Source organism: Camellia sinensis, chromosome 6, assembly GCF_055761805.1.
Source record: "Camellia sinensis isolate YWXY chromosome 6, ASM5576180v1, whole genome shotgun sequence".
Classification (NCBI taxonomy): Eukaryota; Viridiplantae; Streptophyta; class Magnoliopsida; order Ericales; family Theaceae; genus Camellia; species Camellia sinensis.
The window spans coordinates 163,360,052-163,504,230 of record NC_138966.1 but is presented as its reverse complement, the minus strand read 5'-3'; the positions used below and the strand labels follow the sequence as shown (position 1 = coordinate 163,504,230).

The 144,179-nt window shown below is 37.8% G+C and overlaps 6 protein-coding genes and 3 long non-coding RNA genes across 9 annotated transcripts in view; 5 read left to right on the top strand and 4 right to left on the bottom strand.

The window, feature by feature from the left end:
• Positions 1–22,964: 22,964 nt before the first annotated feature.
• On the bottom strand, positions 22,965–23,474 carry LOC145793772 (uncharacterized). Its single transcript, XM_082876643.1, has one exon. It carries the CDS (start codon positions 23,472–23,474, stop codon positions 22,965–22,967), a length of 510 nt encoding a protein of 169 aa, XP_082732769.1.
• An 18,343-nt stretch (positions 23,475–41,817) lies between these two features.
• LOC145792454 (uncharacterized) lies at positions 41,818–42,278 on the top strand. Its single transcript, XR_014331854.1, has 3 exons — positions 41,818–41,908; positions 41,997–42,074; positions 42,219–42,278. It is a non-coding gene; the product is annotated as an uncharacterized LOC145792454 (long non-coding RNA).
• Positions 42,279–64,668: 22,390 nt separating this feature from the next.
• On the top strand, positions 64,669–68,401 carry LOC145793008 (uncharacterized). Its single transcript, XR_014333430.1, has 2 exons — positions 64,669–67,070; positions 68,197–68,401. It is a non-coding gene; the product is annotated as an uncharacterized LOC145793008 (long non-coding RNA).
• Positions 68,402–68,643: 242 nt separating this feature from the next.
• On the top strand, positions 68,644–93,581 carry LOC114292074 (uncharacterized). Its single transcript, XM_082875255.1, has 3 exons — positions 68,644–68,997; positions 90,685–92,619; positions 93,029–93,581. The coding sequence occupies exons 2-3, from the start codon at positions 90,735–90,737 to the stop codon at positions 93,337–93,339; spliced, it is 2,196 nt and encodes a 731-aa protein (XP_082731381.1). The 5' UTR covers positions 68,644–68,997; positions 90,685–90,734; the 3' UTR covers positions 93,340–93,581.
• LOC145793771 (uncharacterized) lies at positions 78,273–79,827 on the top strand. The gene is made up of 3 exons (XM_082876642.1): positions 78,273–78,647; positions 78,756–78,884; positions 79,276–79,827. Exons 1-3 carry the CDS (start codon positions 78,273–78,275, stop codon positions 79,825–79,827), a joined length of 1,056 nt encoding a protein of 351 aa, XP_082732768.1.
• Positions 93,582–98,399: 4,818 nt separating the features above from the next.
• LOC114265635 (protein NLP6) lies at positions 98,400–101,558 on the bottom strand. Its single transcript, XM_082876641.1, has 3 exons — positions 101,173–101,558; positions 99,068–99,956; positions 98,400–98,912 (listed from the first exon to the last, which is right to left on the bottom strand). The coding sequence occupies exons 1-3, from the start codon at positions 101,410–101,412 to the stop codon at positions 98,437–98,439; spliced, it is 1,605 nt and encodes a 534-aa protein (XP_082732767.1). The 5' UTR covers positions 101,413–101,558; the 3' UTR covers positions 98,400–98,436.
• Positions 101,559–125,756: 24,198 nt separating this feature from the next.
• LOC145793007 (uncharacterized) lies at positions 125,757–142,463 on the bottom strand. The gene is made up of 2 exons (XR_014333429.1): positions 141,554–142,463; positions 125,757–126,080 (listed from the first exon to the last, which is right to left on the bottom strand). It is a non-coding gene; the product is annotated as an uncharacterized LOC145793007 (long non-coding RNA).
• On the bottom strand, positions 135,354–139,192 carry LOC114258917 (uncharacterized). The gene is made up of 2 exons (XM_028198924.2): positions 136,419–139,192; positions 135,354–136,323 (listed from the first exon to the last, which is right to left on the bottom strand). Exon 2 carries the CDS (start codon positions 135,915–135,917, stop codon positions 135,489–135,491), a length of 429 nt encoding a protein of 142 aa, XP_028054725.2. The 5' UTR covers positions 135,918–136,323; positions 136,419–139,192; the 3' UTR covers positions 135,354–135,488.
• A 1,334-nt stretch (positions 142,464–143,797) lies between the features above and the next one.
• LOC114283342 (uncharacterized) overlaps positions 143,798–144,179 on the top strand; it is a 3,567-nt gene continuing 3,185 nt past the window's right edge. Inside the window, exon 1 of the mRNA XM_028226153.2 lies at positions 143,798–144,164. Within this exon, the coding sequence (XP_028081954.2) occupies positions 143,798–144,164 (367 nt within the window). The remainder of the gene's footprint in view (positions 144,165–144,179) is intronic.

The window sequence follows — 144,179 nt, the reverse complement described above, 5'->3', positions numbered from 1 at the left end:
TCTGGCGATTCTTCGTTGATAACCCTAAACATGGTACAGTGCTTTCAGTCTTCTTTCATCAAACAGCATGAGTTCTTCGAACCTGCTCTACTGCCAATCTGCCTCAGCTATCTAATACTCAGCCAGTACTCTCAATGACGGAACCTCAAGTCCAATAGGTAGAACAGCCTCTATTCTGTAGACCAAGGAATACGGAGTCGCTCTAGTAGAAGTTCTAATTGAAGTCCGGTAGCCCCACAGAGCAAATGGCAACTTATCTGGCCAGTCCTGGTAGGTTTCCACCATCTTCTGCAAAATGTGTTTAATATTCTTGTTGGTGGCCTCAACTGCTCTGTTGGTCTGTGGCCGGTATGTAGGTGACTTGTGAAAAGCTACGTTGTACTTGTCCAACAAGTCGATCACCTTATTCTTGAAGTGGGAACCATTATCTGAAATGATCTCGTTCGGGACCCTATAGCGACAGATGATGTTGTTCCTGATGAACTTTGCAACATGTGAAGCTTTCAATACCGCATAAGATTGGGCCTCAACCCACTTTGTAAAATAGTCTATCGCTACCAGAATGAACTCATGCCCATTGGACCCTTTTGGAGTGACAGCTCCGATCACGTCAATCCCCCAAACTGAAAACGGCCACGGCGAAGTCATGTTGTACGGCTTAGATGGTGGAATGTTCATGCGGTTTGCATGGATCTGACATTTGTGGCATCGCCGGACAAAGCCAACACAATCCTCCTCCATGGTGGACCAGTAATAACCTTGTCTGAGGATCTTTCAGGCTAGCATCACTCCATTCACGTGCGCTCCGCACTCTCCTCCATAGATGGCCTCCATCAGGCGCTTCGATTCTTCAGCATCAACACACAGCTTATGTATTCCCAGATGACCTCTCTTGTACAGTTTACCCCCGCAGATGATGAACTGAAGAACCATTCTTCTAATTTCCCTTTTATCTTTGGCATTTGCCCTTGGTGGATACGTCTCTTTTTCCAAAAAGTTCCAAACGTCGTAATACCAGGGGTTCTCATCTTGAACCTCTTCTATGATAGCAATCAGCTCGTAGGCCGGTACAAACTTCTGGTCAATGATGATCGGACGCATCCGGACTCCAAAAGGGATGTCTATCATAGAAGATAGAGCTGCTAATGAGTCTGCAAACCTGTTGTTCTCTCTTAACAGATGAGTGAAGTTCAGCTTCTCAAACCGAGGAATGAGCAAGTCCAAGGTCTAGTGGTAAATTCTCATCTTTTCTTCTTTGACTTTCCAATCTCCTTTAGCCTGAGATACAATAAGGTTCGAGTCCCCAATGATATCCAACCATTTTGCCCCTAGTTCTAGGGCAGCTTCTAAACCAGCAATACATGACTCATATTTTGCATCATTGTTCGATACTTTGAAACGGAGTTTGAATGCTAGAGGGATGCGGGAATTGTTGGGCGCTATCAGCAACACTCTTATCCGATACCCGTATTGGTTTGATGCTCCGTCAAAGTACATCGTCCAAAATTCTTCTTCGATGTGCAGAATGGCCTCATCTGGGAATAGGTACTCAACTGCTTCATCCCCTTCAATTGGGTGATCGGCAAGGAACTCCACTACCGCTCTCCCCTTTATTGATTTACGCGTCACATATTTCAGATAGAATTCAGAAAGCAGGAGCAACCAACGAGCTAGCCTACCCGTAAGTGCTGGTTTCTCGAAGAGATAATTGATAGGATCTAATCTTGAAACCAACATTACAGAGTGGGCTAACAAGTAGTGCCGCAGCTTCTTAGTAGCCCATACCAAGGCCAGACAAGCCTTCTCCAACGGAGTGTATCGGGTCTCGTATTCCAGCATTTTCTTACTCAGATAGTAAATGGCCCTCTCCACTTTGTCCTCAGACTCTTGTGCAAGCATGCAGCCCATCATAGTTTTAGTCACTGAAAGATACAAAATCAACGGTTTCCCCGGCTCAGGTGGTGACAACACAGGTGGGTTCTGTAAGTACTACTTAATCTGTTCAAAAGCAGCTTGGCATCAGCCGTCCCATTGGAACTTTGTTCCTTTCTTCAGGAGACCAAAGAGTGGTTCACAAGTCCAGGTTAATTTTGAGATAAACCGTCTTATGAATTGCACTTTACCCAGAAAACCTCGCACCTCCTTTTCAGTCCTTGGTGGTGGCATTTCTAAGATGGCCTTGATTTTGGAAGGGTCGACTTCGATGCCCCTTTGTGTGATCAAGAACCCCAACATTTTTCCTACCGTAACACCAAACGTACATTTCTGAGGATTCAACCGCAACCGGAATTCTCTGATCCTTTGGAAGAACTTTTGCAAGGCGGTGTAGTGGCCCTCTCTTTCCTTGGACTTGGCAATCATGTTGTCCACGTACACCTCAACCTCTTTGTGGATCATGTCGTGTAATATCGTGGTCGTAGCCCGTTGATATGTAGCTCCAGCATTCTTCAGCCCAAATGGCATTACCCTATAACAATAGGTCCCCCACGGGGTAGTAAAAGCAGTCTTCTCCCGGTCTTCGGGTGCCATTACAATCTGATTGTAGCCTGAGAAGCCATCCATGAATGAGAGCAATGCATGCCCCATAGTAAAATCCACTAACTCGTCGATATGCGGTAGAGGAAAGTTGTCCTTCGGACTAGCTTTGTTTAGATCCCTGAAGTCCACGTATACTCGAATTCTGCCATCCTTCTGCGGCACTGGAACTATATTGGCCAACCAAGTTGGGTATTCAGATACCAGCAAGAACCCTGCGTCAATTTTCTTGGTGACCTCTTCTTTGATCTTGATAGCCCAATCTGGGCGGATCCTTCTGAGCTTCTGCTTGATAGGTCGAGCCTCTAGGTCGAGAGGGATTTGGTGCTGTACAATCTCAGGATCGATTCCAGGCATGTCTTCATAGGACCACACGAAAACATCTTTGAAATCTTTTAATAAAGCGACCAAGCGCTCGCGTTCCTCCGAAGACAACGTGGACCCAATCTGGACCAGCTGCGGGTTCTTCTCAGTACTAACATTAATTTGGGTGATTTCATCAACCAGCGGTTTTACAAACCTCTCCTGCTCTTGTTCAAGCAAATATTTCAAAACCGGAGGAATTTCTTCCTCGTCGTCTTCATCAAAATTGAAAGTCCTGATTAATACAATAAATCAAAGGCACAGAAAAGTACTCAGAAGCCACAGCTATTCCATTCTCATTAATCACTTCATCCAGTCCGTTTGATTCTTCTGCTACAACAGACTCAAAAGAGAAAGAAAAAGACGACCTAGACAAGACTATGGCATCTAGGTTATCACCCCCAAGAATACCGGACTTAGACTCAGACGAGCTGGAATCTAATTCTGACCCTACAGACTCGGTGGAATCAAATTCCGGCTCACTACCTGACCCGGTGCTACTCGATAAGAATCCCTCCTCATACTGCCAGACGAGGGAGGGTGCGACGGATGCATTCAAAATGTTTGAAGGTGGGCTCGCAGCCATTTCATTCCCAATCATAGACACTGAGAGATCATCCCCCAAGCACTCATGTACGATCGGAGGATCTGATAGTAGATAGGCCAGTGCTACCCCTATTTCAAACTCGGTGTTCTCAGAATCCATTTCCTTACACTGCTCAACCTCAGCTGATGGACCTATCTACTCCTTGGCGACATCATCCTCGGATAACTGCAAGTCGAAGAAGATTTCAAATCCTAGCATGCGCCTCTTTTCTGCATTCAACCATGGCTCTGGGAAGCCGCAGAATGGAAAGTCTTCTCCCTCCCGGACAAAGCGTCCGTTCAGGGTACCCTGAATGGGCCGATGCATCAAATCAAAGCGTTTCCCGGTCTGCTTGGCTCTGGCTCTTTCAGCCATTTCTTTACCTTTCCTTACCCAGTCCTCTTTGGTAGGCAAATAGCCTAAGCCAAAAGAATGCGGGTTGTGCGGCACTTCGACCGATACTGCAATGTCTTTCCGGCCACTTCTTCCTAGTACCATCTGGGGGATGTACTGGTTGTTCATGAGGTACACTGACTGTGCACTGACATACAATCCCTCATCAATAGCTAAGATGTTTTGAACGACCTGGGCCTCGGCTAAGGTGAATCCTAATAGGAATACGTCCTCCGTGCCATGCTCGATTTCCAAAACCGGCGTGGACACCTCTGGTGGTTGGTGAATTGAAGAATTCTTGAAAACTATAGCTATCCCTTTCCCGTGGGGGTATTTCAACATCTGATGTATGGTGAAAGAGACCGCCCTCACCTGGTGCAGCCACAGCCGCCCTAGGAGTAGATTGAAGGTTGCAGGAACGCCAAAGACATGAAACTCAACATCGTGTTGTCCTGGACCAACCTGGATCTGAATCTGCACAGTCCCCTTCACTTCTCTGCTTGTATTGTCATATGCCCTTATCACCTAGATGGTTGGCACAAAGTTTGCGGGCTTCAACCCGATTGCATATGTTGTCCTTAACGGGCACACATTGATGGCGGATCCTGTGTCGACAAAAACCACCGGTATCCATTTGTTCCTACACTCCACGGAGATGTAGAGTGGTTTATTATGATCCGAGCCCTCAGGCGATAGTTCCTTGTCAGAAAAGGTCAACGTCGGGGAAGCTCCTCCCGGAAAGACCAGCCCTACCAGCTGTGGTATCTATTGAGAGTTTGGCTTTGTCCATTGCCGAAAGGACAGCCTGTCTATGAACTCGTGAAGCCATAAGCAGTCCCCAGATGGAGATATCTGCCTGTATCTTCTTCAGCTATTTCAGCACAGCCTCTTCTTCGAGTAACTTCTCTTTCTGTTTCTCCACTTCCTTGTCCTTCCCGAACGCTTCTGGTTGATCTAAGTGCGGAGGCTTAAAATACCGCCCACTCCTAGTCATGTGCTCTACTTCTTCCACATACCAGGTATCATCTGGTTGGCTGTTTCCCCAGTCTTCACCTGTGTGGACAAGACATAGGTCGTCATCTTCCCACCACATGCCATCGGCAACCGACAGGTACCTGTCCGACTCCGTTACAACTATTCTTGTACCCACAATACCTTCAGTTCCCGTGCTCACAACATGTTATGTCCCCTCAAGGGCTTTGGCTTTCCTGACTCTTTTAGAATCCTCAGTCCTTTCTCGCTCGAACTGTTTCAGTACGGCTTGTTGTTCAACATCCTCTGTACCTAGAATATTTTGACCCTGAGCAAAATTCTTATGACTGGTGCTCTTCGGTGGTGCAAATTGATTCCCAGCCCTTCCAGCCACTGTTGATGCCTCCGTGTCTAACGGACCTTGTTCTAACTGAGGTTGTTCAACAACATCTGGTTGGTCGTCAAGCCACCCAGTAGACTCTGCTGATTCATCGAACCAATTGACTGCCACGTCCCCTGAATCTTGCTCTTCAAAGAACTGCAGATTTGCAATGTCTTCTTCCAGATCCGCTAGGTCATCTAGCCCTTGATCAGGTCCGTCCTCTCATGCTACACAAATCTCTGCCCCTACTAGCAATTCCACACTTGGCCTAGCCTGGCCTACTGATGTGATGTAACCGCTCAGGTTGTACTTGAAACTCGCAGACCCCTCAAGTTCTGACTGCTCATCCTCATCTGTTCTCACAGTTAACCCAGTTCCATCTCTGATAGTTACCACCACCGTTTCTACTTGGGTTTAGGAGATGTCCAACACGCACAAGTCAGTGCTGTTAGGAATGAACACCTCCGACTTGGGTAGGTGAGAAGGGGTGATATATCTACTGGGGTCGTATGACACAACCCCAGTTTGGATGAAATTGATGCGTTTGGGAGGTGGAGCTTGGTTATATGGTGGGAGAGGGTTGGTTGTGACATTTGGTTTTTCCGGGGGCATGATCACCCTGTTGTCGATGAGATCCTGAATCTCATGACGTAATTGAAAGCACTAGTCAGTGTCATGACCATGCTGTTGGTAAAAGGCGCAGTACTTGGCCGGGTTATGGGAAGCAAGGAGTCTGTCTGGTATTGGTCGCGGCTCTAGGGGCTTTAAGTGCCCTTTCTTGATTAAAACCCCCAGAGCTTTGGACGGGGGCATGTATAGTGGGGTGAAGGTTCTTTGGCTTCGGGAGGAGTACTTGGTTGTTTGTGAGCTACTTTCGGATGCACCGGTGAATGGTGTAGCTACAAGGGTTCTTGGGGTATTGATGGTGGTAACCATACTCACATCTGAAGATCTTCCAGCTGCAGCACTGCTTGTGCTTGCATTTGTACTGCGGTTGAATGCCCTCTTGGGCTGCTCTCGGTCTTGGTCAATTAGACCCTATTTCATAGCATCCTCGATCTGCACCCCTATCTCATGTAGGTCTGCAAAGGTAGGGAGGGAGAGAATGATCATCTTCTGCATAAGCTTGGGCTGGAGGTTGCGCACAACCATCCGTATTTGATCTTTGTCAACTGGCCTGATGGTCATCATTGAGGCCTTGGCCCTCCACCGGGTTACAAAATCGGAGAAACTCTCCTTCGGCTCCTGCCTGGTTGTCTCAAGATCACGCGTCGTAATCTCGATCTGTGTATTGTATGAGTATTGAGCTATGAAGGCCTTAGCCATCTCCTCTTAACTCCTCTTGACGGAATCTTCCAATTTTGCATACCAAATAGCCGCTACACCTGACATGGTTCGGCCAAACAAGGAAAGCTTCTGTAATCTGGTGAGGCCATTGGCCTTAGTATGTCTGAAAACAGTCACAAATGCATCATAGGGTCCCCCGACCTGTCAAAGCAGCCAATATGTGGCATCTTAAAACGGTTCGGCAGCGTCACGGCCGAGTCGGTGTACCCATCCTCAATATCTGGAATGGAATGAGCCCCTTGAGACTTCTTGAACAGCTTTTCAAGCTTGCTTACTTTCAGTGTTGTGGGGTCCATCTCGAACTCAAAGGGAGAATCTGGCAGGTTGGTGGGTGTTTTGGACAGCTGGGGTAAAACTGGGGGCGGAGCCGGCCCGATTAGAATGTCCATATCATCCTGGACGTTAGTTGTCTCCTCGAGTATAGGAACTCTTGGTGGGGGAGGAACCTGGTGTGAAGCAGACGCTCCAATTTGCTGCTGTAACCTAGTGATTAACTCTGCCTGTTGGGCCACAACCCCGGCCTGTTGTTTGGCAAATTCTGCTTGACGGGCAGCGTCCTGCTGCATAGTTTTCATGCTTTCTTGGAGGTGACGCACCATCTCCTCTAAGCTTTGCCATATTGTACGGATCTATCTGAATAACCGGTATATCTGTCCCTGTAATAGAAACTGAGACCTCGACCTGACTGTTCACTAATGGGGTAGACCACTGATCTAGCGACTGCTGTACAGATACACTGTGCCTTGTCGACCTCCGTCTGGCAATCGGGGGTAAGGAGTAGAACACTGGTTGTCTGTCTATCATATCCCTAGATCGATTAAGTCTGCGACCTCTAGTCCAGAGTGCTTGGGAAATATTTGCCTGGTCAGAATCAATGGTGCTAAACTACCTTGCAAAAAGATAAATAAAGCATAATAAATAAATGACCAAAAAAACGGACAGCATAACAGCTTAAATAAATACAACACACAGTTGGCACACGCAAGCTAAAAGAACTGTCCTCAACCACTGATCACTGTTCCCAAATCACTGCCCCAAATCTGAATCTGATACCCGCAAATATGACTGATTCTCAAAATACTGATACTGATGCCCGCAGGCCTGATACCCAGACTTACAAACTGATACATGCATTCTTGTAGAGGCCAACTCTAAAAGCACATAGTAAGCAAATGAGAGCCAAAACAACCTTATGTTGGGGTAGGGTTTCCCTTTCCTATTTTGTCAGGAGCTAGGGTTTCACTATGCACACAGCGGTTTCAAACAACCTACGATCGGGTAAGTAACCTGTCCAAGCTTGGAATAGTCACTATGGATTCCAATATGCACTAGGTCGAATGGTCAAAAAGGGTGCCCCGGTAAAACTGGGGTTTGTGTTCCCGTCATGGCAGAGCCCGCAACCGGTCAGCCTTATGGCACGCTTCTCAAAGCGAGCCTCCAACAAACCGTTCAGGAATAGCATACGATAAACATGGTGTCCTAGGCGCACCAATGCAAAGAGACACATAAGTGTAATCAAAACACGATATCCTAAGTGCAAGACAAGCTCTCTAACTCCCCAGCAGAGTCGCCAGAGACTGTGGATGCGCCCTTGGGCCTTGCTACCACAGTTCGGACTCAAATGTCACGGTTCTGAATCTAATCCCGCAAAGTGCAATGCGAGACCGATAAATCACCAAAGGGTCCAAATCCGACAAATCGTTTTGGAAAACTGATTTTTTAGAAAGAAGTACCAAACATAGACTACTTTGCCAGATACAGAGTCGCCACCTAAACATTTTATTTTGGGGGGAATTTAGGAAACCCTGACTCGTGCCTAAGGCCACGTGTCCGTCATCACCAAAGTTGCCTCGGCTCGGGAACTTGGGTACAATTAGGGAAGGTCAGCTATGAGCACCCCCGCTCGCCCGATCAAAGATCGGCCTGTACTAAGCATGATATCTTGTTTTTGAAAACACATGTGTTCTTATTCCGATTAATTAGCTAGAATTACTAAGTGATGCGCACAACACACAAGCATAGACTAGATCGTCTAATTTGGAATAAAGCATCGCATATCCGTTTGTTTGAAAATAGTTTAAAGTTTGCTACTCGTAAGTAGGCTAAAATGCAAATTTCAATGAATTGTTCCAATTCAAGTAATCCAACCTTCACCCACAAGTATTCAGGCAGTTATATCACATAAGCAATTAGCCTCATGGCAAGCATGCTTTCATGTTAACACTCACATATATGCAAGATGCTAAAGCATAAACACTTACAGTGTACTCAAAGCCAAAACATAAACTAGTTAGTAATCAATGCATGATCCTAGTTCATGTTTAAAATGTCTAATACAACACATACAAGATGCAATTAGGAATAGGCTCGGCTTATTCTAAAATGGCATATGAGGTGCAACAATTGATACATGTATTCAAATTGGAATTGAAATACAATGCAGTTAGTATGATGCGCCGAGCCCGGTGCATGCAAGATAGATGAATGTATGCAAACATGCAAAGCATAAGGATGCTAGACAGATGAATGGATGCAAACATGCAAAGCATAAGTATGCTAATTAAAACATGACCTAAAACTAACCAACAAAAGCAGGTAAGTAAAAGGGAGAAAGAAATGAAGGTTGGAAGACATGCACACACGCACGCACACTTATTACAAAATTGGCCCTCTCGACAGAGGGTCCGAATAAGTAATACATGCCAACTAATTAACTAACTAATAAGCTAATTAATTATTACAAAACTGAATTAAATAACTAGCTGCAACTAATTATTACAAAACTTAATTAATTAACAAATTAATTAATTACAAAATGAAGAACAACAAATAAAGCAGCTCCAGCTCTGTTCACAGAAGCAGAAGGGTATACATGCTCGCATTCGGTTTCTTGCCTCAAAACGCTCTCCGGTTGCTCTTTAGAGGCTCTGTCTGCAGGGTGTCCTCAAGGAATTCCTGCTGAACCTTACCAAAAACCTGCTGGGGAGTGCATTAGTGGCCTGCCGACCATGGGGAGCCACTACCGACCAAAAATAAAGGGGTGCCGGCCAACAACAAGGCACTGCCGGCCATCTACAGGGCACTGCCAACCACTGATGTGCTGGGACACCAAGCTGCAGTAGAGCACAAAACAGAGAAAATGGAGGGTCTCCCAAGGGTATGTACACACTATGCCATCCCATATCATCTCGAAACATCAAGGGAGAGGCATAATCAGATCCAAGACCATCAATCACACATCTCGATGCATGATGGCCAAAGATCCAACTTGTGCAAATCAATATGAGATGAATGCACAAATAAACACATAAATGCCTAAAACTCTATTATGAATCATCAAGAGCGTCGTCAACGGAGAATTGAGACACGTTTCATCACTTGAAGTATGAAACGCCCCTCGTTCCTCATGCTCGGATTAACACTTAATCCAAACAACAATGCAACACAAGCATGGCAAACATGCAATATGACTTAAGCATGCAAACATGCAATGCAATAACTCAAGCATGCAACAAGTATATGAGCATGATGCAATGCAACTGACATGCAATAGGCATACAATCCTAAACATGCAAACATGCATAGCATGCAACAACATGCAAAATAAGGCAAGCATACAACAATATGCAAGACAAGCATGCAACAACATGCAAGGGATGGACTTAAGCCAAAATAGAAAGCTCTCGAATAGGCACAAATCAGTGGCCAAAAGTGATGAATTGATAGTATAAAAAGCATAAAAAAGGTAAGGCAAACATGCATGCCAATTGGCTCAATAATTAAGGCACAAAGATGCAACTCTTAAGCACACTTAAAGAGTGACAAGCATGGATATGTGACAACAAGGTAAGCTCTGAAATCTCATGCAAATTGATGCCAAATCAACTAAACAATGCAAGCATAGCATGTTAGAATGCTCAAAGCTAGAAACTAGCAAAGGGACTTAAGTCATGGCCATTCAAGGCAAGCCCCAAAGGGCTAAGGAAATCCAAAACAGTCCCAAGGCAGGTCCAAACAAGACCAAAAACAAGCTCGAAGCTAACCAACATAGGCTAGAACACAAGGCCAAAAACATGGAGCATACAAGGCTACAAAAGAGGCAATGCACTACACCTATTAAAACCAAAAATGGCATGACTTGGAAAACATAAAACAGAGTTACATCATGGTATAACAAGACCAAAAATGCACTGATATGATGAGCCAAAGGCTTAGGCTTAATGGCATGCACAATGATCCATTCATGAGGCATAAAGAGCCAAACCCCCAAGGCATTCAAAACATGTCAAATGCAAGTGTATGGCTACATTTCATGGACTGAAATCACATTTAGAATGATGGCAAAGCATTGAAATAGGTCAAGTAACACATGCTAGTGGACTTGATACATAAAGCTAACAAGCTAGAATGTACTATAACTATACAAAGCAAGTCATGCATGACTAAAATGACCAAAATCAGACCCTAAACATGGTAAAACATGAACAAAGTCTTCCTGAAGTTAAGCCAAAAGTATGCTAGAATGGCATGTTAAAGCATGAGACATACTAGGCTAATTCATGAAAATGCTCTACAAGTGCATGGAGCATGCAAGGACTAACCAAACCAAACCAAAATAGAGGTATGTCATGGCAAAACATCACCAAAAACCTACTGAAATGGAAACAAAACAAGCTAAAATGACATGTCAAAGCATGAAGCATATAAAGCTAGTTTAAGTGATTTACACTACAAGTGTATGGAGCATGCAAAAAATGACCAAACCAGCAAAAGATAGAGTCATGACATGCCAAATGATGACCAAATACACGCTAAAATGGACTCAACATAAGCTAGGATGACATGCTAAAGCAAGAAGCATATAAAGCTAGTTTATGAGATTTACACTACAAGTGCATTGCACATGCATGGAATGACAAAACTAACCCCAAACAGATCTAAGGCATGGTAAAACATCACCAAAAACATGCTGAAATGGACTCAACATAAGCTAGGCAAACATGCTACTTTGATGAGCCACAAATGGGATTACACTACACATACAAGATGCATGCAAAAAGTGACCAAACCAGCCATGGAAAGACTTAAGGCAGATCCTAAAAGTAACAAAAAAGTGCCTGAGCTAGGCCTTAAAAGCATAGAGATGCAAGCTCCTTCGGAAGGCCAAAAATGCAAGCAAACAAAAACAAAAAGAGAGGGACTCACTCCCTCTGATTTGAGGCCTCAAAACCACATGCCTACCATTGAAAATCCATTGGATTTCAGTGGTTAGAAGGCCAAACCAAGGCTAGTTCGGAGGCATTAAGGCATGGCTCAAAACAAGGCCAAACAAGGCATACAAGAGGGTTGAAGACCCTTAACAGCAAAAAGACCTCAAACAACAACCAAAAGAACTTAAATACAAGACTTTTTTTAGTTGAAAGCAAGGCCTAAAACAATATGCAAGGATGGCCAAAATGAGGTACAAAAAAGTGCTAAAAAGGGGAAGAAACTCACCCTTGAAGATTAACTTCGAAACCAGCAACTTCAGGGGGTAAAACCTCACTTTCAGAGCTCAAGTAACCCTCCCAAGAACCTCAGTCCAATGGTGGTGGTGTATCTCTAAGTGTTGTAGTGTAAAAGTGCAAGGAAAATGAACTTCAAGGCACAAATCAACCACAATATAGAGAGAGAGAGAGAGAGAGAGAGAGCGATATTTCTTCTTTAAATGCTGAACCTCAGCTAAGGAGAGAGGCTCTCTCCTTATATAGAAAGAAACAATGCAAAGCTTCTTCAAGAAGCTTGGCAATAGCTTCATCCCTCCATACACGTGTATGGAGGGAGATAGAAGGATTCCAACTGGCTCAAAAGATTTGGAGTGAAACCTGCTGAGACAAGGATTCTGCCAGCCATCAGGGATGGCCGGCAGTGGCTCATTGATGGCCGGTAGGCTCAATCAATGGCCAGCAGCAACAAAGTGAAGGCCGGCAGGGCCAAAAGGTGGCCGGCAGTGCACTAAGAAACATACTCTGAAAAGACCAAGCCATGGTCCAAGAATGGGGAAGAAAGGATACAGGGTCTGGAAAGTTTGAACCTGTGACGTTCAATCAATGGCCGGCAGACTCAATCAATGGCCGGCAGCAACAAAGTGAAGGCCGGCAGGGCCAAAAGGTGGCCGGCAGTGCACTAAGAAACACACTCTGAAAAGACCAAGCCATGGTCCAAGAATGGGGCAGAAAGGATACAAGGTCTGGAAAGTTTGAACCTGTGACGTTCTGCCGCCGTGAAAGTCAAATACCCGATGAGCAATCGAACTTGTGGCTGGATGTACCTGCAAGCACAACCGAGTCTTGAGGATGGTCAAAAATAGGGTGTCTACACCAGGAGGGGTCGAGGGGCAGCGGCCCCGAAGCAAAATGCAAAATTGCATTCGAAGTTGCATGTCCGCCCTTGCTCGCTCGAGCGAAGGAGTTCTCGCTCGAGCGAAGGCTGCGTCTGGCAAAAAACCTGAGAAGGATAAATGTACGCTCTAGCAAAGGTTGTGTGGCTAGAGCGAAACCACTTATGGAAAAACATGCGATATTAGTCCTCGCTCGAGCGAGAGAGTCTTTGCTCGACCGAGCTTCGCAGTCCTAGATTTCTATAAGTACGTGTTTCTGTCAGATTTTAGGATTACTGCTCCAGATCTTCTTTTTGTATATTAAGATTTATATCTGGGGATATTTTGCTGGTTTTCTTTGATGTTTAATTGAGTATTCAACTCATGGGTTAAGAAGAATACATCAAAGGTTCGTTTGTCCATTCTATACAAAAGAGAGAAAGTTGTTCTTCGGTGGATTCTTAAGAATTTGAGCCTGAAGCTTTGGTGGATTCTGGAGTGGCTCATCGTCAAGACAATTCCGAGGTGAAGACGGGGTTGGAAGAGACACATAGGGGTTGGTTCAATTTGGGCGTGGATTCGTTAGGTAATTGAGAGTATACTTGTGTAATTCCTTTATGTCTTTTCAGTAGATTGTTTTGTGGTTTTTGCCCGTGGTTTTTTTTATCACAATTGGAGGTGTCCAATTGTGATTTTTCCACGTAAAATCGTTATGTCGATTTGTCTTGATTGTTTGATTGGGATTGTTGTTTACTGCTTAAAATTGATACATAATCACAAATCAACATCTAGGGGTTTTCTAGTTTTTTCAGAGTAAACAAATATAACTTGATATTGTATTACAATTTTTTTAGGGCGATGAAGATATTTGGGTAAATTTTATATGGCATTAATAATAACCTTAATTTTGTCTTCAATTCATTAGCTTATTTTATGTATTGCTTTCATGATAGTTGCATGATGCAAATGAAACGGGAAATGATGGATCCTTAGACAATGCCAAATGCAAATTGTTAAATTGGGATGGAACAAAGATGGTGATTGCGGAAGGCACAATTGCATCAAAAGATTCTAAAGTATTGATACATCACGTGCCTCTTGGCCCTAGGTGTTGGAAAGTATGTGTTAACCATGTCATAGTCAAGGCGCCATTGTTTTGCCCTAATCGTGAGATGTTTATGCTTGAGGATGCTATTGGAAGCAATGTTGCTTGGCCAACACATTTCATTAGCTTTGACTTTGAGTAGAAATCCTAACATCTATGGATAGTTTTTGAGAACTTTGATGAATAGATTTCTATAATCTTTGAATAGTTTTGGATAATGTTTACAAACTTATATATGTACAGTTTTGGATGGTTTTTAACTTTTTGGATAATTTAGAACTTAAGGATAGTCCTTTTGGATGGTTTTAAACTCGCGGTTAGTTTTTGGAAGTTTAGAATGTATATATTGACAATATTTGAATGTCCATAATTTATGGATATAGTTTATTTTTTATGCTTGAAACAATATTTTGGTGATTGATTGATATTTTGTGAAGCTTGTTTATAATGTTAGATTGTACAACACATGTCAAAATAGAACTTGCTGAATTAAAAAAAAATAAATAAATAACGCACATTATACTGCAAGCAAATTAAGCCATTATATGAAATATTCCACAGTATTCCACGAACGTTGTGGTATGCTCTACTTATCTACGGTAGGCTGAGCAAGTCATTGTATTACATATTTTATGGCACACAATTAGCGTTATTATTTATCCCACCAAATAACGGCATGCAAAAGTAGTCGTAGAAAACGTAAAAACGACGCACAAGATCTACTGTTAAATAGTTTTTAATGACGTAACTTTAGCATGTTGTTGAAAGTGAATGATTTTTCATTATTGATCATAATATGACATGACGCTGCACGTCATAGAATAGTATCCACGGCGTGTATTTGACATCGTAAAAATCTTTTTTTGTTGCAGTGCTCCAAAAATCTCCAAAAATAACTTTGATTAAAATTCTAAGGTATAAGGTATGTATGGTTTGATAAAATTTACAACTCCTCTCTTTTGTAAAATTACAAGCTCTCACCCTAATACTGTCAAATTAAATTCCAAATTTCTATTCTACACAATCTATGAGAGGGGGAGAGAACCGAATGCAGAGAAGGAAGGAGAAAAAAGAATGGTGAGCGGCTTCCCTCACTCGGCTCGGTTTATAGAGGAAATGAAAAAAAAAAAAAAAGATTAAAAAAAGATGAAATGATGGGAAGGCATGATTAGTGGGTTGTTTTTTTTTTTTTTTTTAAAAAAAAAATGAAAAATATTAGAAATTTCAAAAGTTTTATTAAATTTTTTATCAAAAATCTCACATGAGTATTGAATCTACACCATATCGGTTACACCTCATATGAGATATTTGGTAAAAATTTTAATAAAATTTTGGGATCTCTAGTATTAGTATTACTCAGTGGTGTTTTGAAAAGATGGTAAAAATTTGAGTTTTTAATTTTTTTTTTAACTTTTTTATGTAAAAAAGTAAAAAGGTAATGTAATTTAAAAAAATCAAAAAAATTAAAAAAAAAAAAAAAGTGAAAAAGCTAATTTTTCTAAATTGCCCCTAAAGAAATTAAAAAGATGGGAAGAGCAAAGAGTTGGTTGGCAGCGATGTGGGTTGTCGGCCACATACGTAAAATATATATATATATATATATATATATTTTGCTTGTCTTTTTTCCACCAAAAGTGGATGGAGAAAGTGAGGAAAAAATGATCAAATTATTTTTAAAAAAAAGGAATGAACAACAATGAGATAGATATAAAAGAGATAAAATAAATATAAATAAATAATTTAAATTAGATTCTCATTTAAAAATTTCACTATTAAATTATTATAATAAATCACCAATATCATTTATTAAAACTTTAATATCTAAAAAATACGAAATTTCACAATCCCTTAAATTAATTTCGTCCCGAAATTCCAATTCTTAATATTTCCAAAATTTGATAACGACTAAATATTCAAATAACACGTTTTCACTGTGCATTCTAATATAAAAATGTTTTTTTATTTTTTTACCTCAAATATCAATCCTTTTTTTTTCCACCTCAAATATCAATCCTTTTTTTAACCTGAAAAATATCGACCACCCAATATATCTCATGTAAGATCTAATCCTTACATTTTGATACCATTATGTAACACCCACTTTCAGGTAGTTACTGCACTAAATCAACCTCAAAATATACAAATTTTGCCCCAAAAAATAATAATTACACAAGTATCTCCAAAATATATTATATATAATTGTTTTCAAAATTTTATATAACCAAAATCTAACTCAAATAATTCTTTATAATTTCAATTTCGATCTCTGCTAAAATTTGTTCTGCACTTGAAAAATAAATTAATTCAGAAAGTATATAATACAACGAGAATAACAAAGTTCGAATAGACAATAAATCATCATGGATCCAACAATTTACAACATTGTACAATGATACGATAATTAAGCAATTTACCAAATTGCACAACAATTTAACCCGATATATGACAATTTATCCAGGACCAAATACTCGGCCCTACTCAATACCTGACTAGTGACCAGCCTCACCCACTCACCCAAACACAATCACTTATCCGAGCTATTGGTACAGAGCATATTGGCAGGGTCCACTCGATCCATGTACGGAGTATTTTCGCATCATTCAATCAGACAAATCACTATTTCTAACACAAAATGACTTCACAAAATTTTACCAAATCACTAGATTAATCAACGAATCAACAACAAATAACTTTACAGAATTTATCAATGATCACAATAATCAAGAAGATTACAAATTGAAAATGATTTAAATAGAAAACTCTTTGCAAAGAGATTTAAATGAAACATATTATATATTACCCGAATTAATATCAAAATAATTATCTTCGTCACCATCACTTTGATAATCTGAAATTACTTCAAAAATAACTCTGATTGAAATTTTAAGGCATAAGATATCTATGATTTGATAAAATCTAGAACTCTCTTCTTTTATAAAATTACAAACCCTCACTCTAAATACTTCCAAACTAAATTTTAAATTTCTATTCTACACAGTCTATGAGAGGGGGAGAGAACGAAATGCAGAGAATGAATGAAGGAGAAGAAGGAAATGTGAGTCCCTCGGATTGGTTTGCAGAGGAAATGAAGAAAAGAAAAAGATTAGAAAAAGATGAAATGATGGGAATGCATGACTAGTGGGTTGGTTTTTTAAAAAAAAAACACATTAGAAAGATGGGAAAAGCAAAGAGATGCTTGGCAGCCCATGTGCGTTGTCGGCCACATATGTAACATATAGGGGTAATTACATTTTATTAATGTGATTTCACGTGTTTTTATATTATTTTTTTAACATGGATAAATATACTTATAAATTTTTTGTACTTTTGACTGAAGTGTAAAAGTGACGGGATGTGACGAAATTATTAAAAAGACAAGAATATCATTTATTTTTTTTCTTTAATTTTCTTATGAATGTCATTTTATTTCTATTTTTCTCACAAATGAACTTTCTCTATGAACTCCCTCTCGGTGTGTGTATATATATATATATTATATAGATATGAAACCCATCTCTCTCTCTATATATATATAAATATGAAATGCATCTAACCCACGACCCACAAACCCATCTCCCACGAACCCATCTATCTCTCTCTTTCTCTCTCTCCCCTGTGTATATATATATATATATATGAAATGCATCCAAACCTTCTCTTCCATGTATATATATGAAATGCTTCCAACTCACAACCCACAAACTCCTCTCTCTTTTTCTCTCTCTCTCTCTCTCTCTCCATGTGTATACATATATATGAAATGTATCTGACCTATGCATCCAACCCATGAAATGCATCCAAACCATCTCCTCCATGTATATATATGAAATGCATCCAATCCACAAGAAAAATTTTACAAAAATATTTCACGAAAGTTTTTACGATTGATTTCGAGAAATATCAAAAAAATAATATTATTTATAACTAGTGTATCATGAACAATATAAAAAAATACAGATATAAGTCTTAAAATAAATTATATAATGATAAATTATTTTTTTAGACAAAATTTGATTAAAAATTCAATATAATAGTAATACCACGTCATCATTAGCATGTGATATCACCAACTAATAGTAAATAAACACATAGAGAATGAAACTCACATGTCAAATGTAACCAATAATCTAATAAATTTCATATCTTTATAGTGAGATTACTTATACTTGCATGTCAATAATAATGACATCACCATTACATTCAAAAAAAATTTATAAAATTTTCATTGATAATAAAGTTTATAATAGTCTCTTCATTTTCAATCAAAATAACCATAATTATTTTCATAATTTTTAAAATGTCTTTGACATTTCACTCTAATAATATTTTTGTAATTTTTTTTATTTAAAATATTTTCTTTATATTTGCAAAAAAAAAAAAAAAAAAAAAAGCCCAAAACCCAGGAGGGGCACGTGACCCCTGGTCCTCACTTCCCTCCGCCACTGCCCACAACCCACAAACCCATATCTCTCTCTCACTCTCTCTCTCTCTCTCTATATATATATATATATATATATGAAATGCATCCAAACCCATCTCATTTATGTGTGTATATATGAAATGCATCAAACCCATCTCCTTCATGTATATATATGAAATGCATCTCTGAATCAATATTTCGTAGGCATATATATATATATATATATATATATAAGAAAGTGGAAGGGTAAATTGGTCGCTCAAAATTTCAAATTTGGTGCCAAAACCCTTAATTTTAGTGCAGACACGCTTCTTTGGCACGTCTGCCCCCACACTGTTAAGTCTATTAGATTCTGTCACTTTTGCACTTCAGTCAAAATCACAAGAAATTTATGAGTACATTTATCAATGTCAGGAAGGTAATGTGAAAAAAAGTGAAACCATAGGAGAATAAAATATAATTATCCCTAATATATATATATATATATATATATTTGTTTTCTTTTCTTTTTTCCAAGAGGATGGGAAAAGTGGGGGAAAATGATCAAATTATTTGTAAAAAAGGAATGAACAACAATGAGGTATATATAAAAAAGATAAAATAAATATAAATAAATAATTTAAATTAGATTCTCTTCTAAAAATTTTACTACTAAATTATTATAATAAATTACTAATATCACTCATTAAAATATTAATATCTCAAAAATACAAGTTTTCATAAAATAAAATAAAATAAAAAACTGAAAGAAATAAATTCAAATAAACGACAATATTTATGTTTGTAAAAAAATGATAGTCCAATAAAAGGTTGTCGCGTGTCCACTTTAAAATAGGTTGCTTTAGCCTATTTCTTTTGTGGCCAATTTGGGAGACATCATGAATAGGTACAATCATGGTTCGATTTGATTGATTTCTAGAAAATCGAGATATCATGTGACACTATATCAATATATATTATACTCCTTCTGTCTCAAAATAATGATTTTTTTGGGGAAATTTAACTTTTTTTAGTAGTACAATTATTATATTTGAAAAAAGTTAATTTTTCAAAATTATCATTTTGATAGTACATTTTTTTGGGAGTATCAATGTCATAATTGTACTTTTTGTATTGTTTATTAATTTAAAAGAAGTGCAAAATATGAAATTTATATTATTTTTGTACTTGATTTTTGAAGAGGAACTAATATTTTGGGATAATAAAAAATGAAATAAGGGACTAATATTTTGAGACGGAAGGAGTATTAATTAATTATATATATATATATATATATATTTTTGGGGATAAATGAATGTAGCAAATGGTGGCCATGTGGCAATTATCTAGAAAATGGTGAGAATTTAAATACTTCAAACAACTCGTACATTAAAGGCTTCTTTTTGACCAAGTAAAGGGTTGTTTGGGATGACATAAATAAGTATACTTTTTGTCTTTTTACGAAAAGATGTGCAGAAAAGTAGAGAGGTGATGTGATGAAAAAAAGATAAAAAGATAGATTATTTTAAAGTTGCCAAACTTGGTCGGAGGACAATCCCCCATATATCATCCAATGACTTATGTTTAAATGAGGATTTGGTTAGCTCTATCCTTGGAGAACAAACAACCACATGCTAAGAAGAAAGAGGAGGTTGAGACAGATGTTAACTTAGGATGCAATCCACCACCCCAATCTTAAGATTTTATAGAGATTCATGAGGCTGTTGCAAAATTTCAAGAGGCAGTCTTGATTTTTAGGAGGCTTCAACATCTATAAATATTAGGGATGGGCAACGGTTTATCCGAACTGCTCAAACCGCCTAGCCCGTCCAACTCGTATATAAATAGGCGATTTCACAAATATAATGCGGGCGGATGCGGTTTAAAATATGACAAATTTGCGGGTTGCGGATTAAACCCGCAACCCGCAAAAACCGCCCGCACTTTAATTATTATTATTATTTTTTTTTATATACCAACTTTGTAACTTTAACAGGAGCACCATTATGTTCTCTATGACACTAGGATCCTTATTTTTAAGTATTTCTCAACTTTCTTAATGCCGTAGAATTATCAAGTCCTAAACTTGGTTTCTTATATGATTTTCATTGGTGACTCATTCACTTTTTTCTAATAAAATTTTCCTTCTGGTGGTCGATGGAGCTTCTAGCTTGTTATTGATTACTGAACTGGCAATTCTAATTGAGTTCAACCTTTAATGCATTGACACACATTTTTTAATGCATTGATATACATTTTTTTATGGGAAAAATGCTAGTGTAGGGCCTCTTTGTTTTGGGTACTTTCATTTAATGCATTGATATTCAATTTTTATTTGTAAACTCATCAGAAAATTGTTGTCAAATGATCACAAATATATAAAATGAATTTGATGCCTAAATTCGATGGAAAAAAAAACTCAAAAAATAATTTTTAAAGAAAAAAGTGTAAACCGCAAACCGCCCGCATATCTACAAACCCTATCCGCACAAACCGCAAACCGCACTGCGAGCGGTTGCGGGTTGAATTTTTCCAAAACCGCATAGATGCAGGCGGGTCAAAATCGAACCGCAAACCGCACAAAACCGATCCGCGAGCACCCCTAATAAATACAAAAAAATGAAGATAGAGCCAACTCTAACCATTCAATCATTCAACACAATGCATATAGCACCAGTGCTATTTATCCTTAGGCCTCATTTGGCAACAGGCCGATTTAGCCAAAAAGTTACTAAAAAAGCCAAAAAGCCAACAACCTATACCAAAAAGTCAAAGTTTCTATTTTCTCTCTACTTTTTGCACATCTTTTCGTAAAAAGCCAAAAAGTCATCCCAAACATACCTCCGTCCCAAAATATTAGTCCCTTATTCCATTTTTCATTGTCCCAAAATATTAGTCCCTCTTTATAAATCAAGTACAAAAATAATGTAAATTTCCTATTTTGCCCTTCTTTTAAACTAATAAACAATTTAAAAAGTACAATTATGACATTGATATTCCCAAAAAATGTACTATCAAAAGGGTAATTTTGGAAAACTAACTTTTTTCAAATGCAATAAGTGTACTACCAAAAAAAGTTGGATTCCCCAAAAGGGACCAATATTTTGGGACGGAGGGAGTAGTTTTTTTAGCTCATATTTTAGCCAAATAACCAAAAAGTTACTAAATTAGCCTGTTCCCAAACGAAGCCTTAGTCTTAGCTCTAGTTCAACTTATGAGTAGACTTGAAAAGCATCTTTGCCCTAATTTTAACCTTAGATCATGGCATCCGTATCAAATTAGTTATTTTTTGCCTTCATAGACATTGTTTTGAAACTTAGATTGTATTTTAATTTTATTTTGTAACTTAATTTCATATTTACAAACTAGCTTTTATATTTCTGTAATTTCAATCCATTGAATTTGTGAAAGTAAGTATTTTAGTACTCATTTTCCTTTATTTACTTCTCTTTTTGCCATTAAAGACACCATGGAGTTTTTTTTTTTTTTTTTTTAAAAAAAGGCAAAGACAATTCGAAACTAAACAAATTTGTTAGGTTTTTATTTTTGACAATCCCGTTTGACAAAACTCCTTTAAGTTATATTTGTTTTCGCACTTTGTATTTCAGTGAGGATATGAGTTTTAGATGTGAATCCAACCCGAATTGTGCCTTGCAGAGAAGTTTGTGATGTTAATACTTTCAAGATTGTCACTTCGCTGATTATGACGGGGATTGAGCTGCCCGGTCTGCTCGCAAGGGTCCAGGGTGCAGCATCCCTTGGCAGGTCTGGGCAGCGCCACGGCGGGATCGAGGGGCAGCCCCTCGAAGCAAAATGCAAAAATGCATTCAAAGTTGCTTGTCCGCTCGAGCAGACATTACCTCGCTCGAGCGGAGAATGCTGGGTTTCAAAAGTGTGTTCGTCTGCGAAAATACTGGATGTTGCTTTTTCTCGCTCGAGCGGCCAATCTGACGCTCGAGCGGAGATCGCGGGACAGATTTCTATAGATACGTGTTTCAGTCCAAATCTAGGGTAACTTCTCCATATCTTCTTCTTGGGTTCTAGGGTTTATATCTGGGGATATTTCGTTAGTTTTCTTTGATGTTTTGATTAAGTATTCAACTCATGGTTTAAAGAGTATACATCAAAGGATTATTTGTTTGTTCTACACAAAAGAGAGAGTTGTTTTTCAGTGGATTCTGAAGAATTCGAGCCTGAAGCTTTGGTAGATTCTGAAGTGGCTCATCATCAAGACAATTTCGAGGTGAAGACAGGGTTGGAAGAGGCACATAGGGATTGGTTCAATTCGGGCGTGGATTCGCTAGGTAATTGAGAATATACCTGTGTAATTCCTTTATGTCTTTTTAGTGGATTGTTTTGTGGCTTTTGCCCGTGATTTTTTATCACAATTGGAGGTGTCCAATTGTGATTTTTTCACGTAAAATCGTTGTGTCGATTTGTCTTGATTGTTTGATTGGGATTGTTATATACTGCTTAAAATTGATACATAATCACAAATCAACATCTAGGGGATTTCTAGATTTTTCAAAATTCAGACCGAATAACTCTACATAATTTAGCAGGCACCTCATTCTTCCAAACTCTTCGATCGATCAAACGAACCGCCATACGAGCCAGTCCATAAGCAGCCTTGTTTCCACCTCGCAACACATGCGAACAGCAAAAACTTGTGAAGCATCTGCTGGTACTAACAGCACCTTGGAGAATATGCCCAAAAGATGATAACATAAGTCCATCACCTTGGAATGCTTTAATAATGGACAATAATGAGTCCCCCTCTAAATGTATATGACTCAGACCCAGTTCTGCACCAAACACGACTGCACTCGCCACCACCAAAGCTTCAACACAATCTGCGTCAACCCAATGTGGAAGTCTTTCTAGCAGGGCTGCAATAACCTTACCGTGTGCCTCACGAACTATCACATCCACCCCAATGGCCTCTAGTGCACCCAACGCTGTTGCATCGAAATTAATCTTGAACACACCCACTGGCGGTGGCCTCCATCTCTCCGGATTAGCAGAGACCCCCATGCCTTAAACTTGGGCTCTTACTTGACAGAATTCTTGAACATAATTACACACTTTCTGAACAATCTCCGTCGTCACCCGATTAACATTATTGAATATAGCTTGGTTTCAGGCAGTCCATAAATCCCAACATAGTGCAAAGAATAGCCCCAAACCTGTCTTATCAACTTGTTTCTCGACCTCAACCGCCCAATGATAAAATTACCCCACCCCAATGTCCGTAACCAATGGCAAGGGACTGAAAGCCCATACTTGCTGTGCCACCTCACAATCCTTAATACAGTGCACCAACGTCTCCACAGCTTCATCACAACAGTCACACCCAAGTTCAATAGGTACTCGTCGATGCCATAACCGATCCCGGGTTGGGATAATATTCAAACATGCCCTCCATGCAAAGGCCTTGATTTTGTTCGGGATTCGTAAATGCCAAACCCCTTTCCAAAACCGCTGTTTTGCTTCCCCCCTATTTGATGATTCCGAATATGTCCCAATCCTTGATAGATTCATTTGGAGGTGATAAGCCGACCGAACCGAGAGGCTCCCATCTCAAGTGTAATGCCAAATCAACTTATCTGAAGGCAGGTAAGGGCTAATAGGAATTTTTCGAATCACTTCCACATCAATATCTGGCAAGTGGGTCTGTAACTTTGCCAAATCCTAACACGTACGGTCCAAATCCAACAAGAAGCTCACCCTGGTATCAGCCTGAAGAGTAGGAGGAGAAATTGGAAGAAAAGAATAACCTCGAGGCACCCTAGTATCTATAATTGAAAATACTCCGCCGCTTGAATGAGGGTTTGCACCCCAACTCTGCCTCCATAAATGTCGAGGTCAGATAGTACTTGGCCCACGTCAACCGAGCAAACAATGAGTTGTGGAAATTAAGAAGCCGCTATCCCTATTTGGAGATTTTAAATTCTCTTAATTAAGGCAAAAGAAGAATCAGGTTTTACCCTTTGCACTTCTACACAGTCTCTTGTTTCAAAAGTTAGATTTTCAAAAACAATTCCACAACTTAGGCACTATTGCCTTGGCACACCCGCAACTCACCCAAAACCTCCTGAATTTTAGCTAAAACTTGTGTTTTAGTCAAATGATATAAATTATATATTTTTTGCACAATCAATTTGAATTATTGGTATAATGTGTCCAAAAATCAATGACTTTACTTTTATTTTTTTTTAAATAATTGGACGTCTAACTAATTTTAGGATTTTAAAGTTAATGATTAGGCGAATCTCTAATAACCTCTTGGGTGACTTTTTACCGCTCTACCAACTCGTTAAAATTCAATCACTTTAGTTTATAATAATCAGAATTTATCTTTGATTGTCTTTCATCTTTATATCAATTAGTGGTGTTATATATATTAATTAGTATACTAATTAGTGTATCAATATATGTTATAATATTATTATTTCAAAATTTTGGACCCCATCCATTATACAAATTATAAAGATTCAAAATCTCTAAGATTATCCCGCATCATTCGTTAGTACACTAATTGGCATACCAATTGATGTGTATAGTTTTATTCTTTCTATTTTCCTTCATTTTCTAATTGTTTGATTAATTAAAATGAAAATTAATTTTATGTCTTATGATAATTGATAAATAATTTATGAAAAATAATTTCATGGTCTACAGATAAAGATAAAAATTAAATAATTAATTTAAAAAAATTAATTTCATGACTTATAGATAAATATTTGAATTTTAAAATTCCACCTCATAAATAAACAAACAAAAATTTATAAAAATTAATTTCGTAGTCTACAAATAAAGATAAACATTAAATAATTGATTTAAAAAATTAAAATAATAAAATTTAGATAAAGAATGATTTATTAATTTATATCTATCAAAAACATATATCTAAATCTTTATTTTAATTTACTCGCATATTTTTTTCTCCTTCCATCACATATTATCTTTTTTTACTTTGAATTTTTCATCTTATGAAATGTTCTTATCTATAACTTATTATCTCCTTTTAAATTCTTAACATTCTCCTTATAATTTTTATTATTTGTTATTATCTATCAAATGATAAGGATAAAACATTTTTTTTATTGGTTCTGAAGGAACGAGACGAATATTAATAATAAGATGATGAAGACTGCATAGGAGGAGATAGCACAAAAATCTCATCAAATTAATTTTCATTGCTATATTTATCCAAGGTAATAATTTGATGTTCTTTATTTTAATTGTTGAAAATAGTTTGCATTAGATCATTGCTATGTGTTTTTTTTTTTTTCTTTTTTTATAAGGTTCTCATTCGTTATAGTATTTCTTTAATCCCATCTCTCAATTCAATTGGCCTCTATTTGTTATAGTATTTCATCTCTCAATGCAATTAGCTGCTCTTTGTATTTCTTATTAAATTTGTTTTCTTGGTACTTATTTTATTAAAGGATCAAGACGAGTAACGCTTTCATATAATATATGAAATTAATAAAGAGAATATAAAGATGGCAAGGAGGTACACATATTTGTTGATCTCTCTCTATTATATTATTAGTTGATTTGCAAGATTATATTATCAATTTAGACCCATATGATTTAATTCAATATCTATAATATGACTTTAGTTGCATTCGACTATTTTTTCATTGAGTAGCCTATATAATAATTTTTTGTTGGTATATAATGATTAAAGCTATCATTTATTATATTTCTTCAAGTATAATTCAAATAGTTTGTCATGAATTAAAACTATTTTCTTATATAACTTTTATAATCCCGCGAAGATTTTTTCTTTTTTCTTTTTTAAATGCTGCAGGAACTATACAAGTATTATTCAAGCTATGGAGAAAATTATTATAGAGAAGGATTTATACTTTGATATGATATGCATGTGTCTTTGATAGAGGAGATCAAAGATATAGAGTTACTAATATGATCAAATAATGATTTATTTGAGAAGTTCAGCAAAGTAACAAATTTAGATTGAAAATTTTTAAAAACTACTTCGAAATTATAATTAAAAGTTGAGATTTATTCAAAATTGGTCCCACAATAACAATATACACCACTGTTTTAAAGTCTACATAAACTTTTATGAATTTATTGAGTTTCTCTCTTTTAATGCTTTTTTTTCTTTAGCATGAGACTATAATTTGATGTAAGTTATTTATGCTATTAAATAATTGTGATACTATTACCTCAATAATCTTTATAATTAATAATTTTTTATGCCTACTAAATTTTATTGTGAAATTTTGTGAATTAATTATTGTTAACATTTGTCATGATAGCCTAATATCATGACTTGTCGCTATTAAAATATAATTTAAAATTAAGATAATTTATTTATCATACAATATATATATATAATTTTTTTTTCTTATATCGCACAAGTTACTAATAACATATATATATATATATATATATATATATATATATATATATATATATTGTGGGGATGTATTTTTTGAATACCAACACGTGGCAAGGTGACGCCGACATGTCAGCCGAGGTGCCACGTGTCCAGGTTTTGACGCCGAGGTTATCTCGGCAAGGCCGAGGTTATCTCCGAAGATATCGGAATCCGAGATAAATGGATAAAAGATAAGGAACAGGAGTCCTAGAGTAAAGAGGAGACTTAGCTAAGATAAGGATACAGCTCTTAGGGAGTTTATCTTTATCTCTTGAGAAATCAAAAGTAAGCACTAAATGGGAGTCCATAGAAGTCAGGCTTCTAGTGGGATCAGGATTGAGTTGGCTATAAAAGAGAGGCACCCCCGTGGGTCTAAGGTACACAATTTTATGCTTTGAACAGTAAGTTTAGCACTTGATTATCTTTGAGAGATATACTGACTTGATCGTCGGAGTGCCCCCGGGTGGAAGAGCCACCGCCGGAGCTTTTTCTTTCTGTTACAGGTTAGCTGAAGCCACCTATTCTGCCGGTGCTCTCCAGCTGATTACTAGGCGGGCAGTGTGGTTAGAAAATCACTCACACAATTTGGCGCCGTCTGTGGGAACTTAGAAGAATAGATGGCCAGTAATGGACAGAGGGAAAACATTAGGGGCGACACTCCTGCTGGGAGTGGCAGACCAATTGACCTTGACGTTGAAGGAGACAACCACAATACAAAAACTCATGACCAGGGCCACGGAGAGAAAGACGTCGGCCAGGAGGGCGACACTTCGAAGAGGACAGACCAAAGCAAGTATTATAACGAAGATAACCTTCAGGTATGGAGGGATAGGTGCCTACGGAGGGATGATGAAGTAAAAGACTTGGCAAACAAGTTGGCAGACCTACAGTCAGTGGTCAACTTCATGATGCAAAACAATGTCATGCAGCCACCATACCTGCTGCAGGATGCGCCAATGCCAGCAATTAATACCCAGAAGGGAGGAAGAAGAACAATCCCCGAAGTCCCTCAGCACACCATGAGCAGAAGACACTCTCACCGACCTTCCAGGGAAGGCGGACAAGAAGAGCCGAGACGAGAGGGGTCCTGAAGAACGTATCACATGAAGGATTCAGAGCCCAAAGAACATCGGCATGTTCAATGGCAGACGCTCTGCTTTGACACAACACATGGAGAGAGGTTAAAACGAGCCCACCACGAGGCCGGAAGTACTGTGCCGAAGAGATTAAAGTCCAGAGATAGCCGAGCTCCAGGAAGGAGTAAAGAAGACTTGAGAGATTACCTCAAGAAGAAGCAACAGAATGCTGAAGCCGAGGTAACCTCCCCGGTTAAGCTGAGGACACCATTCTCGGTGGAACTGGACAAATTTCAAGCACCAAAAAGATTCAGTATGCCGAGGTTCCAAATATATGATGGTAAGTCAGATCCCAACTTCCACGTCGGGCTATACCTGAATTCAATGTCATTATATAGTGGGAACGAGCCGTTGCTCTGCAAAGTATTCCCCTCGTCCTTTGGGGAAATTGCATCAGATTGGTTCCATAAATTACCGAAGGGAAGCGTAAAGACTTGGGAAGGCTTGGCCGAGATGTTTGTGGCCAGGTTTGTAACGAACAAACTGCAGCCATTGAGGGTGGACGCATTGATGGCTCTGAAGATCAGCAAAGACGAAGGCCTTAGGGCCTATGCGAAAAGGTACTATGAGGTGTTCAATCGAATACCAAAATGTAATCAAGAAGTAGCGGTCGTGTCATTCAAGAACGGCCTGAAAGACAATTGTCCACTACAGAAGTCTTTGGCAAAAACTTTGCCAAAAAGCATGGAATAGCTCATGGCGAGAATTGAGAAATATGCCAGAGCCGAGGAAGACACATCGGGGAATAAGGAGGTAAAGTAAGAAAAAGGGAACGGCGAGCCGAAGCGAAGCCGAGGTGACAACGGATTTAACAAATCGGAGATAGAATTGAGGGGTAAACAGGCAGTGACGACTGTGTTCCGAATCCCAGTACACAAAGTCCTGGATCAAATCCGAAATCAACCTTATTTCAGAGCACCAGCTAAGGCCCCAGGAGAATACATGGGAAGGAACGTTGGTAGGCGTTGTGCTTACCACAATGAAGAAGGGCACCCAACTCAGGGCTGCAGAGCCCTTAAAGCATACTTAGAGGACTTAGTAAGGCAAGGCCATCTGAGGGACCTCGTCAACGAAGCCAGGACAAGAGAAGAGCAGGCAAGATTGCCTCAAGCACCAGCGGCCCCGCCCCCCCCAGCACAGCAATCACAGGGAGGGGGACCTAGGGTGGTTAATGTAATTCACTCAAAAGTGAACGAAAGCGACATTCGGGGAGAAACCCAAAGAGTAAAACACCTGCAGCACGTGAACCAGGTCGGACATAAAAGACCTCGGCCTGAAGAGTGCCGAGGATCGATGATAGCCTTCACTGAAGGTGACCTAGAGATGGTCCAGCATCCGCATAATGATGCCTTGGTAGTATCCCTCCAGGTTGGGGAGTGCCAAGTGAAACGCATCCTAATAGATCAAGGTAGCTCTTGTGACATCATGTACGTTAGATGTTACAAGGAGTTAGGCCTTCACCCAGACGACATGGAGCAATCGAATGGCCCGATGGTCGGCTTCAATGGAACGCCGACGTGGCCACTGGGCGCAAAAAGCTTGGAAGTACAAGCTGGCACTAAGAAGATCAGGATAGAATTCATGGTGATTGACACACCTTCACCATATAACATCATCTTGGGAAGACCATGGTTGCATGCAATGGGGGCAGTTCCCTCAACATTGCATCAACTACTGCGGTTCCCAATAGAGCATGGGATTGAAGAAATCAGAGGAGATCAACTGCAGGCAAAAAGTTGCTCCATGGCAGCAATGAAGTTTACTTGCAGCGTTCGAGCACCAAAAGAGGCAGAAATTGAAAATGAGGACGTGGAAGTACTAGAAGACGTCGGCAAAGAACCAGTTGAGAAGAGCGAAAAGGCGCTAAAGAAAATCCTCGTCCAGGATGGAGACGAAGAACACTTCTTTCTTCTCGGCTCGGGCTTAGCTGAAGAAAAGGAAAAAGAGTTGGAGACTTTTTTAAGAGCCAACATTGAGGTGTTCGCCTGGACACCTTACGAAATGCCTGGCATTGACCCCGAGGTCACTTGCCATAGACTGGATGTCGACAGGTCGGCAAAACCTGTGATTCAACGAGCCAGAAGATCGACGTTGATGCACGTTGAAGCAGTAGAAGAAGAAGTGGACAGACTTTTGGAGGCCAGGGCCATCCGAGAAGTTCATTACCCGACATGGCTATCCAACACAGTAGTGGTAAAGAAGAAGAACGGTAAATGGCGGGTCTGCGTAGATTTTACAAGCCTGAACAAAACTTGTCCCAAAGACTGCTTTCCTCTACCCAAGATTGACCAGTTGGTAGACGCCACATCTGGACATGGAAGGGTGAGCTTCCTAGACGCTTACAGAGGATACCACCAGATAGCCATGTACCCTCCAGACGAAGAGAAGACAGTGTTTATCACCCCGAAAGGACTGTATTGTTACAAGGTAATGCCTTTTGGGTTGAAAAACGCAGGAGCAACTTACCAAAGGCTGGTAACCAAAATGTTCAAACACCTGATTGGCCAAACAGTAGATGTCTACATCGATGACATGGTTGTGAAGACCAAGGAACCTAAGAGTCATCTTGCCGACCAAAAAGAGGTATTCAAGATCCTCAAAACATATCGGCTCCGACTCAACGCATCAAAGTGCGCGTTTGGAGTTGGATCTGGTAAATTTTTGGGGTACTTGGTAACAAGGAAGGGCATAGAGGCCAGCCCAGATCAGATCAAGGCCATCCTAGACCTACAGAGCCCAACATCGGCAAAACAGGTACAAATGCTTACTAGAAGGGCCGCAGCCCTAAACAGGTTCATAAGCCGAAGCTCAGACAAATGTAAACCCTTCTTCAACCTGGTGAAGAAGACCACGAACTTCCTATGGACTGAGGAATGTGAGGCCGCTTTGGCCGACCTAAAGAAATATCTGACCACAGCTCCGGTCCTCTCGACACCTGAACCTGGAGAAGAGCTGTTTTTGTACTTAGCTGTGTCAGAACACGCAGTAAGTGCAGTGCTAATCCGAGAAGAACAAGGAGAACAAAAGGCTGTTTATTATGTAAGTAAAACCTTGGTCGACGCAGAAACAAGGTTTTCACCACTAGAGAAATTAATGCTGGCCTTAGTAATGGCCTCAAAAAAAATTGAACCATTACTTTCAGGCGCACAAGATTGTGGTGCTCACAGAGCACCCACTGAAGTCCCTGTTGCAACAAGGAGACTTAACAGGAAGAATCGCAAGATGGGCAGTTGCCTTGGGCCAGTATGACTTCGTGGTAGAATTCACGCCTGAAACCATCGAACATCGGGCTCCGTTGAGCCAGGATGAGCATTGTCCCAACAAGCAAGGAGAATCCCAGCCTAAGGCAAAGGAAGGAAAAACTCAGACCCTGCAGCATCTACATCAGCGACTCATTCAGACTGTTTGTCGATGGAAGTTCGAACCGACAAGGAGCGGGGGCAAGAGTACTGCTGATATCTCCAGATGGAGAAATAATAGAACAGTCCATCCGTTTGGGGTTCAAGGCCTCAAACAATGAAGCGGAATACGAAGCATTAATTGCAGAGCTAAAACTGGCAGCAGCAGCAGAAGCAGATGAGGTAATAGTTTTTTGTGATTCACAGCTTATTGTTAACCAGTCAGCAGGAGAATTTGCAGCTAGAGACGAAAGGATGTCGGCATATGCAAAAGAGGTCATCAGATTGGCAGCCCTATTTCAGAACTGCCGACTACTCCAAGTTAGCCGAGATGACAACACCCACGCCGACGCGTTGGCTAACCTAGCAAGTTCAATGCAGACTGAAAAAATAAGGACAATTATGATTGACTATATGTCGGGCCCGAGCATAGAACCACAGAGCACAGAGCAGGAAGCAATGTGTGTGGACATGGGGCCAAGCTGGATGGATGCAGTTGTTGCATTCCTGAAAGAAGGAAAGCTGCCAGAAGATTGTAAGGAGGCACACAAAGTCAGATTGAAATCGACAAGATTCAGTCTGACAGTAGATGGACACCTCTACAGAAGGTCCTTCACTGGACCCCTTTTAAGGTGCATACACCCTTTGCAGGTTGAAGATTTCCTATATGAAATTCATGAAGGAATTTGTGGAAGCCATGCTAGGGGCAGATCATTAGCCCACAGGGCCATTACCCAGGGGTATTGGTAGCCCTACATGCAAAAGGATGCTGAAGCCTACGTGAAGAAGTGTGAACAATGCCAAAGGTTTGCACCTTTGATACATCAGTCAGCTGCTGACCTAAACCCAGTATCTAGCCCTTGGCCGTTTGCCCAATGGGGCATGGATCTTGTTGGGTAACTTCCCTAGGCAACTGGGCAGAGAAAATACTTGCTGGTAGCAATAGATTACTTTACGAAGTGGATAGAGGCAGAGCCACTTGCCAAAATTCGAGATGTGGACGTCAAGAACTTTATATGGAGAAACATCATCACCTGATTTGGGATTCCAAGAGCAATAATTGCCGACAACGAAACACAGTTTGACAGCAAACTCATCAAGAACTTTTGTGTGAAATTCAAGATTAAGAATTACTTTTCAACACCAAGTTTTCCCCAAAGTAATGGGCAAGCAGAAGCATCCAATAAAGTAATTTTGGATGGAATAAAAAAGAGGCTGCAGGCAGCAAAAGGAAAGTGGGTAGACGAATTGCCCAACGTGCTTTGGGCATATCGGACTATGCCGAGAAGATCAACAGGGGAATCCCCCTTTGCCATGGCTTATGGCACAGAAGCAGTCATTCCACTGGAAGTCGGCATCCCAGGGATCCGAACCCAGGGAGTTGAGAACGGGACAAATGACATACTCTTAGCCCGAGATCTGGATCTTTTGGAAGAACGAAGAGAGAAAGCTGCAATTTAGCTCGCAGTATACCAGCAACAGCTTGCCAAAGCTTACAACAAGAAGGTCAATCCAAGAGATTTTCAAGTCGGCGACCTAGTCCTGAGAAAAGTCGTCGGCAACAAGAAGGATCCCAGAGAGGGCAAGCTTGGCCCAAACTGGGAAGGACCCTACAGAATTACTTCGGTATTAGGCAATGGAGCTTATCGGCTTGAAGATAACGCGGGCAAAGCACTGCCAAGACCTTGGAACACTTGTAATTCGAAATTCTTCTATCATTAGATATGCATTATTTTTGGCCGATGTCATCAATAAAATCTTTCCCTTTTCTTTAAACACATATGATTGATAAAGTTACATATTGGTGTTTTTGGAGACATGAATAATGAGAACCTAAGTAGAACTCAGGTTCACATTGGGGGCAGAGAGAAGACAGAGACACTTAATTCACTTGTTGAAATTTGTAGCAATTTACAAGTTGAAGTTAAGCTGAGATGGTTCCTTATCTTCACTTGTTAAAATTTGTAGCAATTTACAAGTTGAAGTTAAGCCGAGATGGTTCCTTATCTTCACTTGTTGAAATTTGTAGCAATTTACAAGTTAAAGTTAAGCTGAGATGGTTCCTTATCTTCACTTGTTGAAATTTGTAGCAATTTACAAGTTGAACTTAAGCTAAGATTATTCCTTATCTTCACTTGTTGAAATTTGTAGCAATTTACAAGTGGAAGTTAAGCTGAGATGGTTCCTTATCTTCACTTGTTGAAATTTGTAGCAATTTACAAGTCGAAGTTAAGCTGAGATGGTTCCTTATCTTCACTTGTTGAAATTTGTAGCAATTTACAAGTTGAAGTTAAGCTGAGATGGTTCCTTATCTTTACTTGTTGAAATTTGTAGCAATTTACAAGTTGAATTTAAGCTGAGATGGCTCCTTATCTTCACTTGTTGAAATTCGTAACAATTTACAAGTTGAAGTTAAGCTGAGATTATTCCTTATCTTCACTTGTTGAAATTTGTAGCAATTTATAAGTTGAAGTTAAGCCAAGATTACTGTTTTTCTTCGCTTGTTTAAATTTGTAGCAATTTATGAGTTAAAGCAAAACCGAGGTTATTGCTTAAACACTTGTAGCAATCTACAGGTTGGTTAAACCAAAGAAGATGCTTAACACTTGTTGAAATTTGTAGCAATTTACAAGATAACGTTAAGCCGACATATGATCATCTGTTGAAATTTGCAGCAATTTACAAGTTGAGGAAAAAGGTAAGTATGTTATTTAAACGCTTGTTGAAATTCGTAGCAATTTACAAATAGATTATTGTTTAACACTGTTATGTTAATCCTTGTTGATCCCTGTTACAGTATATGTTAATCCTTGTTGAAATTTGTAGCAATTTACAAGTAGGCTAGACCGAGATCACCGTTTAAACACTTATTGAAACTTGAGAAAAAGTTTGCAAAGTTAACATTGAGTAGTATATGTTTCACACTTGTTAGAATTTATGAAAAGTTTGCAAGTCAGTATCTTGCTGAAGTAAAAGTTTTGTAGCTATTATACCCGAGGTATGTAACCCCGAGAAGATTGCACAAAGGAGGCAAAGTATGAAAGGCATACAAAAAATTCTAAGTATAGAATCAAACAGAGGCAGTCAAAGAAAAGACAAAAAAGAATGCAGTCATTCAAAGAAAGATAGTTATGTTAAAATATCCAACACAAACAGAAGGCACATCGACCGTACAGAGAAGCTTCTATTGTCCAGGAAACAAAAAAGTACAAAAGACAAGAAAAGAGGGACATCAAAGTTATGATTCTTCTACTTCAGGCGTAATTTGAGACTGGACCTCGGTTGATTCTTGGAGAACTACCTCGGCTGATTCCTGGAGAGCTACTTCGGCAGTCTTTTCCGCCTCGATTTCGGCGTCAATTTGCGCAAGGGTTTCATCAAGACTTTTTTCGGCTGGAGGAATGTCAGATGAGGCCTATTCAGGAGTAGTTTCCTTGGCAACTGCATCACCATCATCATCTTGAGTCAGGTCCAAGACCTGCTTATTCAGAGAAGGAGACTTAGGCCCAACAGCCTCCTTGGATTTCCTTACTAAAGCCTCATCCTCACCTTCCTCCTCATCTTCAGACTCAGATTCAGATTCTTCTTCAGCTTGACTTGGAGGTGGAGGAGGAGGAGGGAATGGGAGAGGAATAGCTTCGGCCTTACGCAAAGGTGAATCTTCAGGAATATTGAGCATTTTGGCCAGGGACATCCAACCAAGGGAAAAGCCCCTATTGCATTCCTGCCTAACTTGTAATTTGTATTCCTCTGTAACATCGGCCATTCCTTGGGCATAGGCTTTTTTGTCGGCCGCTTTGATTTTAGCGTCTTTAGTGGCCAAGGCCTCCTGAAGTTCTTTTTTGGCTTGGGCCTTTTTGTCCTCGGCTTCTCTCTTCTCGGCCTCAGTAACCTTCTTGATGGCCTCAGCAGATTCGGCTTTTTCTTCGACTAGGGTTTGGGCTTTGGTGGCAGCCTCAGCCTGGTCTTCCAGTTTTTTCATTTTTGATTGACGAGTTTTGTTCTCCTTTTTTAGGGCAGAAACCTCCCTCTTCATGTCGGCCAACTTTGCCCTGTTTTCAAAAGCTTGCATAGAGAGAGAGTGGGCATGTTGAATGGCCTGAAAGAGCACAGGGCAAAAATTATTACAAAATTTTACAAAGTAAAAGAGAAGACAAGTTTCCATGTAAAGACACTTACTTGGACAGAACGTTGGAGCATAAAGGCATAGTTCTCGTACTCACTCATCTTGGCATTCCGCTCAAGATCACCTGGGAGAAGTAGGGCGGTACTGAGTGCTACACCGACATTAATGTCGTCGGCACTATCACTGGCAAGAACAGGCTTATCTTCTAAAGTAATTTCAGGCGTCCAGGGGACTTTTGGTATTTTGGACCCCGAGGTCGTCGCAGACGATGACCTTGGCTTCTTTGATTGTGTGGACTCTGATGGCTGTGTCTCAGCAGACCTTTTTTTGGGAACGAAAGCCGTCTTCTCACTCCCTACCAATTGTGAAATTGTCAGGGTATCCTCAGCCTCAACTTCAGTGGCTTTAGCCTTTGACTGGGCTTTCTTGGTTCGTTTTGGCTTTGGTGGGGGCATGGTTTGCGTCGGCTGAGCGTCGACGTCAACAGGGAGATCGGCAAGGAGGTCTTGAGCAACGGGCTTTGGGCGACCCATCTCAACAGTTTTGACAAGTCTTCACCGACGTTTTTGTTCTTGTATTGGGACCAAGTATGGGGCCGAAGTAGATGGTTGATTGGTTGGGTCAAATGTTGACTCTTGATCTGTTCGTGATGTAGAGGCAGTTTGAGTTGTGGCAGTAGGAGGAGAAAGGCTTTTCTTCTTTCTTTTGGGGACGTCGGGCAAAATCGATTTGTATGTAGGAATAAAGTTGAGAAGAAGAGGTGCTTTTCTTTTGTGAACTGGCAAGTCCAGGAGTTTTTTCAGGTCCTTACTAGGAACGTAAGATTGGCGGAAGTTTTTCGCTGGCTTGCGAACGTCGGCAAGAAGAAATAGACATCAGAAACAGATAAAATATTGAAGACTTGAACAGAAACAACTAAGTATTGATACTGGGCTCTTACCCTTGCCCTCTTTAACTGATCGGGGAAGAGGGTAGAGATGGGCGTCCTCGTCTGCGCCAAACTCCCAATTTCCCGAAGCAATAACATAATCATCTCCAGCCCCCTTGTTGGAGTCTGGAAGGTCGGCTACAATTTTGAATTCAGTGGACCTCGGCTTGAGGTAATAGACGTAACCTTTTTCCTTCAGGTTAAGGGCACACATGGTGTAACAATACTGTATGTCGGCTAGGGTGATCCTAATGTTTTCCTGTTTAGCTAAGGCGATAATACCAAAAATCACTCGATAAGAGTTGATTTCTAGTTGCATGGGGTTCAACTTATAATAATGAAGAATCTCGCGAAAAAGGATGTTGAGTGGGAGCCGGAGTTCGCACTCAATAAAAGCTACAATGGGAAGGGGCATAGCATTTTCTGTAGGCATGATGGTGTCGTCATCCCCAGCTAGTCTCAGGTGGACATCGGCAGGGATGGAGAACTCTTGCCTAAAGTACTCAAGTTTGGTTGGGGTATCTACTCTATGTCTCCACATACTCATGATATCGGCTTCTATTAGAAGGGTTGAAATTCAGAAGACGCTCTTAAGGGGTTATCGGGACCTCGGCGAAACCCTAGGTATGTGCTGGTAAGGATTGTTTCAGTTTTTTCCTAAGAATTGATAGGTTCTATAGACAAATCCCAAACCTAAATCTATGAAGGCAAAGATTGAAAGCAAAAATTGAAGGCACAGATCTGGAAAACAACACAGGAAACAAGAAACCAGAATGCAGTTTCAGAATGAAGAACAGAAGTGGGGTTCTCAAAAGCATAAAGAAAACAAGAACTACAGGACCAAGAACAGTGGCAAAAATGCAAGAAGTAGTGAACAATAAATATGATTCACGGAATTAACAGTTTAAATAGAACAGTAATGGCAACAGCGAGAAAGCAGAAACATCAGGGAAATGAGAACGAAAGGAACAGTAGCTTACCAAAAAAAAGGAGGCCGGAAAGGGATTTGCCGATGTCCTACGACGGTTGCAGGAGCAGAAGACCGGTGGAAATCTCGCCGAAAGGGGTGAACGGAGAAAGTTGCAGAGCTTGGAAAGCTTGAGCGATGGCGGATTTGAAAAAAAGAGTTTTAGAGAGAGAAAAAACAAGAGAACTCAGATGCAAAAGTGAAGAGACGAAAGAAAGGGGGAAAGATTTTGTCAAAAAATGAAAACGGCGGCAAAAAAGTAATCAATACACCTAAAAGAGCGCATACGTCAGACGGCGCATGTGAGAAAGAGATGACTTATGGGCGCGTCACTGGCACGAGCCAGTAAGAAAGAAACGTGTGATTAAAACGGTTGAGTTAAAGTGCATGACAGTTCATGCGCGTGAGAAGATCCTTAAAAATCTTGATTTTTTAGGAAAAGCATGTCGGCCAGAAATGGATGATCTCGGCTATCAAACTTTAAGCCGATTTACTGGAAGAAAATACAGATATAGGTTCCATCACCTCAGAATACTGAGGTAATAGAACCTAGGGGGCAGTTGTGGGGATGTATTTTTTGAATACCAACACGTGGCAAGGTGACGCCAACGTGTCAGCCGAGGTGCCACGTGTCCAGGTTTTGACGCCGAGGTTATCTCGGCAAGGCCGAGATTATCTCTGAAGATATCGGAATCCAAGATAAATGGATAAAAGATAAGGGACAGGAGTCCTAGAGTAAAGAGGAGACTTAGCTAAGATAAGGATAAAGCTCTTAGGGAGTTTATCTTTATCTCTTGAGAAATCAAAAGTAAGCACTGAATGGGAGTCCATAGAAGTCAGGCTTCTAGTGGGATCAGGATTGAGTTGGCTATAAAAGAGAGGCACCCCCGTGGGTCTAAGGTACACAATTTTATGCTTTGAACAGTAAGTTTAGCACTTGATTATCTTTGAGAGATATACTGACTTGATCGTCGGAGTGCCCCCGGGTGGAAGAGCCACCGCCGGAGCTTTTTCTTTCTGTTACAGGTTAGCTGAAGCCATCTATTCTGCCGGTGCTCTCCAGCTGATTACTAGGCAGGCAGTGTGGTCAGAAAATCACTCACACATATATAATAGCAATAATAGTATAATAACAAGATAGAGTTGGCATGATGTGGGGCTAATGTCTGTCTGTGTATTATCTCTATCAACAGACATTTCTACTTTTCTGCCATTATTATATAGAGCCTTCTTTTTCTTCCAGCTATACCACACTTGACTTGTGAGTGACCCATTGACTAGGGTCAATCCAAACAATTTGAGGATTTAGGGGTGAGTATGGTCCGGATTAGACCGGATTAGAGTAAAATCAGGATCGATTTGTTATTTACGAATTCTGAAAAATTGAAATTAATCCAATCCGTTTAAATCATGGAAACAATTTGAACCAATCTATTTAAACACGAATTGGATTGGTTTAGGGCCACGGATTTACATAATTAAATAACAAAAAATATATATATGACACTTTAATTTCATAAAAATATAAATATAGCACCATATTAGTTTCACAATAGCAACATGTCTTTTTGTAATAGCGAGAAATTGTTCTAGAATTTAAACAATCATAAGAAAACTAGTTCCACTATAAGTATTTAGATCATTACAAATTAATACTAAAAACTAGCAAACAAAAGTAATAAAAGAAGATACTATGCAAGTTTAGGTTTGGATTTAAGTTTTATATGAAATAAGACAAGATACTATGCATGAGGGTGTATAATAAAAATATAGACTATTTGTATACGGTCCAGATCGGTTCCAATCCAGAACCGTGGGATTCAATCCGGAACCAATCCGTGAACTACGAATTTTTAATTTTTCAATCCGGAACCAATCCACGGATTCAAAAAATCAATCCAAACCTACTAGACTGGATTGGATCGGATCGGATTACGGATTTCACGAATTCATTGCTCTGCCCTTATTGTTAACATTTATCATGATAGCCTAACATCATGACTTGCCGTTATTAAAATATAATTTAAAATTAAGATAATTTATTTATCATACAATATATATATATATATATAACTTTTTTTTTATAGCGCACAAGTTACTACTAACATATATATATATATATATATATATATATCTATATAATAAGGCAAGAGATTTTTTGAAAATGTATAGAAATGTCTCAGAGATACATTTAATTTGGACGGCTGAGATCAATCTTCAGTATATATCAACGGCTCTGAATTATTTATTTCCCGCCCAAACACTTCTCTTCCTTAACCTTCTCACCTACCCGCGTCTCTCTCTCCCTCTCTGCTCTCACCCACGTCTCTTCCTTCATTCTTTATCTCTCTCTCTCTCTCCCTCTCTGTTTATTCTTCGACAGAACCCTCTCGACCACTGCCATCGCGACCACCTCTCTTCTCCCTTGCAGGACCCTGTCTGTTTCTCTTTCTTCAATAGATCCCTCGACCACCGCCATCACGACAGCCTCTTCCTCATCCCCCTTTATCATTTCAGTCCTCTCCTCCTCGCAACAGATCTCGCCGAAACCCTCTTTGCCTCTTTGCTACCGATGCTTGGCAAGGTACGATTTTTGTTTGTTTTGATTTTGATTTTTCTGAATTTGGAGGCAAAGAGGGTTACTAATAAATTGGTGTATTGTATCAAACACCGTTGTTGTTGTACGAAAAATGCGAGGTACGATTTTATCACTTGGTGTTGGTGTATGCGTATTGTATCACTTGGCAAGGTACGATTTTACCACTTGGTGTTGGTGTATGCGTATTGTATCACAACGGTGGAGTTTTTTCTGAATTTTTTTTTGGTTCATTGTAGGCGTGTAATGGAATTACAGCTGTAAAAACCCTAGGTCAGCTTTCAGTTTGTTGATACATATACATATATTATATATCTATACTTTTATACTATTATATAATGCACACAACTCACTTGCTATGAACAATGCACTATTTTGATTTCTGAAAAACCTACTACAGTTCTTTACTTTGCCCAAAGGGCTAATTTCAAACTTTTATCACCAATTTTTGTTTATTTATTTATTTTTTTCATCCCTAAACTATCATTTTCATGTATTTAGTTCCTGAAGGTTCTGATTTCAGTTGATGTGGTCCAATTGAAAACGATTACACAAATCAGTAACTGTAGAAGCTCAATTTGATGAAATAAAAAAGTTAGGTAAGAACTTGTACAACTTAAATAATACAATGAAACACGCATTTTTCCTTCACCGTTGTTGTTTGTTGAGTTGAGGTTTGGAGTGAAGGACAGACCCATTGCCATTCTGAGAAGGGAGGGAGAGGGAGAGAGAGAGAGAGAGAGAGAGTTTGAGACAAAGTTGGGAGAGATCCAGAACAAGTTACACAGATTTGCTTTTCTCTTATCCCCACACCCCAATTCGCTTCTTTCCTCCCTTAGGTAAATTCCCCTCTGTGTGTGTGTGTGTGTATATATATATCTATGCATGCATTTTCTTTTGCATCCGTGTTGTTAGAATGAAGATAAACGTTGCCCATTCTGAAAAATCTAGGTGGTTATTTATGGGACTCAACATTTTTGAATTCTCCATTGCATGTGAGGCATGTGTGCATTTATAATTGAATCCAATTAAAGTCAGTCAAGTGGATCATCCTCTTGTTGCTTTAATTGCTGAAAATTTAGTTAATTGTTTGTGGTTTTGACGGTTTCTGATGAATTGCTTGAGCTTTCTCTATGGGAATATTGATCTTGATTGTGATGCAAAGTAACACAGTATCTCTGTAAATTCATGTACACTATGTTTGTAAAATTAGTCATCTTTCGAAGTTCACTTTTTAATCTCTATGTAGTTTTTATTTCTGATCAACATTTGATTTGTTATAAAATAAAATCTGCTGATACATATCAAATTTCATCAAACAAAATTTCTTTGTATCAATAAATTTTTTTCATATCATCTTTGGGAATTGCACAGTGTGCTTGCCACCCCACAAAGGTTGAGCCCAATTCCTGTTTTGACTTGCAGATACATACCAAGATACATCTTTAGTTGGCTGGTCAAACCTATGTGGTGGGTCATAAGTACGTGAACTTTTGTCAATTTCACATGGATTTTGATTTTTCGTGTTTGTGAACTGATAAATGAAAGTTTTGTTCTTTTCTTAATAGAGTTTCTTCCTAGGGCCGCTGATCTTACACTGGTTGCATCAACTGCCCATGCACAGCAGCTTGAAGCAGCTAGGGTAACAGCAGGTAAATGAACATCGCCCAATAGATAACTCTCTGAAATTTCACATTGATCACATAACAGAATTTGACATTTATGCTTCTGCTTGAATTTTTATTTTATTTTTTTCAAATGTTTCTCTACAAATAGCAGCTCATATCCATGTTAATTCTTTGTTTATTTTCAGGTAACAAAATTCGTCTCTGGAATAAGGGTGTTGATTCCGAAAGCTTCCATCCCAAATATCGCGCTCAAGAAATGCGAATAAGACTAAGGTATGGCTTTCTTTTAATCCTTAAAATTTCATTGCCATGTAATATGAGTTTCCTCCAAATGTTAATATATTGTTCTTTTTTTAATCAGCAATGGGGAGCCCGAGAGACCATTGATAGTCCATGTTGGACGACTAGGAGTTGAGAAGGGTTTGGATTTACTCAAAAGGTACTGCTCTTTTATTTCAAATGATAAGCATTTTCTGCTTTTGCAATTTAGGAAATATTACTTGCAAAATATTGACGGAATAATGCTTTTTTCATAATTATTATAAGTTGTAACCATTGACATTTGGGATGTATGATTAAACAGTGTCATGGACCAGATACCGGAGGCACGAATTGCTTTTATTGGAGATGGACCATACAGGCATTTCTCTAAGGACTTATTGGCTGTTTAGTTTTGTCAACATTGCCGGAACAATCTCTATAGAATATAGTATAAAATGATTCTTTGTATTAAAAACCACAAACCGCTGTCTAACAAAATGAATTATTTATTTTTATATTTTTGCTTACATCCAATGATACACAAATTGGGCCATGATGATCGCCTGAATTTATTTTCCAGTAAGAACCATGGGCAAAATTTATTCATGTAGAATGATTTCTTCGTGGCAGGGAGGATCTAGAAAAGCTGTTCTCCGGCATGCAGGGATGTTAGGAGGTGAACCCTCAACTTTCCAATAAGGCCGAGGGGAATAAAAACACTCAACCAACTGGGGAAGGAATGAATATTGAGATTTTGAACTTCCAAAAATGTTACTCATCGATATATCAGTTGATACATATGAGCTGATAAATACTGATATGTATCCCAATACAGTTGATATATATAGGATTTGAATTTTTGAATGGTGGTGGCAATTTGCAGGTGTTGCATCACTTCTGGGGAAGAGATCTATGTCATTTTCAGCCATTGAAGTGTGTGATCATGAAACCAATGGGGTTGAAGATGACTTATCAGATGATGGGTCACAAGCTGGCGAGAAGAAGAGGAGACTGAACTTGGAACAAGTGAAAACACTTGAGAAGAACTTTGAGTTGGGAAACAAGCTTGAATCTGAGAGGAAAATGCAGCTGGCAAGGGCTCTTGGGCTGCAACCAAGACAAATAGCTATATGGTTTCAGAACAGGAGGGCTAGGTAGAAGACAAAGCAATTAGAGAAAGACTATGATGTTCTTAAGAGACAGTTTGATGCTATCAAGGCTGATAATGATGCTCTCCAATCTCAGAACCAGAAACTTCAAGCTGAGGTATGGTTTTCGAAATTTTTGTTTTTTCGAAAACAAAAATAATGAGGAGTTCAGAAACACTCATCGTTTTTGTTTTGTTTGAAAACAGCTGTTAAAAAATTGGAAAAGTTTTTGAAAGTGTTTTTCTAAAAGACGGGTGTTTTTAGAAATTGCCAAACAAAGTTTTCAGATCATTTTTTTTAAACAAAATTTGAAAACAAAGCCAAAGGGAATTAATTCCAAAATTATTTTGATTCTTTGGGAATATGCATGTGTTAATAACTGTTAGATTTTAGTTTGGACAAAATTCCCCTTCTTTATTGCCAATTGAGTAAGCAACTTTTCTTTTCTTTTGTTTTTGTTTTTGTTTTTGTTTTTGTATTTTTTTTTTTTTTTTGGGTGGATTGATTAAGAAGAAGAAAAAAAAAATCAATTTGAATCACTTTAGATAGCCATAATTATGGTCGTCATTTTGGGTGTTGTTTCTGTTTTTCAAGTTTTCAGAAACAAAAACAATGAGTAGTTCAAAAACACCAATTGTTTTCATTTTCTTGTGAAAGTAACTTTGAAAATTTAAAAAACAATTCAAATAAGCTTTTTTCAAAAAACTTCAATTTTCAAAAACAGTTGCCAAGCAAATTTTCTGAGTCAACTTCTATTTTCTGTTTTCCAAAGTAAAAGACTATACTAAACTCACCCATATAGTTTGTGGAAGTGATTTTCTGATCACACTGCCCGCTTAGTAATCAGCTAGAGAGCACTAGCAGAATAGATGGCTTCAATTATCCTGCAACAGAAAGAAAAGGCCCCGGCGGTGGCTCTTCCACCCGGGGGCACTCCGATGATCAAGTCAGTATATCTCTCAAAGATAATCAAGTGCTAAACATACTGCTCAAAGCATAAATTGCGTACCTTAGACCCATAGGGGTGCCTCTCTTTTATAGTTTACTTAATCCTAATCCCACAGGAAGCCTGACTTCTATGGACTCCAATTCAGTACTTATTTTGGACTCTTCAAGAGATAAAGATAAACTCCCTAAGAGTTTTATCCTCATCTTGACTAAGTCTCCTCTTTATCCTAGGACTCTTGTCCCTTATCCTTTGTCCTCTTATCTCGGATTCCGATATCTTCGGAGATAACCTTGGCCTTGCCGAGATAACCTCGACATCACGACCAGGACACGTGGCACCTCGGCTGTCACGACCCAAACCCGGCCCTATGGGTTTAGCACCGTAACCGGCCAGTAATCCAAGATTACCGAAGGCCTGCTGAACAGTAATACAGTAAAACAGAGTACAGGGCCTGGCGGAAGCCAAAACAGTAAATAAACAATGCCCAATGAGCTGCGACAGTCTATATGAAAAGATTTTTCATACATTTATACGTAAACAGTACAGAACGGTATGCACAATATTTACAATCATTCAGTCTAGGGACTCAACCCTGGATAACAGTACGGTAAACATTCAGTCTATACAAAACAGTGAAACAGTACAGAAGGGGGAATTGTAAAACACCCCTAAGCCCTAACACGTTAGGCTTGGAACCTCGCAGTGAGGCACAAAGGCTGGCTTGACAAAACTGGAGTAACCCTGACGCTCCTAACCGCGGTCTGGTGCCTGCACACCTACATATATATATGAGCAGTGAGCTAAAGCCCAGTGAATAACATAAAGCGTAAAGGGGTTTAGAATGAATGTTCTTACAGTAATGAAAACAGTTCATTTCAATCAGTATTTCAGTTGCTCAGTACAGTAAACAGTCATATGTGGTACATCCATTAGCATAACAGTAACAGTAGGTCTTAAAAGACCGAACAGTAATGATGGCCATCAGTCAGTAAACAGTAGTGGTTCCACGAGGGAACCGACAGAGAATTCTGTCACAGTAACAGTAAGCAGTAGGTGCCAAGGATGCCACAATACAGTTCAGAATATAGGACATACATTCATTCAGTTAACAGTAATTAGTTCAGAAAACAGTACAGTTCAGTTGTTCAGAAAATAATCATTTGTGAACATATCTTTACACATTCGTTACTCACAGAGTTCGGGCTACAGTATGCTAGAGCGTGCCTCCCCAGTCGCCAACCCTACACAGTTAACAGATTGAACACACTAAGCTACACAGCTGGGAAAGATAATAACTTAATCCCTAATGCCTCGGTGTGTTCTACATCTATATCCTCAACAAGAGGTCTTAAGCTAGGCCTAAGAATGCCTGGAATGGGATGAGGATGCAAAGATGCACATTTAAAAGCATTTTCAGGAAAACAGAGTCCCGCTCGAGCGGTAATGCAACAAAGGTACACGCTCGAGCGTAAACTTTCCCGCTCGAGCGTATTGTAAAAGTACTGGATGGGTGGAATCTCCGCTCGATGCCCGCTCGAGCCTGAGACCTGACTCCACTCGAGCGCCCGATCCTCCGCTCGAGCGGACTGCAAAACAGTGCAGAGAGATGCTAGATGCTCGGATTCCACGCTCGAGCGCCACTGTCCCCGCTCGAGCGTAAGTGCAAAATCTGGGAATTCCAGATTGCACCTCCAAGCTCAAACTCGCATTCAAATGCATCAAAACCAATCCTCTTGGGCCCATTTTCTGGAAAACATTTATAAACACATAGTATAACATGGTTCAAAGCTCAATTTTGAGAAATCAAAGCCCAAGGGTGTTTAATTCAAACTCAATTTCAAATCATTTTCAAGAACAATCTTCAAACATGACATGCATGATCTTTAAATAACTTTCAGGCTTCGAAACATGCTCTAGTGAGCCAATTGATTCACAAACAAGATGAAAACATGGACCATTACAAAATTATGGACATGCATGTGACAATTTGCCATGAATTCAACTCAAAATCCAACAATTCAAACATGCATGCATGAATTATGTTCTATTTCAACATGTATGAACTAAAACAAGACTTAGCTCCTCAATTTGACATGAATCATGCAAGAACAAGCTCAATTCATAAACAAGAGGGTAATTACTCTACCTTAGGTCTTGAATTAGAAGACTAGGAGCTCAATTTAGCAATCTACACTTCAATTCTCTTCAAATTCTAAGCAATATTGAGATGAACTCAACTCCTCAAGTCTCTCTCTCTCTATGGTCGGCTAAGGGTCTCACAAATAGGCTAAAGAAATGTTTGATTCAATGTATACAAAGGCTCAAGTGTGTGTGTGAGATAGTGGTCCACTAGGGGTAGTTCGGTAAATAAGGCCAACTCTGTAATTGATCAATATTTAAACTAATTTAATCATACCTAATCAGTTTTCAGATAATTATACTATAAAATCATATTAAATATGACGATCATAATACACCAACCCATTTCCGGTTCGGCCGCCGATAAGGCCTTCAATTAATAGTTTAAACATAAAACACGAACAGATCAAACAAACAGTCAACAGATAAAATGCAATTCAAACAGATGTATTCATTCAATTCAGTTTCAATTTCGGTCAGTCAGTTCAGTACTTTAATCAGTTCAATTCTCAGTCAGTTATCAGTCATTATCAGTTCCGTTTAACAATAATCGGTGATTATCGGTAATCAATCAGTCATTAATCAGTAAACAGTATGAGGGTTGTTACAGTCTCCCCTCCTTATAAAGAGTTTAGTCCTCTAAACTCGAGTTACCTTCATTCTGGAAGAAAACAGGGTTCAGTGGAAACAGTTCAGGATATCTTTTGGCCATGTCATCTTCCCTTTCCCAAGTGGCATACACGCCACCATGGTTTTGCCAGTCAACTTTCACCAGTGGGATCGTTTTGTTTCTCAGTTTCTTGATCCGTCTGTTTACAATCTGTATAGGCCGCTCCTCGTTAGTGTAGTCATCACTCAACACTATTCGAGTAGGCTCAATTACATGGAAAGGATCCCGAAGGTAGTCTCTCAACATAGAGATGTGGAAGACGTTATGCATGTGCTCCATTTCAGGAGGAAGCGCAACTTGATACGCCACCGGATTGATTTTCTCAATGATCTCGTTTGGTCCGACGTATCTCGGTGCTAACTTGCCTTTGACTCCAAAACGAGTCTGGCCCTTCATTGGTGTCACTTTCACAAACACGTGATCACCCACTTCATACTCTCTGTCTCGTCTTCTGACATCAGCATAACTCTTCTGTCTGCTCTGTGCAGTTTTCAGTCTCTGTTGTATCAGTTTCACTTTCTCAGTCGTTTCATACACAATCTCGGGCCCAAGCAAAGGCCCATCTCCAACTTCTGCCCAGCAGATCGGAGATCTACATTTCCTGCCATACAATGCCTCGAAAGGCGCCATACCAATACTCGAATGGTAGCTGTTGTTGTAGGCGAATTCAGCCAAAGGTAAATGACTTTCCCAGTCTCCCTGAAAATCAAGGACACACATTCTCAGTAAATCCTCCAGAGTTTGGATGGTCCTTTCTGATTGGCCATCTGTCTGAGGATGATAGGCACTACTCAGTCTCAGTTCAGTACCTAGTGCAGTTTGTAGGCTTTGCCAAAACCTCGATGTAAACTTCGAATCCCTGTCAGAAACAATAGACACAGGCACTCCATGCAGTCTCACAATTTCATCAATATAGATAACAGCCAATTTGTCCGCATTATAGATTGTCTTGACAGGTAAGAAGTGAGCGGATTTGGTTAGTCTATCAACAATAACCCAAATTGAATCCATACCTTTTCTGGAGCGAGGTAACCCAACGATAAAATCCATCGTGATATGCTCCCATTTCCACTCTGGTATGGGTAGGGGTTGCAATAAGCCAGCAGGTCGTTGATGTTCAGCTTTGACCTGTTGGCAATGAAGACATTTGGACACAAAGTCGGCAATTTCTTTCTTCATTCCTGGCCACCAGAAATCCTGTTTCAGATCTTGGTACATTTTCGTATTCCCCGGATGGATAGAAAATCTTGAGTTGTGGCCCTCTTGCAGAATCCTTCTTTTCAGTTCAGTATTGTTCGGTACACACAGTCTTTCTTGAAATTTCAGTACATTATTCTCAAATTTGAATCCCGGTCTCGGTTTGGATTCTCTTTCCTCGATGATCTTCTTCAAGAAGTCATCCAGTTGCTGTTTCTCTTTAATCTCTTCAATCAGTGCTGGTTGGGCAGAAATAGCAGCTAAGGTTCCACCTTGTTCTCTCAAAACAATTTCAATTTCAGATTTTTCAAGGTCACAAAGCAACTCTTTCTGTCCGGTAAGCAAACATGCTAAGTTTCCAATCGATTTTCGGCTCAATGCATCGGCAACGGTATTGGCTTTTCCCGGATGGTACAATATCTGTAGGTCATAGTCTTTAATCAGTTCTAGCCATCTCCGCTGTCTCATGTTCAGTTCTTTCTGTGTGAAGAAATACTTCAAACTCTTGTGGTCGGTGTATACTTCACATGTCACCCCGTACAGATAGTGACGCCAGATTTTCAGTGCAAATACTACTGCAGCAAGTTCCAGATCATGGGTCGGGTAGTTCTTTTCATGTGGTCTCAACTGTCGGGAAGCATAAGCAATAACTCTCCCATTCTGCATTAAAACACATCCCAAACCCCTGTGAGAAGCATCACTAAATACAGTATAACCATCCGTACCTGAAGGTAAGGTAAGAATCGATGCAGTCACTAATCGAGTTTTCAACTCCTGGAAGGCAGATTCTCTTTGGTCAATCCAGTCAAATGATGTCCCCTTTTGTGTCAGTTGAGTCAACGGTAAAGCAATCTTGGAGAAATCTTTGACAAATCTTCTGTAATATCCAGCCAATCCCAAAAAGCTTCGGACTTCAGTCACATTTGTTGGTCTAGGCCAGTTCACTACAGCTTCAATCTTCTGTGGATCAACAGAAATCCCATCTTTGCTAACAATATGCCCCAAAAACATAACATGGTCAAGCCAGAATTCACATTTAGACAGTTTAGCATACAGTTTCTGTTCCCTTAAGGTTTGTAGGGCAAGTCTCAGATGTTGTTCATGTTCTTCTATGCTCTTGGAGTAGATCAATATGTCATCAATAAATACAACAATAAAATTGTCAAGGTATGGTTTAAAAATTATGTTCATAAGATCCATAAATGCAGCAGGGGCATTCGTGACTCCGAACGGCATAACTAAAAATTCATAATGGCCATACCTCGTTCTAAAAGCAGTTTTATCAATGTCACCTGAGTCAACTTTCAACTGATGGTATCCGGATCTGAGGTCAATCTTCGAAAATACTTTAGCACCCTGTAACTGATCAAACAAGTCATCAATACGCGGTAATGGGTATTTGTTCTTTACAGTTACCTTATTCAGTTCACGATAATCAATGCACAGTCTCAGTGAGCCGTCTTTCTTCTTTACAAACAAAACAGGTGCACCCCATGGTGAGGTACTGGGTCTGATGAACTTTTTGTCTAACAGTTCTTGCAATTGCACTTTCAGTTCCTTCAGTTCAGTTGGAGCCATTCGGTAAGGAGCTTTAGAAACCGGCTGTGTTCCGGGAATCACATCAACAGTAAATTCAATCTCCCTGTCAGTCAAATCTCCTGGAAGATTATCTGGAAAAACATCTGGGAATTCTCTGACTATAGGAATACAGTTCACATTAGCATGATCATCAGTAGACACAGTCAATACAGAACACAGATATCCCTTACAGCCCTTTCTAATCAGTTTAATAGCTTTCACAGATGAAATCAAATACGGTGGGGGTACTACTCCACTCCCATTAAACACAAATTCAGGCAAACCAGGTGGACGGAAAACAACTTGCTTGGTCACACAGTCAATAGTGGCATGATATTTTTGTAACCAATCCATCCCCAATATTACATCAAAATGATCAATGTTCAATGGCAGTAAATCAATAAACAGATGCATATCCCCAACAATAATTTCACATGCGGGGTACATATAAGCACATGTCATGGATCCCCCTACGGGTGATGATACGGCTAACAGATAGTTCATGGGTTCTAAGGGTCTATTCAATTTCCGTGAGAAAGCATGCGATACATAAGAATGTGTAGACCCCGAATCAATCAATACATATGCATTTTGCGTACAGATAGAGAGGATACCTGACACAACAGTTTCAGTATTTTGGACGTCTCCCAGTACTAGGGCGAACACTCGGCCCTGCCTCATAGGCTCTTTCCCGGTAGTTCTAGGGTTAGGCTTCGGTGTAACAGTTGATGCCGCCACGCTTGGTGTAGCTTTACTACCAGTTTGTGGAGCAGAAGGACAGTCTTTAACCATGTGGCCCACTTTGCCACACCTATAACAGGCTCCAGATATTTTGTAACAGACTCCTTTGTGCTTCTTGCCACACTCAGAACAGGGTGGTATAAACCCACTCCCTTGACTGGGGCTAGTTGTCGACCCCATATTCTGTTTCTTGTTGGCTAGGTTGTGCTTGCCTTTCTTGAATTTGAAACCCTGCCTTTTACCATGCCATTCAGTTGTTGGTGTTTCAGATTGTTTCACTGCTGCAATGTTCGACTCGGCCATCAGTGCCCGGTCGAGAACACCCACAAAAGTCGGTAGTTTCAGAACATTTATTCGGTCAAGAATTGCAACATTAAGGCCACCTTCAAATTTTTTGGCCTTCTTATACTCAGTATCCACCATATACGGTGCATAACGGGCAAGTTCAGTAAATTTTGTTTCATATTCGGCAACCGACGTGGTGCCCTGTTTCAGTTGTTCAAACTCAGTTACTTTCCTATCCCTGACACACTGTGGGAAGTACTTTTCAAAGAAGGACTCCTTGAACTGAGCCCAAGTCATAACAGTATTTGTATCACAGATCAACATCCACCACCTTCTAGCTTCTTCTTGTAAGGTGAAGATAGCTAACAGTACTTTATTCGCTTCTGAGCACGGGAACACTTCAAATAGTTTTTCTGTTTCCAGAACCCAAGCTTCAGCTTTTAACGGTTCAAGGCCTCCCTGAAAGGATGGCGGTTTCATTTTGCTGAACTTCTAGGTCAGAGCAATAATATCCCCATCATTCACATTCACATTAGGTTCCGGCTGTACCGGAGGAGGAGGTGGGGGCTGTTGGTTCTGTTGTTGTTCAAGTCTAGCAGTTATCAGTTCCATCATTCTTTCCATTCTTTCCATTTTTGCCTCAGTAGATGAGGATTCAGGTTCATTTGCATTGGTTGCATTATCCATTTCACTATAAGCAGTTATAACAGTTTTAAACATAAGCAGTCATTTGTTTAACAGTTTACCACATTAGCATGTATTCAGTCATAACATAACCACACACTTTTCAAGTTCAAGAAATGCCCTAATCACTTTCTAGGACACCCTGTAGCTCATTTGGACACGTGTGTGCGGTATAACTCGTGGTTAAGTATCGCTCTGATACCACTTTATCACGACCCAAACCCGGCCCTATGGGTTTAGCACCGTAACCGGCCAGTAATCCGAGATTACCGAAGGCCTGCTGAACAGTAATACAGTAAAACAGAGTACAAGGCCTGGCGGAAGCCAAAACAGTAAATAAGCAATGCCCAATGAGCTGCGACAGTCTATATGAAAAGATTTTTCATACATTTATACGTAAACAATACAGAACGGTATGCACAATATTTACAATCATTCAGTCTAGGGACTCAACCCTGGATAACAGTACGGTAAACATTCAGTCTATACAAAACAGTGAAACAGTACAGAAGGGGGAATTGTAAAACACCCCTAAGCCCTAACACGTTAGGCTCGAAACCTCGCAGTGAGGCACAAAGGCTGACTTGACAAAACTGGAGTAACCCTGACGCTCCTAACCGCGGTCTGGTGCCTGCACACCTACATATATATATGAGCAGTGAGCTAAAGCCCAGTGAATAACATAAAGCGTAAAGGGGTTTAGAATGAATGTCCTTACAGTAATGAAAACAGTTCATTTCAATCAGTATTTTAGTTGCTCAGTACAGTAAACAGTCATATGTGGTACATCCATTAGCATAACAGTAACAGTAGGTCTTAAAAGACCGAACAGTAATGATGACCATCAGTCAGTAAACAGTAGTGGTTCCACGAGGGAACCGACAGAGAATTCTGTCACAGTAACAGTAAGCAGGAGGTGCCAAGGATGCCATAATACAGTTCAGAATATAGGACATGCATTCATTCAATTAACAGTAATCAGTTCAGAAAACAGTACAGTTCAGTTGTTCAGAAAATAATCATTTGTGAACATATCTTTACACATTCGTTACTCACAGAGTTCGGGCTACAGTATGCTAGAGCGTGCCTCCCCAGTCGCCAACCCTACACAGTTAACAGATTGAACACACTAAGCTACACAGCTGGGAAAGATAATAACTTAATCCCTAATGCCTCAGTGTGTTCTACATCTATATCCTCAACAAGAGGTCTTAAGCTAGGCCTAAGAATGCCTAGAATGGGATGAGGATGCAAAGATGCACATTTAAAAGCATTTTCAGGAAAACAGAGTCCCGCTCGAGCGGTAATGCAACAAAGGTACACGCTCGAGCGTAAACTTTCCCGCTCGAGCGTATTGTAAAAGTACTGGATGGGTGGAATCTCCGCTCGATGCCCGCTCGAGCCTGAGACCTGACTCCACTCGAGCGCCCGATCCTCCGCTCGAGCGGACTGCAAAACAGTGCAGAGAGATGCTAGATGCTCGGATTCCACGCTCGAGCGCCACTGTCCCCGCTCGAGCGTAAGTGCAAAATCTGGGAATTCCAGATTGCACCTCCAAGCTCAAACTCGCATTCAAATGCATCAAAACCAATCCTCTTGGGCCCATTTTCTGGAAAACATTTATAAACACATAGTATAACATGGTTCAAAGCTCAATTTTGAGAAATCAAAGCCCAAGGGTGTTTAATTCAAACTCAATTTCAAATCATTTTCAAGAACAATCTTCAAACATGACATGCATGATCTTTAAATAACTTTCAGGCTTCGAAACATGCTCTAGTGAGCCAATTGATTCACAAACAAGATGAAAACATGGACCATTACAAAATTATGGACATGCATGTGACAATTTGCCATGAATTCAACTCAAAATCCAACAATTCAAACATGCATGCATGAATTATGTTCTATTTCAACATGTATGAACTAAAACAAGACTTAGCTCCTCAATTTGACATGAATCATGCAAGAACAAGCTCAATTCATAAACAAGAGGGTAATTACTCTACCTTAGGTCTTGAATTAGAAGACTAGGAGCTCAATTTAGCAATCTACACTTCAATTCTCTTCAAATTCTAAGCAATATTGAGATGAACTCAACTCCTCAAGTCTCTCTCTCTCTATGGTCGGCTAAGGGTCTCACAAATAGGCTAAAGAAATGTTTGATTCAATGTATACAAAGGCTCAAGTGTGTGTGTGAGATAGTGGTCCACTAGGGGTAGTTCGGTAAATAAGGCCAACTCTGTAATTGATCAATATTTAAACTAATTTAATCATACCTAATCAGTTTTCAGATAATTATACTATAAAATCATATTAAATATGACGATCATAATACACCAACCCATTTCCGGTTCGGCCGCCGATAAGGCCTTCAATTAATAGTTTAAACATAAAACACGAACAGATCAAACAAACAGTCAACAGATAAAATGCAATTCAAACAGATGTATTCATTCAATTCAGTTTCAATTTCGGTCAGTCAGTTCAGTACTTTAATCAGTTCAATTCTCAGTCAGTTATCAGTCATTATCAGTTCCGTTTAACAATAATCGGTGATTATCGGTAATCAATCAGTCATTAATCAGTAAACAGTATGAGGGTTGTTGCATCGGCTGACACGTCGGCGTCACCTTGCCACGTGTTGGTACTCAGAAAATGTATCCCCACAACTGCTCCCTAGGTTTTATTACCTCGGTATTCTGAGGCGATGGAACCTATATCATTCCATTTTTCCAATACATCGGTTTTCAGTATTTCAGCCGAGATCATTATTTTGGCCGATATCCTTTTATTGAAGAACAAGAATTTCAAGAACCCTTCCACGCGTATGAGCTGTTATACACCATAATTCAACCGTTTTTAACCACGCATTTCTTTCTCACTGGTTCGTACCTGTGACGCGCCCGTAAGTCATCTCTTTCTCACGTACACTGTCTGACGTATGCGTTCTTCTAGGCGTATTGATTACTTTTTTGCCGCCGTTTTCATATTTGACAAAACCTTTCCCCCTTTCTTCACTTTTCACTTTTGCATTCGATTTCTCTTTGCTTTTTCTCTCTCTAGCTCCTGGATACGCCATTGTTCCAGTATTCAAGCTCTGCAACTGTCTTTCGTTCTCCCTTCCTATGAAGCTTTCGTCGTCCTCGTTACATCTGTAACTGTCGTCTGACTTCGGCAATCTTCATACCGGCTTCATATTTTCTAGTAAGCAACTGTTTTCTTCTTATTCCAGTTTTTTATCTTTTCTGGAATTTCTTGTTTTTTACTGCTTTGCTCAAATAATCAATTTGTAAATCATACATCTGAATGCGTTGATTTCGCTTTTTGCTTATGCCCTAAATACATGTACTGTTCATAGTTCTTATTGCACGTCTTGCCACTGTTCTTGGCCTTCAACCCTTTGTATTCTTCATGTTCTTGATAGTCCATCTCTGTTCTTGATTCTGAAACTTCGTATTTGTTTTTCGTTTTTTGTGTCTTTTCCAGATCTGTGCCTTTGATCTTCATCTTCATAGCTTTAGGTTTGGGATTTGTTTGTAGAACTCACATTTTTAGGGCAAAACTGAAACATCCCTTTCAAATTTCTTCATCAACTAAAACCTAGGTTTTTTGCCGAGGTCCCAATAACCATATTTGAACCATCTTCTTATTGAAACCCAATACCTTTAGTTATCCCGACATCATGGGTATGTGGAAACATCGAGTAAACACCCCCTCTAAGCTGGAATTTTTTAGGCAAGATTTTGAAATCCCAGCCGATGTCAATTTGAGGTTGGCTGGGGATGATGACTCCATCATGCCCACAGAAAACTCCATGCCCTTCCCTGTGGTTGCCTTTATTGAGTGTGGACTCCGGTTTCTACTTAACATCCTTTTTCGCGAGATTCTTCATTACTACAAGTTGAACCCCATGCAACTGGCCATTAACTCTTATCGAGTGATCTACGGCATTATTGCCTTAGCTAAACAGGAAAACGTTAGGATCACCCTAGCCGATATCCAGTACTGCTATACCATGTGTGCCCTTAATTTGAAAGAAAAAGGCTACATTTATTACCTTAAGCCGAGGTCTACAGAATTCAAAATCGTAGCCGACCTCCCAGACTCCAACAAGGGGGCTGGAGATGACTATTTCATTACCTCGAAAATTGGGAGTTTGCTCCAGATGAGGACATCCATCTCTACCCTTTTCCTCGTTTAGTTTTAGAGGGCAAGGGTAAGAGCCCAATATTCAGCTTTGCATGTTTTCTTTTGAAGTCTTAAATACTTTGTCTATTTCTGACGTCTGTTCTCCTTGCAGCTGTTCGTCAGCCAGCGAAAAATTTTCGTCAATCCTTTGTTCCCAGCAAGGATTTGAAGAAACTTCTGGACTTGTCAATCCATAAAAGAAAGGCACCTCTGCTCCTCAATTTTATCCCAACTTATAATTCAACCTTGCCCGACGTTCCCAAAAGGAAGAAAAAAACCCTTTCTCCACCCTCTGCTATAACCCCGTTGACTGTATCTACATCACGAACAGATCAAGGATCAACATCTGATCCAACTGATCAGCCATGCACTTCGGCTCCATACCTAGTCCCAATATCAGAGAGAAAACGTCGGCAACGACTTGTCTTTACTGCCGAGATGGGTCGCCCTAAGCCAGTTGCAAAAGATCTTCTGGCCAGTATTCCATCATCTGTTGATGAGCAGCCAGCACAAACCCTTCCTCTACATAAGCCAAAAAGAATTAAGAAGGCCCAACCAAAGGCTAAAGTTACTCAGACTGAGTCTGAGGATGCTTTGCCTATATCAAGGTTGGCTGAGAGTGACAAACCTCAACCCTCTGCTGGGAAAAGGCGCTCGGAAACCCAGCCATCAGAGTCCCCAAAATCCAAAAAGTCGAGGTCTTCTTCCGCTACGACTTCGGGATCCAAGAAGAGCGATGCCCCCTGGTCCCCAACAATAACTCTGGAGGACAAGCCAGTCTTGGCTACTCACACTGCCGACAACATCAATATCGGCGTAGCCCTAAGCACAGCTCTGCTCCTTCCCGACAACCTTGACCGCAATGCCGAGTTGAGCGAGTACAAGAATTATGCGTTGATGCTTCAACGCTCCGTTCAAGTAAGTGTCTTCTTCTTGGCAATTTTCTTCTTTCTGTCTTGTATTTAGAAAATTTTGTGCTAATTTTTGCCTTGTGTTCTTTCAGGCAATCCAGCATGCCCACTCCTTTTCTGTTCAATCCTTTGAAAATCGGCAAAAGTTGGCTGACATGAAGAAGGAATTCTCTTCTCTCCAAAAGATCAATAAGGGCCTTGAATCAAAAATGAAGAAGTTGGAGGATCAAGCCGAGGCTGCAATTAAAGCTCAGAAAAATGCCGAAGAGAGGGCTGAGGCTGCTGAGGCTAGCAAAAAAGTGGCTGAATCCCAAAGAAAGGAGGCCGAGGAGAAGATGGCCCAAGCCGAGAAGGAGCTTCAAGAAGCCTTGGCCACCAAAGAGGCCGAAATAAAAGATGCTAATGAAAAGGCATATGCCCAAGGCATGGCCAACGTCAAAGATGCTTATGAGCAGCAAGTGAAGGAGGCATGCAACAAGGGTTTTACCCTTGGTTGGATGTCCCTTCTGAAGAAACTTAACGTCCCAGAGGACTCGCATTTAAGAAAACCTAATGTCATTCCTCTGTCATTCCCTCTATTTCAACCTCCAAATCAAGATGTCGGCGAATCCGAATCCGAGGAAAATGATGAGGATGAGGGTCAGGCCTTGGTGAGAAGATCCAAGGATGCCGATGGGGCCAAGTCCCCTCTCCAGAATGAGCAAGTCCTAGAATTGACTCAGGATGAGGAAGGTGATGAGGTTCCCATAGAAGCTGTTCCCGAGAATGCACTAGACGACATCTCCTCTGCGGACAAGAGTGTTAAAGAAACTCTGCAAGAAATTGATGCCGAGATAGCGGCGGATAAGGCTGTTGGGATGTCTTCTCAACCAGCATCTGATCTTCAAATTCAACCAACTGATGGAGAGGAGTCTTAGCTTCATGTTTTTCTTTTGCTTACTTGTATTTTGTTGCTTCTTTATCTTTTGGAACAATGTAAGCTTTTTGTATGGCCGATGTGCCCTTTTTTTGATGAATGAATATAATTTTTCTTTTCTTGTCTTCTCTTTGCTTGCTGCATCATTCTATACTTAGAATATTTTGCATGTCTTATGTACTCTTCCTTCTTTGTGCAATCTTCTCGGGGTGACACATCTCGGTTATGTCACCTGACAATTTACCTCGGCAAGTATCTGTCCTGCAAGTTGCTTATAGATTTCAACAAGGATAAACATATACTGGTTTAATCTCAATTATATAAACTTTTCTCAAGTTATTACAAGTGCTAAACAATGATCTATTTGTAAATTGCTACAAATTTCCACAAGCGTTAAATAATATATATTGGCTTAACTTCAACTTGTAAATTGCTACAAATTTCAACAAGTGAAGATAAACAATTATCTCGGCTTAACTTTAACTTGTAAATTGCTACAAATTTTAACAAACGTTAAGCATTACTTCAGTTTAATTTCAACTTGTCTACAAATTTCAACAAGTGAAGATAAACAATTATCTCGACTTAACTTCAACTTGTAAATTGCTACAAATTTCAACAAGCGTTAAGCATTACTTTAACTTCAACTTGTAAATTGCTACAAATTTCAACAAGTGAAGATAAACAATTATCTCGGCTTAACTTCAACTTGTAAATTGCTACAAATTTCAATAAGCGTTAAGCATTACTTCGGTTTAACTTTAACTTGTAAATTGCTACAAATTTCAACAAGTGAAGATAAACAATTATCTCGGCTTAACTTCAACTTGTAAATTGCTACAAATTTCAACAAGCGTTAAGCATTACTTCGGTTTAACTTCAACTTGTAAATTGCTACAAATTTCAACAAATGAAGATAAACAATTATCTCGGCTTAACTTCAACTTGTAAATTGCTACAAATTTCAACAAGTGTTAAGCATTACTTCGGTTTAACTTCAACTTGTAAATTGCTACAAATTTCAACAAGTGAAGATAAACAATTATCTTGGCTTAACTTCAACTTGTAAATTGCTACAAATTTCAACAAGCGTTAAGCATTACTTCGGTTTAATTTCAACTTGTAAATTGCTACAAATTTCAACAAGTGAAGATAAACGATTATCTTGGCTTAACTTCAACTTGTAAATTGCTACAAATTTCAACAAGCGTTAAGCATTACTTCGGTTTAACTTCAACTTGTAAATTGCTACAAATTTCAACAAGTGTTAAGCATTTTTGTCTTCTCTCTGCCCCAAATGTGAGCCTGAGTTCCACTTGGGTTCTCATTATTCAGAAACAACATTATGCATCTTTTATCAATTCACAAGTCTTTGGAGAATCTTGCTAAAATTTTATTGATGATGTCGGTAAAAAATAACAAGGAACATCTAATGATAGAAAATTTTCAATTTACAAGTGTTCCAGGGTCTTTGCAATGCCTTGCCCTCATTATCTTCAAGTCGGTATGCTCCATTGCCCAATATTGAAGTGATTTTGTAGGGTCCTTCCCAATTTGGGCCAAGCTTGCCCTCTCTGGGGTCCTTCTTGTTACCAACAACTTTCCTCAGGACTAGGTCGCTGACCTGAAAATCCCTTGGATTAACCTTCTTATTGTAAGCTCTAACAAGTTGTTGCTGGTATGCTGCGAGCTGAATTGCAGCTTTCTCCCTTCTTTCTTCTAAGAGATCCCGATCTCAGGCTAGAAGTATGTCATTAGTCTCATTCTCTACTCCCTGTGTTCTAATCCCTGGGATGCCGATCTCCAGTGGGATGACTGTTTCTGTGCCGTAGGCTATGGCAAAGGGGGTTTCCCCTGTTGATCTTCTCGGCGTAGTCCGATATGCCCAGAGTACATTGAGCAACTCGTCTATCCACTTTCCTTTTGCTGCCTGCAGTCTCTTCTTTATCCCATCTAAAATTACTTTGTTGGATGCTTCTGCTTGCCCATTGCTTTGCGGAAAACTTGGTATTGAAAAGTAATTCTTTATTTTGAATTTCGCACAGAAGTTCTTGATGAGTTTGCTGTCAAACTGCGTTCCGTTGTCGGCAACTATTGCTCTTGGAATGCCAAATCTGGTGATGATGTTTCTCCATATGAAGTTCTTGATGTCCGCATCTCGAATTTTGGCAAGAGGTTCTACTTCTATCCACTTCGTGAAGTAATCTGTTGCTACCAGCAAGTACTTCCTTTGCCCAGTTGCTTGGGGCAACTGCCCAATGAGATCCATGCCCCATTGGGCAAATGGCCATGGACTGGATACAGGGTTCAGGTCAGCAGCTGGCTGGTGTATCAAAGGCGCGAACCTTTAGCATTGTTCACACTTCTTCACGTAGGCTTCAGCATCTTTTTGCATGTAGGGCCACCAATACCCCTAGGTAATAGCACTGTGAGCTAGTGATCTACCCCCAGCGTGGCTTCCACAAACCCCTTCATGAATTTCATATAGAAAATCTTCAACCTGCAAAGGGTGTACGCACCTTAAAAGGGGTCTAGTGAAGGACCTTCTGTAGAGATGTCTGTCCGCTGTCAGATTGAATCTTGTCGTCTTCAATCTGACCTTGTGTGCTTCCTTATGGTCTTCTGGCAGCTTTCCCTCTTTTAGGAATGCAACAATTACATCCATCCAGCTTGGTCCCAAGTCCACACACATTGCTTCCTATTCTGTAATCGGTGGTTCTATGCTTGGGCTTGACAAATAATCAATCATGATTGTCCTTGTTTTTTCAGTTTGTATTGAACTTGCCAAGTTGGCCAATGCGTCGGCGTGGCTATTATCATCTCGGCTAGCTTGAAGAAGTCGGCAGTTGCGAAACAAGGCAGCCAGCCTGATGACTTCCTTTGCATATGTCGACATCCTCTCATCTCGGGTTGCAAACTCTCCTGTTGTTTGATTTACTATAAGTTGTGAATCACAAAAAATTATTACCTCATCTCCCTCTGCTGCCACTGCCAGCTTTAGTCCTGCAATCAATGTTTCGTATTCTGCCTCATTGTTCGAGGCCTTGAACCCTAATCGAATAGACTGTTCCAATATTTTCCCATCAGGAGATATTAACACTACTCCTGCCCCTGCTCCTTGCCGGTTTGAGCTCCCATCGACAAACAGGGGAAAGGAGTCGCCGATGTAAATGCTGCAGGGTCTGAGTTTTTCCTTTCCTTGTTCTTTTGCCTTTGGCTGGGCTTCTCCTTGTTTGCTTGGACATCGTTCTTCTTGGCTCAACGAAGCACGATGTTCGATGGATTCTGGCGTGAATTCAGCCACGAAGTCGGCCAAAACTTGTCCCTTAATTGTTGTTCTTGGCCCGAACTCCAGGTCATACTGGCCCAAGGCCACTGCCCATCTTGCTATTCTTCCAGCTAAGTCTCCTTGTTGTAACAAGGACTTCAGTGGGTGCTCTGTTAGCACTATAATCTTGTACGCTTGAAAGTAATGGTTCATCTTCTTTGAAGCCATTATTAAGGCCAACATTAATTTCTCTAGTGGTAGGTACCTTGTTCCTACATCGGCCAGGGTTTTGCTTACATAATAAACAGCCTTTTGCTCTCATTTTTCCTCTCGGATTAGCACTGCACTTACTGCGTGTTCTGAAACTGTACAAAAATAGTTCTTCTCCAGGTTCAGGTGTTGAGAGGACTAGAGCCGTGGTCAGATACTGTTTTAGGTTGGCCAAAGCGACTTCACATTCCTCAGTCCATAGGAAGTTCGTAGCCTTCTTCACTAGGTTGAAGAAAGGTTTACATTTGTCTGAGCTTCTGTTGATGAATCTGTTTAGGGCTGCGGCCCTTCCAGTTAGCATCTGCACCTGTTTTGCCGACGTCGGGCTCTTCAACTCTAGGATGGCCTTGATTTGATCTGGGCTGGCCTCAATGCCCTTTCTTATTACCAGGTACCCCAGAAACTTACCTGATCCAACTCCAAACGCACACTTCGATGCGTTGAGTCGGAGCCGGTATGTTTTGAGTATATCAAAGACCTCTTTTAGGTCGACAAGATAACCCTAAGGTTCCTTGGTCTTCACGACCATGTCATTGATGTAGACCTCTACTGTTCGGCCAATCAGGTGTTTGAACATTTTGGTTACCAGCCTTCGGTAAGTTCCTCCTGTGTTTTTCAACCCGAAAAGCATTACCTTGTAATAGTACAGGCCTTTGGGGTGATGAATGCGGTTTTTTCTTCGTCTGGGGGGTATATGGCGATCTGGTGGTACCCCCTGTAGGCATCTAGAAAACTCATTCTTCCATGCCCTGAGGTGGCATCTACTAGCTGGTCAATTTTGGACAGGGAAAAGCTGTCTTTGGGACAGGCTTTGTTAAGGCTGGTAAAGTCTACACAGACCCTCCATTTATCGTTCTTCTTCTTTACCACCACTGTATTGGATAGCCATATTGGGTAGTGTACTTCTCTAATGGCCCTAGCCTTTAGAAGTTTGTCTACTTCTTCTTCTACTGCTTCGACGTGTATCAACGTCGGTCTTCTGGCTCGCTGGATTACAGGTTTGGCTGACCTGTCAACATTCAGTTTGTGGCAAGTGACCTCGGGGTCAATATCAGGCATTTCGTAAGGTGTCCAAGCGAACACCTCAATATTTGCTCTTAAAAAAGTCTCCATCTCTTTTTCCTCTTCTTCGGCTAAGCCCAAACCGAGAAGAAAGAAGCATTCTTCATCCTCCTCCTGGACGAGGATTTTCTTTAGCGCCTCTTCGCTCTTTTTGGCTGGTTCTTTACCGACGTCTTCTAGGACTTCCAAGTCCTCATCTTAATTTCTGCCTTCTCTGGCTCTCGCATGCTGCAAGTACATTTTATTGCTGCCATGGAGCAATTCTTCGCCTGTAGCTGATCGCCTCTAACTTCCTCTATCCCATGCTCTGTTGGGAATCGCAGTGGTTGATGCAACGTTGAGGGAACTGCCCCTATTGCATGCAACCATGACCTTCCCAAGATGATGTTGTATGGCGAAGGCGTGTCAATCACCATGAATTTTGTCCTGACCTTCTTAGTGCCGACTTGTACTTCTAAGCTTGTTACGCCCAGTGGCCACGTTGGCGTTCCATTGAAGCCGACCATCGGGCCATTGGATTGCTCCAAGTCATCAGGATGAAGGCCCAGCTCCTTGTAACATCTAACATACATGATGTCGCAAGAGCTGCTTTGATCAATCAGGATGCGTTTCACTTGGCACTCCCCAACCTGGAGGGATACTACCAAGGCATCATTATGCGGATGCTGGACCATTTCTAGGTCGACTTTAGTAAAAGCTATCGTCGGTCCCTGGTATTCTTGAGGCCGAGGTCTTTTGTGTCCGACCTAGTTCACGTGCTGTAGGTGTTTTACCTTTTGAGTCTCCCCTCGTATGTCGTTTTCGTTTGAGTGAATTACATTAACCACCCGAGGTCCTCCTGTCTGTGGTTGCTGAGCTGGGGGAGGTGGAGCTGCTGGTGCTTGAGGCAATCTTGCCTGTTCTTCTCTAGTCCTGGCCTTATCGACAAGGTCCCTCAGATGGCCTTGCCTCACCAAGTCTTCTAGGTGTGCTTTTAGGGCTCTGCAACCCTGAGTTGGGTGCCCTTCTTCATTGTGGTAAGCACAACGCCTACCGACGTTTCTTCCCATAAATTCCCCTGGTGTTCTTGTCAGTCCTCTAAAATAGGGTTGGTTTCGTATTTGATCCAGGACTTTGTGGATTGGGACTCGGAATATAGTCGTTACTGCCTGTTTAGCCCTCAATTTCGTTTCTTGTTTGTTCGGTCCATTGTTACCTCGGCTTCGCTTCGGCGAGCCGTTTCCTTTCTCCTACTTTGTCTCTTTGTTTCCCGACGCATCCTCCTTGGCTCTGGCGTACTTCTCGATTCTCGCCATGAGTTCTTCCATGCTTTTTGGCAATGTCTTTACCAAAGACTTCCGTAGTGGGCAGTCATCTTTCAGGCCGTTCTTGAAAGACACGACCGCCACCTCTTGGTTGCATTCAGGTATTCGATTGAATACCTCGTAGTACTTTTTTGCGTAGGCCCTAAGGCCTTCATCCTTGGTGATTTTTAAAGCCATCAGTGCGTCGACCCTCAAGGGATGTAATTTTTTTGTCACAAACCTGGCCACAAACATCTCGGCTAAGCCTTCCCAAGTCTTTACGCTTCCCTTCGGTAGTTTATGAAACCAATCTGATGCAATTTCCCTGAAGGATGAGGGGAATACTTTGCAGAGCAATGGCTCGTTCCCACTATATAGTGCCATTGAATTCAGGTATAGTCCAACGTGAAAGTTGGGATCTGACTTACCATCATACATTTGGAACCTCAGCATACTGAATCTCTTTGGTGCTTCAAATTTGTCCAGTTCCACCGAGAATGGTATCTTCGGCTTAACCGAGGAAGTTACCTCGGCTTCAGCATTCTGTTGCTTCCTCTTGAGGTAATCTCTCAAGTCTTCTTTACTCCTTCCTGGAGCTCGGCTTTCTTTGGACTTCAATATTTTCGGCACACTACTTTCGGCCTCGTGGTGGGCCCGTTTTGATCTTTCTCCATGGGTTGTGTCAAAGCAAAGCGCCTGCCCTTGAACGTGCCGATGTTCTTTGGGCTCTGGGTCCTTCGTGTGATGCGTCCTTCGGGACTTCTCTCGTCTTGGCTCCTCTCATCCGACTTCCCTGGAAGATCGATGTGAGTGCCTTCCGCTCCTGGTGTGCTGAGGGGCGTCAGGGATTGTTTTCCTTCCTCCCTTCTGGGTATTAGTTGTTAGAATCGGCGTGTCGTGCAGCGGGTATGGTGGCTGCATGACATTGTTTTGCATCATGAAGTTGATGATCGACTCCAGGTCTGCCAACTTGTTTGCCAATTCTTTTACTTCTTCATCCCTCCGCAGGCACCTATCCCTCCATACCTGGAGGCTATCTTCGTTATAGTACTTGTTTTGGTCTGCCTTCTTCGAAGTGTCGCCCTCCTGGCCGACGTCATTCTCTCTGTGGCCCTGGTTACGAGTTTCTGTATTGTTGTTGTCTCCTTCAATATCAAGGTCGATTGGTCTGCCACTCCCAGCAGGAGTGTCGTCCCATCTTTTCCTTCTGTCCATTACTGGCCATCTATTCTTCTAAGTTCCCACAGACGGCGCCAAATTGTGGGAGTGATTTTCTGATTACACTGCCCGCTTAGTAATCAGCTAGAGAGCACTGGCAGAATAGATGGCTTCAGTTATCCTGCAACAGAAAGAAAAGGCTCCGGCGGTGGCTCTTCTACCCGGGGGCACTCCGACGATCAAGTCAGTATATCTCTCAAAGATAATCAAGTGCTAAACTTACTGCTCAAAGCATAAATTGCGTACCTTAGACCCACGGGGGTGCCTCTCTTTTATAGTTTACTTAATCCTAGTCCCACAGGAAGCCTGACTTCTATGGACTCCAATTCAGTACTTACTTTGGACTCTTCAAGAGATAAAGATAAACTCCCTAAGAGTTTTATCCTCATCTTGACTAAGTCTCCTCTTTATCCTAGGACTCTTGTCCCTTATCCTTTGTCCTCTTATCTCGGATTCCGATATCTTCGGAGATAACCTCGGCCTTGCCGAGATAACCTCGGCGTCATGACCAGGACACGTGGCACCTCGGCTGACACGTCGGCGTCACCTTGCCACGTGTTGGTACTCAGAAAATATATCCCCACATAGTTGTTGATTTTCATTCCATTATGTTGCAAACACAGAAAAGAGCATAAAACATGCATTAATGAAATAAATTTTTATAAAATTCGCTGGTGAAGCCCACTTTAAAAAAAAAAAAAATTGTCTTTCATATATAGTAATGCTACAAATCCAGAAGATTTACTTTAGAAAATCACATAGAAAAAAAAAATCAATAGTCTACATCTATTTTGAGTGTGTGTGATCTACATTCCATCAACTTTAAATTTGCATCACACACTCACTTTTAGAATGATATTCAAGATAAATTTTCATGAACCATTGCATTTTATTCCATATATATTTTATGTCCGATGCTATAATCAGTTTTTATGTATCCAAAACTTCTTGATTTTTCCTATCTAAAAAACGAACTTCCTGATTTTGAATCGAATGAATGCAGATAATAGCACTTAAAAACAGAGAGCCAACAGAATCAATAAACCTAAACACAGAGACAGAGGGTTCAGGCAGCAACAGAAGTGAAAACAGCTCAGAGATCAAGCTAGACATCTCAACAAGGACCCCACCAGCCATGGACAGCCCTTCATCAAACCATCATCATGGCCATCCAATTATTCCAACAAACAGCAGCAGACCCCTCTTTCCACCCTCCATCATCACCAGGCCCACTTCTGCTGCCGTGGCCCACCTCTTCCCAAACTCTTCTTCTTCATCAAGACAACCTGACCACAAGATCATTGATCATCAAAATGCTGTCAAAGAAGAAAGCTTTTCCAACATGTTTTGTGCCATTAATGATCAATCTGGGTTTCGGCCATGGTTGGAACAACAACACTTCAATTGAATTGAAACCCCCCCTTGGCTGTATTAGAATCATCAATGCTATATATTCAGAAAAAAAAAAAAAGTAATGTTACATGTAATCTCAATTGTTATCTTATTTTCTCACTTGAGACCCAATTACTGTGTTTAGAGATGAGAAAATACGATAAGAAATCTATATAATATGAGAAGAAGGTTTTTGAATTTTTGTGAGATTCACGTCATTGTTGGGCCAATGTTCGTTGGAAAAACAACAGCTTTCCTTTGTCGAGTCAAATCTGAGGGCAACAATGGCACGTACTTTGTTGACTTTGTTAATTTCGTGAATTTGAGTTTAATTCGGATATTTTGAGAAGTAGCTAGAGATATAAGCTTTACCCAGATTTGTAAAGTTGGGGGTTCTGATTTGTAATTTAATTTGTGCAATTTATTCTCAACACTTTTATGGTGTTATGTAGTTAAGAAATTCTAAATGTTAATTAATTGTAGATGATAACAATGTGTTAAGTTTATGTTGGATGCATAAAGAATTTTATTTTATTTTAACTATTATTTTGGGGCCAACCATGTAAATGTAGAAATGTTGCAATAATAAAGTCAAGCAAGGATACGAGATATGCGGTTGACTCGGTGGTGACACATGATGGGACAAAGTTTCCCTGTTGGGCGTTGCAGGATCTGTTGTCATTTAGGCAAAAATTTGGAGATGAGGCTTATGCCAAGGTATTTCAAACTTGAACCATTTGATTTGTGTTTTTTTTTTTTTATAATTTTTTTTTTGGTTCAGTCTATGGTGTCCCAGTTGTTCTATGGGCTTGGTAGCTTCATAAGTTGGATGTGTTTGATATATTGTAAGTGATATTGAAGTGATGTTACTATCATCTTCATGGTTTTATGCAAGAAGAATTTGATTGTTTCTTGTGGCTTGACATTGTACAAGTCACTTTTCTAATTATTGGTGTTGGCAAACCATATGTGAGCTAATTTAACTGGTAGACAAGTAATCTTAACTGTTTAGGCTCTCTTTTTTATTTATTTTTTAAAATGTGAAACCAAATGCTATTCATGATTAACACCATTGCAATCCTATATTTAAGTTTGGAGTTTTTTTTTTTTTTTTGATGCTTTTTCTATTATCTTCTAAATGCTGGTTACATGTTGGCAACTGGATGTGATTGAAGCTCAATTTTTTGGCGACCTTTATGATTTTTGCTGCAAGGTTGCTGACCATGATGGGAAAACTGTAATAGTTGCTGGGCTAGATGGGGACTACTTAAGGTTTTTCTTACAGATTAATTCATTTTTTTTTCTTTTCCTTGATGCAAATTTGTGACGGGCCTTTGTTGTGGTGTTTTTGCTTGATAATATAAATATTTTTCGTATGCCCGTGCCTAGGCATACACAAAATTCATGTTAAAGTCAATAAATTTGATAAATTACATTTTAAATCAATACTTTTAAATTTAATTATATTTTAATCTTATAATTAATTATATTATTTCTTTTAGACACGGGTATACACTAGGGTGACACATTATTTTCATGGGTGATACATTTTTTAATTTTTATGGGCGATACATTTTTAAACCTCCAGACCAACCATGGGAACTTACCTGATTAGAAACCCATACTTTACGATAAATCAAAATTTTATACTTATCAAACTCACCATAAATTAGATTTGTACTATTTATCAGCCCATAAATCAGTAGTTTGAAGGTGTTAAAATCAAAAGGTGTTAAAATCTAGGGTTTGGTTATGGTGTGCAACTTACACCTTACACCTTATACCTTACACTTACACCTTACACTTACACCTTTTGTAAAAAATTAAACCTTACACTTACACCTTTTTTGAGGTTGCACACCATGTGCAACCCACTTACACCTTACACCTTACACTTACACCTTATACTTACACCTTACACCTTACACCTTACACTTACACTTACACTTTTTGTGTAAGTGGCACATGGTGTGCACTTGCACACTTAAGAAAACTCCTATAATCTATTGCTAGATAAATTATAGTTGCTGCCAAGGATATGCGGGCGGAATATGATTGGCTAGATGGAAAAAACAAGCAAGAAAAGCGATAGAAAGTGTAGTCTTAAAAAAAAAAAAAAAAAAAGAAGAAGGAAGCTTTGGGTGACCCACCACCAACCCGGGAAGGGGGTCCAAAAATTTCACAACTTCTGGAAAATCACAATACTGTATTTATTATTATTTTTATTTTTAGAATCTTAATTTATTTAGCTTTTATTGTTTGTTGGACAAACTATTAAATTGAAATTCTTAAACAACATAATAATTATTTATTTGATAGTAGTATATATATCAATTGGAATAATTGTTAGTTTTATTGAAATTTTTAAACAACAAAATAATTATTTGTTTACTGGCAGTGGGAGTATTTCGGTGCTTTTTCGTGGGCTGCATCACCAGAGTTCTAGGTAATTTCATTGTTATTTTATTCGAGTTCTGTAAAGCGTGTGGTATAAATAAAATTATTTTAAGTTTTTTAAAAAGAATAGTATTTTTTTATATTTTTTCAATATTTTTGTCAAAACATATTACAGACTCTATAAATTTTAATATGATACATATGAATTACAATTATATTTTGATCACAATATTATTTGTACCGTACCTTTAGGCACAGACATATACTAATATATATATATATATATATATATAATAGCAATAATAGTATAATAATATATATATATATATATATATAATAGCAATAATAATAGCAATAATAGTATAATAATAAGATAGAGTTGGCATGATGTGGGGCTAATGTCTGTCTGTGTATTATCTCTATCAACAGACATTTCTACTTTTCTGCCATTATTATATAGAGCCTTCTTTTGCTACCAGCTATACCACACTTGACTTGTGAGTAACCCATTGACTAGGGTCAATCCAAACAATTTGAGGATTCTTCCGCTCACCTTCCTTCCTAGTCTTTGCCTCACAATTTCAGCTAACCTTTTTGTCACACATTTCCTCTCATCTTTTCTTTTAGTTCTTCTGGGGTTTATTTCTCCTCCATCAGAATTTCCAACCCCTCAGAAGAAGTTACAGATTTTTACACTTCCTCTCATCTTTTCTTTTAGTTCTTTTGGGGTTTGTTTCTTCTCCATCAGACATTTCCAACCCTCAGAAGAAGTTAAAGATTTCTTCTTTTTGCACTGACCAAGGTAACAATTATCTTTTCTGCACGATTTCAATATTTTTTTTTCTTTTTTTCTTTTTTTCCTTCTTTCTTTCTTTGGTCTGTGCTTGAATTTTGTGGTTATGTTGAATGTTTGCGTGTCTATCATTAGTAGTATTGCAAACTGTTTGGTCTGGTGGTCAAGACTTGGGATCTAGGCAAGTAGCTTTCATTATGGTCTCATGTTCAAAACTTTCTAAATGCAAATAATTTTTAAGATCAAATCCAATTGGACCTCTCATTAGTGAATGGTAAGATCGGTCCGATGATCAGTCAGTCCATTACCGAGTTATAAAAAAATCATTATCAAATCAATGGATTGTGAAGAATCATTTGCATTCTCATGGTGGTGTAATTGTATTTTGTGTATGATGCAAGGCTCACGGTGTGTCAAAGTTGTATCACAAAAAATTTCATCTATAGTGCAATAATTTCTCCACTATTCTATGTATTTAAAATTTCCCCTTTTATAATACTTGTGAATTTATATTTTATTTTTATAATATTTTCATGGATTAAATAAGTTTGAATTAAATATTTTGAAAACTTAATTAATTTAATTGCTTGTTTAAAGATTAAGTATACTTTAATTTATATATTTTAAGAACTCCATAGAATCAATGGATGGTTTAGATAATAAGTAGACAATTTAACAATAATTCAAGAATAAAATGTGAAATTAACCGTTTTAAATATGACTTTTTAGCTGATTGTCAAAAAAAATTGAGTAATATTACAAATTCAAGAATGTTATCTGAAAATTATCTAAAAATATTAATATATAATTCAAATTTATCCAACATAACCACATAATAACCCAAAGTTGAATTAAGGAAAATGATGTGAGTCTATCACAGCAATGAGTATATTTATTGTCACGGCGGATCTCAGTCGGTGGTGTAGACCTCACCTCTCTCGCCCAGATGAGGAAATCTCAAGTTCGTTTCAGTGATTTTATTGTACCCCTCTCTCTCTATCTCTCTATTTCTCTCAATGTTTGTATTCCATCCATTTTTCGAACTTTTCATTGAATTCTAGGATATAATATACAAATATAATTATTATGATTCTTTTTCTTTGCTTTTGGATAGAATTCGTACGTACCTACCTTTCTATTTGTATCTCTAGATGCATTGCCCCCTTTAAAAAGTTGATTATTTTAATAAGTTATTTTAATTTTTAATTATTTTGATATATTAAAATATTTGAGTTTGGAAGAGGATTGATTTTTTTTTTAGCTGAATGTAATATTTATGAGAAAAAAAATAAAATGATTATGATTTGATGTGATATTTTATTTTATTAACTATTTTAATATTTTTTTTTTATCATTTTGTGAAATTTAATAATAAAAAAAGCCAATATTTTGGCTTCCCAAACACCCCATGGGGCTTTGCTTTTTCGCCAGGTTCTGTTTGGTTGAGATTTTATATTTTGAAAAAAAAAATTAATTAAAAACTAATTTAGTAAAAATAATTTATTATTAGCGGAAATAATTTTTAAATTTAGAGATGCCCATACGGAAAGTATGCCAGTTTGGTGGCAAATTCTCTGTAAAGAATACACCCCTAAACTTCATCAGCGTTGGGTTTTTTTATAGTTTTCAAAAATTATTTTTCCTTACAAATAGAAAATGAAAATTGATTTAAAAGACAAAAAAAAAATGTTTTATTTTATTTTATTTTATCAAAATAATTTTTTATATTAATAATTTATTTTTTTTATAAGGATAATTTTCATGTTTTAAATAAGTTTGATTAAATTGAATTCTTTCTCATCAAATCTCATCATTTTTGGTAAAAAATAAAAAACAAGTATGGTGAGAATTCATTTCTCACCATCTATCACCTTACTTAACCATCTAAACAAAGGGTTTCCAATTCTCAAACCGAATCCCTCCATCCAAACAGAGTGTTCGCCAAACAGAGATTATTACATAGTACGGGGACGTATTTTGTGAATGACAACTATTGGCCAAGATGACGCGGAAGTGTCAGTCGAGATGCTACGTGGCTTGGTCGAATTGTTAAGATGATCTCGGCTGGGCCGAGGTTATCTGCGGAAATACCGGAATCCGAGATAAACGAATAAAGGGGAAAGAATCTTAGATGAAAGAGGGCTCTAGTCTGGATAAGGACAAAGCTCTTAGGGTGTTTATCCCTATCTAGCTAGAAATCCAAGATAAGCATTATGTGCCAGAATCCCATGAAGTAAAACTTCTAGGGGAGTTGGGCACTAATGGCTATAAAAACATGGCACCCTCGTGGGTGAAATGTAAGTCTTTTTTTGTGAGTTTAAGCGCATTTAGCTATCTTTGAGAGATATTTAATTACTGTCTTGATCATTAGAGTGCCCCCAGGTAGAAGAACCACCGCAGTATTTTTATATTTCTGTGACAGGTTGTTCGGGCTTAATCTATTCTGCTGTCACTCTCCAGCTGAGTTCTCTGTTTGGTTATGTGGTCAAAAATCAACACCTACAATTTGGCGCCGTCTGTGGGAATCTTAAGGAAATAGATGGCCAACGACGCACAGAAAGAAAAGGTCGGGGATGACATCAACAGTGAGAGTGGCGAACATATAAATCTAAACATCGGAGAGGAGAACCCTAGCAAGGAAACACAGGATCCAAATCCTAGGGAGAAGGATGTCGGCAATGCCCCAAAGAAAGTCGATCGAGAAGAATACTACAATGAAAACTACCTCCAGATATGGAAGGATAGATGCCTTAGGAGAGAAGGAGAAATGAAAGAGATGGGGAAAAAAGTTGGCCAACCTTCAGTCAATGGTCCACTTCATGATGCAAAACAACGTTATACAGCCACCATTTCCGTTGCAGGATACGTTGATGCCAGCAGCAAAGACTGATGCCCAGAAAGGAGGGCCCAAGGCAATCCCAATAGTCCACTAGCACGGAAAGGAGAAGGAGCGTTCATATCAGCCTTCGCGCGATGTTGGGCGAGCAGAGTCAATCAAGGATGAGTCACAGAGGACATAGCAAACCAAGAGGACTTATGTCAAAGAATCCCGGCATATCCAAGGAAAAGGGCTCTGCTTTGATAAGGAGAATGAGGGGAAATCTAAGATGCACAATGACACCGGGAGCAGCGCGCCAAAAAGGCTGAAGTATGTTAATAGCTAGGCTCCCGACCGAACAAATGAGGATTTTAGAGACTACCTTCAGAGGAAGCGACATGACGCCGAGATCACATCTCCAATCAAACCGAGGACACCGTTTTCAGTAGAGCTGGATACATTTGAAGCCCCGAAAAGATTTCAGATGCCGAGGTTCCAAATTTACGATGGCAAGTTCGACCCTAACTTTTATGTCGGCTTGTATATGAATTCTATGGCTTTGTACAGTGGATATGAGCAGTTGTTGTGCAAGATGTTCCCCTTATCCTTTAGGGAGATTGCATCTGATTAGTTTCGCAAGTTGCCGAAAAGAACTGTAAAAAGTTGGAAGAGCCTGGCCGAAATGTTTGTGGCCAGGTTTGTCATAAACAAATTGCAGCCATTAAGGGTAGATTCTCTACTGGCTTTGAAAATTGAAGAAGTAGAGAGCCTCAGGGCATATGCCAAGCGGTATTATGAGGTGTTCGACCGAATACCGACGTATAACTAGGAGTTGGCGGTCGTTTCTTTCAAAAACGGCCTGGAAGACTATTGCCCTTTACAACAGTCATTTGCCAGAACCCTACCAAAAAATATGGAGGAGCTCATGGCATGAATTGAGAAATATGCCAGAGTAAAGGAGGATACAAAAGGAACAAAGACACCAAAGCAAGAGAAGAGGAACAGCTCGCCGAAGCGAGGCTGAGGTAATTCTTGATTTAACAAGCAGGAGACAAGTTTGAGGATTGCATAGGCAGTCACAACTGTGTTCAAAATCCCGATCGACAAAGTTCTGGAGAGGATCAGGAACCAACCACACTACAGTGCCCCAGAAAAGGTTCATGGCGAGTTCATAGGTAAGATCATTGGAAAGCATTGTGCTTACCACAATGAGGATGAACACTTAACGCAAGGATGTAGGGCCCTGAAAACACACTTGGAGGACCTAGTTAGGCAGGGTCACCTGAGGGACCTAGTGGATGAGGCCAGGACCAGAGAGGAACATACTAGGTTTTCCCCAGCACCAGCAGCATCACGTCCACCATCGTCGCCGCAACAAGCAGATGGACCTCGGGTGATCAATGTAATTCACTCGAAGGTTAATGAGAATGACATGCGAGGAGAGATCCAGAAGGTGAGGCATTTACAGCATGTGTATCAAGCCCAGCAAAAGAGGCCTAGGACAAACGAGTACCAGGGACCAATGGTGTCACGACCCAAACCCGCCCCTATAGGTTTAGCATCGTAATCGACCAGTAATCCTTAGATTACTAAAGGCCTCTGAACAGAAATATATATATAAACAGGGACTGCAGAAGCAAATATACTAAACATACATAGTCCATAGAGCTGTGCAGACATACGTGGGATAAAAAATTTTCAAAAACCAACTTATATTTATATATATAGATGTGACGTCAAAATGCATTAGTCACACGTCACCGGAGCCACATATGCAGAACTTCCAAAACAATTTTAGATTAAACACAAATGTCAGAAGGTGCAAGAAAATCCTAAAGGCTCAAAACTTGGTCAGATCTCAAAAGGGGAACCTCCACGGGAGGCATGACAGCTGGCTGACTCCAGAACTTGCTAGGCAGCAACTTAGGCCTGGTCACGTGCCTGCTCACCTACATACATAAAAATAAATAGTAAGCGGAAGCCCAGTGAATAATAACAAGGTAAAAGGGTTTTAATAAATGATGTCCAACACAGAGTTAAAAATCAAAACTTATATCATAAACAAATTCTTATACACCTTCATATTCACATTCATATTCTAAGATCATATGTGGTACATCCATTAGCCATCATATTAACTTGGTCCTGAGACTCATATATATATATATATATATACCAACAACCATAAAGGTCCATATCTTGCGCGCAAGTAACTATGGTATTGTTACCCTCAGGCGAGGGCCACGTGAATATAGACCTCGGTATTGTTACCCCCGGACAAGGGCCACGTGAATATAGGCCACAGTATTGTTATCCCAGGGCGAGGGCTACGTGCATATTGGCCACGGTATTGTTACCCCCGGGCGAGGGCCACGTGAGCTAAGGATGCCACAAATGCATTTCAGAAAAATGGACATTCATTCATAATTCATAAAATAGCATTTCAAAAAACAGATCATATCATATCAGTCAGAAAATACTTGTAATTAAACATAGCTTTACAGAGTTATTACTCACAGTTAACAGATGGCTCCAAGTAGACGAGTAGAGTAGGTAATTCACTTAACTCGTGGCGCATGACCTACAGAATATGACAGATACATTAAAACACACATTTGGATTATACATAACTTATTTCATTTGTTCTTAGTGTGTTTCTATCCTTTATTCTCATTATGGTGCCTTAATCATGGCCTAGGAATGCCTAGAATGGAATGAGGATGCAAAATTTGCATTAGAAAACATTTTCCAAAACTTGCTGAAAACAGGGTCCACGCTCGAGCGTAGCTTTCCTCGCTCGAGCGGACATGCAAAATGCAAGGTCCGTTCGAGCGTAACTTCCTTCGCTCGAGCGGTCTGTAAATTTTGAAAAAGTACTGGTTGCTTGTTTTTCACTCTCGACGGACGCTCGATCCCCACTTGAGCGTGAGACTTAGACCTTCGCTCAAGTGTGACTTTTGTTACTCGAGCGTGATGCAAAACATACAAACTTCTGGGTACACGCATTTCACACTCGAGTGGACTTCAGGTCGCTCGAGCAAAAGTGCACGCACTCAGAGTGGTCGCTCGAGCATGGACTCCTACGCTCAAGTGTAGACGCAAATTCTAGAATTTTCAGATTTGATCTCCAAGCTTCAAATTCGAACTAAACACTTCAACGCTCAACTTTTGGGGCCAAAACCTTGAGGAATCACATGTGAACTTGGAAAACATTGAGAATTAAAGATGATTTTATAAAATCAAGGCCCACAAGCTTGACAATTGAGCAAATTCAAACTTGAATTGTGAAACATGACATGAATTTGACATGTATGGAGTGATTGAGCTTCAAGTTTCCAAATCATGAGCAAATGAGATGTTTGGGTCAAAAACATGTTGAGTTCCTTGAACAAAACCCAAGTATAGACATGCATGTGGAGATTGTTGAAAATCAACTTACCAAATTATGAAAATTAAGCATACATGCATGATACACTCTCAAGGTCAACTATCTAAGCTTAATTCTTGCTTCCCAATAGGATTTCCTTTGAATTCATGAGTTGGTTAACTTAATTACACTATCAAAAGCTTAAGTTCTCACCTAAACTTATCAATTGAGCTTCAAGTAGACCAATTCTTGAGTGATCAAAGCTAATACTTCTTAGTTCTCTTCAATAAATAGCAAGTCCCTTTTTGGTTGAACTTAAGCCTACCTCCCTCTTACCCTTTCTCACGTTGGTGTGTGTGAGTGAGCTCAAAATGTGATGAAATGAAGAAAAAACAAGAGTGAAAGCACATAAAAAACCTTATATAGGCTTACATAATGATAAGTAATTAAGGCTAAGTAAGTGGGCATCAAATTAATCCATTTTTAATCATTTCGAATTGAATTTTTGTTAAACATACCATAAAATTTTAAAAATTCCAACTAGTACATAAGTCAAGTCAATTTCTGATTTGAATACCGAAAAGGCTTTCAATTCACAAACCGAAACGAAAACATGAATAGATCTTTCTACGTTAACAAATATACACACACACATAATGCAATGCATAATGCAAAAATTCACTCTAATTTCTTTTTAAGTATAATTAAGCATGTATTAACATTAACTATGGGTCGGGCTTGTTACAAATGGTGTCTTTTATAGAGGCAAACCTAGACATGGTGCAGCATCCACACAACGATGCTCTGGTAGTGACCTCAAGATTGGAGAATGCCAGGTGAAGCGCATCCTGATAGACCAAGGCAGCTCTTGTAACATCACATATGTCAAATGTTACAAGAAGCTCGGCGTTCACTGAGATGATTTGGAGCAGTTAGATAGCCCAATGGTCGGGTTCAATGGAACGCGGACATGACCCCTAGGGGCAATAAATTTGGAGGTACAGGAAGGCACCAGAAATGTTAGCACAAAATTTACTGTAATTAATACCCTCTCCCCTTAAAATACTATACTGGGAAGACCGTGGCTACATGCAATAAGGGCTATTCCCTCAACGCTACACCAATTGTTGCGATTTCCAACTAAATAAAGGATAGAAGAAATCAGAGGGGATCAAGTACAGGCAAAAAATTGCTCCATGACAGTAATAAAATCCAACTGCAATGTGCGAGAGGTAGAAACAGTAGAAATTGAAGACGAGGATAGGGAGGTCCTTGATGATGTCGACAATGAACCAGCCAATAAGAGTGAGAAAGCCTTAAAGAAAATTCTGGTCCAAGAAGGAGATGAAGAGCGCTTCTTTTTTCTTGGCTCAGGCTTGGCCGAGGAGGATGAAAGGGAGTTGGAAGCTTTCTTACGGGCCAACATAGAAGTATTCGCCTGGACACCATATGAGATGCCACGCATTGACCCCGAGGTTACATGCCATAAGCTTAATGTAGACAGGTCGGCCAAACTTGTCATTCAACAAGCAAAGAGGCCAACGTTAATGCATGTTGAGGCAGTTGAAGAGGTAATGGACAAACTACTTGAAGCCAAAGCCATTCGCGAGGTGAACTGCCCTACTTGGCTATCCAACACTATAGTCGTGAAAAAGAAGAACGGCAAGCGGAGGGTTTGTGTTGACTTCACTAGCCTGAATAAGGCTTGTCCCAAGGACAATTTTCCACTGCCCAAGATTGATTAGCTAGTGGATGCCACTTCAGGGCATGGAATAATGAGTTTCCTGGACGCATATAGAGGTTATCACCAGATAGCAATGTATGCCCCAGATGAGGAGAAGATAGTGTTCATCACCCCGAAAAGACTCTATTGTTACAGAGTGATGTCTTTCAGGTTGAAGAATGCAGGAGCAACCTACCAGAGATTGGTTATTAAGATGTTTAGGCATCTGATTAGGAAGACGGTGGAGGTCTATATTGACAACATGGTCGTGAAGACCAAAGAGTCTAGAAACCATTTGGCAGACTTAAAGGCAGTTTTCAATTTCCTAAAAACATATCGGCTTCGACTCAATGCTTCAAAATGTGCATTTGGTGTTGGATCTGGTAAGTTTCTAGGATACTTGATCACCAGAAGGGACATTGAAGCAAGCCCAGATCAAATCAAAGCCATCCTTGACTTGAAAAGTCCGACATCAGCAAAACAAGTACAGATATTGATCGGAAGGGCAGCAGCCCTAAACAGATTTATAAGTCAAAGTTCAAATAAGTATAAACCATTTTTTTGTTTGTTAAAGAAGGCCATAGATTTCTTGTGGACAGAGGAGTGCAAAGTTGCCTTGGCCGACTTGAAGAAGTACTTGACAATAGCTCCAGTTTTGCCAAATCCAGTACCTGGAGAGGAACTGTTCTTGTACTTGGCAGTTTCAGACCATGCAGTAAGTGCAGTGGTAATCCAAGAACAGGAGGGAGAATAAAGGCCTATGTACTATGTGAGTAAGACTTTAGCGAATGTAGAAACTAGGTACTTGCCCTTGGAGAAGTTAACATTGGCACTGGTGATGGCTTCCAAGAAATTGAATCACTACTTCCAAGCCCACAAGATTGTGGTGCTAACTAAGCATCCTTTGAAATCCTTGTTGCAACATGGAGATCTAATAGGAAAAGTGGCCAGATGGGCTGTGGTGCTGGGCCAATATGACTTGGAATTCAGGCCTAGAACAGCAACCAAGGAAAAGGTTCTGGCCGACTTTGTGGCTGAGTTCACTCCGGGAGCCATCCTACGTCAGGCTCTACTAAGCCGAGGCTTAGGATGCTCAGAGGAACTAGAAGTAACCTAGCTAGTACCAAAGAACAACACGTCGGCAAAGCCAAAGAAGGCAGAAGAAAGGCTAAAATCATGTGACATTTACATCGGCGATTCTTTCCACCTGTTTGTTTGTTGATGGGAGCTCAAACTACCAAGGAGCAGGAGCATGAGTGGTTTTGGTGTCACCAAAAGGGCGGATGATAGAGCAATCAATTCGATTAGGGTTCAAGGCCTCAAACAATGAAGCAGAATACGAGGCATTGATTACTGGATTAAAATTAGCCACAGTAATGGAAGCCAATGAAGTGGTAGTCTTCTTTGACTCCCAACTTATTGTGAATCAAGTAACGGGTGAGTATGCAGTCCGAGATAAAAGAATGGTAGCTAATGCCAAAGAAGTTGTCAGGCTGCTGGCACTGTTCCAGGATTGCTGGCTACAACAAGTTAGCCGAGATGATAATAGTCATGCCGATGCCTTGGATAACTTGGTTAGTGCAATAAAGTCAGGGGAACCACGGACAATCATGGTCGATTATTTGACGGGACCAAGTATGGAACCCCTCATAACAAAATATGAGGCGATGTGTATAGAGATGGGTCTAAGCTGGATGGATGCAATAGTGATGTTTCTTAAGGATGTCAAGCTGCCAAAAGACAGAAGAGAGGTACGTAAGACAAGATTGAAGTCGGCCAGGTTTTGCTTGTCAGCAGAAGGCCATCTTTATAAGAGGTCCTTCACTGGGTCCCTTTTGAGATGTGTACATCCCTCCCAGGTTAAAGACTTCTTGTATGAAATACATGAAGGAGTTTGCGGAAGCCATACTAGGGGTAGATCACTTGCTCATATGGCCATAACTCAAGGATATTGGTGGCCCTATATGCAGAAAGATGCTGAGGCCTATGTCTGAAAATGTAAGAAATGTCAAAGGTTTGTACCCCTAATACATCAGCTAGTAGCAAACTTGAACCCGGTATCAATCCCTTGGCCGTTTGCCCAGTGGGCATAGATCTTATTGGGTAGTTGCCCCAAGTAACTGGACAAAGAAAGTTCATACTTATGGCAACTGACTATTTTACCAAATGGGTAGAAGTTGAACCCCTTACGAAGATAAGAGATGTTGATATAAAGAACTTCATCTAGAAGAACATCATTACTAGGTTTAGGATCCCAAGGGCCATTATAGCAGACAATGACACTCAGTTTGACAGTAAGCTAATTAAAAGCTTATGTACAAAGTACCGGATCAAGAACTACTATACTCTACTCTCAACTTTCCTCAGAATAATGGTCAGGTAGAAGTATCCAACAAGACCATCTTAGATGGGATCAAGAAAAGGCTAGAAGCAGCTAAGGGAAAATGGATGAAAGAATTGCCTAATGTGTTGTGGGCATATTGGACTACTCCGAGAAGATCTACTAGGGAATCACCTTTTGCCATGACTTACGACACTAAAGCAATTATCCTACTAGAGGTCAACATCCCCGGAGTCAGAACCCAGGGAGTGGAAAATGGGTCCAATGAAGCATTCTTGGCCCGAGATCTGGACCTAGTAGAAGAAAGAAGAGAGAGAGCGGCAATTAGGTTGAGGGCATACCAGCTGCAGCTTGCCAGGGCTTACAACAAGAAAGTCAACCAAAGAGAATTTAAGGTTAAGGACCTCATCTTGAGGAAGGTTGTCAGCAATAAGAAAGACCCCAAGGAAGGCAAACTTGGCCCAAACCGGGAGGAACCTTACCGAATTATCTCAGTTGCCGGCAATGGAGCATACCGGCTTGAGGACAATGATGGCAAGGACTTGTCGAGGCCATGGAACACCAGGAATTTAAAGTTCTTTTACCATTAGCTTTTGTTTCTTTTTAGACTTATGTAATTATTAGCCAAAGTTTTAATAAAGGACCATCTGATTTTGTTTCTATTTATTGTTGAAATTTGTGCGATAGAACTAAATAGTCTTATGACGATGTTCGTTAAACATGTCGAGTAACTTAGACTTATCATATGGTAGAGTTGAATTATACTTATCACATGATAGAGTTGAACTAAGTTGGCGATGTTTCCGATTGAAACATGACAAGTAGCTTAGACTTATCATATGACAGAGTTGAATTATACTTGCATATGATAGAGTTGAACTAAGTTGGATGAGTAGCTTAGACTTATTATATGACATAGTTAAATTATACTTGCATATGATAGAATTGAACTAAGTTGAATAAAATCAGGCTTGCTATGTCAGCAGAATTAAACTAAGTTTGCCCTATGTGGATTAACAGAGAAACCAAGGTAGAAACACCTTGGCTAGTCTTTGTTTGAATCTAATCTCAACAATAGACCATAGACGCATACTTAATGTGAACTTAAGTGGCACTTAGGTTCACATTAGGGGGCTGAGAGCATGAATGGTAAATAAGCTCAAAGAGCTTAGCACATGTTGAAAATTTCTCAGAAAATTTTACAAGTTAGAGCGGGCTTGGACACTTGTTGAAATTTTAGAGCAATTTACAAGTTGAAGTTAGCCGAGATAATAAAGAAATGGGTATCCGAGAAATTTATTACCGGAGGTAACCAAGAAAGCTGTCAGGCTTGAAAAGATTGGAATGGTAAAGTCTTGATAGAAGACATCAAGTTGATTGATTAAATTAAAGAGAAATAGCACACTTGTAGAAATATTTTGATAAAATATTTTTAAATGTTGGCCAAGAAAAACAGTCAAGGTTTAAAATCGAGATGATATTGGTCCGAGATGGCTAGCTAAGGATAACTCCGATGTTATTCTTATTCGATATGTACTACCTCGATATGGAGAAACATACAAGCAGTAAGCATACAAAGGAAGCATTCAACATGTAAAAAAACGGAAGCATGCATTCACAAAAGACTACTTGGTCAGATACAAACGAGGGCACATTAGCCGAATTGAAACTTGAAATTGTTCAAAACAAAAAAGGTTGCAAGTACTGAAAATAGTTCAAAGTAAGAGAAAATCCTAAGTACTAGCAGTAGTGGCATTGATCTCGGACTGCCCAACCTTGGCTGTTGGCGGTATGTCGGCCTTAATTGGTAGTGTTGCTTCCTTCTCCGCCGCATTCTCGGCATCAATTTCAAGAAGAGTCTGATCCAAGCTCTTCTCAGCAGTTTTGACTTCGGCTTCAGAAGCGGCCTTGGGAACCTGGTCCTCGTCGTCCTGAGTCAAGTCTAGGACTTGCTCATTTAGAGTTGGGGACTTGGCCCCAACAGCTTGAGCTTCATCCTCAACCTCGACAACTACACCCTGAGCCTTGTCGGCTTCGGCTTCAGCTTCTTCTTCTTCCTCAGCTTTATCTTCAGATTGGCTTGGAGTTGAGGGGAATGGAAGAGCAAGTCGGCTAGCGTCGGTAAGAGGCGAGTCATCGGGGACAGCCAACTCCTTCAATGCAACCATCCAACCAATGGTGTAACCTTTATTACAGGCATGGTTGACCTGCTTCTTGTAGGCGTCACAGACGTCAGCTGCCTCTTTTGCATAAGCCTTTTCATCAGCAGCCTTGAGCTTGGCCTTTTTTGTGGAGAGCACTATTCGAAGTTCGATCAGGGTCTCGGCCTTCTTTTCCTTTACCTCTTTTGCCTGGGTCTGAGCAACCACGGTGATATTTTCAGCAGCCTCAGCACGATCCTCACCATTGCTTTTTGCTGGTTGGGCAGCCTTGTTCTGATCTAGCAAGCTTCGGATACGAGCAGCCTGGTTCAACGAAGCAAGGAGCTTGGCTGCCTCTTTTGTCTTGTCGGTCAACCCCTTTTTGAATGCCTCGGTCTTCACCGCAAAGGAGTAACGTTGCTGGATGGCCTGTAAGAGGAAAATTAGACATTTTTTGGCAAAGTACAAGCACAAATCTCAAAATTGAAATTTAACAAAAAGAAGCAAAGTACGTAGAAGCTTACCAGAACACAATGCTGCATCATCAAGGCGTAGTTCTCATACTCAGTGAGCTCAGCCATTCGATTTATGTCGGCCGACAGAAGAACAGCGGTGGAAATAGCAGCACCGACTTGCACATCGTCAAGGGCACTGTTCCCAGCTAACAAAGGTCGGTCTCCAACCATAAACGTTGGTGTCCAGGGTTTGTTGGCGTGGAACACACCCGGGCTGTGTTGCTTCTTCAGACCTTGGCTTCTTGGATTGCGATTTGTCGGATAGATCAACCTTGGTGGGCCTCTTCCTGATGGCTGATGATTTTTCCTCGATCTCAACCAACTTCGAGATCGGCACAGTCTCTTTAGACTCGACCTCTATGACAGTGGTTTTGGCCTTATCCCTTTTTACCCTTTTGACTTTGGGCTTGGATTAAGGCTGGAAATGATAGGGGGATTGGACTATGACCACACCAGGGATGTCGGTAAGAAGGTCATTAGGAACAATCTTCGCACGGCCCATTTTATCGGTAGTAACAGGGATAGTGACCTTGGTACCAAAGTGTATTACTGGCAAGACAGTAGGAGGGTTTACTGGATTGTAGGCCGATGCCTTTAAATCTCGGCGCCGGCGGCTCCTAGTTCTGCCGGTTGACGGGTTCGCTGGGGCACGACGTCGGCATTAGTGCTGAGATGGTGAGATAAACTGAGGAGCAGAGGTGGATGGTAGTTCCACTGGATTAGAAGAAGAGGCATGGTCTTGCCTTGGTGATAAAACATCTGATGGAGTTGTTGCAAAGAAAGGAGTCTTGCTTCGACGAGGAACGTCGAGCAGAGCGAACTTGTAAGTTGGTACGTAATTGAGTAGTAGCGGGGCTGTGCGCTTCTCAAGTGGCAAACCCAATAACCTTTTCAAATCCTTGCTGGGGAAGAAAGTTTGACAGAAGTCCTTGGCTGGCTGAGGAAGAACTGCAAAAGAGAAACAAAAAGAAGGCATTAGTACAAATAAATGAACTAGCAAGTCTTAGCAGAAATATGACTATGAGATGACTCAGTTCTTACCATCACCCTCTTTAAATACTGTATGGCACAAAGGGAAGAGATGAAGATCGTCATCAGGCGCAAACTCCCAATTGCCGAGATGATCAAGTAATCATCTCTAGCACCCTTGTTTGAATCTGGGAGGTCGGCTATGATTTTGTAGGCAGTTGATCTGGGCTTGAGGTAAGATATGTAGCCTTTTTCAGACTTAAGGTCACACATGGTGTAATAGAATTGGATGTCAACAAGTGTTATCCTAGCCTTCTCTCTGTGTGCCAACTCAATGATGCCATTAAAAACCCTATGGAGTTTATGGCTAGTTGCATAGGGTTAAGCTTGTAGTAGTGAAGGATTTCCCTAAAGAGGATGCCTAGGGGAAGCTGAAGTCCGCACTCAATGAATGCCACAACAGGGAATGGCATGGAATCCTTAACATGCATAATAAAGTCCTCCTCTCCAGCCAACCTGATTTGAACGTCGGCTGGAATGGAGAACTCTTGCCTGAAGTTCTCAAGTTTGGCAGGGGTGTCTACCCTCCACCTAAACATTCCCATGATGTTGGCTTGATGAAGTGGGTACAATATTTTAGAAAAAATACTTGGTATAGGATTGAAGACCTCGGCCAAACCCCAAACAGGCACTGGGTCTAGGGTTTTGAAGATTTAGGAGAATTTGTTTCAATTTTTCCTAAGTGTTTGGTTTCTAGGACCTAGAACTACAGAAACAAGAAGCAAGAATCTAAAAAACAAAACAAGAAGACCAGAAAAGGAATGCGATTTAGAATCAAGAAAGCAATTGTCAAGAAATGAGGAAAGATACGAATTCACAAACAATGAATAGATGTGTGCAAGTGTGTGAAAATCACAAGACAAGACAATGGACGGTAACAAAACATAGAACAGATTAAAGAAAATAGATTGATTTGCAGAATAAAAATGACCACCAAAATCAAGGAATATCTATGAAAACATATTCAAAATAGCGATAAATGCGATGACAACGTGTGGCGGAAGAACATATTGAGAAAACAATGAAGACTGAAATTAAAGAGAAAGAAACTAGAAACTCACCGAATATAGGCGATGAAGCAACGCCGAAGCAATGATCACCGGAATCACGCGATGACAGTCACTGGAACAGACCAACGAATACTTCACTGGAAGTAATGGACAGAGTAGTTATAGAGCTTGAGAGCTTGAAAAATGGTGGTTCAAGAAGGAAAGTTTAGAGAGAAAAATTGAGCACAGAGAGAAATCAATTTTGTAAGAGTAAAGAGGCAAAGAGAGAGAGAGAGAGAGTTTTTGTCAAAAATACGAAAAGGCTGCAAACCATAATGGAAATGCCTTGGACGATGTGCCTGCCAGGCGGCGTGGCAGCAATGACCCGCCCTAATATCGCGTGTCACGTACGAACCAACAAGAAAAGGGTCATGTGGAGGAAACGGTTAAGTGGACTATGCGTGACAGCTCATGCACAGTTAGAACTCTTGAAATTCTTAAGTTAATGAAGCTGTAACCTCGGCTAGAGGAACGATCTCGGTTGAGATGTTTAAAGAATTAAGTTCTTGGTTCTTGATCCTTGGAAGGATGGACAGCTAAATCCTAAATATATGAAGCCGACGAGATTATCTCAATTGAAAAGAAGAATGAATTTTTGTGACATGCTACGTGGACAAACGATGTAGGTTCCATTACCTCAGGTTGCCGAGGTAATAGAACCTAGGGGGTAGATGTGGGGACGTATTTTGTGAATGACAGCACATGGCTAAGATAACGCCGAAGTGTCAACCGATGTGCCATGTGGCTTGGTCGAACTGTCAAGATGATCTCGGCTGGACTGAGTTATCTGCGGAGATACCGGAATCCGAGATAAGCAGATAAGGGGGGAAGAATCTTAGATGAAAAAAGGCTCTAATCTAGATAAGGATAAAACTCTTAGGGAGTTTATCCCTATCTAGCTAGGAATCCCAAGAAGCATTATGTGTCAGAATCCCATGAAGTAAGACTTCTAGGGGAGTGGCACTAATGGCTATAAAAACATGGCACCCTCGAGGGTCAAAGGTAAGTCCCCTTTTGTGAGTTTAAGCACATTTAGCTATTTTTGAGAGATATTTGATTACTGACTTGATCATCGACGTGCCCTCAGGTAGAAGAACCACCGCGATATTCTTATCTTTCTGTGGCAGGTTGTTCGGGCTTAATCTATTCTATCGGTGCTCTTCAGCTGAGTTCCTTGTTTGGTTGTGTGGTCAAAAATCAACATCCACACATAGAACTTTAGAAAGAGTGTTGAAGTATTCATAGGCAGTAAGCAATAACAATTCAATGATAGAAAAGTTCACAGTTTGAAAACTCTGTTATACTCTGTTTTGTTCTAAACTCTGATTGGGCTTTTAATCTTCAATGCGGAGGATGGTGGTCGCGAGACATATGAGAGAGAGAGCGAGAGAAGATCAGTGATCGTTGGTCGCAAGAGGACAAAGGAGGGCGAAGGAGATCGGTGGTCAAATTTCGTTGTCGCTGTAAAAACTATCCAAACAATTAAACTAATTATCACAAGCCCTAACGCTGTGTTTGGTTGGGGGATTTAGAAAAAAAATGAAAAAGGCATGTAAAATTAAATGAAATGTAGGTATGTTTTATTCACATTTCACCTACTTTTTCTCTTTCTATTTTCAAATTTTTTCTCAAATTCTCCAACCAAACACAACATAAATCAATTTGTCAAAAATAAAAATACATACAAATATCACAGATACATACACATACATATATGATTATCCAAACTGATTAGTTAAAAATTACTCAAACAAAAACTCCCAAAACCCTCAAAATTCCTTCTTTTGTAAATACAAACATACTTATTGAATGATTTTTTTTTTTCTCACAAATCTTAACCTTATCATACTTACACAACACGTATGGAAGAGATTTGTTAAAGAACTTATTTGGAAGTCCTAAATAATAAAATAAATTGATTAAAATCTTTCGACCAGAGCCTTGACCCAAACCCTTATCTTTTTAATTAATGGTCAATCAAAAATAACGAAATTGTGCGTTCCACGTGTGGAGGAAAAAAAATGTAAAATGACATAACTTTGATTGTTCATCATTATTTTTTTTTTATTTTAATATTGTTTTATTTACACCCAATTTATGAATTTTGTGATTTATTTATAGGGGAAATATTACATTAGCGCAAATTAGTGCAAAACTTTATAAATATTAATAATTAAAATTATAAACTTTTTTATAGATTTTTTTTTCTCCTAATATCACTAGGATTGGGATGTAATTACCCCTTATCTATAAAGAATAAAAAAATAAAAATTATATATTGTTATAATTATCATTATAGAAAAGTTGTTTCATAATTTACCCGCCTTAATAAAGTATTAATATTATGGGTTGAATTTCCCTTAAGTTCAAATTTAAATTTGACTGTTATGTTTGGACTCGTTAGGAGCACCACAAGTCCCATTTCGATTATCAAAACCATTTATTTTGTGGAGTTCTGTTTAATAATTGTAACATTTCTAGTTTATTGTGTTTGTCTAAAAAAAAAGAAAAGAAAAGAAAAGAAAAGAAAAGTATAAGTATGTTTTTGAAAATAGACAATCTATTTCTTTTAAAAACAAACATGGCAAAATAAAGAGATTGCGATTATCTAAATTGACTTAATTTTTTATTTATTTATGAATGATATACAGAAAAAAACCTTATAAAGAAACGATATCAGGGTCCATGGTAGGCCCTACAATTCCAAACATGACAAAGGTCAAGTTGAAATTTAAATTTAAGAGAAACTCAACCCTAATATTATTTAACTACTTGATTTTAAATTTTCTAAATTTATTTTTTACGTTGTGTGATATATTGATAAATGTTTCACAACCATCTTATACGATGTTCAATTCACAAGAATGCAATGCAATAAAGTGATTATTCCATCATAATGTTTATTTTCATATTTGATTCACTAAAAAAAATAAAAATTGTATTTTAAATAAAATCATCATTAACCTTAGAAAATAAAAAATATTTGAAAGCGTTTCTTTTTTTTTTTTTTTTTGATTTTGAGAATTTACATGAGTTGGGAGTTAAAATTTTATGAATTGACTTTTGCATATTTTTATATTGATAATTATAAAAATATAATTATTTATTTTTTATTCACTACAAATAATGAACATAGTGAATAAGGAAATACAAACTATAGGAAATAAATCTCAGGAGAAGTAAATTTTACCCTTCTTTTTCTTTTAATTTTTTTTTTTTTTTTTTTACATTTAAAGCTAGGGGCTAGCGTATTGTCATGGCCCACACCACATGGTCCACGATTGTTGTGGGTTGAATTGACCTCCGTAATAAAAAAAGCCTATTGAAATTATTTTGGAAAAATTAAAAAAAAAAATTAGGATTTGAGTTTTGTAATAAAATAAATCTTATATTTTTAATTTTATAAATTTAAATCTTGCATTTTCTATTTGTTTTTAATTTAAATTATTTGTCTATTTTCGTTAAGTAAAATTAATAAAATAATTGGTATTTTAATTATAAAAACTCAATAAAAATAATATTTTAGACATTTTATGTATATTTACATTGAGTTTATTGATTAAATTTTTTTAATTGTATTTAATAAAAATAGATAAATGATTTAAATTAAAAATTAATTAAAATATTAAAATTTAAGTTTTATTTTATTAATTACCCCCCCCCCCCCCCTCTCTCTTTAAGGCTGACACCACATGGATTTGTTGTGGGTTGAATGACCTCACAAATTAAAAACCTTATTCAAATTATTTTAGAAAAACTACCCCCAAAAAAAAAAAAAAAAAAACTCAGAGTTTGAATTTTGTAATAAAATGAATTCTATATTTTAAATTTTATTAATTTAAATTCTAAATTTTTATTTATTTTTAATTTAAATTATTTATCTATTTTCATTAAGTAAAATTAATTAAATAATAGGTATTTTAATCATAAAACTCGATAAATAAATAAATAAAAAGTATTTTAGACATTTTATATATATCTACATTGAGTTTAATGACTAAAATTCTCTTTTTTTTTTTAATTTTACATAACAAAAATAGATAAATGGTTTAGGTTGAAACTAATCAAAATATTATGGTTTAAATTGACAAAATTAAAAACTCATAATTTATTTTATTATAAAGATAAAATCTTGGGATTTTTTTGTAATTACCCCAATTATTTTTTAAATATATTTTTTCGGTAAATTAATTTACAAAAATAGATCTGACTGCAATTAGTTTAAAGTAATTGAATCATTAAAAATTAATCACCAATTGAGTAATTTTTTTGAATAATGAAAAATATTTTCGTTTGCTTTAGTTTTGGAATTATGATTTTTGTGGAATTATGATTTAAGTGTGCAATTGTGAGTTGAGTTTTGAAAATAGAAAATTTGTTTGGTTATAAGTTTTGAAAAGTGTTTTGGAAAGAGTTTTGAGTTATATTTTGAGTTTTGAGTTTTTAAATTTTGAGTTGTATTTTGAAATTTTTTGGATTTATTTTTTAAAAATATTAAAAAATGTTTATGAAAAATTTATTTTTATTTAAAATAAATATTTTTTATTTAATTTTTTTAATTTTTTAATTTTAAATGTTTTATTTTATTGTATAAATATTTTAATTTTTTTAAATTTTAATATTTTAAACTCAAAACACAACTCCACACTCAAATTGTACCAAACACATAACTCAAAACTCAATTCAAAAACTATTTTCAAAACTCATAACCAAATACATAATTTGAAACTCCACACTATTTTCAAAACTCCGCACTCAAATCGTAAGCAAAAACATAACAAACAAAATTGAAATATTTATAAAATAAAATAAACTATTTAAAATAAAATTATATATTTAAAATAAAAAATAATTTTTTAAAATTTTTTAACATTTAAAATATTTTAAAAAAATACAATACACAAATGTATGAAATATAGTACACATTAACATAAATAAATAAATATTTAAAATATAAAGTATTTACCCTGTAAATAAAATTAAGAAAATTTTTAAATATTTAAAAAAAAATAAATCTAAAAAATTTCAAAATACAACTCAAAACTTTTTTCGAAACTCAGAACTAAATAATTTCTCTTTTCAAAACTCAACTCCAAATTCATAACTCAAAACACGACTTCACATTCAAATCATGACTCTAAAAACAATTTTAAAAAACAAAATAAAAAAATATTTTTTTTGAAATTTTCTTTTAAAATAGAGTTTTGGAAAGAGGTTTTGAGTTTTGAAAAGAATTTTGAATTGTGTGTTTGCTTATGAGTTTTAAAATTAAATTTTGAATTAAATTTTGAATAATTTTAAATTTCATGTTTAATTATAAATTTTTTAAAAAAATTAAACGTTTTTAATTAAAATCATAATTTGAAAAGAAAACCAAACAACAGCCATAAGATTGATTTTTTAGTGGGTAAATTACACTTTGCCCCCATGAAGTTTCACCCATTTCTCACTTTAGCCTTTTTATTTTAATTTTTCTCATTTTGGTCCTTCATGTTTACAATCCTTCCCACTTTACTGTAGGTCTAATTTCCATCCAAACAACTAACAAAATTTGCCACATCATCAACACATCAGTTTCATATGTGATGTAAAAAATTCACTAAAAATGCAAAAAATGAAAAATAAAAAAAAAATTGAAATTTTTTTTAGTCTTTAGTGAACTTTTTTTGTTTTTTTTTTTTAAAATTTATTCATAAACATTATTACATTATAGATACATCTAGATTAGATGCACCTAAAAAAATAAAAACAAATTTAACTAAAAAAATAAAAAACTTTACTAAAAACGAAAAAAATGAAAATATACTGAATCAAACACCTGTATTGTCAATTCTAAAATAACTATCATTTTTTTCGTCTTTAGTGAACTCTTTTCTTTTTTTGGTTAAATTTGTTTTTATTTTCTTAGGTGCATCTAATCTAGATGCATCTATAATGTAATAATGTTTATGAATAAATTTTTTTAAAAAGTTTGCTAAAGACTAAAAAAAAATTAATTTTTTTGTTTTTTATTTTTTGCATCTTTAGTGAATTTTTTATATCATACATGGAGCTGATATAACAAATTCTGTTAGTTTTTTGGATAGAAATTAGTTTAGAAGTCAAGTGAGAAGAATTACAAACATGGAGGGTAAGTGAGAAGGATTACAAACATTAAGCGTCAAAGTGAGAAAAATTAAATTTAAAGAATCAAGTGAAAAGAGTTGTAAATATGAAAAGTTAAAATAAGAAAAATCAAATTTAAAAAATTAAAATAGATAATGAGTGAAACTTTAGGGAGAGAAAGAGTAATTTGCCTTTTTTTTAGTTGTAGTAACGTAGATGGCAGTTGATTTGAGTACTACTCACGTTGACAATTTGTCTAAAAAATAGTGACTGTTACTGTTAGTGTAGCTCTGCAGAGCAATTAACTTTAATCGCGTCAGAGAGAAACTGTGAGATTGAGATAGGAAGAAAAATATGTGGTGTGGAGAAGTGGGGAGACGTGACACTCTCCGCACCACAAAAAGAGTAAAGAAAAAAATGTTTTTGAATGATTTAAATAAATATATTTTTTAATTTTTTATAAAAAAAAATGAAAAATAGTATAACCTAAATAAATATATTTATACCAAACAAACTCAAAGTTACTATTTAAAGAGCAGCTCTTCCCTTATTATATAGTGTATAGATGAACTGGAAATTACGCTAAATAATATCAATTTTTTGCGCAGCTCACTTTCCGTAAAACTACCACCGGAAACCAAAACAACATTGGAAAAACATGCTTTACTGCGAGCATAACTCCCAAAAATCCAAAGCACCAATGCCATGGATTGGAATATATGTTGCAGCAGCATCTCTAATTTGCTTCCTAACGATTGTTGCCGATGCTTTCTATGCGTTTCGAAACAAAAAATTTTGGTTCCCGTGCAAATTCTTCACTATCAATGCCGCTACGCTAACATTGTTAGGTGTAGCAATGAAGATGCCATTGGATGTGAGTAGCGACATGTACGGAGGAAGTGATCAACTTGCAAAACTTAGCAGCACAGTCATGATGTGTATTGCAATAGGTAATTTTATGCCATCTTTGGGCCCCATGGATGATAAAGATATATTCACCAACATAATAGCCTTGGGTATTCTTATAATCACCGTGATTGTGAATGTTTGCATCCAATTAGTTACTTGTACAATTCCGAATGAAATACTAGTAGAACATGTTCTAGTTAATTTTTTCATGCTTCTGTTGTTGGTAATATCAGCTTTCTCGGCGGTTACAGTTGCTACCACTAAAAAATATCTAGAATTGAAGTATAGTGAAATACACAAAGAAGCATTAAGAGAACAAATTGGAAAGAAAATTACAGTTGAAAAACTGAAAGAAAATGTCAACAAGTACTGGATGATGGCAGAAACTGGGAGCCCCCAATTTGTGATGGCACGTTCTGTGACCTGCTCTGCTTCAGGGCTGATCTGTCTTATGACTGCTCTAATTTTAGCACAACTTGAGTACCGAGTGTGGGATTTTGCTACAACTGGGGAATCAGATTATGCGTGGTCAACATTTTTTATTTTTGCAATTCAGACTGCTACAGTGGGCGTGGGGATCATTGGTCCGATATGTAGATGGTTCACTGCCATTAAATTCAAATGCTCCAAGGAAAGTACCAAAGGCTTCAAAACTGAGCTCAAACCAGAGAGTTATTGGATTAAGAGGTTGGAAGAATGGAAGAAGAGCTCTATAGTTCTTCAAATCCGTGGTCTGAAATTGAGAAAACTTGTCCAGCGCACCAAAAATCTAGTTTTGAACTTGTGTATAATGATTCAGGTTATGATTGTGGTAACAAGCAAATTAACTCTTCTCATTCCCCTTTTTTTTGTTCGCCGGCTCATGTTATGTTACCGCTGTTGCTACAATTTGTTTAAGGAGCCTGTACATAACTCAACATCCCCAACGAAGTCGGATAATGTTTTGCTTCTTGAAGGTGAAGTGGAACTTACTGAAAGTACCTTGAAGAACATTCGTAAAGCAGCAGATCATTTCATCGTCAAGGCCAACAAACAGCAGCCCAGAAATTTAATCGAGCTTCTTCAACAGAAATCTACATGTGGCTTTGAATGCATATTAGACTTTCATAGCGACAAAGTTCCATCATTAGATTCTCAAGAACCTCTTAATTGCTGGGCTTTGCCATTGGTGACTCTAACTTGCATCGCCATTGCAATTTCCAAAATCAATAAGAACATGGCTGACAGGCTTGTGCGCAGCGTGAGCGAAGGCCTCTCGTATGTTAGACATGTTGACGAAGCCATGGATACCAAAGGGAACCTCACAAACAGTAGAGATGCAGCTAATAAAGCGTGGTTAGGAGTCGAACTTGAAGGCAAGTGGCTTGATGAAGATCTCACCAGAATAGCTCCCAAAGAAACATCTTATAGAGAGACTTTTCAAATACTCGCTGATTTTGCTCAGAAAATTGTTATAAAATACAAGGCAAATATCAATGCAAGCCCCGACGGGAGCCCTACCAATTGGCCCATTAACGTTATAGCAGCTAATTCTATGTATAGAATTTGCAAATCTCTATTGCTGGATGATGAAGGTAACAATCACCAGATAAATCATGATGAACTGTTCCTGAAATTATTTAACATGATCGCAGGTATGCTTCTTCTTTTTCTTCTCTTTTTTTTTAACTAGTGTATATGAGGCTTTTCCTTGTACTTTTATAGTCACCCGACCCCTGCATACTTGGCAATTACTGGGCACAAACTCTAACGTTGTATTTGGTTGGGGAATTTGCAAAGAAATTTGGAAAGAGAAAGGGAAAAACTAGGTGAAACGTGAATAAAATATACTTACATTTCACCTAGTTACACACATCTTTTTCTTTTCTTTTTCTAAATCCTTTCCCAAATCCCTCAACCAAATACAACATAAGGGTGGCCCCAATTGAATCAAACAGTTTATATGGAATTTGAACTCGTGACCTATGCTTAGTCAGACGCTTATAACGACTTAACTTGGTACTTGTGTTATCAACTTACCTACGTGGTGTTATGTGATTGCAGGTATACTAGGTGCTTGCCTTACCAACTTACCTGGGGTTATAACCATGAAGTGCTTTTCCAGTGCCATTGAAAAGAGGGAGGAGAATGTCCGACTTGCAGCTCAACTTCTCGGCGAAACTGAAAAGATTCTGAAAATTTTTGAAAATCATGAACTACTCTGTCTACATAATGCTGATCAATTTACGAGTATTGATGAGTGGCATGCAAAAATGGGGCAAGCAAATCCCTCTGCTTCCCCCTCTTCATCCGATAACAATTCGGTTGCTTCTGGTTTAGGTGAGTTGGCTATGGAGATTGAGTTGGAAGCCTAATTCATTCATCACTGGCTAGTTTTAATAAGCTTTGTAGTATTAAGTTTGTGTTGTCTTAATTTTGATGTTATTCTGATTTCAAATGTGTAAGAATTAGATTTTGATATCATTTGAATTTCAAGTGTGTAAGAACTATAATTAGATATTTGAATTTCTGGTTACATTGCATTGTTGTAACTATAAATAAACACTGTTCTTGAATTTTATATGTTAAAATAACCATGACCGACTTCTTAACCTAATTATATTCACCATGAGAATTGTTCATGGCTGCAAGTGTGCATTGGGCAAGACAATCCTTTTAGTTAATGATTGTTCAATTAGGAAATTAATTTCTTTTGATTAATGATTGTTCTATTAGGAAATTAATTTCTAAGCCAAACTATGTTGGTTGTTCCTTTTAATTTTTACTCTTTATTATTCTTCCTCTGTCACCTCTTAATCAATTAATACCAAAAAAAAAAAAAAAAAAAATCACTGTTAAAAGTTAAAACCAAAGTCAAATTGACTTTAAGGAAAAGAGGGCAGGGAGGTAGAGGTTTCCACGGGTAGTCTAAAAGCTTTGCTCTCCAGAATGATGTGTTAAAAATTGGCATGATGTCATACTATAAATGATTGTTTCACCCGTCATTCGAATATTTAAGTTTTAGGGAAAATTATATTTCGTTGTAGCAGTGGCAAAAAAATTACATTTTGAACAATAGGTCAAACTTTTTTTTTTTTTTTTTTAATTTTAAATGAAAGCATTTTTGGATTTCGAAATGAACCTCTGTTTCTTTCAGTGGAGAACATTTTCTATTCAAAACGTTGTTTGTTTCCATTCCAAATTGTAGTCCTTCATGTTCCACACACTGTTTTAAGTATAGTTAGGCGAGTCAAGAGTCTCTCCTTGCAGCCCTGTCCTTGCGCCCGTCCTTGTAGGCTTTCGGGACTACTTTTAGGCCCAATTTTGATAATCCGAACCGTTCATATTTTATGATTTGTTCAATATATCATACCTGTAAAAAATCAAGTTGATCGGATATCAGAAAGCATGTGTTCGGAAAACTGTTTATTAAATTATTTAAAAAATAGTTTTTAGTTCAATTTTTCGAACACATACTTTCTGATATCCGATCAACTTGATTTTTTACAGGTATGATATATTGAATAAATCATAAAATATGAACAGTTCAGATTATCAAAATTAGGTCTAAAAGTAGACCCGAAGGCCTGCAAGGACGGAGGCCGCAAGGAGAGGATCCTGATTCTAGTTAGGCAGGGCACAAAACAGAGAACTGCAAAAAAAGGTGTTTGTTATGGTAAAGGCTTGTTCATGGACAATAACGAGTGTGCCAATGAAGAGATGGGTGATAAGCAAGATCCATAGTTTAATATAGATGATGATAACTATGATCAGCTCTTGCAAGGCGATGATGATGGGTCCTCCACTAGTGATTTGTTGTTTGGACGGAAAATATTTTTTGGTGTTTGGTATAATAGAAAATGAAAATCAATCAAAAATATTTTTCATGGTCAATGGAAAACAAGGCAGAAAATATTTTTCCCTTTTAGAAAGCGAAAAACATTTTCTGAACTAAAATTTTACTACTCTCACCTAATGTTTTGAAAACCGGACCGGTGAGCGAACCGGAAAAGAGACCGGGTGGACGGGTCACCGGTTCAACTGTCGAGTCAAACCGGTCGAACCGTGACGTCATAATTAATATTATATAATTAAAAATTATAAATAAATAAAAGTATATATAAATACTCAAATAAAAATAAAAATTGTTGTATAATATTTATTAACAATATTTAATAAAGTCATAATTGATAAAAAGAAAGTCACTTGTTTTAAAGAAATTAATATTTTTAAGCATTCCCTCCAAACAAATTGATTCAATGTTAGGTTTAATTTTGGAGGGAAATGAAATTTTCAACTCTCCCTCCCATCAATATGTTTCAAATAATTTGATTGAATCCCACATAGAATTTTGTAGGTTCTTTTTGAAATTTTTTTTCCTATAAATAGGAATAGACTTTCATAATTTTCTCAAACTTCCAATGAGACTCTTCCTTATGAGAGAAGACTCTTGAAGTAAGAATTTTTAGTTAAAATTTTAAAATATATTTAGATGCGCCTTACTTAGATATATCTAAAAAGTAAAAAAATTGTGAAAAAATTAATAAATACATAAAAATATAGAAAATGTATTGAATTCTTGTAATTTTTTTTTTTTGTATTTTTGGTATTTAGTAAATTTTTAAAAGATTTTTTTTACAATTTTTTTTACTTTTTGGGTGTATTTATGTTAGGTGTGTCTAAAAAGTAAAAAAATTGCTTAAAATATTAAAAAAAAATTCAGTAAAAACAAAAAAATACGAAAAATAAGAAAGTAAATTTTCTGGAAAATATTTTTGAAAAAATGGAACCAAACAAGATTTCTAGGAAAATACTTGAAACCTCCACTATTTTTGACCCCTCACAACTCCTAATTGATTTGTAGCCACACATTATATTTTTTTTCCCTCCTCCCTCTTTCCTCCCTTTCTCTCACAAATGTGTGGGGGTGCTAGGGTCTGGATCATTTCCTTAATTTCAATTCTAGCAGTTTCAGGAGGCAACATTTAAATTCGCTTGCTTGAAATTCAATAGCATGGAAGGCGCTCCAATACTTTGCAAAAAAGAAAAAAAGAAAAAAAAGAAAAAAAAGTGTGGATTGACGAGCACGAGTCCGTGCCACAATGTGGTTATTTCCTTCTTTCTATCTTTTTATTTTATTAATATTTTTTTATGGATATTTTTAAGAAATAGGTTAATGGTTTTCTTATACACAAATCGTTTAGTAATTGACTTTTTTTAGTTAATTTTTTAATAAGAGAAAATTTCATTTTTACAAATATATTTTGTCTTTACAATCAATTACACCCCCACACTTCTAATAATTTTGATTTTACTTTCAAAATTTTTAGAATCATATTAATTTTACGTCTACCATCACATTTCAGATGAAAAAAAGTTAAAAAAAATTATATTTTAACTCTAAATTCTAAATTTCAAACCATAGATGCAAAGTCACCCTCTCCTACCCAAACTCGCCATCTCTCTTCTTTCTGCACCTTTACAACTCCGTCGGCCACCAATGGGGGCGGCTAGCCCTCCTTCACTGCAACCCCTCCCCCATGAAACCCTTAATTGGGCAAGTTTTCTTTCAAGAAATGACCCATAATTAGCAAATGTGCCTGTGAATTCAAAGTCCCACTGTTTCCACCGTCAATGTATGCCGTCGTGGCCGCCAACAAAGGGTGAGATTGCGGGGAGATCTCGCCGGAGTTGCAAATTTTGGCCAGTTTTCTGATCAGTTCAGGGATTGTGAAGCTGTCGTTGGACACAACCGAATTAGAAGCCGCCGGAGATGAGACCATTGAGCTCGGGGTAGACTCAAAGTTCGCGTACTGGTCCGTTGACTTGTCCCGTTTGGGATTGAGAAAACAATCCGGAGATTGCTTGGGCGAGTTGCCATGGGTGGTCTATTTCAACCACATGGTCATCCACGAAACTCTTGAAATCTAGATCATTCAACAAACCCATCTCGAGAGCTCCCACCATGAAACGAGCTTGCAGTGCCAACTTTGATGACTTTTCCCATGAAGATTTATCTGAATTTGTTCAAAATATTGAGTTATCAGAGGATGAAAACACCACCACTTGGTCAAAGTCTGTTGTGGGGACTGAAGAACATATAACCAATATGTCATTCAGGACTTTCTCGTTTCCATCAAAGCTCGGATCATTAGAGCCTTTTATGCTTGGAATAGAGCCAGAGCCACCACAACGGCCGGAGAGGCAAGAGCTTATCTAGGAATCCATCGAAAGAAGAGCGAACAGCGTCAATTTTCCGCTTTCTCATAGGATGATAAAGAAGAAGCAGCAATGGCAAGAGGGTTTTGGAGGTTAGGCAGAATTAACTTCTTGTTCTGTAAAGAATGCCTTCTCTTCAATTGTGTTCATCATTCTGCAGCTTCAAACTCATGCATTGAAGACGAGAAATTCATATCTTATGAGGATTTAGAGACCATCAAAACTCGAGTGCACCCTTTCTTTTGCATGGTTATTTGACCAAGTTTTTTTCATGTACACCGTTTCCAATGATCTGTGTGATGATCATTTTTGGCAGATTTTTCAATCTATTCAATGCCCCATAACACTGCTATTCAAGACAATTCATTATTGGGTACATTGTGTGAAGCCACAAAAAATGTTTCAGCGTGGGAGAGTATGTATTAGGTACAGTTCGAGTCATTTTCGGGGAAAATTTGTGGTGGTAGGAAAGTTCACTCTCTGCCAGATGATTTACACCCTTTTTCTTCAAATGAGGATCGCAAAATCAACGAGGACACAGGGTTGTGGGTTCGGTGGTAGATGAAGCCACTAGGCTGCAGGAGGAATCAATGGGTGGAGTTGTTAAAAATTGGAGAAAGAGAAGAGACGATGAGTTTGGATAGGAGAGAACAAATTTACATCTTTCTTTTAAATTTTACGGCTAAAATATAATTTTTTTAACGTTTTTCATTTCAAATGCAACGACAAGAGTAAAATTGATACAATTTCAAAAAATTTGGAGATAAAATTAAAATTAATCAAAATCTAAAAGTGTCATTGAAAATCGAGACAAAATATAAGGATAAAAATAAAATGTTCTCTTTTAATTATAGGTTAGTTTGAGACTAAAAAAATTCATTTTGGTTAAATTTTTTTTTATTTTTTTGACTTTTGTAAGAGAAAAAATCAAATAATTATGATTTAAATATAATATTTTATCTTATTAACTTTTTAATATATTTTTTCTTTTTAGCCCCATAGCCCATTGCCAAACGAAGCCACAATTAGCTATTCTGAATGCATATTGCCATTGAAGAAGTACAGAGAGAGAGAGAGAGAGAGAGAGAGAGAGAGAGAGAGAGAGAGAGAGAGAGAGAGAGAGAGAGAGAGAGAGAGAGAGAAACGTGTGCTATCACAAATGAACAAAACCAAACCCCCTCCAAAAAACAAAAACAAAAAATGACACCACCTAGTTAAAGGATAAATGCATAATCAGCAATGATTCAAAATGTTCAGATGGGCTGAAGCCAAATTGTGATCAAAGTACTTCCAAGCGAACTTGAAGTACGCATATAATCATGCAGGTCGTCATCACAGCATATTAAAACTGAATCATCCTCATCGTCTTTATACTCGATAATGTAAGTTCCGGCCTTCAGCTTCAGCCTCTTTGCCACTTGCTGCTGCAACTCTTTAATTCCTGATGACGAAGAGAGCTGAAACTTTATTGCTTTTTGGAGATATTTTGCCTTTACTGTCACATTGCATGCATCTTGGGTTGCCTTAATATGTTGCTTTGTTCGACCAACAGTAGGCACGGCTTGATTAGAACTCGGACAGTCTCTCTGACTGCATTTTGAAATTTTTTCTTGATCAACACCTCGGACAGTTTTATCAGAGGGGGAATGATTATTCCTGAGTCCCTTGCGAGGTGGCCACCTGCCGATACCATATTTTCTACAGACACGCTTAAATGTAGATCGACTAACTACAAAACTGGAAGGGGAAAAAAAATTCTGGATTAGAAACACTACTGTCTGTTACCTACAGCCAAACAAAAATCTCTCTACATAGGAGTCTAGCAAGTTAATTGATGAGCAAGATCTCAAACAATAATATCTTTTTTGGAGAGTGAAAACTTACTGCCAAGGCTATTCGCAGCATCTTCAACTTTCATTCCAGAATGGCGTTGGAGATCCTCCAAACTAATTGGAATTCCAGCTTTTCTGTGTTCCCTCTCCGACGTTTTTGTTTTGCTTTTCTTCCGTACATCAGTACCATGTATGTTGCTTTGCTCCGCACTAACCACATTCCTTCCATTGTTTATGGCATCCATAGATTCCAGATTTGATGAATCCAGCTGCGTCATCTCTCTTATATTTTGTGAGGCATCGAGTGTAGTGGAATATCTATTAGTTTGGGGTGTTTGCATAGAATCAAGTTTCTCATCATTGCAAAAATCAATAACTTCAATAGATAAATCTTGTCTCAGTCTTTCTCCAGTAGCAAGCTTAAAACCTATCAATAATTGCATCATTGTTCCCAATATCATGCTCAATGAGGTCAGCAGGTCTCCATGGCCTTTGTTGATTCGGGGCAGAAAGAACTCTAGTATGTACTCATAATTTTTAGTGAAAGGACCCCGCAAGCAAATTGCAAAACAACCGGTCAATCCAAACTTGCGTGCATAATGTGCTAGGGGATAGTCGGCAATGCTGAATCTTGTTATATCTGGGCAGAATAACAATTTATGAGATGAAAGCACCCTCCCAACAACCCCTTGCCCCTTTCGTAGGTGATGAGATTGACAGGCATCCAAGAAAGTATAATCCTCTCCATATGGCCACTCCCCTTCCCCTGCCAAATAGGACACTGTCTTAAGTGTGCACAAGACTCGTCCTTCGCTGCTCACATCAAAGGTACCACCATGGATCCCATTGCTGCAAAACCAGAATGGGACCTGTCCAACAACCTTCTCATTATGCACAAACCAGTGTTGAGTCGTGTCGTGTTGGTGTCCATGTCCAACAACCTTTTCACAAAATGTTTATGCCTCTTAGCTCACAACCAAACATCACATCCTTCCTAACAGTCCATCCACACAAACTACCACCTCCACCATCCTTAGCCGACTCCTGTGAACTTTGAGCTCACTATGATGTGTTTATATGTCCTTCAACTTTTCATCTTTTCATCCTTTACATTCACGCTGTGGCGGACGCAGGGGGTGGCTAGTGGGGCCCACTGCCCCTGCATCCATTCCCAAAATTTTAACTCATATACACCTGTGTTGTTGAATTCCTCCTATTAAAGAATTGGCCCCTCCAAATCTCAATATTTCCTCCCCTCTCCATTTATTTGAGCATTTAATTAGGATCGTGGCATATTTAAGTTATAATCTAAATTAGTGTCAGTTACAAATTATTGTGGTGTTTAGTTCTGAGCCATTATGGTGGTGAGATTAGAAAATTATTAAATCAAAATTATTTACATCCTATTATGATTTTGATTATGTCTCAAATTGGTATTCGTTACAACTTATTATAATGACTTTGGTTACAAAGAAAAATGATATTTGATTATGACTTTAATTGGTTACAATCCAATGCAACTATGATCAATATGAAAAGTATTTGTACATTCTTATTTTATGATTTTATATTTTGTACAATTTGTAAAAGAAGATTATAGTCTTGTATTATATTTTTTGTTTTGTAAATGTCTATTGACTAAAAATTTTATTCGTAATTTTAAGGTTAATTTTTATGCTTATGAAAATGAATATTTTAGTATAATCTACGTACACAACTTTTGTAAGAATGCGATAATAGAAAATATGTAGTTAATTTTTTATTATATAGATTTTAGCCCTGTCTTATCAAGATTTTTGGATCTGTCACTGCATTAACGTGCCTACTATTAATTTTAAATTCTCTGTAATTGTTAGAAATCTCAAGTAAGCCCCGTGTAATTTACCCTAAAATGAATCATTGTCTATAAGATAGAACCAAAAGTGAAATGTCTCCATTTATCGAAGAAAAAAAATGGAAGCATTAAGTGAAGGTTGCAAAAAATAACAGGTACTAGAAAATAAAATAGAAGGAAAGAAACAAGGAAGGGAGGGAAACAATAAAAGTAATGAATGCTAAAGAGAGGTGGAGAGTTGTCAATATGGGGTTGAAGGATAAACCTGAAGAGCCTCAGAGATTTGATCTTCCATCTTAATGAGAAGTTCATCAGCATCATGTGTTAGTTACTAGCTCAAGGACACCAACACAGCTCTGGCTAGAATGATCAAACACCGGTAAAGCCAACGATTGTGTGACATTGCAATGTACAGCATGACTGCCCTGTGGGTGTTCTTTGGTAGAGTAATACCGCACATCAGGAGTTGATTCAAGGAATTTATACCGAAACACACGGCCAGGAAGCCTGAGTTCTTCTTCACTCTCACCATCTACGTAGAATTTATACTCCATAGAGATCATTCTATACGAGCAAAGTCCTTTATCAATGATGAAAAGACAAAAAGGTTGGTCTTGAGTTGTTAGCAAACACCTGTTCTGAATTGTTACAGGTGCCCAAAATTGAGCCAGAGTTGGTAGGCAATTAAATGATGAAGTTCGAAGTACAGATTTGATCTTATCTCTGATGCCCCAATTGGTGATCAGCTTTCTGAGATGGAATTACCTATATATTATTTCAATATTTACAAGTCTTGTCGAATTAATAAACATCCAAGTAACATATCAATAAGCTAGCTACTCTTAGCTCGGTGCCAAAAAAGGAGCAATGTCCCATAAGATAAAACACACACTTAAAAAATTTAAATATATATATATATATATATATATATATATATAAAGATGAAGAAGAAGACAACTAAGACAAGATTAGCTCTGTTGACAAAAATAGTAACATTTGCAGCAAAACATACTCAAATTCAGATAAGACATATTCCAAGGAGAACAAACACAAGGCCGTGTATGAAGCCAAAAAACAACAAAAATTCCCCTTTGGTTTCAGAAAATTGAGTTTATTTATTTATTTATTTTGCTAATATTTTTTTATTTTTAGTCAAAAAATTTTAATATTTTAAGAAATTTTTTATTTTTTTAGATGCACCCAGATATAGTATAAAACATTTATGAAAAAAAATCTTTAAAAAATGATCAAACACAAAAAATACAAATATTATTGTGTATTTATTGAATTTTTTAATATTTTTTCGTAAATATTTTACTGTTTAAATATATTATATCCATTTAAAGTTAAAAGTTTACTTAAAATATTAAAAAATTCACTGAAAATAAAAAAAAAAATCATGAAAGGCAAAAAAATTCAATTTTTAGAAAATGAATCAAAACTAAACAAGGGAATTCTCTTCCAATTTTTCCCGCACAAATCTTAACTGAAATCAAAGATCCAAATCAACACTGAAGATTTGCAGAAATGAAGTGCATAGAAGGTAATTGTTATTGCAAAGGAGAAATTGAAAAAAAAAATGAAGGAAGAAGAAGAAGAAGAAAGATAGAGAGAATAAACAGAGAAAGCATTTATGGCATTCATCTATGGGTCTTGCTAAAGAAAAAAAAAAATGAAATATATTTTTCATTAAATTCAATACACTTTATCAAAATTAATATATTTTTAAAACAATTTATAACATTAACAAGGCATAGGGCCATTTCCCTTCATCTATAAGCTATGTGAAATGGGGAAGGAGTTTCAACTCTTTTTATCATCAAATCGGAAAGCAATAAATTGAGCCAAAATAGGCCTAAATACAAATAAGGGTAAATTCCATTTAGGTTTGGGTTTAATGCATATCATTGTTTGAAAAATTACACTAATTCTCTCTTATTATAATTATTTAGACGAAATAAAAATATTGAACTCATACATTATCTATTTTCTTACTTTTCTTTCTTATTTATTTTTATTTCTTTCTTTTGCTTTATTTTTTTTCCAATATAATTCCTTCTCTTTTTTTAATATGAGTTGTTACCTTTTATATATAAATAAGGAATTTTTGTTTCTTTTGCTTTATTTTTTTTAAATATAATGTCCTCTTTTTTTTTAATATGAGTTGTTACCTTTTATATATAAATAAGGAATTTTTGTTTCTTTTGCTTTATTTTTTTAAATATAATGTCCTCTCTTTTTTTAATATGAATTGTTACTTTTTATATAAGTAAGGAATTTGAATATGAATTGTTACTTTTTATATAAGTAAGGAATTTGTAAAATGAGACTATCAATCACATGAATAAGAATGTAATTTCTAAAAAAATTAAGAATAAAATATAATTAGATCAAACCTCATAGTGTCAGTGTAATTTACCCTACAAACAAATATCGAATCGGACGAATGGTAATGAATTGGAGACACAATCACAACCATGGAGAGAGAGAGAGAGAGAGAGAGGTAACTTACAGATGGAAAGTGAGGGAAGTTTGGATATGTTGTCATATCGGCTCCAGAAAACCCATAAATGCAATTTATAAAGAATGTGTTTATTTGGATGGATTGAAAAAGAGGGGATTAGAATTTACCAAACTATTAATTCTGGGATATATTATTTCCAGACTATTTGGTTGGACTGGATTTATATCTCATGTTTGTTTAGTCATGTGATTAGATATCAAGAAATGACTATTTAGTTGGATAAGATATGAATCCTATGTTTGTTTGAGATATTATGGCGAACGATAAATGCTTAAATGACTATTTTACCATTTTCAATTATTTACTAAGTAATGGTAATATTAAACATATCTTTAATATTTTAATTATTTTTGGCTATATTAAATAAAAATTTATTTTATTTTATTTTATACACAATTAAATAAATTTATTTTTCAAAAATTAAATAAATAAAATAAATAAAATATTAATAAAAATATATGTTATTTTTTAAATCAACTTAATTTAAAAAAAATAATAATTAAATAAAACATCTATTAAAATTTAAATAATGAAATTAAATAAAATATAAAAAAAAATTTAAAATAAAACATTAATAAAATAAATTATTTTAAAAAATTAAATAAATAAAACATCAATAAAAATTAAATAAAATTGTTTTATTTTTAAATTGAGACATTTAGATTTTATTGAATTTTACTAAATATAGATGATTAAAATAGTCATTTCACCACTTAATCCCATATCTCCTTATCCCTCATTTGTGTCTCAACCCTCCATGGGACACAATAGTCCAATAGATTTGAGACTAATAGCCCAAAGAAACTATTAATCTAGTGTAAAAATTTTGAACCAAACAATAAACTATTAGTCAATTCACATGGCTCAATCCATCAAAACAAACACCACCACAAAGGCATATCATCTTGCACACAAGACAATTCAGTCTCTTTATATATCCTGAATTTATTAGGAAAATAGCCATATTTATCATCATCATCTTCATCATCATCAATGGTATAATATGTTGAGTATCCACACCAATGTGAACTTGGCTATGGAAGTCAAGTATCGAGGCTATAAATATAGATTTTCTGAAAGTTTTTCAAACCTAGGGTGGTTGTGTAGTAAGCTTGTATTTATTTTTATGGCTAGTTGTTAGAGGTTGGTAAGCAGAGGCTCTCCCGTTTGTGTATAAAATAGGAAGAGCTGTGAGCTGAGATAGATCATCAGAAAGTGAAAGACAGAGTAGAGAGTGTAATCTGTGAGTGAGAGTTCTATAGAGAGAGTGAGGTGTGAGTATTGTAAATTCCCTTCGAAAAAATTCTATAGTGGATATCTCTCCCGTGAATGTAGGCTATTGCCGAATCACGTAAATATCTTGTCTCTTTTCTGTGTGTGATTAATTTCTAGGTGTGCCTAAACCTAACAAGTGGTATTAGAGCCTCGTTAGTCGATTTTCAGAAAAACAGGATGTGTTTTTCAAAATTACCTAGAAATTAAGTTACTCAAAATTCATTTTTGAGCATCCCGGGAGGAAGTTCTTGACGAAAGGAGTCCAGAACTGTAAAGTAGAGCCCTTGACGAGCCTCAACGCATCTTCACACACCACCTGAAAAAGGCGCGTGAGTCCCAGTCTCATCCACGCGCCACATGCGCCGTTGAGAGTGTCGGTGCGTCACACCAATCTTAGACACGTGTTTAACGCACAGCTGAAGGAGGAAGGCGAGTGAACTGTGCATGACACCAACGTCACTGCCACGTGTCTGCGCCACGTCAGATGCACATGTCAGCCGCGTGTCTGCCCCGTCATCGCCAGGTCAGCACCGTGTCAAACCACGTGGTTGCCACGTCATCGACATGTCATTACCACGTGTTTACCACATCATCGCCAGGTTAGCACTGTACCAAGCCCCGTGGCTGCCACGTCAGCGCCACGTCAGCCAGGTCAATGCTACATGTCTGACACGTCATCACCCCCAGCTAATCAGTCAATTTGTCGAGTTGACTTGACCCGACCCAAAGCTAGAGGGCTATCCGGTGCTATGCGGCTAATCTACATCTACAGATCTGAACCATCAAATTTATTTTGGCTAGATCTAAGCCATTTGAAGTCCAATTTTGGCGAGCCAATAGTGGTTTCCAACTATTTGGAGTATTTCGGAGAGATCCGTACGTTTAGATTTTTGAATTAGAGTTTCTGTAAAAAGTAAGAAGATGATAGAGGAATCCATATCAACTTCAAGATCGATGATAAAGTTAAATCCTTCTAATTATGCAATCTGGAAACCTCGGATGGAAGACATCATATATTATAAAGACCTGTTTGACCTCATTGCTCTAAAAGGGGTTAAACCGGAAGAAGTGAAGGATGAAGATGAACCGGACTGTTAGTTGTATCAGACAATAGATAGACCATAGTGTGTTCCACCATGTCGCCCAGTAGACAGATGCATATGTCCTCTGGACAATGTTAGAGAGAATGTACCAAGCAAAGATCGCCCGGAACAAAGCCTTGGTGATGAGAAGGCTCGTAAATCTGAAGTTGAAGAATGGTGTGTCTGTTGCCGAGCACACTAGTGAATTCAAGAATTTGGTGAATCAACTTGCAACCATCAAAATGTCCTTGGACAATGAAATGCAGGCCTTACTATTACTCAGTTCTTTATCGGACAGTTGGGAGACGTTGGTGGTTTCTCTCAGCAACTCTGCACCAGAGAGGAAGCTGACCATGAGCATGGTCACAGATGCCATGTACAATGAAGAGACAAGGAGGAACGACATCGGAAGTAATCAGTCTCATGCTCTTATCACAGAAGATGGAGGTAGAGAAAAAGGTAGAGGAAGAGGTAGAAGAAGAGGAAGAAACAAGAGTAGAGGCAGATGGAACAACAAGAGTAAATTCAAAGACAGTAAAAGTCAAGGTAACTCTAACTTCACTTGCTTTCACTATGGCCAGGAGGGTTACATAAAGAGGAACTGCCCAAGCCGGAAAGATAAAGGCCAAAATAGTAAGTCAAAAGGAGAAGAGAATACGACGGCCACAACAACTGATGAAATACTTCTTGCAGTTGGTGAAGAGGAAGATTTCCTTCACGTGGCTAACCATAGCTACACAGAATAGGTGATAGACACAGTTGCATCCTATCACGCCACTTCCTATAGAGAAACTGTAACACGTCCGCGAGGGACCCCGCTACAGTTCGGACTCGATTTGTGTCACGGTTCTTAATCTGAATCAAAGAGTCCAAATCCGGCAAATCGTTTTGAGAAAAATAGATTTTTAGAAAAGAAGTGCCAAACATGGACTGCTTTGCCAGATACAGAGTCGCCACCTAAATATTTTATTTTGGAAAATTTAGAAAACCCTAACTCGGTGCCAAAGGCCACGTGTCCGTCATCACCAAAGTTGCCTCGGCTCGGGAGCTAGGGTACGATTGGGAAAGGTCAGCTATGAGCACCCCCTCTCGCCCGATCCGAAGATCGGCCTCTACTAACCGTGATATCCGTTTTTGAAAACGTTATGTGTTCTTATCCCGATTATTAGCCTAGAATTACTATGTTATACGCACAGCACAAGTATAGACCAAATCGCCTAAATTGGAACAAAACATTTCATGCTTGTTTTGAAAATGGTTTGCTACTCGCAAGTAGGCTAAAATACAGGTTTTGCCACCCTCGAGTAGGCTTTTAGAAAAGATGGTTTTGCCACTATCTAGTGGGCTTAAAACTCATAGTTTTAATGCGTTATCCCAATTTAGGTAATTCAACCTCCATCCATAGGCATTCAAGCAGTTATATCACATAAGCAGCTAGCCTCATGGTAATCATGCAATTATGGCAACACTCACACGCATGCGGTATGCTAAAGCAAAAGGACTTACAGAGTACTCCAAGCCAAAACAGAAACTAGTTAGTAATCATATGCATGATCCTAGTTCATGTTAAGATGGCTAATGTAACACATGCGGAATGTCACTAGAGTAGGCTCGGCTAGTCTATAAATGACATGTGAAAATGGACAAGTAGCATGTATTCAAGTTAGATTTGAAATACTCATGCAGTTAGTATGGTGCGCCGAGCCTGGTGCATGCAATATTGATGAATGATGCACGCATGCATAGCATAAGGTATGCTAAAATAAACATGTCCTAATACTAACCATCAAAAGCAGGTAAGTGAAAGGGAGAAAGAAGTGGGGGTTGGAAGACATGCACGCACGCACCCACACTTATTACAAATTCACCCTCGCTCGGAGGGACCAAAAGAATAATTCAAATTAATTAACCTACAAGCTAATTAATTATTACAGACCAATTAATTAATTAACAAATTAACTAATCTAATGAAAGCAGTAAACGGCCTCGGGAAGAGGGCCCAATGCAATGTGCGCTCGGCTCCGCTCGGAAAGTCACTGCCATGCACAAGTTTGCCTCTGCTTTGACTGTTCTGCTTCTCTGAAAATTGCACAACTTCCAAGGTTGCTTCTCTGAGTGTTGTGGGACACTACCGGCTGAGTGAGATCATCACCGGCCATTTAGAATGGTCATCGGCTAAACATTATGCTCTCGGCCAAACCTGTTTTGCCGGTCGGCACCCAACACTGCCGGCCGGCCAATTCTTCATGCTGAAACCTGTTTGACAGCAGCAGAGGGCAGACAAGGCATGGCAATGTATTTCAAGCAAATGTATGCACCAACCACACTCCCTATCATGCAAGGGACTCAAGGGAGCATGGCCCTCGACCCTCGGACCACCAATCGCTCATTTCAATGCATGATGGCCCAAAAGCCAAGTGTGCAACTTCGATATCAAATGAAATGCAAACCAATTAAACACATAAAGCCCAACCTCTATCATACTCAATTCAAGAGGCAAATCATGCATGCTCTATGCAATGCAACCTAGGCATGGAGGCTAAGTATGCAACATGAACGTGAGGACAAGTATGCAAGTTAGCAAACATGCAAAGTGTAATCTTAACCATGCATACATGCAAGGCATGTAACATGTTAGGAAACTTAGCAAGAAATGCATGCCAAATGCAACACCATTTAAACATGCAACAAAATGTCATGAACCAAGTACCTAAGCATACAAACATGCATGCAAACATGGTTGAATACCTAAGCATATAGAAGCAACTTTCAAGCACACATAAAAGGGGCAAACATTGGCACATAGCATACATGATAAGCTTTGAAAAACATGTAGAAGATGATGCTAAATCAACCTACCAATGCAAGCAAAGCATGCATCCAAACCCAAGGACTTAAACTATGATCATATGACACATGAAGCAAATGATCAAAGCGAATCAAAACAGTCCCAAATCATGCCAAATTAAGGTCAAAGACACACATAAATGGCATCTAAATGGCCTATACATGGAAGCATACAAAAGGGGCCAAACATGGAGCATAAGATACCAACCTCTTGAAGCATTAAAGGAGCAACAAATGCAAACATACAAGCATGCTATAAGGACTGAAATGGCATGATAAGTGGTTCCAAACCACTGAAACAAAGCAAGTAAAGCATGCTAGGGGGGTCAACACTCAAGGCCTACAAGGGAGATTGCATGGTAGCTATACAAAGCAAAGCATGGATGACCCAAATGACCAAAAACAGACCTTAAGCACCCTAAAACATGCATAAAAGCTTCACAAAGCTAAGCCAAAACATGCAAGCATGGTGGTCTAAATGCTAGGCACATGTTAAGGCAATTTCATGGCATTACAAGACAAGTATGCAAAGCAAGCATGGTGTGTCTAAACCAAGTAAAAACAGTGACATGGTATGTCAAATAAGCCCCAAAAACCCATGGAAACAAGGTCCACACATGCTAGGATGGGGTGTTCCTTTGAAAGGCCAACAAGGGGTTTACTCTACACATGCAATAAGGACATTCAACAAGACCAAACCAACTCTGGAAATGGCTTATGGGGGTCCTAAAACCCACTGAAAAATGCTGGAAACAAGGCTTGGAAGCATGCAAATAGGAGCCCCTTTGGAAGGCCAAAAAGGGCAACAAACAAGGCAACAAGGGAGAGGGTCACCCCTCTCCTTCTTAGGACCTCAAACCACCATCCTCACCACTGAAATCTCTCAAGATTTCAGTGGTGAGGAGGCCAAAACAAGGTGGTCCCGGAGCTCACCAAAATCACACAAAAATGGGGCCAAACAAGGCCTAAGAGGGAGTAAACGACCCCAAACACAAAACCGTCCTTAATGAAGTATCTTAAGCACAAAAAAACAGAACTTTTTTATGTTATACACAAAGCCCAAATCCGCAAGTAAGACAGACTAAAAGGGTGTGCAAAAACGGAGAATAAAGAGGGTAAGAAGTTACCTTTGAAGACCAGCAAGAACCAGCAGCCTTTAGGTCTCAAAAACCAGTCCTCAACCTCTGAAAACAAGCTCCAAGAACCTCCAAGTGATGATGGAAGTGTGTGGCTATGAAGTGGTGTGCAATAGGCCAAGAACAAGCCCCTTTTGGACCCTCTAATCCACACAAATGTAGAGAGAGAGAGGGAGATATAGAGAGGGAGTGATATATATGTGATATATATCAGATTTTTCTAACCCCTAAAATGGAAGGAGAGGCTCTCCTTATATAGAGAAACCAAGGGGGCAAAGCTTCTCTTGGAAGCTTTGAGCAAAAAGGCCAAGCTTCTCTTAGAAGCTTGGATCAAAAAGGCCAAGCTTCTTAGAGAAGCTAGGCAAAAGGGTCAAGAGGTTCAAGCTTCTTCAAGAAGCTTTAAAAAAAGGGGTCAAGCTTCTTGGAGAAGCTAAAAAAGGTTCAAAAGGGTCAAGCTCCCTCAAGAAAAGGTCTCGGTCAGGACAAGTGGCCGATTGATCAAAAACAGTGGCCGGCCGACCAAACACAATGCCGACCGACCATCAATAGTGCCGACCGGCAATCACCAATGGCCGGTGGCAAGAAAACAAGGCCGGTGGCCTCAAGCCATGGCCGATGAGGTGTGGGGATGGCCTACAAGCTACTTCCCACCCTCAGAAGCAAAACAACAAGTGTTTGGTGCAAAACCAGACATAAAACAGTCGAGTCGAGAGATCCTGAGGTAGGGCGCGTAGCCGAGACCTCCGGGAACTCAAGACGAACACGAACAAGGATGATCACCGAGTGTTCAAACGATAACGTCCAAGTCTTAAGGACGGTCAAAAATGGAGTGTCTACAGAACTCTTCAGCTTGTACAACGCTAGAGATTTTGGCACTATTCGAATAGGGAATTCTAGCTATTCAAAAATTGTGGGTATTAGAGACATTAGTATTCAGACTAATGTTGAACACAAGCTGGTTCTCAAAGATGTGATGCATGTTCCAAATTTGCACCTTAATCTTATCTCTGAAAGCGCCCTAGATCGACAGGGCTTATACAAGTACATTTGGAAATGGCCGTTGGAAGCTGATAGGAGGAGCTTTGACAATCGCCAGAAGAGAGATGTCTTCAACACTGTGCAAGACTCAAATGAAGATCTGTCTGGAAAGTCTTAATGCAGTAGAAGACAAAGAGTCACCAGACTTATGACACAGAAGATTGGCTTACATGAGCAAGAAGAGATTGCATCTGTTAGCAAAACAATCCAGGATATCCTTATCCAAAGGGAGTACCCTGAAGTCGTGTGATCATTGCCTTTATGGAAAGTAACATCGAGTATCATTCAGTTCAACGAGCAAGAGGAAAACAGAACAGAAGTGCTCAGTATGGTGTACTAAGATGTTTGTGGCCCAATCGAAGTGGAGTCACTTGGCGGCCACAAGTATTTTTTGACCTTCATTGATAATACATCAAGGAAGTTGTGGGTGTATTTTCTGAAGATGACGGATAAGGTATTCCAGCACTTTCAGGAGTTCCATGCAATGGTGGAAAGAGAGACTGGGAAGAAGTTGAAATGTCTTCGCACAGACAATGGTGGCGAGTACACTTCTAATGCTTTTGAAGCATATTATGCCAGCAGGGGTATCCAGCGTGAGACAACAGTTCTCGGTACCCCACAACACAATGGTGTGGTAGAGAGGATGAACCACACTATTATTGAAAGAGTCAGATGCATGCTCCAAATGGCAAAGTTGCCAAAGTCATTCTGGGCTGAAGCCGCCCGTATAGCCTGTTACCTTATCAATAGGTCGCCTTCAGTCCCGTCGAATTTTGCATTACTTTAGGAACTCTGGTCCAAAAGAAAGATATCATATTCTCACTTGAGAGTCTTCAAGTGTAAGGCGTTTGCACACATCTCCAAGGAAAACAGACAGAAGCTTGATGACAAGTCCACTCCATGTATATTTGTGGGCTATTCAGATGCAGCATTTGGGTACAAGTTATGGGACCCAGTGAACAAGAAAATGTTCAAAAGTAGAGATGTTGTGTTCTAGGAAGACCAGACAATAGCAGATTTTGCGAAGTCTACAAAGTCTAGAGATGTCATCACTCCAGACATGTTCCCATCTCCCAAGCCATCACAAAATGCTAGAGTTGATGAGGTATAACAAGAAGTGCCAGAGTTGTAAGATCCAATGCTAGAAGATGAGGATCAAGAGGAAAGAGATGAAGACTCAGATGAATAGGGTGTTGAGCAGGGGGAGCAATCCCCTCAACCGGAGGCAACTGGGCCTCAGTTACAGAGATCTGGAAGAGCTGTCGTGCCATCAATCAAATACCCCGCTTCTCAGTATATTCTGATTACTGATGAGTGGGAGACTGGGATTTTTTCGGAAGCAAATAGTCATACAGAGAAAGATTGCTGGATGCAAGTCGTGAAGGAAAAGATGAGTTCTTTGTAAAAGAACCACACTTATAAGCTTGTTTCACTTCCAAAGGATATGAAGGCATTGAAAAACAAATGGGTGTACAAATTAAAGAAAGATGGCAACGGTAAAATACTACAGCATAAAACTCGCTTGGTGGTCAAAGGTTTTGGACAAAAGAAGGAAATTGATTTTGATGAGATCTTCTCTCCAGTTATGAAGATGACTTCCATTCTAGTAGCTCTGGGATTAGCAACTCGCTTGAATCTAGAGGTAGAACAGATGGATGTCAAGACTGGTTTTCTTCATGGTGACTTGGAGGAAGAGATCTATATGGAGCAGCCAGAAAGATTTGAAGTTAAAGGAAAAGAAAATGTAGTCTGCAAACTGAAGAAGAGTCTCTATGGCCTGAAGTAGGCGCCAAGACAATGGTACAAGAAGTTTGATTCATTCATGGTGGATTACGAGTATACAAGAACGGTAGCAGACCAGTGTGTATATTTACAAAGGTTTTCGGATGAAAACTTCATCATCCTACTGTTATATGTCGATGATATATTGATCATCGGACAGGATACTGCTATGATCAACAAGTTGAAAAAGGACTTGTCGCAGTATCTTGACATGAAGAATTTAGGCCCAACAAAGTAGATTTTGGGTATGAAGATTGTTTGTGACAGGAAAGCCAAGAAGATATGGCTGTCACAGGAAAAATATGTTAAATGGGTGATTGAAAAGTTCAATGTGAAAGATACCAAGCTAGTCAATACTCCTCTGGCTAACCATTTCAAGCTGAGCAAGAGTTCTTGTCCCTCACCCACAAATGAAAGAGAAGAGATGGAGGCAATTCCCTACTCATTTGCAGTAGGGAGTTTGATGTATGCAATGGTGTCCACCCAACCATATATTGCTTATGCTGTTGGAGTAGTAAGCAAATTTTTTTCCAACCCAGGGAAAGAGTATTGGGAAGCAGTCAAGTGGATTCTGAGGTACCTTAAGGGTACATCTAAAATGTGTTTGTGCTTTGGTGGAGCTAAATCAGTCTTGGAAGGCTATACTGATTCAGATATGACAGGCGATCTTGATGGTAGGAAATCTACATTAGGATTTCTATTTACTTTTGCAGGGGGAGCTGTGTCTTGGTAGTTCAAGCTGTAGAAGTGTGTTGCTTTATCCACAACTGAGGCATAGTATATTGCCGCACCGGAAGCTAGGAAAGAAATGTTGTGGTTAAAGCGGTTTCTCAAAAAATCGGGACTAAAGCAGTAAAAGTTCACGGTATATTGTGATAGCCAGAGTGCCATAGACCTGAGCAATAATTCTATGTACCATTCTCGCACAAAGCACATTGATGTTCGGTATCATTGGATACGCGAAGTGATGGAAAAACAGTTATTGGAACTAGTCAAGATTCACACAGATAAGAATCCAACTGGCATGCTTACAAAGGTGGTCTCAAGAGGCAAACTCGAAATATGCAAGGACATTGCTGGGATGGACTTCCAGTAAGGATCCTACTCCTCATAGGTGTGGAGGGAGAGAATTGTTGAGTATCCACACCAATGTGAACTTGGCTATGGAAGTCAAGTATAGAGGCTATAAATATAGATTTTCTGAAAGTTTTTCAAACCTAGGGTGGTTGTGTAGTAAGCTTGCCATTTATTTTTGTAGTTGGTTGTTGGAGGTTGGCAAGTAGAGGCTGTCCCGTTTGTGTATAAAATGGGAAGAGCTGTGAGCTGAGATAGATTATCGGAAAGTGAAAGACAGAGCAGAGAGTGTAATCTATAAGTGAGAAAGTTCTATAGAGAGAAAGTGAGGTGTGCGTGTTGTAAACTCCCTTTGGAAAAATTTTACAGTGGATATCTCCCGTGGACGTAGGCTGTTGTCGAACTACATAAATATCTTGTCTCTTTTCTGTGTGTGATTAATTTTTGGGTGTGTCTAAACCTAACATAATATACCTTGGTCATTTTTCTGAATTCAAAAGCCGAGCCAACCAACCTGCTTCCCTTCATATTCTATCTCGGTCTCTGTATATGTACACACTAATGATTCATAACACTAATTTTGGTACTTTAATGAAGCACTAATTTTAATACTCTAATGGAGCACTAGTCACATGACAAAAAAAAAAATGAAGATCAAAATATCTCATCACAGTAGGTGAAGTCTACTACCAACTCATTAGAGCTATTGAAGAATTAAAATTCCAAAACATTTTTCATATACACACAAGGTTCAAATGAATTGAAAGTAAAGGGCCCTCAGCGACGCGGTTCAAAAGGTTCTCTTCTCCTCTCTGTCCCACATCAAAAAAAATAAATAAATAAATAAAACAAAACAAAACAAAATAAAAACAAAAACAAAAAAACAAATAGTAAAAGAAGTATTTAGAAGCAGCAGTAGAAAGCCCAAGCAGTAGAAGAACGTGGACGCTTCCACACATACACGCAACACAACTAATGAGGACTGGGGAGGATATTCTAAAACACCACGTGATTGCTTGGTTAAACAATCGGCCCATTGTTTTTCATGTAATGTTTCGTTGGTACTTTAAAAAGAAAAAGAGTAAACTACCAAAAAAAAAAAAAAATTACTAATAGATCTTAAGAATTAGATTTAATTTTTATTAAATTTTATTAAAAATATTTTCTGATAAAATTATCGTTAAAAATAATTTTTTTGTGATAATTTTTTATATATATCGCTAAAAATTAATAAATAATGACTTTTTTTTGTCATGATTTTTATAAATTATCGTTAAAATGTACATTTAATGACATTTTTTTTTAATAAATTTTTCTTATAGGATCTATTAGACAATAAGTATACTCATTATGACCTACATGTAAGTATTCCTTAAAAAAATAGTGACACCATCGGCCCATTATCACTCTTTTCATAACATTTTTGATTTTTTGGTTACACCATCGGCCCATTGTCTTCATTTTTAAAAGGATTTTTACTCATAAATCTAATATTTAAAATTTATATTTTATTTAATTATATTTATAATTTACAATTCTATTTAGTCACATAACTTTTGAAATGATCAAAATAATTCCTTTTAATGTATCTCTCAATTTGACAATGGAATCCCAATTTAATATGTACCTTAATTCTAAGAGATATTTTCTAATTTAATTTACTTTTTATTTTATATATATACATAATATTATAAAAATCTATATTTTTGGGGAAAAATGTTGGAAAAATTGGTTTATATATATACATATTTTGAGCCTAGTGGGCCCCGAACGTCTTTTGGGGCGGGTCCGAAGAGGTGAAGTGTTCCTTACCACGTGGCAAGTCACACGGTTAAGACGGTTTGTCAAAACCATTTATGAGTGAATGGGAACATGACATCGTTTTCAGATTCATGAAATGAACATTTAAAGTTTGTAATGTGGGTTTCCTTGTGAGGTTTGTCCCACATTGAAACTTTAAGAGAATTTTGTTGAGTTTATAAGAGCCTACAATACTTGGGTTGGGCCCTAAGGGGCAACACAAGTTTGTAGAAGGGAGGAGTTATGGATAAAGTGAACTTTAACCCAAACCACCACACATGCCCACGTGCCGTCACCCACCGTCCGGCCGGGTATTTCAATTTTTTCAAAAAATATTACGGGAATTTAATTCAAATTTTTGTCCAACTTCTGTCCGAATTTCCTCAACAGATTAAAACTGTTTTTCAGTTTTTTAACTTCCAAAAAACTACCCAGCAGTTCCGGGTTTAACTGTCTAGCAGTTAAATCTGTTCAAACAGATTAAATCTGTTTGAATTTTGAAGTATACCTGTTCATTTCAAAGAAGGCATCTGTTCAGTTCAAAATTCTGCACCTGTTCTGCTCTATATATACCAGCACTGTCCAGCATTTTTTCCAATCCGAAAATCAGTCTGAATATTTGTCTCTTTGCTGTCCATTTTGTTTTAGTGCATTTATTCTTCATATATTAGTTTTAGATTAAATTTAAGAGAGTATAGAATACAAGGTTTGGTTCGCCGTACAATTTTGTTTGGTGTGCTACAACAATTTTGTGAAGATCATTGTATCTTGGGAGATAGACGCCATTCAACCGTAAGTACTGTAGCGGGGTGAATCTGTCTTAAGAATAGAGTCTCACACACTCGACTTGGTCTTTGAATTATTTATTCGGTTCTATAAAATAAATACTGTAAGTTTTATTTTATTTTCTTTGAATTGTTTCAAATTATTTTATTTACACAGAAGATTGTTTCAACAACCTTAAGACAGATTCGAATTATTCTGTTTACAGAATTTTTCGTTTGTTTCCTTTTCTCTTTCTTCTTTTAAGAAAATTATTTTCTGTGGATTTACAAAATAATATTCTGGTTAGAAAAACAAATAGTGATTATATGCTATTTGACAAATAGTAGTAATATACTGTCTATTTTCTTTGACAACTAGTAGTACGATACTGGTGTCATTAACAATTCAGAATATATTTTTGTGAAATTTTTTCAGAAATTAATTTTGGGTTTTAGAAATTATTTTCTGAGTTTTCATTACTTAAAATTCTGTTTTAGTATTTTAATTGTTGAAGTGTTACACAAATTAATTTTCTGTGTGGAATTAATTTGGTTGAATAAAATTTTATTTCATTTCCAAATTAACTAAAAAAAATAAAGATAATTTTCTTATTTCTTTTATTTTACAGAATTTAATTTCCTGTGTGGAATTAATTTGGTTGAATAAAATTTTATTTTATTTCCAAATTAATTGGAAAATAAAAGTTACATTCGTGTTTCTTTTATTTTTTACAGAATTTAATTATGTGAATATGGTTTAATTTTTCTGTGTAGTGTAAATTCTAATTATAATTTTGTTTTATAAATTAGAATTGATGGCTACTAAAACTAATGCCCAAACAAGTACTACTGTGGTGGCTGCAATGACGCCAACCCCCTCTTCTGTTGTAACAGTACCGGTAAATGACAGTGAAAAGCCAGAGAAGTTCTCAGGAACTGACTTTAAAAGATGGCAACAGAAAATATTGTTCTATCTTACAACTCTGAACCTGGCTCGTTTCCTCTGTGAAGATGCTCCTATCCTGAAAGATGATGAAATCGACCGGCAAGTGGTTGCTGCGATTGATGCTTGGAAACATGCCGATTTCCTTTGCTGGAACTACATCTTGAACGGACTAGACAACACATTATACAACGTCTACAGTTCTATCAAGACAGCAAAGGAACTTTGGGAGTCTTTGGAGAAAAAATACAAAACGGAAGATGCCGGCTCAAAGAAATTTGTGGTTGGCAGATTTCTGGATTTTGTAATGGTTGATTCAAAAACTGTGATCAGTCAAGTTCAAGTTTTCCAACTCATTCTGCATGACATTCACGCAGAAGGCATGTCTCTCAGTGAATCCTTCCAAGTTGCAGCCTTAATTGAAAAATTACCACAAGGCTGGAAGGAATTCAAAAACTACCTCAAACACAAGTGCAAAGAAATTTCGATAGAAGAATTAATTGTGCATTTGAGGATTGAGGAGGAGAACCACAATTCTGAAAAGCAGGCTGGTAAGCATCCTATAGAGTCTAAGGCAAATGTGGTGGAACGTGCTTCAAAAACCAAGAAACAATAGTCTTCTAGAGAAAGTTTATCACAAGGCTCTAAATGGGGAGAAAATAAAAAGTACAAGTTTAATGGAAAATGTTACATCTGTGACAAAGAGGGATATCGGGCCAAAGATTGCTGTAGCAAAGGCAAAAGTAAAAGAAGAACAAGTAAAAAGCCTGCTTAAGCCCACATGACTGAAGTGGACAATATTTCCAATAGTGTAGATGATATCAATCTTTCTGCAGTTGTTTCTGAGGCAAATCTTGTCGCAAATCCTAAAGAATGGTGGGTGGACACTGGTGCTACGCGCCATATCTGTGCCGACAAAAAGATGTTCACATCTTATTCTACAGTGGACAATGGTGAACAACTTTTTATGGACAACTCCTCAACTTCCAAAGTTGAAGGACAATGGAAGATTGTTCTCAAGATGACATCTGGAAAGGAACTCACTCTCAACAATGTGCTGCATGTACCGGACATTCGCAAGAATCTTGTTTCCAGATCTCTGTTGAGTAAGAATGGGTTTAGGCTAGTATTTGAGAGTGATAAATTTGTACTTACTAAGAATGGGATGTATGTAGGAAAAAGTTACATGTCTGATGACCTTTTCAAGTTAAATGTAATGACCATTGTACCCTCAGTTATTAATAATAATTCATCTTCTTCTTACTTGCTTAAATCTTCAAATTAATGGCATGGTAGACTAGGACATGTTAATTATAGATCTTTGCATAGATTAATTAATATGGAATGTTTACCTAAATTTGACATTGATTCAAATCATAAATGTGAAATTTGTGTTAGAGGCAAAATTATCTAAAACTCATTTTCATTCAATTGAAAGAAGTACAGAACCACTTGAATTAGTTCATAGTGACATTTGTAATTTTAAATCAATTCAAACTAGAGGTGGAAAAAAGTATTTTATCACTTTTATAGATGACTATACTAGATATAGTTATGTTTATTTAATTCGAACCAAGGATGAAGCTTTGGAAACTTTCATTCAATATAAGAATGAAGTTGAAAATCAACTTGGTAAGAAAATCAAGAAAATTAGAAGTGATAGAGGTGGTGAATATGAATCACCTTTTGGTGAATTTTGTAAAGAACATGGAATAATTCATCAAACCACTGCTCTTTACTCACCTCAGCAAAATGGAATTGCTGAAAAGAAAAATAGGACTTTAAAAGAAATTATGAATGTCATGTTAATAAGTTCTGGATTATCTCAGAACTTGTGGGGGGGAAGCAATACTTTATGCTAATTATATTTTAAATAAAGTACCCCGAAAGAAAGTGAATCAAACACCTTATGAAATGTGGCATGGTAGAGTACCATCCTACAAATACTTAAAAGTGTGGGGGTGTTTGGCTAAAGTGGCTATTTCTAATCTTAAAAAGACTAAGATAGGTCCTAAGACCATTGATTGCATTTTCATTGGTTATGCTAAGAATAGTAGTACATATCGGTTTTTGATTCATAAATCAGAACATTCCGAAATGCATGTAAATACTATTATTGAATCTTGGAATGCATCTTTATTTGAACATGTATTTCCAAATAAGACTGGACAAGAGACTAGTAACAATAAAAGATCTCATAATGCTATTACTAGTTAGGATCAAGAACATGATCAAGAACAAGAGTTAGATCAAAATGAGAAAGAGGAACTTAGGCGTAGTAAACGTGCTAGAACCTCAAAATCTTTTGGTCTAGATTTTCTAACATATTTGTTAGAAAATGAACCTTTAACTTTTAAAGAGGCTATGTCCAGTCCTGAAGCTCCTTTATGGAAAGAAGCTGTCATTAGTGAAGTTGAATCCATCTTGCAAAATAACACTTGGGAATTAGTGGACTTGCCACCGGGTTGTAAACCTCTTGGGTACAAGTGAATTTTCAAAAGGAAAATGAAAGCAGATGGATCAATTGACAAATACAAGGCAAGACTTGTGGTCAAAGATTTTAGACAAAAAGAAGATCTTGATTACTTTGACACATACTCACCGGTTACTAGAATAACATCCATTAGAATGCTAATTGCCATTGCATCTCTATACAATCTAGAAATTCATCAAATGGATGTGAAAACCGCTTTCTTAAATGGTGAGTTAGAGGAAGAAATTTACATGGAACAACCAGAAGGGTTTTCTGTTCCAGGGAAAGAAAAGAAAGTGTGTAAATTGGTTAAATCATTATATGGTTTAAAACAAGTGCCAAAGCAATGGCATGAGAAATTTGACAAGGCAATGATGTCAAATGGATTTAAAATTAATGAGTGTGACAAATGTGTTTATATTAAAAACACAGACAAAGGTTATGTCACTGTATGTCTTTATGTAAATGATATGCTCATCATAGATAGTAATAATGACATGATTAAAACTACCAAGAAAATGTTGAATAAACATTTTGACATGAAGGACATGGGCATTGCTGATGTAATTCTTGGTATGAAAATTACCAAAACATCAGAAGGATATGCTTTGTCACAATCTCATTACATTGAGAAAATACTTGACAAATTCAGCAAAGATGATGATTATCTTGCTAGAACACCTGTAGATGTTAATTTGTATCTTTCTAAGAATATACAGGAAAGTATTTCTCAATTAGAGTATGCTCAAATTATTGGAAGCTTAATGTACTTGATGAACTGCACTCGCCCAGATATAGCTTATGCAGTAAGCAAATTAAGTAGATATACGAGTAATCCGGGAATAGAACACTGGAAAGCTATTATAAGGGTTCTAAGGTATCTCCGATTTACTCGTAATATTGGGCTGAATTATACTAGATATCCAGCAGTACTTGACGGATACCGTGATGCAAATTGGATATCGGATACAAGAGACTCAAAATCTACTAGTGGGTATGTCTTTACTCTTGGTGGGGCGGCTATATCTTGGATATCTTCCAAACAGACTTGCATTGCTAGGTCTACTATGGAATCATAATTCATAGCTTTAGACAAAGCATGGAAAGAGGCAGAATGGCTTCGCTACTTCCTGCAAGATATTCCAATTTGGCCAAAACCGGTGCCTGCTATATGCATACATTGCGATAGTCAATCAGCAATAGGTAGAGCACAAAGTCATATGTATAACGGTAAGTCTAGACACATTCATCGTCGACATAATACCGTAAGACAACTACTCTCTAATGGAATTATTTCCATTGAATATGTGAAGTCTAAAGACAACATAGCGGATCCACTAACCAAAGGGTTAGCAAGAGAGTTAGTTGAGAATTCATCGAGGGGAATGGGACTTAAGCCTATTAAATAAGAGTTACCACAACGGCAACCCAACCTAGTTGACTGGAGATCCCAAGATCTTGGTTCAAAGGGACAACCGAGTTGTGTATGACTCAGAAGGATCACTGGGGAGTTAAACTCCTACCCATTTCTATGATGAAATAGTGATGACTGCAGCGTTTTAGGTTAAGTAAAATTTTAATGATTCTTATATCTAGGTAAACCTAGTAGAGTATAGCAGGATACTCTTCATAAGAATCACTTAAGTGAGTGTGAACTGGGTCGGTTCTATGAGATTTGTGAAGGGCTACAATTCTCTAGAACACTCATGAAAGACCAGGTTGTTCAGGGCCAAAATGAACATAATAGTGAGAACTAAACTGTGTTTGGAAATATACTGTGTGAGTTCTATTGTCTTGGTTTACACAAACGGCTGAACAGTTCAAGACATCATGTTCACTGGTTAGCTAGTAAATCCGATAGTGTCTCACAAGGGAAGGTTCAAAGCCAAAAGTTACCTATCCTTTGCAGGATATTTCCAATTTTTGTACTCTCTGTATTTAGATCATGTTGTTGCATTTTCTCTCCGTCAAATTCCATTCATGTGGGGGATTGTTGGAAAAATTGGTTTATATATACATATTTTGGGCCGACTTTGAGCCCAAAATTGAGTGGGTCCCGAACGTCTTTTGGGGCGGGTCCGAAGAAGCGAAGTGTTCCTTGCCACGTGGCAAGTCACACGGTTAAAACGGTTCGTCAAAACCATTTATGAGTAAATGGGAACATAACGTCGTTTTCGGGTTCGTGAAATGAACATTTAAAGTTTGTAATGTGGGTTTCCTTGTGAGGTTTATCCCACATTGAAACTTTAAGAGAGTTTTGTTGAGTTTATAAGCTCTGGCCTACAATACTTGGGTTGGGCCCCAAGGGCACCCCAAGTTTGTAGAAGGGAGGAGTTATGGACAAAGTGAACCTTAGCCCAAACCACCACACATGCGCGTGCCGCCGCCGCCGCCGTCCGGCTGGGCGTGGGTGTGGGTTGTGGGTTGGGTCGGTTCTTGTATTAATTTTTTGGACGAAATTCATTTGAATTTTTTCAAAAAATATTGCGGGAATTTAATTCAAATTTGAATTCCAATTTTTGTCCAACTTCTGTCCGAATTTCCTCAACAGATTAAAACTATTTTTCAGTTTTTTAACTTCCAGAAAACTGCCCAGCAGTTCCGGGTTTAACTGTCTAGCAGTTAAATCTGTTCAAACAGATTAAATCTATTTGAATTTTGAAGTATACCTGTTCATTTCAAATAAGGCATCTGTTTAGTTCAAAATTCTGCACCTGTTCGACTCTATATATACCAGCACTGTCCAGCATTTTTTCCAATCCGAAAATCAGTCTGAATATTTGTCTCTTTACTGTCCATTTTGTTCTAGTGCATTTATTCTTCATATATTAGTTTTAGATTAAATTAAAGAGAGTATAGAACATAAGGTTTGGTTCGCCGTACAATTTTGTTTGGTGTGCTACAATAATTTTGTGAAGATCATTGTATCCTGGGAGATAGACGCCACTCAACTATAAGCACCGTAGCGGGGCGAATCTGTCTTAAGGACAGAGTGTCACACACTCGACTTGGTCTTTAAATTATTTATTCGGTTCTACAAAATAAATACTGTAAGTTTTATTTTATTTTGTTTGAATTGTTTCAAATTATTTTATTTATATAGAAGATTGTTCCAATAAAAAAAACACCATAGTTAATATGTGAATCTCTTTAGTGTGAATTTTCAAAGAATATAATAATTATAAATGTGAATATTCACACTTTCAATAAATAAAAGGATAATTTTTTAAAAGGTTTCTGATATTAAAATTATATAAGATAAATGATATACAATATTTTTATAATAGTTAAGGTGCCTTAATATTTTTACAAAAAAAATTTAACTTAGAGAACTTTCACCCAACTCAAAGAAATTTCAACCCAACACATAGAAATTTCAATTTTCACAAAGAAACTTATTTGGTATGATTACAAAGAAATTTTCATCGAGAGACTTTAACTAATAAAAAAAACATCTTGGACCTCTCCTATTACACAAAGTTTGAGAGTGATGTTTCACTAATTTTTCCTAATGTTGTATTTAGTTGGGGATTTGGGAAGGGATTTAGAAAGAAAAAGAGAAAATGTGTGTGAAACTAGATAAAATGTAAGTATATTTTATTTACATTTCATTTACCTTTTTCCTTTCCCTTTCCCTTTCTTTTTTCTTTTCCCTTTTCAAACTTTCCAACCAAACACAGCGTAAATAAAATATTGTGAACTTTTAAATATAAAAGTTGGTGTGAATATTCTCATTTTTTTAAAAAAAATTCACATTATTCCTATTCATAACAAGTGTGAAAATTATCTTTATTTTTTTACAATTCAAATATGTAAAATTTCACACTTTTAGAAATTTAAATTTAAAAAAAAATCAATTAAGAAACTTTATGAAATTAAAAAAATGTGAAATTTCAAAAGTTACTTTTTTAAATTCAAAAAAGTGTGAAGTTTTTTTTAAATATTTTTTTCTTTTTGTTTCATTGTTACCATTGCTCATTCGTGGTTTCATGCATAACAATTAGATAATACCACAAAACTAGTCCCATTTTTTTATTTAACAACTTGAAGTGATAAGAAGGAAATGACTTCTTAGCCTAAAATATGAAAATAACCATAACCAATTTGGTAAGTCCAACTATCTTCAACATGAGAATTTAAAGGTAAATCAGTAATTAGTTACCAACTATATATTTGCAAGTGTGCATTGCGTAAGAAATCCTTTTAATTTATGTTTTATTGCCACTATTTTTTTTTTATTCACAAACTATGTTGAGTGTTCCTATTAGTTTTTATTATATATCTTCTTCCTCTGTCATCCCTTATTGCGATTAATACCCAACCCCCCCCCCCCCCCAACACACACACACACACACACACAAACAAAAAAAATTCACAGTTGGAGTTAAAAGCAAAGTCTGAATTGACTTTAATGAAAAGAGGGAGGAGGAAGAGGTTTCCACAAGTAGCCTGAAAGCTTTGCTCTCCAGAATGATTTGTTTAAAATTCGCATGATATCATGCTCTCAATAACTGCTTCTTTAGATTTGAATAATGGGTCAGACTTTCGTTTTTCTTAAAAAATGGAAACATATCTGAATTTCCAAATGAACCTCTGTTTCTTTCAACGAAAAACATTTTCTATTTAAAACATTGTTTCGTTTCGATTCCAAATTGTAGTCTTTGATGTTCCACACACTATTTTTAGTATAGTTAGGCAGGGCACTCTTAGAAATGGTTTTAGAAAATATGATTTTTCCTTAACTTTAGTCTATTTTTTTAGGTGGGATCCATACGCCAAAGTTGACATATTTAGGTGGTAACGCGTTCTATGTCGCGTTGTGATTCACATGGTATATTTGGTTGCTCAAAACCATTATCGGATGAATGAAAAATTGAAGTCAAAGTGAGCTTCATGAAAATAGAATTTTGGTGAAAATTTCTTAAAGGTGTGGTTTAAAGCTTGTCCCACATTGATTTAGTGGGCATACTTTGAGTTGGTTTATAAGGCTTGAGTTTGGAACTTGGGGTAGCCCCACAGGGCACCCAAGTTTTGTAGAGAGGAAGGTTATGGGCTAGACCCATTGGACCCAAAATAAACACGCGCCGCCGCCCGTCCGGTCGGTCATGCTAGGCTTCGGCGTAGGTGTGTTGTTGGGTTGGGCTTGTCTAGCCAAAAACATTGGACTTTTATTTTTCTAAAAAATTAAATTCTAATTTTTTCGCCACCCGAACAGATTCATATATATTTAAACCCAACAGCCACATTACCTATTCATTCAAACCGAACATGTTTTACACCTGTTCATTCAAATCTGTACAGCCATGAAATCATTTATAAATAAGACCAGTCTCTCATTTGGTTTTTACTCCAATTTTGTCCCTAACTCTGCCTGCTCTCTCTACATTTTGTTGCATTGTTTTCTTGTGAGAAATAGTATAAACACAAAGTGTGTTTGTTGTGCAAACAATTTGTAGTGCTACTATTGTTTGTTGTTGATCATTTTATCCTGAGAGATAGACGTCCACAATCTGAAAGCACCCTGGAGAGGACAAATTTGTCTTAAGGACACAATATTAAACACTGAACTTGATCAAAAATTTGTTCAAGAAATTAATTTGGTAAGCAATTAATTTACTTTTCTGTTTTATTAATTTTTTTGTTTTAGATTTTGATTTTACTTTTTTAACAAAATAAAAATCTATTTTATTTTGTTTTATGCTTTGATTTTTATAATCAAACAAACTTTATTCTTTTCTTTAATTCTTCTGTATTCCGTTTGTTGTTAAATACACAAACATAATTTATTTTTAAATACAATGAAGATTGTCCAACAATCTTAAGACAGATTCTTTTTTTTTTTTTGTGTCTTCATTGTATTTAATTTTCTGTGATTTCACAAAATGATATTCTGGTTGGAAAATACAAATAGTAGTAATATACTGTTTGATAAATAGTAGTAATATACTGTTTATTTTCTTTGATAACTAGTAGTAATATACTGGTGCCATTAACAATTGCAGAATATTAATTTGTGTTACAGAAAATTATTGTGATATTTTATTTTTCTAGTTTTAGTAACAAGGAAAATAAAATTATTTTGTGTTTTAATTTATTTTCTGGTTTTAGTAACTAGAAAATTAATTTGTGTGTTGTTTTTTATTCTTTATTTTTGTAATCAGATATTATGGCTGCTAAAAGTAATACTCCAAATACGATCTTTACAACGACTCCGGTCCATATCCAGAACCAAGTTCAAGTTCTGATAATCATGGAGAAAAATTGAAAAAAAATTAATGGCACTGAGTTTAAGAGATGACAGCAGAAAATGTTGTTCTATCTTATAACTCTAAATTTGGCCCGGTTTCTTCGTGAAGAGGCTCTAGTACTTTGAGAGGATGAAAGTGATCGGCAAGTTGTTGCCGCTGTAGATGCTAGGAAACATTCTGATTCCCTGTGCAGAAACTACATCCTTAATGGCCTTGACAACATGTTGTATAATGTTTACAGTCCTCTGAAAACAGCCAAAGAATTGTGAGATTCTTTGGAGAAAAAAATACAAGACAAAGGATGCCGGCACAAAGAAATTTCTTGTCGGTAAATTTCTAGACTTCGTTATGGTAGACTCCCCCAAACGGTAATTTCTCAAGTTCAAAATTTTCAAATAATTTTGTATGATATTCATTCTGAAGGTATGTCTCTTAGCGACTCTTTCCAAGTCGCTACTTTAGTAGAAAAGTTACCACCAGCTTAGAAAGATTTCAAAAATTATTTAAAACATAAACGCAAGGAGATGACCACGGATGAATTGATTGTAAGACTAAGAATTGAGGAAGATAACCGAAAGGCTAAAAAGAGGAAAGGTAAAAATCCCATTGAGTCCAAGGCTAATGTGGTTGAACAAGTGTACAAATTATATAACAAAAAGAGGAAGTTTACTAGAAATGGTCCTAAGCAAGGCGACACCAATGACAATAAGAAGTTCAAAAGAAAATGCTATAACTGTGGCAAGACTGGATATTGAGCTTCTGACTGTCGCCGCCCTAAGAAGGATTGCGGAAGTACAAGCAAGAAGACCACCAATCAAGCCAATGTGACATAATTAGATTATATCTCTAACGGGGTAAATGACATTAACCTCTCTGCTGTGGTGTCTGAGGCTACTTTGGTTAGAAATCCCAAGGAATGGTGGGTTGATACTGGGGAAACTCATCACGTTTGTGCAGACAAAAAGATGTTCATAACTTACAATAAGGCTACAAATGGTAAATAACTTTTCATGGGAATTCTTCTACTTCTACTGTGGCTAGACAAGGAAAGGTGATCTTGAACATGACATTAGGGAAGGAATTGACCCTCAACAACATACTGCATGTACCAGACATCTGAGAGAATTTAGTTTCTGATTTTTTGTTAAGTAAAAATGGTTTTAGGCTTGTATTTGAGTCTGATAAATTTGTATTTGAGTCTGATAAATTTTTATTAACAAAGAGTGGTATGTAAGTTGGTAAGGGATACATGAGTGATGGTCTCTTCAAGTTCAATGTAATGATGGTTGTACCAAAACTTACTATTAATAAGAATAACACATCTTTTGCTTATATTCTTGAGTCGAATTTATGGTATGGTAGATTAGGACATGTAAATTTTGATACTTTGCGTAGATTAATTGGTTTGGGTTATATACCAAAGCTTGAAATTGATCATAATCATAAACTATATATTAGTTACCAACTATATATTTGCAAGTGTGCATTGGGTAAGAAATCCTTTTAATTTATGTTTAATTGCCACTATTTTTTTTTTTATATTCACAAACTATGTTGGGTGTTCCTATTAATTTTTATTATTTATCTTCTTCCTCTGTCATCCCTTATTGCAATTAATATCCAACAACCCCCCCCCCCCCTAACACACACACACACACAAACAAAAAAAATTCACAGTTGGAGTTAAAAGCAAAGTCTGAATTAACTTTAATGAAAAGAGGAAGGAGGAGGAGGTTTCCACAGGTAGCCTGAAAGCTTTTCTCTCCAGAATGATTTGTTTAAAATTCACATGATATCATGCTCTCAATAACTGCTTCTTTAGATTTGAATAATGGGTCAGACTTTTGTTTTTCTTAGAAAATGAAAACATATCTGAATCTCCAAATAAACCTCTGTTTCTTTTAATGAAAAACATTTTCTATTTAAAACATTGTTTCGTTGCGATTCCAAATTGTGGTGTTTCATGTTCCACACACTATTTTTAGTATAGTTAGGCATGGCACTCTTAGAAATGGTTTTAGAAAATATGATTTTTCCTTAACTTTAGTCTATTTTTTTAGGTGGGATCCATACACCAAAGTTGACATATCGAAGTGGTAACGTGTTCTATGTCGCGTTGTGATTCACGTGGTATATTTGGTTGCTCAAAACCATTATCGGGTGAATGGAAAATTGAAGCCAAAGTGAGCTTCAGGAAAATAGAATTTTGGTGAAAATTTCTTGAAGGTGTGGTTTAAAGCTTGTCCTACATTGATTTGGTGGGCATACTTTGAGTGGGTTTATAAGGCTTGAGTTTGGAACTTGGGGTAGCCCCAAGGGGCACCCAAGTTTTGTAGAGAGAGAGGTTATGGGCTACATCCATTGGATCCAAAATAAACACGCACCACTGTCCTGTCCGGTCGGTCGGGCTAGGCTTCGGCATAGGTGTGTGGTTGGGTTGGGCTTGTCCGGCCAAAAACATTGGAATTTTATTTTTCTAAAAAATTAAATTATAATTTTTTCGCCACCCGAACAGATTCATATATATTTGAATTTAAACCCAACAGCCACATTACCTGTTCATTCAAGCCGAACAGGTTTTACACCTGTTCATTCAAATTTGTATAGCCATGAAATCATCTATAAATAAGACCAGTCACTCATTTGGTTTTTACTCCAATTTTGTCCCTAACTCTGCTTGCTCTCTCTACATTTTGCTGCATTGTTTTCTTGTGAGAAATAGTATAAACACAAAGTGTGTTTGTTGTGCAAACAATTTGTAGTGCTACTATTGTTTGTTGTTGATCATTTTATCTTGAGAGATAGACGTCCACAATCTGAAAGCACTCTGGAGAGGACGAATTTGTCTTAAGGACACAGTGTTAAACACTGTATTTGATCAAAAATTTGTTTAAGAAATTAATTTGGTAAGCAATTAATTTACTTTTATGTTTTATTAATTTTTTTGTTTCAGATTTTGATTTTATTTTTGTAACAAAATAAAAATCTATTTATTTTATTTTATTTTATTTTATGTTTTGATTTTTATAATCAAACAAACTTTCTTCTTTTCTTTATTTCTTCTGTATTCCATTTGTTGTTAAGTACCCAAACAGAATTTATTTTTAAATACGGTGAAGATTGTCCAACAATCTTAAGATAGATTCTTTTTTTTTTTTTTTTGCCTTCATTGTATTTAATTTTCTGTGATTTCACAAAGGGATATTCTGGTTGGAAAATACAAATAGTAGTAATATACTATTTGATAAATAGTAGTAATATACTGTTTATTTTCTTTGATAACCAGTAGGAATATACTGGTGTCATTAACAATTGCAGAATATTAATTTGTGTTATAGAAAATTATTGTGAAATTTTATTTTTCTAATTTTAGTAACAAGGAAAATAAAATTATTTTGTGTTATAATTTATTTTCTAGTTTTAGTAACTAGAAAATTAATTTGTGTTTTGTTTTTTTTTTATTTTTATTTTTGTAATCAGATATTATGGCTGCTAAAACTAGTACTCCAAATACGATTGTTACAACGACTCCAGTCTCTATCCAGAACCATAGTTCTGATAAATCATGGAGAAAAACTGAAAAAAATTTAATGGCATTGAGTTTAAGAGATGGCAACAGAAAGTGTTGTTCTATCTTATAGCTCTAAATTTGGCCCTGTTTCTTCGTGAAAAGGCTCTAGTACTTAGAGAGGATGAAAGTGATCGGCAAGTTGTTGCCGTTATAGATGCTTGGAAACATTATGATTTCCTGTGCAGAAACTACATCCTTAATAGCGTTGAGAACATGCTGCATAATGTTTACAGCCCTCTGAAAACAGCAAAAGAATTGTGAGATTCTTTGAAGAAAAAAATACAAGACAAAGGATGTCGGCACAAAGAAATTTATTGTCGATAAATTTCTAGACTTCGTTATGGTAAACTCCCCCAAACGGTAATTTCTCAAGTTCGAAATTTTTAAATAATTTTGCATGATAGTCATTCTGAAGGTATGCCTCTTAGCTACTCTTTCCAAGTCGCTGCTTTAGTGGAAAAGTTACCATCAGCTTGGAAAGATTTCAAAAATTATTTAAAACATAAACGCAAGGAGATGACCATGGATGAATTGATTGTAAGACTAAGAATTGAGGAAGATAACCGAAAGGCTAAAAAGAGGAATGGTAAAAATTCCATTGAGTCGAAGGCTAATGTGGTTGAACAAGTGCACAAACTATATAACAAAAAGAGGAAGTGTACTAGAGATGGTCCTACGCAAGGCGACACCAATGGCAATAAGAAGTTCAAAAGAAAATGCTATAATTGTAGCAAAATTGGATATCGAGCTTCTGACTGTCGCCGCCCTAAGAAGGATCACGGAAGTACAAGCAAGAAGACCACCAATCAAGCCAATGTGACAGAATTAGATTACATCTCTAACGGGGTAAATGGCATTAATCTCTCTGCTGTGGCGTCTGAGGCTACTTTGGTTAGAAATCCCAAGGAATAGTGGGTTGATATTGGGGAAACTCATCACGTTTGTGCGGACAAAAAGATGTTCATAACTTACAATAAGGCTGCAAATGGTAAACAACTTTTCATGGGAATTCTTCTACTTCTACTGTGGCTAGACAAGGAAAGGTGATCTTGAAGATGGCATCAGAGAAGGAATTGACCCTCAACAACATACTGCATATACCAGACATCCGAGAGAATTTAGTTTCTGGTTTTTTATTAAGTAAAAATGGTTTTAGGCTTGTATTTGAGTCTGATAAATTTGTATTAACAAAGAGTGGTATGTATGTTGGTAAGGGATACATGAGGGATGGTCTCTTCAAGTTCAATGTAATGATGGTTGTACCAAAACTTACTATTAATAAGAATAACACATCTTTTGCTTATATTCTTGAGTTGAATTTATGGTATGGTAGATTAGGACATGTAAATTTTGATGCTTTGCATAGATTAATTGGTTTGGATTATATACCAAAGTTTGAAATTGATGCTGATCACAAATGTGAGATTTGTGTAGAAGCAAAATTAACTAAGGCTCCATTTAAGTCAGTTGAAAGAAAAACCGAACCTTTAGGATTAATTTATACTGATGTATGTGATCTTAAATTTGTTCAAACTAGAGGAGGTAAGAAGTATTTCATAACATTTATCGATGATTGCACAAGATATTGTTATGTATACTTACTTAGAATAGTAGTAAGTATTTCATAACCTTTTGATTGTGTGTTTATTGGTTGTGCTTAGAATAGTAGTGCATATCTGTTTCTGACTTATAAATTAGAAATACCTGATATAAATGTGAACACTATTATGGAGTCAAGGAATGCTATATTTTTTGAACATGTCTTTCCTTACAAGAAAGGACAAAAATTAAGTCCATAGAAAAGAACTTATGATTGAATACAAAGTCAAGAGACTAATGACAATCAAACACAAGAGGCTAGTAATGGTCTTCGACCAACAAGAGTCAACTGATGATGAACTAAGACAAAGTAAGAGAGCAAGAAAATCAAAATCCTTTGATCCAGATTTTCTGACATACTTGTTAGAAAATAAACCTCAAAGCTTTAAGGAAGCAATGACGGGTCCTGAACCACCTTTGTGGAAAGAGGCAAAATCATACTTGGGAATTGGTGGATCTTCCACCTGGATCTAAACCTCTTGGATATAAATGGATATTCAAGAGAAAAATGAACGTAGATGGTTCAATAGAAAAGTATAAAGCAAGACTTGTGGTAAAAGGTTATAGACAAAAGGAAGGTCTGGACTATTTTTACATATATTCCCCTGTGACAAGAATAACATCTATTCGCATGCTTATTGCTATAGCAGCGTTGTATAATTTAAAAATACATCAAATGGATGTTAAGACAACTTTCTTAAATGGTGATCTAATTGAAAAGATCTATATGGAGCAACCTAAAAGGGTTGTAGTGTCAAGGCAAGAAAAGAAAGTTTGTTTACTTGTAAAATCTCTTTATGGATTAAAACAAGCACCTAAGCAATGGCATGAAAAATTTGATCATGCTATGCTTACTAATGGGTTTAAGATAAACGAATGTGACAAGTGTGTCTATGTTAAACACACTAACCAAGGATATGTCATAGTTTGTGTTTATGTGGATGACATGCTTATTATTGGATGTAGTCAAAACATCATCAAATCAACAAAGCAAATGCTGAACAAAAAATTTGATATGAAAAATATTGGGGCTGCAGATGTAATATTAGGAATCAAAATTACTAGAACATCTGATAGATATGCATTATCTCAATCACATTATATTAAGAAAATTCTTGGTAAATTTATCAAGGATGATATGAATGTAGTTAGAACACCTGTAGACATCAGTCTTTATTTATCAAAAAATAAAGGTGATGCAGTATCTCAGTTAAAATACTTCCAAATCATTGGAAGCCTAATATACCTAATAAATTGTACTCGTCCTGATATAGCTTATGCTGTTAGTAATTTGAGTAGGTACATTAGTAACCCCAGAGAAAACTATTGGAAAGCGATCATTCGAGTTCTTAGATATCTAAGATTTACTCGTGATCATGATTTGAGCTTTGCTCGATATCCAGCAGTACTCGAAGGTTATTGCGATGCCAATTGGATATTGGATACTAAAGATTCAAAATCCACTAGTGGATATATCTTTACTCTAGAAGGCGTTGTTGTTTCTTGGAAATCCACAAAACAAACATGCATCGCATGATTCACAATGAAATCTGAGTTCATTGCTTTAGACAAAGCAAGAGAAGAAGCAGAATGGCTTCGTCACTTCTTAGAAGACATTCCAATGTGGCCAAAACCTGTGTTAGTTATCTGCATTCATTGTGATAATCAATCTGCAATAGGTAGGGCACAGAATCATATGTATAATGGTAAGTCATGACATATTCGTCATCGACATAATACCGTAAGACAATTACTCTCAAATGGAATAATCTCAATAGATTATATAAAATCTAAAGAAAATATTGCGGATCCGTTAACAAAAAGTTTGACAAAAGAGCAAGTGTGTAGTTCGTCAAGGAGGATGGGATTAAAGCCTATTTTATAAGAGTCATCATAATGATAACCCTACTTGTGTTACTGGAGATCCCATGAGGCGATGTGTGTAGAGATGAGTCCAAGCTGGATGGATGCAATAGTGATGTTTCTTAAGGATGGCAAGCTGCCAAAAGACAAAAGAGAGGCACATAAGACAAGATTGAAGTCGGCCAGGTTTTGCTTGTCAGCAGAAGGCCATCTTTATAAGAGGTCCTTCACTGGGCCCCTTTTGAGATGTGTACATCCCTCCCAGGTTGAGGACTTCTTATATGAAATACATGAAAGAGTTTGCGGAAGCCATGCTGGGGGCAAATCACTTGCTCATATGGCCATAACTCAAGGATATTGGTGGCCCTATATGTAGAAAGATGCTGAGGCTTATGTCTGAAAATGCAAGAAATGTCAAAGGTTTGCACCCCTAATACATCAGCTAGCAGCAGACTTGAACCTAGTATCAAGCCCTTGGCCGTTTGCCCAGTGGGGCATGGATCTTATTGGATAGTTGCCCTAAGCAACTGGATAAAGGAAGTTCCTGCTTGTGGCAACTGACTATTTTACCAAATGGGCAGAAGCTGAACTTCTTGCGAAGATAAGAGATGTTGATATAAAGAACTTCATCTGGAAGAACATCATTTCTAGGTTTAGGATCCCAAGGGCCACTATAGCAGACAATGGCACTCAGTTTGACAGTAAGCTAATCAAAAGCTGCTGTACAAAGTACCAAATCAAGAACTACTATACTCTACTCCCAGCTTTCCTCAGAGTAATGGTCAGGCAGAAGTATCCAACAAGACCATCTTAGATGGAATCAAGAAAAGGCTAGAAGCAGCTAAGGGAAAATGGGTGAAAGAATTGCCTAATGTGCTGTGGGTATATTGGACTACTCCGAAGAGATGTACTGGGGAATCACCTTTTTCCATGACTTATGGCACTGAAGCAATTATCCCACTAGAGGTCAACATCCCTGGAGTCAAAGCCTAGGGAGTGGAAAATGGGTCCAATGAAGCATTCTTGGCCCAAGATCTGGGCCTAATAGAAGAAAGAAGAGAGAGAGCAACAATTAGGTTGGGGGCATACCAGCAGTAACTTGCTAGGGCTTACAACAAGAAGGTCAACCCAAGAGAATTTAAGGTTGGGGACCTCATCTTGAGGAAGGTTGTCGGCAATAAGAAGGACCCCAAGGAAGGCAAACTTGGCCCAAACCGGGAGGGACCTTACCGAATTATCTCAGTTGCCAGCAACGGAGCATATCGGCTTGAGGACAGTGATGGCAAGGACTTATGTAATTATTAGCCGAAGTTTTAATAAAAGACCATCTGATTTTGTTTCTATTTATTGTTGAAATTTGTGCGATACGACTAAATAGTCTTATGACGATGTTCGTTAAACATGTCAAGTAACTTAGACTTATCATATGGTAGAGTTGAATTATACTTATCACAAGATAGAGTTGAACTAAGTTGGCGATGTTTCCGATTGAAACATGACAAGTAGCTTAGACTTATCATATGGCAGAGTTGAATTATACTTGCATATGATAGAGTTGAACTAAGGTGGATGAGTAGCTTAGACTTATTATATGACATAGTTTAATTATACTTGCATATGATAGAGTTGAACTAAGTTGAATAAAATCAGGCTTGCCAGGTCGGCAGAATTAAACTAAGTTTGCCCTAGGTAGATTAACAGAGAAACCAAGGTAGAAACACCTTGGCTAATCTTTGTTTGAATCTAATCTCAACAACAGACCATAGACGCATACTTAATGTGAACTTAAGTGGCACTTAGATTCACATTAGGGGGCCGAGAGCATGAATGGTAAATAAGCTCAAAGAGCTTAGCACTTGTTGAAAATTTCTCAAAAAATTTTACAAGTTAGAGCGGGCTTGGACACTTGTTGAAATTTTAGAGCAATTTACAAGTTGAAGTTAGCCGAGGTAATAAAGAAACGGGTTGTCAGGCTTGAAAAGATTGGAAAGGCAAAGTCTTGATAGAAGACATGAAGTTGACTGATTCAATCAAAAAGAAATAGCACACTTGTAGAAATATTTTGATAAAATATTTTTAAGGGGTTGTTTGAGGTGTCCTAAATAAGTGCACTTTTTGTCTTTTTGGACTAAAAAGTTGAGGGAAAAAATATGGATGTTTGGGTTAACTTTTTGACTTTTTATAGAAAAATGTGTATTAAAAAATTGTATAAATTAGTGTGTAGGGGAAAATTAGGATTGGGAGTTGTGCAGCTGTAATTTTTGACTTTTGGTGAATAGTGATAACTTTTTAACTTTTTGAGTAACTTTTTGGCTTTGTAGCTTTTTTTACACTTCCCAAACTTGGCCTAAGTGTTGGCCAAGAAAAACGGTCAAGGTTTAAAATCGAGATGATATTGGTCCGAGGTGGCTAGCTAAGGATAACTCCGATGTTATTCTTATCCGATATGTACTACCCCGATATGGAGAAACATACAAGCAATAAGCATACAAAGGAAGCATGCATTCACAAAAGACTACTTGGTCAGATACAAACGAGGGCACATTAACCGAATTGAAACTTGAAATTGTTCAAAACAAAAAAGGTTAGTACTAAAAATAGTTCAAAGTAAGAGAAGATCCTAAGTACTAGCAGTAGTGGCATTGATCTCGGACTGCCCAACCTTGGCTGTTGGCGGTATGTCGGCCTTAATTGGCAGTGCTGCTTCCTTCTCCACTACATTCTTGGCATCAATTTCAAAAAGAGTCTGATCCAAGCTCTTCTCGGCAGTTTTGACTTCGGCTTCAGAAACGGCCTTGGGAACCTGGTCCTTGTCGTCCTGAGTCAAGTCTAGGACTTGCTCATTTAGAGTTGGGGACTTAGCCCTAACAACTTGAGCTTCATCCTCAACCTCGGTAACTACACCCTGAGCCTTATCGGCTTCGGCTTCTTCTTCTTCCTCAGTTTCATCTTCAGATTGGCTTGGAGTTGACGGGAATGGAAGAGCAAGTCGGCTAGCGTCGGTAAGAGGCGAGTCGTCGGGGATAGCCAACTCCTTCAACGCAGCCATCCAACCAATGATGTAAACCTTATTACAGGCATGGTTGACCTACTTCATGTAGGCGTCACGGACGTCAGCTACCCCTTTTGCATAAGCCTTTTCATCTGTAGTCTTTGAGCTTGGCCTTTTTTATAGCGAGCACTGTTCGGAGTTTGGTCAGGGCCTCGGCCTCCTTTTCCTTTGCCTCTTTTGCCTAGGCCTGAACAACCACGACGATATTTTCAGCGGCCTCAACACGATCCTTGGCATTGCTTTTTGCCAGTTAGGCAGCCTTGTTCTGATCTAGTAAGCTTCGGATGCGACCTTCGGCCTGGTTCAGTGTAGCAAGGAGCTTGGCTGCCTCATTCGTCTTGTCGGTCAACCCTTTTTTGAATGCCTCGGTCTTTACTGCAAAGGAGTAACCTGGCTGGATGGCCTGCAAGTGGAAAATTAGACATTTTTTGGCAAAGTACAAGCACTAATCTCGAAATTGAAATTTAACGAAAAGAAGCAAAGTACGTAGAAGCTTACCAGAACACAATGTTGCATCATCAAGGCATAGTTCTCATACTTAGTGAGCTCGGCCATTCAATTGATGTCGGCCGACAGAAGAATAGTAGTGGAAATAGCAGCACCGATTTACACATCGTCTAGGGCACTGTCCCCAGCCAACAAAGGTCGGTCTCTGACCATAAACGTCAGCGTCCAAGGTTTGTTGGCGTGGAACACACCGGGCTGTGTTGCTTCTTCAGACCTTGGCTTCTTGGATTGCGATTTGTCGAATAGATAAACCTCGGTGGGCCTATTCCTGATGGTTGATGATTTTTCCTCGATCTTAGCCAACTTCGAGATCGGCACAGTGTCTTCAAACTCGACCTCTGTGACAGTGGCTTTGGCTTTAGCCCTTTTTACCCTTTTGACTTTGGGCTTGGATTGAGGCTGGAAAGGAGAGGGGATTGGACTGCGACCACACCAGGGATGTCGGCAAGAAGGTTGTTGGGAACAATCTTCGCACGACCCATTTCGTCAGCGGTAATAGCGACGGTGACCTTGGTACTGAAGTGTATTACTAGTAAGGCAGTAGGAGGGTTTACTGGATTGTACGCCGATGCCTTTAAATCTCGGCGTCGGCGGCTCCTAGTTCTACCGGCTGGCGGGTTCCCTAGGGCACGACGTCGGCGTTGGTGCTGAGATGGTGGGATAAACTGAGGAGCATAGGTGGATGGTAGTTCCAATGGATCAGAATAAGAGGCCTGGTCTTGCCTTGGTGATAAAACAACTGATGGAGTTGTTGCAGAGAAAGGAGTCTTGCTTCGACGGGGAACGTCGGGCAGAGCGAACTTGTAAGTTGGCACGTAATTAAGTAGCAGCAGGGCTGTGCACTTCTCAAGTGGCAAACCCAATAACCTTTTCAAACCCTTGTTGGGGAAAAAGTTTGACGAAAGTCCTTGGCTGGCTGAGGAAGAACTGCAAAAGAGAAACAAAAAGAAGGCATTAGTACAGATAAATGAACTAGCAAGTCTTAGCAGAAATATGACTATAGGATGACTCAGTTCTTACCATCACCCTCTTTAAATACTGCTTGGTGCAAAGGGAAGAGATGAAGATCGTCATCAGGCACAAACCCCCAGTTGCCGAGACGATCAAGTAATCACCTCCGGCACCCTTGTTTGAATCTGGAAGGTCGGCTATGATTTTGTAGGCAGTTGATCTGGGCTTGAGGTAATATATGTAGCCTTTTTTAGACTTAAGGTCACACATGGTGTAATAGAATTGGATGTCGGCAAGTGTTATCCTAGCCTTCTCTCAGTGTGCCAACTCAATGATGCCATTAATAACCCTATAGGAATTTATGGCTAGTTGCATAGGGTTAAGCTTGTAGTAGTGAAGGATTTCCCTAAAGAGGATGTCTAGGGGAAGTTGAAGTCCACACTCGATGAATGCCATAACAGGGAATGGCATGGAATCCTTAACAGGCACAATAGAGTCCTCCTCTCTAGCCAACATGATCTGAACGTCGGTTGGAATGGAGAACTCTTGCCTGAAGTTCTCTAGTTTGGCAGGGGTGTCTACTCTCTACCTAAACATTCCCATGATGTTGGCTTGATGAAGTGGGTACAAGGTTTTAGAAAAAATACTTGGTATAGGATTGAAGACCTCGGCCAAACCCCAAACAGGCACTGGGTCTAGGGTTTTGAAGATTTAGGAGAATTTGTTTCAGTTTTTCCTAAGTGTTTGGTTTTTAGGACCTAGAACTACAGAAACAAGAAGCAAGAATTTGAGAAACAAAACAAGAAGACCAAAAAGGGAATGCGATTCAAAATCAAGAAAGCAATTGTCAAGAAATGAGGAAAGATACGAATTCACAGACAATGAATAGATGTGTGCAAGTGTGTGAAAATCACATGACAAGACAATGGATGGTAACAAAACATAGAACAGATTAAAGAACACATATTGATTTGCAGAATAAAAATGATCACCGAAATCAAGGAATAGCTATGAAAACATATTCAAAATAGCGATAGATACGATGACAACATGTGGCAAAAGAACATATTGAGAAAACAATGAAGACTGAAATTAAAGAGAAAGAAACTAGGAACTCACCGAATATAGGCGAGGAAACGATGCCAGAGTAATGATCACCAGAATCAAGCGATGACAATCACTGGAATAGACCAATGAATACTTTGCTAGAAGTAATGGATGGCGCAGTTACAGAGCTTGAGAGCTTGAAAAATGGTGGTTCAAGAAGGAAAGTTTAGAGGGAGAAAAATTGAGCATAGAGAGAAATCAATTTTGCAAGAGTGAAGAGGCAGAGAGAGAGAGAGAGAGAGAGAGAAAGAGTTTTTGTCAAAAATACGAAAAGGCTACAAACCATAATGGAAATGCCTTGGACGACGCGCCTATCAGGTAGCGTGGCAGCAATGACTCACCCTAATAGCGCGTGTCACGTACGAACCAACAAGAAAAGGGACATGTGGAGGAAACGATTGAGCGGACTCTGCATGACAGCTCATGCACAGTTAGAACTCTTGAAATTCTTAAGATAATGAGGCTGTAACCTTGGCTAGAGGAACGATCTCAGTTGATATGTTTAAAGAATTAAGTTCTTGGTTCTTGATCCTTGGGAGGATGGACAACTAAATCCTAAATTTATGAAGCCGACGAGATGATCTCGATCGAAAAGAAGAATGAATTTCTGTGACATGCTACGTGGACAAACGATGTAGGTTCCATTACCTCAAGTTGCCGAGGTAATAGAACCTAGGGGACAAATGTGGGGACGTATTTTGTGAATGACAGCACATGGCTAAGCTAACGCCGAAGTGTCAACCGACGCGCCATGTGGCTTGGTTGAACTGTCGAGATTATCTGCGGAGATACCAAAATCCGAGATAAATAGATAAGGGGGAAAGAATCTTAGATGAAAGAGGGCTCTAATCTAGATAAGGATAAAGTTCTTAGGGAGTTTATCCCTGTCTAGCTAGGAATCCAAGAGAAGCATTATGTGCCAGAATCCCATGAAGTAAGACTTCTAGGGGAGTTAGGCACTAATGGCTATAAAAACATGGCACCCTCGAGGGTCAAAGGTAAGTCCCCTTTTGTGAGTTTAAGCACATTTAGCTATCTTTGAGAGATATTTGATTACTGACGTGATCGTCAAAGTGCCCTCAGGTGGAAGAACCACCACGGTATTCTTATCTTCTGTCGCAGGTTGTTCGCGCTTAATCTATTCTGCCGGTGCTCTCTAGCTGAGTTCCCTATTTGGTTGTGTGGTCAAAAATCAACACCCACACATAGAACTTTAGAAAGAGTGTTGAAGTGTTCATAGGCAGTAAGCAATAATAATTCAATGATAGAAAAGTTCACAGTTTGAAAACTCTGTTATGCTCTGTTTTGTTCTAAACTCTGATTGGGCTTTCAATCTTCAATGCAGAGGATGGTGGTCATGAGACATGGGGGAGAGAGAGCGAGAGAAGATCGGTGATCGTTGGTCGCAAAAGGACAAAGGAGGGCGAAGGAGATTGGTGGTTGAATTTCGTTGTCGTTGTAAAAACTATCCAAACAATCAAACTGATTATCACAAGCCCTAACGCTGTGTTTGGTTGGGGAATTTGGAAAAAAGAAAAAAGAAAAAGGCATATAAAATTAAGTGAAATTTAGGTATATTTTATTCACATTTCACCTACTTTTTCTCTTTCTATTTTCAAACTCTTTCTCAAATCCTCCAACCAAACACAACATAAATCAATTTGTCAAAAATAAAAATGCATACATATATCACAGATACATACACATACATATATGATTATCCAAACTGATTAGTTAAAAATTACTCAAACAAAAACTCCCAAAACCCTCAAAATTCCTTCTTTTGTAAATACAAACATACTGAATGATTTTTTTTGTTTTTCACAAATCTTAACCTTATCATACTCACACAACACGTATGGAAGAGATTTGTTAAAGAACTTATTTGGAAGTCCTAAATAATAAAATAAATTGATTAAAATCTTTCAGCCAGAGCCTTGACCCAAACCCTTATCTTTTTAATTAATGATCAATCAAAACTAACAAAATTGTGCGTTCTACGTGTGGAGGAAAAAAATGTAAAATGACATAACTTTGATTGTTCATCATTATTTTTTTTTTTAAATTGTTTTATTAACACACAATTTATGAATTTTGTGATTTATTATAGGGGAAATATTACATTAGCGCAAATTAGTGCAAAACTTTATAAATATTAATAATTAAAATTATAAACTTTTTTATAGATTTTTTTTTTCTCCTAATATCACTGGGATTGGGATGTAATTACCCCCTATCTGTAAAGAATAAAAAAAATAAAAATTATATATTGTTATAATTATCATTATAAAAAAGTTGTTTCATAATTTACCCGCCTTAATAAAGTATTAATATTATGGGTTGAATTTCTCTTTAAGTTCAAATTTAAATTTGACTGTTATGTTTGGACTCGTTAGGAGCACCACAAGTCTCATTTCCATTATCAAAACCATTTATTTTGTGGAGTTCTGTTTATAGAAAAGTATAAGTATGTTTTTGAAAATAGACAATCTATTTTTTTTTTTAAATGACAAAATAAAGAGATTACGATTATCTAAATTGACTTAATTTTTATTTATTTATGAATGATATACAGAAAAAAAACCTTACAAAGAAACGATATCAGGATCCATGGTAGGCCCTACAATTCCAAACATGACAATGGTCAGGTTGAAATTTAAATTTAAGAGAAACTCAACCCTAATATTATTTAACTACTTGATTTTAAATTTTCTAAATTTATTTTTTACGTTGTGTGATATACTGATAAATGTTTCACAACCATCTTATACTATGTTCAATTCACTAGAATGCAATGCAATAAAGTGATTATTCCATCATAATGTTTATTTTCATATTTGATTCACTAAAAAAAATAAAAATTGTATTTTAAATAAAATCATCATTAACCTTTGAAAATAAAAAATATTTGAAAGCATTTTTTTTTTATTTTGAGAATTTACATGAGTTGGGAGTTAAAATTTTATCAATTGACTTTTGCATATTTTTATATTGATAATTATAAAAATATAATTATTTATTTTTTATTCACTACAAATAATGAACAAAGTGAATAAGGAAATACAAACCTTTTTTCATTATGTTTTTGCTCTTTCTTTCCTTTCCCTTTCTTGTATCTGATTCATGAAAGCTATGAAACAAGAATGAGGCGGTTAAGTTTATTTTTAGGGCAAATTACAAACACTCTCCTCGAGATTTGGTGAAAATACAGATTCTTTCATGAGGTTTGAGAAATTACAAATTACTTACTGAAGATCAAATTTGCATAACAAATTAGTGGGAAATCTGTACGGAAATAAAAATCTCAGGGGACAATTTGTTATGGAAATATAAACCTCAGGGGACGGGAGTTTTAATAATTGTACTCAGAGCTAAACAATTTTTCTCTTTTCAAAACACAACTCCAAATTCATAACTCAGAACACGCCTTCACACTCAAATCATGATTCGAAAAACAATTTTAAAAAACAAAATAAAAAAAAAAAAAATTTTGAAATTTTCTTTTACAATAGAGTTTTGGAAAGAGGTTTTGAGTTTTGAAAAGAGTTTTGAATTATGTGTTTGGTTATGAGTTTTAAAAATAAATTTTGAACTAAATTTTGAATAATTTTAAATTGCGTGTTTAATTATAAATTTTAAAAAAAAATAAATTTTTTTAATTAAAATCATAATTTGAAAAGAAAAACCAAACAACAGCCATAAGAATGATTTTTTAGTGAGTAAATTACACTTTGCCCCCATGAAGTTTCACCCATTTCTCACTTTAGCGTTTTTAGTTTAATTTTTTTCATTTTGGCCCTTCATGTTTGCAATCCTTCCCACTTTACTTCAGGACTAACTTCCATCCAAACAACTAACAAAATTTGCCACATCATCAACACATCAGTTTCATGTGAGATGTAAAAAATTCACTAAAAATGCAAAAAATGAAAAATAGAAAATAAAAAAATTGAAATTTTTTTTAGTCTTTAGTGAAGTTTTTTTTTTTTTAAAAAAAAAAATTATTCATAAACATTATTACATTATAGATGCATCTAGATTAGATGCATCTAAAAAAATAAAAACAAATTTAACTAAAAAAATAAAAAAAGTTTACTAAAAACAAAAAAATGAAAATATACTGACTCAAACGCCTGTATTGTCAATTCTAAAATGAAAAGTTAACTATCATTTTTTTCGTCTTTAGTGAACTCTTTTATTTTTTTAGTTAAATTTGTTTTTATTTTCTTAGGTGCATCTAATCTAGATGCATCTATAATGTAAAAATGATTATGAATAAATTTTAAAAAAAAAATCACTAAAGACTAAAAAAAAATCAATTTTTTTGTTTTTTATTTTTTATTTTTTGCATCTTTAGTGAATTTTTTATATCATACATGGAGCTGATATAACATATTCTGTTAGTTTTTTTGGATAGAAATTAGTTTAGAAGTAAAGTGAGAAGAATTACAAACATGAAGGGTAAGTGGGAAGGATTGCAAACATTAAGGGTCAAAATGAGAAAAATCAAATTTAAATAGCTAAAATGAAAAGGATTGTAAATATGAAAAATTAAAATAAGAAAAATGAAATTTAAAAAATCAAAATAGATATTGAGTGAAACTTTAGGAGGAGAAAGAGTAATTTGCATGTTTTTTAGTTGCAGTAACGTAGATGGCAGTTGATTTGAGTACTACTCACGTTGACAGTTTGTCCAAAAAATAGTGACTATTACTGTTAGCAACTATGATACAGACCACTAAAAGAAGATTACTAAAAGTAACTCTAGTGACGTGGCATGTCTAAAATAAAATTAAAATAAAAAGAAAAGAGAAAAAAAACAAAACATAAGGAGGAAAAAGACAATTTAATGTTCCTTTAATACTTTTCTTTTAGTGCTCTAAATCATTTTTCTTACTGTTAGTGTAGCTCTGCAGAGGAATTAACTTTAATCGCGTCAGAGAGAAACTGTGAGATTGAGATAGGAAGAAAAATATGTGGTGTGGAGAAGTGGGGAGACGTGGCACTCTCCGCACCACAAAAAGAGTGAAGAAAGGAATGTTTTGAATGATTTAAATACATATATTTTTTAATTTTTTATAAAAAAATAAAAAATAGTATCACCTAAATAAATATACTTATACCAAACAAACTCAATATTTAAAGAGCAGCTCTTCCCTTATTATATAGTGTATAGATAAACTGGAAGTTACACTAAATAATATCAATTTTTTGCGCAGCTCACTTTCCGTAAAACTACCACCGGAAACCAAAAACAACATTGGAAAAACATGCTTTACTGCGACTCTAACCCCCAAAAATCCAAAGCACCAATGCCATGGATTGGAATGTATGTTGCAGCAGCATCTTTAATTTGCTTCTTAACAATTGTTGCCGATGCTTTCTATGCGTTTCGAAACAAAAAATTTTGGTTCCCGTGCAAATTCTTCACTATCAATGCTGCTACGCTGACATTGCTAGGTGTAACAATGAAGATGCCACTGGATGTGAGTAGCGACATGTACGGAGGAAGTGATCAACTTGCAAAACTTAGCAGCACAGTCATGAAGTGTATTACAATAGGTAATTTTATGCCATCTTTGGGCCCCATGGATGATAAAGATATATTCACCAACATAATAGCCTTGGATATTCTTATAATCACCATGATTGTGAATGTTTGCATCCAATTAGTTACTTGTACAATTCCCAATT

Excerpts from the sequence above, each read along its gene's own strand:
- LOC114258917 (XM_028198924.2), bottom strand. The coding sequence starts at position 135,917 with ATGGCTGCGTTGAAGGAGTTGGCTATCCCCGACGACTCGCCTCTTACC.
- LOC114292074 (XM_082875255.1), top strand. The coding sequence starts at position 90,735 with ATGCTTTACTGCGAGCATAACTCCCAAAAATCCAAAGCACCAATGCCA. Across the intron at positions 92,620-93,028 it reads ATTATTTAACATGATCGCAG|GTATACTAGGTGCTTGCCTT; the intron begins GTATGCTTCTTC and ends ATGTGATTGCAG.
- LOC145793772 (XM_082876643.1), bottom strand. The coding sequence starts at position 23,474 with ATGGGGGTCTCTGCTAATCCGGAGAGATGGAGGCCACCGCCAGTGGGT.
- LOC114265635 (XM_082876641.1), bottom strand. The coding sequence starts at position 101,412 with ATGATCTCTATGGAGTATAAATTCTACGTAGATGGTGAGAGTGAAGAA. Across the intron at positions 99,957-101,172 it reads TCCTTGAGCTAGTAACTAAC|GTTGTTGGACATGGACACCA; the intron begins ACATGATGCTGA and ends TTTTGTGAAAAG. Across the intron at positions 98,913-99,067 it reads TGCTGCGAATAGCCTTGGCA|TTAGTCGATCTACATTTAAG; the intron begins GTAAGTTTTCAC and ends CCAGTTTTGTAG.
- LOC145793771 (XM_082876642.1), top strand. The coding sequence starts at position 78,273 with ATGGAAGCCAATGAAGTGGTAGTCTTCTTTGACTCCCAACTTATTGTG. Across the intron at positions 78,648-78,755 it reads TGCCAAAAGACAGAAGAGAG|GTTAAAGACTTCTTGTATGA; the intron begins GTACGTAAGACA and ends CATCCCTCCCAG. Across the intron at positions 78,885-79,275 it reads AGAAAGATGCTGAGGCCTAT|GTAGAAGTATCCAACAAGAC; the intron begins GTCTGAAAATGT and ends AATAATGGTCAG.